The sequence below is a fragment of the Urocitellus parryii genome, chromosome 1 (genome assembly GCF_045843805.1).
Source record: "Urocitellus parryii isolate mUroPar1 chromosome 1, mUroPar1.hap1, whole genome shotgun sequence".
Lineage (NCBI taxonomy): Eukaryota > Metazoa > Chordata > Mammalia > Rodentia > Sciuridae > Urocitellus > Urocitellus parryii.
Window position 1 is genome coordinate 283,322,574 of NC_135531.1, and position 137,311 is coordinate 283,459,884.

The following is a 137,311-nucleotide window of genomic DNA, read 5'->3' on the forward strand; positions in this document are numbered from 1 at the left end:
GCAGCCCCCTGGGGCCGTGTCTGAGGGAAAGGTGAGCCCAGGATTCTCTAGACCTGCAGGAAGGGGACCCTGGGCCCTGATTCAGGGAGTGTCCCCCAGGAGCCAGCACCAGGCTGCACCTGGGGGCCATCCCTGCTGGGCCAGGCTGGCCTTCCAGATAGCCCTCCGAGGGAGGGTCCTGGAGGAGGGACAGTCACAGGGCACAGGCTGCCCCCAGGGCTGGGCACCCAGTCAACACACACACTAGGGTCCAGAGCCTGGAAGCCAGAGGTCAGTGACACCCAGCCCGTCCTGCAGGCCAGCTCAATCAGCTGCCTGGGACCACCCACAGGGGAAGCCCTTGGAGGGCTGCTGCCTGCCTGTGCCACTTGTCCTCATCTGTAGGTGGAGGGGCTGGCCAAGGCCGGGCCCTGGGAACATCAAGACACCGAGAAGCAGCCCTGCTGGGTGGCACCATGTTCTGGTCCCAGTGCCGCAGAGGAGCTCACAGCAGGGACAGCCAGCAGCTAGAGGCTGCCCAGCCATGTGGCAGGGCCCATGGCAGGGCGGTGGGCACCAGCAGCCGGGCAGGCAGCCAGGTACCTGAGAGTGGACCCTGCTGGAAGGCCTCTCCCTGCTCCTGAAGGAGGGTGAGCCCAGGGCACGGGGTCAGGGGCTCTGGGAGCATCGGGCTGGCTGTGGGCAGATGAGGCGGCAAGGCCAGGCCGGGGGGCACCAGGACCTGAAGGCATCTCAGCCCCCAGTAAGCCTGGGTCCCCCAAGTCAACCTGAACTCTGGGTCAGGTGGAAATGCGAGCCCCCGAAAGCACCCTGGAAGCCTGGAGCCCCCTGTCCCCCTGGCTAAGTGCGGACTTCCCCCTCAGGGCCTGGCCTCCTGACGGCACATCCTGCTCTGTGTCCACCGACTCCAGAGGCAGCTTCACCCAGGAGTGACAGCCATATGACCACAGGACCCTCTGGGCCTGGCACCCACCTGTGCTCCTAATGCCTCTCACGTCCTTCTGCCACCAGGCTCAGAATTCCTTGAGCCAGAGGGTCATGTCCAGCTGGTGGCCGGGCAGCACACTCACAGAGGGACTGTAGGGTCTCGCAGGGCACAGCAGGGACAGGGCAGGGGCTGATCTGCCTGGCCCTTTCTGAGGCCCCTCCCCTACCTGACACCCCCACAGCCTTCTTGTGAAGAGCCAGGACACTCTTCTGAAGTGCACAGTGTGGCCACTGGGTGTCGCTATTTCCCTGGGGACTGCCCTCTCCCCTTGCCTCCGCGGCCCTGTCCCCTGGTCCCCAGAGCAGGCTTGCCCCTCCCCTCTGAGCCTCCTGCCCTGCAGGTGCACAGGGAGCCCTGGCCTCCTTGGCCCACTGTCCATGTGAGCCTCAGCCCATGCCTGGTGTGCTGGGGCCATTGTCCTCTGGCCAGAGCATCCTGGTGTCTCTGAGGGACTCAGATGTGAGGCCAATTGTGGCCAGGAATGAACTAAGGAGAGAAAGACAGGGCCAGTGGCCCTGCTGGTCACCATGTGGGCCCCTGATCACAGCCACGCTGCCCCCCAGGCAGGCCGGCCTCTCCAGGAAGCAGCTCCTCATGCTGCCCAGCCCTGCCCACCAGAAGCTCTTGGGTGGGTCAGCTGTGTGCTGTGCTGCCACATGCCCCAGGCAGCGGACACAGGTCACCTGGGTCCATGCCGAGTTAGGGATGGGGGCCAAGTGAGCCAGCAGGGGCTGCCTTTCGACAGGTGTCACCATGTCCTCCTGTGAGAAGCCACCCCTGGGAGATGGGGACAGGCCTTGGGGAGACAAGGACTCAGGATATGAGTGCACCTGGGGCCAGGAAGAGGCCATCACCCAGCAACCAAGGAGCCTGGTGGAAGCTGCCCAGCAACTATCAAGGCCACCCCATGAAACTAATCTGTAGAAGAATCCCAAACATTGTAGCTGACCCCTTGACCCAGAGAGGGCAGGGAGGGGCAGCCTGGGGAAGGCTGAGGCCACAACCACCCAGCAGCCGCCACACCTCCAGGGCCTACTTAGCACAGATGGCCAGTGGCCCTGCTGGTCACCATGTGGGCCCCGACCACATCCTGGGTGTGACCTGCCATGGGCCCCTCACCTGACAGGGCTCTGCAGCTTCTCCTGCCACCTGCTTCTGCCACCTCCCTAGTCCGTGGGCTTCATTATTTGAACTGACCAGACTAGAGACCGGAGAGAAGTCACTGGAGAGAGGCTGGGTCTGCTGCCTGACCAGAGAGCTGGACCCAGAAGTCGGCCAGCACCGGGAGGAGCCCGACTTCACCTCCAAGTCTGGGTCCTGGGTGACGGTGATGTCTAACAGGACATGGTGCTGGTGCTTGGGTGTTCTGGAACCTTCCACACATTCTACATTGCTGGGAGCCGCTGCCTGATCTTCAGCCCAGGTCTGGGGTGTTCAAAGCGAGCAGCGAGCCCCTGGGCAGGATGGCCCAGGGTGCTGCTGTCCCTCCCTGGCCGCTGAACAGAGTGTGGATGGAGGAGCTGTTCAGAGACCAGAGCAGAGCCCGGGGGAGGCGGCAGGCGCACACTCCTGGGCACACGCCTGGCCCCTGACTCTCACAGAGCAGACTGCAGACCCCTCCACAGGCCCTCTGCCCCTGGGGGGCCAGGGCGCCTCTCCTGCCTCTTCACCTCCTGTCCACAGCTCCTGCTGCAGCAACAGACCCCCAGCGTGGGGACTTGCAGACTGGACTTCACGGTTCTGGTGTCCCCAAGTGGGCAGGGCTGGCTCTTTCCAGGCCTCTCCTTGGCCTGTGGATGCCTCCTGGTCTGTCTGTCCTCATGTCCTCTGCACATAGGGACACCCATCCTGTTGTATTCAGGGCACCCTAGTGACCTTGTGTGACCTTAATCACCCTACAGCACCTGTGTGCAGAGTCCCGTTCTGAGGCTCCGAGGCTGGGGCTTCCACTTGTGAATCTCACCTGATGTGACTGGACCACAAGGACACCGAGCTTCAAGGGGTCCCTCCCCTCCTCGCACACAAAGTCCATCCTCCGTGACTCTGTGGGGCTCTTGGCTCCAGGGTCTGACACATGCTGTCACCAGGACCTGCCTGCTCTGGGGCCCCTCCATCCCCCACTGGCCCACGTTGGGTCAGATCTTGGCTCTTCCTGCTGACTGCTCCGTGCCTCGGGTGTGCCCTGAGGCCACAGCTCCATGCCACATGTGTCCCCTCCTGACCCAGCAGGCTGGAGCACCAACCCTGAGCATTTCCTCACCATTCTGTTGATAACCCTTTGCTCTCCTAGGGTGGACACAGGGAAGATGGTCGTCAGTGACAGTGGCAAGACCAAGCCATGGTTGGGGTCTGGAGGCGGCTCCTCCCCAGGAAGGGAGAGAAGCCAGGCGGGGTCACGCGCAGCAGGCAGTGAGGCGGCCTCATCAGCCGGCAGCTGACCAGCCGAGCAGCTGAGCAGTGCTGGGGGCCCATGCACCTTCCTGAGCTGCAGGAAAGCTGGTGTGCACGCTGAGGGGTCCCTGAGACTGAAGCCAGATTTAAAGTTAGGTGGTCAGTGTAGTTAGGTTGTAAGGGTCCGGCGAAGCGTCAGAGTAAGAGACCACAAGAGACTGGCTTCATGCAATAAGCAGGAGGGAGTTTATTGAAGAGGATCCTAATTCAGCGCGCTGAGGCTCAAGGCTCACTCAGGAAGGGAGAGCGGCCCAGAGCCCAGAGCAGAGGTCAAGCAGAGCTTAAGTACACTTTTTGGGGAGGGCGGGGGGCTTTGCATACATCAGAACAAATCATCATGAGGCACAGGAAAATTGAACAACAACTCTGAGACAGGATTAGTACATTCATTGGCGGGAACAGGCTGGGCAGGGGTGATTGGTCACTTCTAAGCGGGGTACACATTCAAACTGATTGGTTTTGGGGCCTGGATGCCTACGTGCCAAACTACACAGAGTCCCAGGTTGTTAGACAACCAGAGAGTCAGTGGGAATATTTACTGGGCAGTTCGGGTATTGTCCTAACAGAGGAATTTAACAATACCTGGTCCTTCACTTTTTAACTCAGGCCCTGCAGCTTGGAAACCTTATAATGCCTGGTCTTTTACACTTTAACTCAGGCTTTGCGGCTTAGAATCAGCTTAGAAATTTTACCTTTACAAGGTAAATCGGCTCTAATATCATATTGAGTGAAGTCTAAAATGGAGGCCATGCTGGGAAATGCAGGACAACTCATGGAATGTTAATGAAGTCCAGGAAAGGTCCTAGGCCAAAGTCCACCCCAAAGAAATGTTAATGGAACCCAGGGAACAGCCCTAGCAGATTTGGAGACAGCCCATCCCAAGAAGTGATAATGAAGTCCTTCCTGCCCAGATCACCCATGTCCCAACCCTTCCCCCTTATTCCATCACCAAAACTATAAAAAGGGGAGACAGCCGCACTTCCACGGATTCCACCTCTTGGGTCCCCTTCTTCCTCCGGGAGAAGACTTTTTGAAAGGGTAAAGTTTCTAAGCTGCAAAGCCTGAGTTAAAATGTAAAGGACTAGGTATTGTAAAGTTTCTGAACTGCACACAGAACCTGAAATTCCTGAGGCAGTTAAGACAACGCCCGGTACTGACCATTTAGTTGTTAAATAACTTGAACCCTGTGCAGTTTGGCACGTAGGCATTCAGGGCCCAAACCAATCAGTTTGAATGTATCCCCCTCCTTAGGAGTGACCTATCACCCCCGCCTGACCTGTTCCCGCCAATGAATGGACTAATCATGTTTGAGAGTTGTTGTTTGATTTTCCCGCGGTATATGATGATTTGTTAAGGGGGACCATGACGTATGTAAAGTTCCTGCCCTCCCTAAAATTGTACTTAAACACTGCTCAACCCCTGCTCAGGGCTCTTGGCCGCTCTCCCTTCTTGAGTGAGCCTGGAGCCCCAGCGCGCTGGATTGGATCCTCAATAAATCCCCTTTTGCTGTTGCATGAGCCGGTCTCTTGGTGGTCTCTTCCTTACATTTTCTGCTGTCCTTTAGTAAACTTCTAATTTCTACTCTGACCTTGCCTCGGCATGCTTTTCTGGTGTTATTCTTCAACATGGGGGAAGCAAGGACTCGTCACTGGCCAACAGCGGTAACAAGACCACCCTAGCTCCCTGGCTTGCTGAGACAGAGCCGGGAGATGGGAGAGGGCACAGGAGGCAGCTCCTCAGGCTGCCCAGTCCTGCCCACCAGAGCAGAGGTGGGAGGTGCCCTCCGTCGAGGGAACCAGCAGGACCTTTCCCAGCATCTCTGACACGGTAGGTCCACGAACCCCCAGCTGCAGGCGACATGGGACAGAACCGGAGCTGGGAGCCCAAGGCGCGGATCTGATTCCCGGGAGCAGACCCCCCTGCAGCACTCCTGTAGCACTCTGGGTAACAGTGGTGGCCCATAAGGTCAGACCGGCCTGGGGGCCTGACGCAGATGGGTAGGAGAGCCTCCAGCTGTGAGGCTCAGCTGTGTCCTTGCCAGAGGGGTGGGCGTGTCCAGGGCGGGCCTCTTCCTCAGCTGTGGCTGGCCACAGGCAGGCCGTGCCCTCCCTGGGTCTGAACCTGGCCCGGCACCCAGGGGTTTGGTCAGCACCTTGGTCCAGCACCCCACTCCCACGCTGCGCTGAGTCAGCACCAGGCCCAGGTCCAGCTGAGGGTACAGGTTGCCGCCCTGGAGCTCCTGGTAGAGCCCGGCTGCTGGTGCTCGACTGGCGGCAACTCACAGCTGCCCAACACCAGGTTCCTTCCTGGGGTTGAAGTAACCAGCAGCCACACACTGGCCACCCAGCCAGACGTCCTCCAGCTCCGGAGGACAGAAGTCCAAGGGCAGGCTCTGGGGCAGCAGTGCCCTCAGACGCTTCGGGGAGCACCCTCCTGCCTCGTCCAGCTCCTGATCTGCCTCGCCGTCTCTGCCTGGTCCTCACCCAGCAGGACCCAGTGTGCCCACTTGTGTGTCCAGATATCTCTTGTCTTATAGGGACACCAGGGTTAGGCCCACTCTGCTCCAGAATGACCGACTTCACCTGCTCACAGCTGCAGAGACCTGAGTGTGGGCCACACAGCACCTGGTCAGCACCGGGATGGGGTGGTGCTGGAACCACGGTGAGCAGCAGCAGATGGTATCAACCCCCCTCTGAGCCTGCCCAGGTGGCCGGAGAGCCCTGGTCTCCAGGGACACAGAGGTCCGACCCCGCCCTGCTGCTGTCCCCAGGACCCAGGCTCCAATCAGCTCGTGGCCTGGGGCAACACCTTCCCCTGGTTGCAACACTGGGCTCCAGCTGTGCCAAGGCAGGGGAAGGTCACCTTGTGCCCTGGCCCTTAGGGCCGGGGCTCCCTTTGCCTCCCACATGCCACGCTGGGCACACAGACGTGCAGAGAGGGCTGTCCTGTGGGGAGGAGGCAGAGGTCAACAGATGTGTGACTCTTGCCCGTGGCCTGAGGGATGTGCCCTTGACAGGAGGGAGGCCATCAAGGACGTGCAAGGGCATCCAGACATGAGGGAGGACTCCTACAGGCCCAGCACCCAGTACAGGGGCCCCGAGGTGAAAGCAGCAGCAGGGGCTGTGCCACAGAGGGGACAGAGCCCAGGAGCTAGGACAGCTCTGGGATGGGCCTTGGGGACAAGGGGGAGCCCCGTGGAGCAGACTGGGGCAGGCCCTGAGCCCTGTGGGGCGTGCTGTCCCTGGGAGCCAAGGCCCTGCTCAGGGCAGGCAGGAGGGTCCCGGGGGGTGTGTCACCCAAGCCAAGGGGCACAGCTTGGAACAGAGGAGTGGGTTGATCGGGGGCTTCAGCTGGTCAGTGCCATGGCTGGACAGGGCCTGGGGCTGGCTGACCATACTATGACCCTGGCTGCCCACAGCCCCCTCTGCCTGGCAAGACGGCCCAGCAATGACAGCTCTGCTCAGCTGGGGAGCCTGTCACCAGGAGGGTCCAGGGAGTGGTCCCAGGTAGAAGCGCTGCCTCCCTGGTCACTAGGAAAGATCAGGTTGGGTTTGGGGTGTGTGCCGCCAGAGTCTCCCCTGGCTACTCAAGCCCAGGATGTCCCCTTCAAAGGGGTTCAGGTCCACCAACAGAGGGCAAAAAGCCTGATCAGGTGGCCATGGGCTCCTGAGCACCTTGAGGAATAGCTGTGCTGCCGGAGGGCACATCTGGGCTTCAGGTCTACACAGCTCACCGTGTGCTGGGGGCAGGGCCGGGGCCTGGCGGACACCCACGGCTTCTGACTTCTCAGGACACCCACGGCTCTTCTGGCCCCGCCACCTCAGCCGGGTCTGGCTCTCCTCTTCTGGGGAGCCTGGCATCGCACCCATTCTGTCCACTTGCTGGCCAGCGAGGAGAGGGTCCTTGGGTGAATCTGTTGTTGGTTATGAGGGTGCGGTCTAGACTTGAGGCCCTCTGGCTCTCACAGGACGCAGGAAACGCTGGTTTGCAGGAGATCAGGGCTGAGTGTGTGAGTGAGGCTCCTTACCCACAGCGGAGGCACGTTGGCTGCCTGTGCCCCGCTGAGCCAGTCAGGAAGCGACAGTCGGTGTGGGCACATCTGCCCTCACAGGGGGGTTCATGAATAAAGTTCATTTTAGTGGGGGTGTCACCAGGGACAGTAAGGCCTAAAGCCTGAAAGGCTTGCTCTCTGACTCCTGGAGGAGGACTTTTCATAACCCTGGAGAAGCAGGTCTGCTGGCTGGTGTCCCTGGGCTGACAGGGAGGGGTCCCTCCACTCTGCTTCCCCTCCCCCCTACGGTTCAACACCCCTGCTGTCCACCCTGACAGCAGGGCAAACATCGATCAGGGTTCAAATGACAATAAAAGGCACAGGGACAACAGGGGTGAGGCCCATCGACCGGCCTCACCTGTGTGTCCAGCGCAGGGAGAGCTGGGAAATGTTCCGAGGGCTGGCCAAGGCCAGAGCGGCCCTGGGGCCCCGACAGGTCGGTCGGGTGCAGACCATGGCCTCCCACCGGCTGCTTGTGCCTCCCCCCGAGGCCCTGCGCAGGCCCCTCTCCATCCCTGACCGGCTCCTGCTGACCCCAGGCCCCTCCAACCTGGCCCCTCGAGTGCTAGAGGCCGGGGGAATGCAGGCGATCGGGCACATGACCAAGGAGATGTACCAGGTGGGCCTCGGTGGGCAGCAGCTGGGCTTGGGTTTACAGGGGTGGTCAATCGGAAGAGGGCCCTGACCAGGTGTCCACTGTCCAGGTCATGGATGAGATCAAGCAGGGCATCCAGTATGTGTTCCAGACCCAGAACCCCGTCACACTGGCTGTCAGCGGCTCGGGAAACTGTGCCCTGGAGGTGGCCCTCTTCAATCTCCTGGAGCCTGGGGACTCCTTCCTGGTGGGCACCAACGGCATATGGGGGCAGCGGGCTCTGGAGATCGGGGAGCGCATCGGTAAGAAGAGGACGGGCAGCTGTGGCCCTCGGGACCCTCCCCAGTGCCTCGGTGGATGAAGCCTGCCAGAACCTCCATCTGCCAGGCTCCTCCTCCACCAACCCACTGTGTCCTCCAGCAGGCCACAGCCCCTGTGGGGCAGCCACAGGGTGACAGTCCCTGTCTCCTGCCGCCCAGATTCCGACCCAGCTGTTTCTGGGACGCGGGGTAGAGGTGCAGGGCAGCCCCTGGGGCCCGGGCATCCCCCGGGGACAGTTCAGGGCTTCAGAGGTGGAGCCCTCCCCCAGGTCTCAGAACAGCCTCCGTCTGGAGCCTGGGCACCCGACTGGGCTCCTTCCCAGGACATAGGACTCAGAGACACGGGCAGGACAGGGCCTGCTTCCTGGCTACCAGCCCCCTCGGGCGAGGCCAGCTGTGGCTCTTCTTCATCCGGCCCTGCGTCCGGCCCTCTGGGCTCTCTGTGGTCCCACCCTGCAGGGCCCACCTGCTCACCCTGTGTGACCAGGCCTGGCTGGGCTCAGGATGGGCCAAGAAGGGAACCCTGAACAGTCTGTCCCCAGAGCCCTGGAGCGCGGGGTGGGGGCTGTGCAGGAAGAGTCCTCCCCGTGAACAGGCCCCACCCGCTCTGAGGGCCAGCCACCCAGGCGCCAGGGTGGATGGGGTCCTGCCCCCTGGGTCCGCCGCTCCGCAGCACTGGCTCCTGCAGTGCTGTGGGGCTGCTCACTGCCCACTCTGCCCCTGGCCAGGAGCCCGTGTGCATCCCATGGTCAAGGAGCCCGGAGGCCACTACACCCTGCAGGAGGTGGAAGAGGTACCAGGTGCCCGGGTCTGGGGTTGGAGGGGGTGGGCCCAGCAGGGCGGGGTCAGCCCTGGGGAGCCAGGGCCTTCCACTGGTCCTCGGCCTTTCTACAGGAGGTCTCCCCCGTGCCTGGCCACAGGGGGACATCTGACTCTGTCTGGCAGGGAAACTGAGTCAGGAGCCTCCTGGGGCAGGGCCTGGGGGGCTGGGGCAGGACGCAGGACCTGTCCCTGATACTCAGGGTGCAGCTGCCCCCCGTCAGGCCAGTCTCAGACTCCCAGGCTCTGGATGCAGCTGACCGTCCCATGGCCCCACAGGAGGCTGGGACACCATTTCTTGTCACAAGTCCTCCTCTTGGAAAAAGTCCCCTCTAGAGCTGAGCTGCCCAGGCTCCCCTCAGCAGCCACTGACCGAGGGTGGAGGCCTGCCCACACCCTGCACCAGACAGGCCTGCCCACGGCGGGAATGGGGTGTGCACTGGTGATCCAGCCCTCCCTCACCAGCAGAAGTGCCTCCCCTCTCGGCTGTGCCCACAGCTGTCCCCCTGTCCCTCAGGGCCTGACCCGGCACAAGCCAGTGCTGCTGTTCCTGACCCACAGTGAGTCGTCCACAGGTGTGATGCAGCCCCTGGACGGCTATGGGCAGCTCTGCCACAGGTGAGCCTCCCTGGTGGCCGAGCCGGGGCACCGCTCGAGCCTGGCTGGAGGCCGAGGGCCTTGGGTGCCATTTCCCTGTCCCCGGCCCCACGTTCCCTGCCTCGTCCACATGGCCTTGTGTACAGGCCCCCTTTCAGGGCCAGGGGCTGACCCCGGGCTGGCGAGTTTCTCAGAGGAGGACCCAGGGCTGGGGGCAGGGTAGGTGCCCCAAGGCTGGTCCCTCCCAGGGCCCTTCGCCCTGCAGGCCTCATGGCTGGACCAGGTCCTGCCCTCATGGTGCCCCGAGATCCCAGTGCCCAAAACTGCCCCTGCCCTCCCCTTTGCCCCCAGGAAACAGGGGCAGAGCCCTCTTGAGCCGGCCATGTGTCTGTCAGTTGACCACAGGGTGGAAGGCCAGAGCTCCCCACGGCCAGGGAGGGCCAGCGGGACCCAGGGACCAGGGCACTATGTGGGCAGGCTCCTGGGGAGACTGGGCCTTGTGCCTCGCGGTCACTGGGCCCTCAGCTGGAGGCTCAGAGCCCAGGCTGCCCAGGCTGAGCCTCACACCTGGACACCCACACAGCCCTGTGCAGCGGGTTCCAAGGACCCCGGTGGGAAAAGGCCTAGGGGAGGCCGTGGCTCCGGGGGCAGACTCCTCCTGTCTCCCTGCTGGCCTTCCAGTGCTTCCCAGGCCCCTCCGGGTGCCCCGGGCAGGCGAGGCCTGAGCACTCCGGCCACTCCTGCTTCACTCTGCTGCCCTCTGCACTTCACCCTCCTCCAGGCACGAGTGCCTGCTCCTGGTGGATTCTGTCGCATCCCTGGGCGGGGTGCCCATCTACATGGACCAGCAAGGTAAGCGTGGGCCCCACAGCTGGTGAGTTCCAATGGTGAAGCCCTGGTGGAAGGTTCTATCTAACAGTGCCTGTGGGCCCACCCTAGTCCACACCTGGGCTCTGGGTCCTGCTTCATAGGCTGGGTCAGCACCAACTCCTCACTGGGTGTGTAAGTTCAGTTTCTGTTACTATAACAAAATACCTGAGGCAGGATAGCCTATGAAGAAAAGAGGTTTGTTTAGCTTATGGTTGGAAGGCAGAAAGTCCAAACAGCATCGCATAGTCTCTAGCACACCCACACCCTGCGTCACCTTAGGCATATGACATCATGACAGAGGGAGAGGTCACATAGCCAGGCAGGAAGCCAGAGATCAGGGAGGAGCCAGACTCATTCCTTTACAGCCACCCTTTTATAACAACCGCAGGGTTGAGTCCTTCTGAGGGCAGCACCCAGTGACCCAGTCACCTCCCCCAGGGCGTCGCCTCCCAACATCACCACATGGTGGACAGGGTGCCCAGCCCACCCCCTGGGACCATCTGCATGCACACCATGGCAGCAGGGGAGCGGGTGGAATGAGCTTTCGGGACCCAGGGCTTCTGCCTGTGGCCAGGAGGGAGGTCTCCCCTGGGGGGGCCCAAGGGGGCCCTGGGAGCTGAGCTGGTGGGAGGAGGGAAGGCCAGGCCTGTCCATCAGGTGCAGGGGCTGGGCTGGGCTGCAGGCCGGTTGGAAGGCTGTCCCTCCGGCCCCCCGCTAGGGGCTGTCCTAGGAGGCCTGGGCCTGAGGTCCTGGCTAGGACACCGCAGCACCAAGGTCTGAACCCATGACCACCCCTCCCCAGCCTCCACACTGAGAGGAGTCAGTCCACCAGCCACAGGATGGGCCTGGGAAGGGCAGGCAGGGCCTCTGGAGTGACCTGCCTGGTGGGCAGGCCTGCCATGAGCTGTGTCCCCAGGCATCGACGTCCTGTATTCGGGTTCCCAGAAGGTCCTGAACTGCCCTCCAGGGACCTCGCTCATCTCCTTCAGCAGCAAGGCCAAGTGAGTGTCCTGCAGACCCCCTCGCATGGGCCCCAGGGCACAGTCCTCCTGTGCAGGACGCAGGGCTGGGTTCTGAGGTTCCCAGGAGCACAGCAGGGAGGGCCCAGAGACCAGCCCCTCCTCCACCCAGCCCGGCCTCCAGGAAGTGACCAGGAAGTGACCGGGACAGGCTCCAGCCACGCCCTTCACCCTGCAGGGTCCAGACCTTTACTCAGGGCCAGGTCAGAGGGCTAGGGTAGGCGGACAGCCCAGCGGGCGGCCACGTCCAGCAGCAGCCCAGCCAGCCCGGCACCACCCAGGGCAGAGACAACCTGGGGCAAGGCCAGGGGTGCGGGGGCCAGGGGAGGAGTCCAGGAGGAGCTGGTCTGAGAGTGGAGCTCAGAGAAAGGCCCCTGCTGGATGGGTCAGTCTGGAAAGCAGATGTGTCCCAGGGCCCCAGAGTCGAGTGGCAGTCCCTGATGGAGCCCCGGCCGGGCAGGGTGCAGGGGCAGAGTGGGGGTTCAGGTGGGAGGGACAGCAGGGGCAGTGAGGGCTGCCAGCCCAGGAAAGGGGTGCTGGGTGCTGGGCCTGGACCACACCCAACCTGGTAGCCCGAGCCCCACGGCAGTGGCAGCCGCCAGAGGGTGGCCTTGGCCGTCCTGCCCTCTGCCATTCAAGTCAGGCTCAGAGCCGGCAAAGCAGCAGACCCCTGTCTCCAAGTTCGGTCACCTCCAGGGACCTGCAGGGTGAGCCAAGATGACCCTGCGGGGAGCAGAGAGGGAGGGACTGAGAGTGGAGGTGTCTGGCCTCAGGTCCCCAGGTGACAGGGTCACGCCCACATGGGCCCAAGGGCCAGCAGGGCTGGGCTGCGTGAGGACCTCCTGACCCCCAGCCCACATGGTCCCCTGGGGTCCTGCTCCCAGCCTATGACACAGGACAGGCCCAAAGAGCCAGGACCACAGCACTCAGACCGCTTCCTCCACAGGCAGAAGATCGACGCTCGGAGGACAAAGCCCTTCTCCGTCCTCATGGACCTCAAGTGTCTGGCCAACTTGTGGGGTTGTGACGACAAGCCCAGGGCGTGAGCAGGGATGGGGACCGGGACGGGGACGGGGACTGGGACATGAGCGGGGATAGAGACCGGAGCCCAGGACCTGAGGACGGAGACAGGGACAGGGACAGGAGCCCAGGACGTGAGCAGGGCAGGGACAGGGACGGGGACAGGGACCGGACCCAGGACATGAGTGGGGATAGAGACCGGAGCCCAGGACGTGAGGACGGGGACAAGGACGGGGACGGGGATGTGAGCAGGGCAGGGACGGGGACGGGAGCCCAGGACGTGAGGATGGAGATGGGGACAGGGATGGGAGCCCAGGACGTGAGGTTGGAGATGGGGACAGGGACGGGAGCAGGGCAGGGACGGGGACGGGAGCCCAGGACGGGAGTAGGGCAGGGACGGGGACGGCTGGCCTGGCCCTCCCTCCACACGGGCCACCGCTCCCTCTTCTCATCAGAACCCCTTGTCTGCGCCCGGGAGAGCCCTGGGACCGCCTGACCAGGTGTCCCTCGCCCTCGCCAGGCCCCTCTCACGCAGCCGGGAGACTCAGGCCCAGCAGAGGCCCCCACACCCTCTCCATGTGCCCTGTCCCCCAGGCTCTCTGGACCTGGCCCAGCGATGGCGTCCCCTCCCCAGGCCCCAGTTCCTCTCCATCAGGAGAGGGGGAGCCAGGGGACAGGTGACCTCAGCCTTAATCCCCAGGCCCCATGTGTCACGTATGGGCCAGGTCCCCACGGTACCGAGTGCAGGGACACAGGGCTGAAGGGATGCAGTGGGACATGGCGGCTCCTTTTCTGCCCACCACTCTGCATGCTGGCCAGGGCCCTCCACGTGGTCTATGATCCTAAAACTGGACAATACCCCTGGCCCGCGGTCAGCCACTGCCCATTCTCTCCCCGTGGGTCACACTGTGCTGTCTTCCAGGTACCATCACACCACGCCGGTCATCGGCTTGTACAGCCTGAGGGAGAGCCTGGCACTCCTCGTGGAGCAGGTGAGTGGCAGGGGCCCAAGATGGGGCCACCAGCTCCCAGGCACCCCACCCTGAGGACAGAGTGCCTCTGGGGGGCCGCACTCCCTCGTCGCCGGGAGCTACTCTGGGGAAACGGGAGGAGAGGGCTCCCGGGAAGCTTTGCTGATGGGCCTGGCCTGCAGAGAAGGAGGTGTCCACAGGGTGGAGGCAGGGTCCTGTGCCAGAGCTGCCAGGCAGGGGAGGCCTGGGCCCAGGCCCTGAGGATGGTGGACCTGGGCAGCTGCCGCAGGCTGCCCGGGCCGGGTCGAGCGAGCTGGCTGAGCCCCGTTCCTGCCGCTCGCCCGATCACTGCCTGCAGCACCCCTGCTGAGCGATCCCCTGCTGAGCTATCAGTGCACGCCGGCTTGCAATCTTACAGCCCGGTTGGGCACAAAAACACAAGCCAGTCAAACTGAGACAAAGTTTTATTTAGAGAGAGGCCATGTGCGTCCCCTAACAAGTGGGTCCACACGTGTGTGTCTACCTGAGCCGGGGGGGTTTCCCCTTCCCCCGGAACACCCTCCTACCATCCTTTTCCAACCAATGGGAACTCTCCCATTACAAGAGTGACATGAGTAACCTGAGTCCTGAAATTGGGCCCAGCTGGACAGCATGAGTCCAATTACCATATGAATGTGAATTGCTGGCTGGCAGTCAATAAAATCCAAAGGTGCCTGTATCAATATTTTTGCTGTGGCTCCTAACAGGCAGCAGGTGCACAGGACAACAGAGCCAGGGACATATAGGGACGTGGGCAGGTGCCACTCTTTCTGCCCTTCTGTTGTGAGTGAGCAGGGTAGTGTCCAGGGAGCAGGGAGCAGAGCCGAGAGAGTCTGAGAGACAGGAGGACAGGGAGCAGGGGCGGTCACAGGGGCCAGGGGCAGTAACTGGTACCAGTGGGCCAGCAGCCATCCTGGTCCATCGTGTTGTCTAACAGAAGACCACAGGCTGAGAGACCACAGCCTCAGAAACCTGTTGGTGGCCGTGGAGGCCAGCAAGTCCAGGCTACAGGTGCATCTGGTGAGGGCTTCGTGCTGCATCAGAGCATGTCTTAGGGACCCAGGTGGACCAAAGGGACAGCAAGGAGGGCCACCTCCTTGAGGGCACACTGGGCCCACCTCCTGAGGGCTCTGACTGCCGTGCTGGGCAGGTCTGCCTGTGAACTGGACCCCAGACCACTGCAGCGCCACGATGTCCAGGGAGAGGCTGCCTTGCCTGTAGACACGCGCAGTGCCCAGAGCTGAGCTGGCCAGGCCAGTTGTCTGTGACCAGCATGTGGATTTGTCTTGGGCCAAGTCCCCCTTGGGGACACTGGATGCCCAGTGCCCACTATCCTCTGAGGCCACTCCCAGCCACCAGCCCAGAGGTCAAGAAGGGCCAGGAAGGGCCCTTGGACTGTGGCCACTTGTTTCCTTTCTGTGTCCACACATAAAGCTGCTGCCTGAGGGCTGGCTTGGTGGCGTGGTGACCCACAGCTGTGTCACCCACTATGTGTGTGCACCCAAGGGGACAGGGCTGAGGTCTGAGCTGGGAGAGAAGAGAGGGCAGCAGGAGAAGGGTCCAGGAACGGGGCAGTCTCAGAGGAGTCCGGTGGACTCAGGCTATGGGCATGGGTGGGCAGGGAGGATGGCGGCCATGGTGGAGGGTGGAGGGTGGAGGGACGAGGTCTGGGGAGAGTCTCACTGGAGGTCTCGGGTCATGGCCCTGGGAGGCCCAGGGTTGGAAAGCTGAGCCCTCACAGGAGGTGAGTCCTGGTTCTGACCCACTCCGTCCTGTGTGGCCAGGAGCCCCTCCCCTGGCTGGGCAGTCCCCTCCTCCCAGGGCCCCAGGCACCCACAGCACCTGGTGCTCACCTCCCTGCCTTCCAGACGCCAGGGCAGGCCCCGCCCGAGTCTGCCAGGGCCCCAAACAGGGCTCCAGTAGCCCCCAAGGTGTGGGTCCCCGAGCTGAAGTCGGCCACACCCAGGCTGTGGTCCCTCGGGGAGCGGCTCCTGCCCAGCTCTGCCGTCAGTGTCCCGCCATCTCCCCCAGGGCCTGGAGAGCAGCTGGCAGCGGCACCGTGAAGCCACCGCCTACCTGCACGGGCGCCTGCAGGAGCTGGGCCTGCAGCTCTTTGTGAGGGACCCGGTGAGGAGGCCCGGGTTGACCTTGGGTGGGGAGGGTCAGCTGAAGAGGCAGACTGCCCGAGCGACCAAGGCGAGACTTCGTGGTGGGAGGACATTCTGCCTTTGAGTGGAAATGGCTGCCCTGTCCTGATGAAGGGGTGTGGGCCCTGGGAGCCTCAGGCTGGGACGAGGCCCAGGGAGCCTCAGGCTGGGACGCTGCCCAGGGAGCCTCAGGCTGGGACGCTGCCCTGGGAGCCTCAGGCTGGGACGCGGCCCTGGGAGCCTCAGGCTGGGACGCGGCCCAGGGAGCCCTTGCTCTCCTGGGCTTCTCTGGGCCCTGAGGCAGGGCAGTCAGGCCAGGGCAGGAGCCCCAGTGGAGCCACTGCGAAGGTCATCTGGCTGCTTGCTGAGCCCAGCACTTCCTGCAGGCCATCCGGCTGCCCACGGTCACTGCTGTGGTGGTGCCCGCTGGCTATGACTGGAGAGACATCGTGAGCTATGTTCAAGACCACTTCAACATTGAGATCTCGGGCGGCCTCGGGCCCTCCATGGGGAAGGTCAGCGGACTCTCTGGGCCAGACCTATTGCTCCAGGGCATTTCCCGCCCACCCCACCCTGGCCAGAGGTCACTGGGCACACCCTTTCCAATTCCTCTCAGAACGTCCTGGTCCTTCCTGCCCTCCATCTGGACCTTGCAGTCCAGCTGGAAATCCAGGCCCAGACCAGCTGCTCTGCAGAGCCAGAATTGCTGAGTGACCTCCACTGAGGGCCACCCTGCACTGGTGCAGAGGGGAGAGGGCTGGCCTTGGCCTGGGTCTTTGGGGTCTTCATCTGTGTCCCTCCTGCCTGCTGGGTGGGTGGTAACCCATGGGGTGAGCCCACCCTGGCTCTGCCCAGGCCTCGTTCAGGTCTGGGGATGCACAGACAGAGGCTGCCACATGCCCTGGCCTGTGCCCACCAGGTGCTGCGGATCGGCCTGCTGGGCTGCAACGCCACCCGGAAGAACGTGGATCTGGTGATCGAGGCCCTCAAGGAGGCTCTTCAGCACTGCCCTCGGAACAAGCTGTGACCCACACCAAGCCCTAGCACCTGGAGGGGCTGGGCTGAGGCAGGAGCCCACGTACCACGCCAGTCACCAGGCCTGGGGACAGGACAGCTGCTGGCCCAGCCAGGCAAACAGTGGCCAGGAACAGGGAGACGGGACTTTCAAAGGAGCCGCCGTCCCCGCAGGCACTGACCTCTGGGAATGATCAATAAAGCACTGGCCAGCCATCGCCTCTGCTGTGTGGGGTGGGCTCTGGGAGAGTCCCGTGGGGGCCCTTCTGCTCCCCACACCACCCAAGTGGGGCCCTTTGAGGGTCACTCCTTGTCCTGGAGCCTGTGGGTAAGATCCTGGGGCTGGGGCGTGTCACCCCACTCTAGCCCCAGACCCCCAAACACGCTCGCCTGCAGCCTCCAGGAGAGCCTCAGGAAGCCCCACCCACAAGGACACCCACGTGCGCACAGTCAGACCCGTGCTCATGGGGATCCAGGCCCTGCAGCCTCGCCACCAGCCCCAGCTGTGCCCGCTGCTCCTCAGCTGGTTGGTCAGGCCTTTGGCCTCCACCCTCACATCGAGGGAATTTCTGACCAGGCCAGCGGCTTGACCCCTCAGATAAGCACAGGACAGCCACAGCCGTACCACGTCCCCACAGTGGCCCACAGCACAGATGCAGCACTGTGGAGAAACGGTGTGATGCTCTGTGCACACAGGAGGCCCTGAGCAGACAGAGCCTGCTGGCCCCAGGGTGCTCACGAAACCTGGAGGACCACACAGACGCCATCACAGCACAGCCATGCCGGGGGTCGGGGGGGGGGGGGAGCCTGGCAGCGCAAAGACGGGGAGGTCTGGGGAGGGGGCTGGAGGGCCCAGGGCTCAGGAGGCGCAGGGCCGTGCGGTGACTGTCAGCCAGACCTGACTCCACATTTTCTGGTGGCTGGTCCATCCAGCATCTTTTTGGGTGCTACTGGCCACTCTGACGCCTTCCTCTGAGAAGTCTCCCATCAGTACCCTTCGTCCGTCACCTGTTGGCTTCTTCTGCTGTTGACCTGTGGTGGCTCTTTGCTGCACTCCAGCTGTCGCCACGGAGCTGCGCCCAGCATCTCCTCTGACCCAGGGCTCACCAACTCGCTTTCCTAACAGCATCTCCAAAACCTGGGGCTTCCATCGTGGGGAGGGGCTTCCATCCCGGGGAGGGGCTTCCATCGTGGGGAAGGGCTTCCATCCCGGGGGAGGGGCTTCCATCGGGGGGGAGGGGCTTCCATCGTGGGGAGGGGCTTCCATCGTGGGGAAGGGCTTCCATCGTGGGGAAGGGCTTCCATCGTGGGGAAGGGCTTCCATCGTGGGGAAGGGCTTCCATCGTGGGGAAGGGCTTCCATCGTGGGGAAGGGCTTCCATCGTGGGGAAGGGCTTCCATCGTGGGGAAGGGCTTCCATCGTGGGGAAGGGCTACTGGTGGCCGTTCCCTCCAGGTGGAGAAGTCTTTCTACGCCAGGTTGTGAAACGCCTCCCTCTCTCCTCCTCGGAAGCGCTCTGGTGCACGTCCAGGTGCAGCTCCGAGCTGCCCGTGTCCTGTGCGGGGTGCGTGGTCACCCAGAGCTCGCCAGTTGTCCTAGCCATGTCTGCTGAACAGACAGACTGCTCTCCCCACGCGACCGAGTGGCCGACTGGATGGAATCCCACTGACCAAGCCGATCGGGGGCGTCTGGCCCTCTGTTCTGTTGGAGGCAGGGTTCTTGTGTCCTCCGTGGTGTGGCCGCGGTAGGGGTCCTGAACCCACGGGCACAGGTTGCAGCGCACGGTGCCTCTGAGAGACTTTCCCATGCTCAGTCCTTCCCCATAGTGTGGAGAACGTGGGGTCATCTTGTCTCTCAGAATAGCTCACTGGTGTTGGACAGGAGCTGCTCCCATCTAGGCACCAGGGTAAAGATGGCAGAAGAGTCACCAGACTGTCACAAGTCTCCGTCCACGAGCCTGAGTCAGGAGGGTCTAAGTCTCTGGCAGTGCTGCCGGCCCTCGCGGCCGAGCCCTTCCCGTGTGTCTCAGGCTCGTCCCCAGGTGTCTGATTTTTTGATGCTGTTTTAAGTGGTGTTTTAAGACTCCACTTAAGTGCAGTGGTCTCTGTGTTGACCTTGTCTTCTGACCTCACTGCGTGCAGCAGGCCTGGTGGTCTGTGTGGGACCCTCTGGGTCTTCTAGGTGTGCAGGAGAGGCGCACAGGCAGGGGAGAGCCATTCCCCGGGCAGTACTCTTGGCCACTCAGGTCTCGGGGCCTGGGGATGGGAAGTCCCTGCTTGCTCGAGTGTCCATCTTGTTGGTCCTTCAAAGCCAGGGTCTCCTCTGTGGTTTTCTGTTGTTCCTTCTCTGTTGATTTCCACTCCGATTCCACCGGGCCCTTGGCTGGACTCGTGTTGGCTGTGTTCTCTCCCTTTCCTTTGTAGGTGTACTCGACTGTTTGAACCGCCGTGTGCTAATGTCCACGCCCTTGGGCTCCTCCTCTTCCCTGGCTTCTCAGGGGAAAGCTTTAGATCATAGACCCGAGACATCTTTTCTGACCTGAGCACCTCACACTAGGAACCCCAGCTCTTCCTTGGCTCTATCTCCCAGAGTTCACACTGTGGCTGCTGTGACCAGTCGAAATGCACCGAGGTGCCCTGGTGACTTCTCCCCAGACGCCCTGTGCTGTGCGCGATACGTGGGGACACTGAACACCTGATGTTCTCACCGTGTCTGGACATCACATTGTGATTGTCCTGTGTCCTGGGACTGTGCTGAGATCCGCGGGGAAGGCCACAGTCGTCCTGTGGTGGTGTCCAAGGGGAGTGCTGTGCCCTTCTGCCCTGCGCTCTGTCCCCGTGGCCCGTCTCGTCACAGGAGAGCCACACCCGGGCACTCATGACAGGGTCACCTGCTCCTCGTGCGCCTGGCCTCGGGCCACTTGCCTCCACTCAGAATGGACAGACCATTTCCACTTCTGGGAGGACGTTACCTCCCCACTGCCCTCTGGGTACACTGAGTTGAGAGGGTCCCCTTTGGGTGGCCCCCGCAGATCGAGCCCCAGGAGCCAGGCTCCAAGTTTCCGTCCCAGGGAAGGCCAGTGTAGCCTGGGTCCTCAGAGGCCATGGCAGGTTGGTCCAGCCCACTGGGCTTGCCCAGAACTGTCCCCACCGCCCTCTTAGCCTGATCCTGGAAGGACCATGACCATTGTCCCATGGATCGCTGCATACACCACGGCCACCCCAAACGCAGGACCCCATGGCATGAGCTCAGACCAGAGGGCTGCTTGGGGCCAGGGTCAGTTCCCTATGAGGCCGACACCTGCTGATGCCCTGGCTCCAGCCTCAGCTCCCACGCTGGGGTTTGCCAGATGCCACCTGGCACCATTCCCGTGGACCCCCTGGGCTCTGGGGTGGGAGGGTGGCATGTTCTGCTCAGAGCCCACTGTGCTCTGGCCCCATGCAGCTGACGCCTCCCCGTCAGCCATGATGTTCCTGAGCAGGCGCCTGCAGCCTCTGCCGTTCCCCGAGGCCCCTGAGCACCGTCTCGCTCCCTGTGGTGTGTGAGCAAGGTCCCAGATGCCCTGTCCTCAGGACACAGGATCCTCCCTGCCCTGCAGCGCTTGAGGCCCTGGCTCTGGCTGCCACCGCGTGGCTACTCCGCTCACCAGGCCTCTGGGCCCGGGAGGAGGCTGTTCCCATCCAGGGTCCTGGGGAGGCTGCAAATGCCACCCAGCAGCTGCAGAGGATGCATGGTAGAAAATGTCCCCTGGGCTGGGGACAGAGAGGCCACGGACTGCAGGCAGGTGGCAGTGGGCTGACAGGGCTGTGGGCTGGGCAGCCAGCAGGGAAAGAGAAATGTGGCAGAGGGGCCTTCCCCAGGGAGGGGCAGGCAGGTGGGGCAGTAGGGGGCAGGTGGACATGCTGCAGCGGGGGTGGGGGCACCGGTGAACTGCAGGAGGGGACCCTGAGGGAAGGCCACGCGCAGAGAACGGAGAGGTCTGAAATCGTCGGCACACAAGCCCCCTCTGCCTCCAGGCCTCTGTATTTCCACTAGAGATACAGGAAGTGGGGCCTCGTGTGCGGGGTGTCCGTGGGAGCGGGCACAGTGCTCACCACCAAGGGCCGCCTGCACTCAGGCACGGAGCAGCCACCACACATCCCCATGCAGACACTGGGTCTTCCTGGTGGTACCACCTGGGGCAGCTCCATCCTAGGCCCCTGGCCTGGGGGACACGGTGCTGCCCGGCACTGACTATCACAGCCACCCCCTGGACAGACTGAGGACTCCCGGGAGCAGAGTCCCTCCACCACCCTCCCCAAGGGGAAGTCCAGCCCGTCCACACGTCCCAGGAGCCTCTGTGGGGTGGCAGAGCCTGGGGCCCAGCTCAGCTCTGCTCAGTGCCCAGGGTCTTGGTCTTCCGGAAGATGCCCTGCATGGCCGAGATGCGGTCCTTATCCTGGATGTTGAAGACCTGGAACTGCAGGTGGGCAGGGAGAGAGGGTCACCGAGAATCTGGGCCTTACCAGCCACAAGGCCTCACGGGGCCCAGAACACAGCTCGCCCTGTCCTGGGCCTCCCTCACCCGTGAGCCAGCCCGCAGCCCTCCTTCCCACACGTCGGCATCCACCACTAGGTGCTGGCTGAAGGCTTCTGGTCACCAACCCACCCCACCTGCCAACCCAGAGGCTGAACTGAGGTCCTCCCCTGGCCAGCAGGAGGTGGGGCCGGGGAGCCAGGAGGCCCACGTGTCCTGGAAGAGGGTGATGTGAAGGGCTGGCCTGTGCAGGGGATGGGACTGGGCTCTGGGGTGGGGGCAGCTGGTGAAGTCCGGCCCTCAGCAGGGAAGGCCACACTCAGAACAGGCAGGGCCTCTGAGCAGTGGCTACCCGCGGGCAATGGGGCAGTCTCAGAAATGCTGCCCTGCTTCTCAGGGAGGGGCCTGGGCTCGGGGGCACTGCTGAGGGGGCGCTCCGTGGACACGGACCCCCAGCACTCACATAGGCCTGACCTCACCCAGTCACCCTTGGCTCCTGACCTGGGGTGTAGCCAGGGTGCTGGACCAGGCTCTGTCCCCACCCTCACGCGACGCTGGGCTGGCTGAGCTCAGCCAGCTGTGCCCACCTTATCCAGCAGGACGTCAAAGTAGGCCGTGGTCCAGTAGGCGGGGTCACTGGCTGGCAGCTGTAGGAGCGCCTTGACCCCGTTGTCGATGCGCGGCGGGGGGATGCGGCCCAGGTGGGTGACGTGGATGCGCAGGGACATCTCTGGCTGGCTGGCGAAGCGCTCCACACGCTGGTAGACGGCGCTGAGGTCCAGGCCGCAGCCACGCAGCAGGTTGTGCCCGGGGCACAGCGGGTGTGGCAGGTTCCTCGTGGCCAGGCAGCAGAGCAGCACCACCAGGACCCGGTACACGGCCCCCTGCAGCTCCGCCCAGTCCTCGGGCCCCGGGAAGAGCGCGGAGGCCCACAGCAGCGCCATCTGTCACACAGCCACCACCTGCTGCTTCGAGGGCTCCTGGGACCCCACCCACTCTCTGCTCCTCCACCCCCTGGGCCCCTCCTGGACTCCTCTTCCCACTGGGATCCCCTAAGGTCCCTCCCCCGAGTCCCCGAGCATGCCCCCCAGCCCAACCCGGAGGGCCCCCCTGGGCAGCATGGAGCAGTGTCCCTCCTGCCTGGGCCCTGCCTGCTGCTCAGCGGAGTTGCTGTGCCCTCAGGCCCCTCTCCTTCCACCAGCCCCATGACCGCTCAGCTCATCTGGGAATCAACAGTCGTTGTCCCCACAACCTTAGGCAGAGGCCTGAGAGGGCAGAGTGGCCTGAGGTCACACGGGAGACCCTCGACAGAGCCATGGTCTGAGGACAGGTCAAGGCCTCTCCCTGAACACCTGAGCCCCTCATCCCTGCAGCACACCCCGGGGGCAGGGCTGCCCTGGCAGAGACCCGAGACCCCACAGCCCAGGAATGGCACAGCTGGCCTCACGGGAGACCAGGCCTCGCCCCCAGAACCGGAGTCCTCCAGACACGGAGCCCACCCCAGGCTGCCCACCAGTGGGAGCTGGCACAAGGGACATACCTGGTGCCCTGCCCCTGCCCCTGGTCAAGACTCGGGCTCGCCTACCTTCAGGTGGTCAAAGGTCAGGCCAGGGCTTTGGCCACCGTCCCTCCAGCTCTCGTGGTTCACCCGGTCCAGGATGCAGAGGCTGTCCAGGCGGTGGCCCTGGAGGGAGCCCAGCCCACTGAGCAGCTGGGTGAGGGGGTAGCCAGTGGAGGCCCTGGAAGCCCAGACCACCCCATCAGGCCGGGGCTGCTCTCGGCTCCAGATTCTCAGTTTATCACCAGAAAGAAGCGGCCCGGCTTCTGTGGCTGCCCACGCTGGAGGCTCCTAAGTCGGCCGGTGGCCAAGCTGGGCTTCAGCCTGTTCTATGGGGACCTAGCTGGCCCCTCATTTTTCTCAGGAACTGACCCAGGGGCCATTTATGGTGGACACCCATCTTCGTGCACTCCCCTGCCAGGGTGAGGAGTGACGTGGGTGTCTGTGGGCCAGCCTCCTGGCCCCTTGAGGGACAGGACAGTGTCTCAGTCCTGCCTAGGTAGGGCAGCAGCTCCTGCTCCCTGGGCAGGGGTGACAGTGGCTCCTGGCCTGGGGGCAGGCCAGCACCCCCGGGGGTCCACTCAGGAAGCCTGAGCCCACCCGCACAGGCAGGCAGCGGACAGCAGTGGGCCAGGACCCCCACCTCAGTGTTCGCGGTACAGGGCATCCTAGCCCAGGGCGCTCACTGTGTGCTCGCTGACCCGACCGAGGGGCCGAACCTCCACTCTGGAGTCTCCATCCTCAGGGGTCCCTGCCGCAGCAGAGGCTCTGGGGACTAGGACCTGGACGGCCTTTCCCCCGTATTCACAGAAGATGACTCTGTTTAGCCCTGGGGCGAGGGGTCACTCAGGAATCCTGCCAGAGCCCTGCACAAGGGGCAGAGGGTGGGGTGCCTACAGGAGCCCTGCCGAACCGCCCAGGAGAGCACAAGCAGTTCTGCAACTGTCACTTGCGATGGCTGTAAGACATGTCCCCTGCGGTCATGTGAGCCGTCACCTTGGCCAAATCACATCTACTGCAGGAGGGGGCCAGTCAGAGGGGATGGAACTTGGTTTCTGGCCCTTTGTGAGGGCCTAGAGGTCTCAGCCTCTGCCCCCTTGCCCTCTCACAGACACGACTCAAAGGCAGGGCCTCACCAGGCTCACAGGCTTCTGGGACAGAGACGGGAGGACCCCAGGAGGGCTGGGGGAGGTTGGGCCCGTGGGGCAGGGGCACCTAGAGCTAAACACCTGGGCGGGAGCCACCTGGAACGCAGCCCAGAGGGAAGGTGCCAGCAAGGCCCACTGCCGGGGTGACAGGACCCTGCTGGCCTGTGACATGGGGACCTGCAGCAGCCGGGATGCTCCCTCTCATGGAGGGCCCATCCCACACAGCCTCCTACACACAGGTCTCTCACCACAGCAGACTCGGCTGGCCACCCCCCACCTGGGAGGGGACACAGCTGCACCTCCTCATGTGGCCATGGGCCTCCTGCTCTGGGAGAGCCCTGCTGGGTCCCGAGTGTCCCCAACGCCCAGGAGCCTCAGTGTGAAGCCGAAAACCCCTGGCAGGGTCACGCAGGGTGAGGCAGGGCCCACAGACGCTCCTGCCCAGGCCAGGGAGGCCCCAGGGTGCAGACCCCTCCTGCCTGCTCTCCAAGACCCAGAGACCCAGCAAGGGCACCTACCTCCAGTGCTGGGGGCTGGCGGGCACCAGGTCCACCCCGTGGCCCAGGATTCTTCTCCAGGTGCCCTCAGGGAATCCGGGCATCAACCGGGCCCTCTCCAGGGTGGGCGCGCCTGGCTTCCTCCTCACCACAGGCACGAGGTTAAAGCGGATCTTCCTCCAGCCGCTGGACACCAGCAGAGACAGGTGCAGCTGCTCCTCACTCAGACTGGCCGCGTTCAGCGAACCTGCAACAACCCGCTGTGGGCCAGCTGCCCTCTCCCGGGCCTGGCCCCGCCTCCAGCTGGGACACTCCACCCTGGACGCCTCTGTCCATGCAGGAACCACGGCCGAGTATGAAGCTAGCCGCACCTGCACCGCGAGACCACAGTGCGGCCACGGCTGGCCTGGTGACTCTCGGGCCGGTGGTGCCGCAGCTCCACTGCAGGCTCTGCCTTGCCGGGCACCTCCCTCAGCTGGTGGCCCAAGCCTGCCGACCACCCTCCCAGACCTGTGGGCTGTGCCCCGGGCCTGTGACCAGGGCCCACCTCAGAGCACACTCAGTCCCAGGAGCAGGGGTGGACCTGGCACGGCCCCCGCCCTGCAGGCTGGAAGCTGGGCTGTGCACTGCAGTGCTGCAGGACCTCCCTTGAGCCCCCTGGCCCTGTGCAGGCCTTGGGCAGCTCAGAGCCCGCAGCCCTTTGCTAGTGGCCATGACACCCCCCTCTGAGGACTTGTCTGTGCTACCAGACAGACCCAGGGCCCCAGCAGTCTTCAGGAAAAGCTGTGGGCACTCTTGGGCCTGCACTCCTCCTAGACTTTGCACCACTCTGAGCCTGAAAATTCTGCAGAGGTCAGCCCCAGCTGCCAGGCTACCAGCAGCGCCTGGGGTCAGTTCGTCCTTCTATGTAGCCTGTGGCCAGGGAGGACAGATGGACATGACAGTCCAGTCCTTTGCTGGAGGTAGTGAGGAAGGGACACCAAGGCCTGGGTTGCTCCTTCTCCCTCCAAAGCAGAGAAAGTGAGGGAGCGTGTCCCAGGGTAAGAGGGCACGGGGACCCCTGGCTCTGACCAACACAGGCCGGGCTGGGCGTCTGCCTTCCCCTCCACAGCACTGTCCAGCAAGAGGGCCTGGGTCAGGGGCCAGGATGACAGACCTGCTGGGAGCCAGGCTAGTGCCACAGGGAATCCCCAGACGAGATCCTTGGAGAAAGGCCTGCGTGAGTGGGCAGCTCCCACCCCACCCTAGGAAGGAGCCTGGCCCCCCGTGGACCCTCAGCACCTCCCTGCACGCTGCCCCTGAGCACTTGCTGGGCCACTCCGTCCCATGCGGGCCACCTCGGGCAGCTCTGCCTTCTTGTCATGCCTTAGTCACACGTTGTGCCTGTGAAACGGCAGCTTGGAGGGCAGCCAGCCACACCTGCACTCCATGGGCCACACAGCCCTGGCTGGTCCCACCGGTTCCAGGGTGGGGGTGGCTGAACTCTGCCACCTGGCCGTGGGCCTTCCTTTTAAGGAAGGTACAGGAAGCAATGCCTGGCTGTCCCCTGCACCCCGCCCAGCCCACCACAGCAGACTCCACAGGGATGGCTGTACTCTCGGCAGGGGTGACCCGCATGTGAGGAGGGGCCCCGAAGCTAGATCACCCTGGTATGGCCCCAGAGCCTCCCGTTCACCCAACAGGGAGCTGTCCCCCAGGGGGCACTGGGCCTGCAGGTGGACCGAAGATGGAAAGAGCCCCACCTACTACTTCTGCCTGTAGTAAGAGAAGGCTCCGGGAGGCAGAGGGGCAGCAGCAGGCCAGACACCTTATCATAGACTCTGGTCACCCCGGAGGTCAGTCCCTTGCCTCGGAACACCCACTGGGCAGTCTGGGGTACAGCTGCCCCTGGAAACTTCCCTCTTGATGCTTGTTGGTCCTGCGGCCCCGCTTGCAGCCTGGCTGTGCTGGACGGCCTCCCGAGGACCCAGATGTGTGGCCAGACCAGGTCTCCACGGGCTGGGCAGCCTGGATGGGCCCTGTGAGGTGGGTTGACCGCCCGACTCACTGACCTCACAGTGTGTGTGAGGACAGAAGACCAGGGAGGTAACTGGACAGCAAATCCATGGGAGGTGGCAACCACTACTGTCCCTCCCCCAAAGCAGGACATTCTGTCTCAGTCCCCAGTGCCCTGCCAGGACAGCCTGATGTCCCTCAGGGGCCACTGTCCTCCCCCCACCCCCGCCTGATGGAAACCCACTGCCCAGGCCTGCGGGAGCCCTGCTCCCCGCCCACAGCAGAGCCCCCAGTGGGGCCTGAGGCCAGGCCACTTGTGCCTTTGAGAGCACCAGCCTCCAGCCTGCTGTGTCCCAAGACATGAGTTAGCCACTCGGCCCTGAGTGGCAACAGACCTAGGCACCTGTGTGCCCATGTGCACCCACATGTTTCACGTGTGCACCAGCACGGACACAGATGTGCATGCACTTTACATCCTGCACACCCACAGCACACACACACAGCCTGTGAGCAGAGGCTGGAGAGCGGACGGTCCTCATCGCCATGGGCTGCAGCCACAGCCCAGAACGCTGGGACCCTGGTGGCACCTGCCGGGCATGAGGTTCCAGGCATTCACAGGCACTGCCACGGAACCCAGGTCCAGACCACTCCAGAGCCGGGTCACGGGGAAGGCAGAGGCTTGTGTAGAGGGGCTCAGGGCCAGAAGGCCACGGAGTGGTGACAATCATGGGGACCACACGTGCATGTGTGTGTGCCTGCGATCCCTGAGGGACGGTGGCCGCCTTGTGCACCTGGACGTGGGACCACACACATGTGCACACACTGTGCACACGGTGGGCAGGCACACCACGTGCACGCGCATGCTCACAACGCTCGGGGGCTGCCGTACCTGGCGGGATGAGGCTGTGGTGCCGGCAGTGCACAATGGCAGCCACCAGCAGGTCCTTGAGGACACGCAGGACCTTGCCAGGCACGATGTGGCCACAGCACTCTGCCTGGCCCTCGTCCTCAGAAGCACTGAAGACGTCCTCCGTCCTCCACTGCGCCAGGCCCACTGCTTCCCTGGGGACGCCCAGGCGGCAGAGGGCAGGGCCGTCCCCCGGCTCCGGGGCCCCCAGCTCCTCAATCAAGAGGGCCTCGGTGTTCACTTGCAGGGGCACCTCCATGTCCAGCGGGTCCTCCGAGGAGCGCAGGGAGAACTGGAAGGCCTGCAGGTCTCGGGAGTAGTCCACCAGGAAGCGGGGGTCCAGGGCATGCACCCGCTCCAGCACCGCGAGCAGCGCGTTCTCCGCACGCTGGTAGTCCTGGGCGCGGGGAGCTTCCCGTGAGCGGATGGCATGCAGGTAGTGGTGCCACAGGGACACCTGCGCGGCCATGGCTGGGGACAGCTGTCTCTGCAGCAGCAGCAGGTGAGGGTGGCCCCGGGGACCTGTCTGCAGGCCGGTGTAGATGGCTGGGAGGAGATAGCCGCTGCCAGTGAGGAGAAGTTCTGCAGGTGGGGCTCAGCTCAGCAGGAGCACGGTGACAGGCAGAGCGGAGGGTGAAATAGCTGAGCAGAAGCCAAGGCTTTGAAGTGAGTCAGTCCCCAGCTCCCAGGAATGTCACCTCCCGCCCAGGGAGGGAGGCTGGGCCTCTCACGACTCTCCTCCCCGCCCCTCCCTCCAGACTAACCCCCAATCTCAGGCCAGAGCAGCCCATCACGTCACGGTCAGGCTGAGTGTCCCCGGGAGGGGGCTGCATGTCCCCGGGAGGGGGCTGCGTTCCTGAGGTCTGTTTCCCCGTCCAGCGCCAGGTGGCCCCGTGCACACATCAGGCCTTCCCTGCCCCGACCTCTCTGCCAGGCTGGAAGGGACACAGGCATCCTCAGGATCCAGATGAACAGGGCCTCAGCCCACCGGGCAGTGTCTCTACACGGCCCCCTAACACCTGTGCCCTGCTCAAACTCAGCCGCCCAGGTGTGACTCTGCGTCCCCCTCTGCCATCGGCCACCAGCTTGGGATCCTGGGGCCCCGAGGCCAGCAGCCCAGCCTTCCTCGGGGGACCAGCACCCACCTGGACTGGGAGCCGAGCTGCCTGGTGCTGGGGGACGCAGCCTGCTCGGAGCCCCGCCTCTGCCTGGAGAGCCTCCCTCCACGCCCACACCTGCCCGGCACCTGCCCGCCTCCTCCCTGCACAGAGCTGGGCGAGTTTGGACCCGCCGGCAGGGCCACCCCCACCACCCTTGGTCCCCTGGCTGTGTGCAAAGGCTGCTCAGCAGCTGGGACATCTGCAACAGTGACATGGAGACAGCCCCACACAAGCCCTCGGGACACCACCCCCGGCAGTGGCCCCAGGTCAGCCCTGAGGACGGCTGGGGGCAGACACAGCCACTCCCTTCCTGGCTGCAGCCCCATGAGCAGGTGCCCGCTTCCACACCTCCATCAGCAAGAAAGGCCCCTCCTGTCCACTGAGCTGCCCAGAGCACATCTACCCCACCCCCAGGTGGCTGCTCAGGCTCTAGGACCCCCAAACACTGCAACTGCTGTGCCCACGGTCCATGATTCCACAGGACTCTGGCCTGGGCCCTCCTGCAGAGCACTGGGGTCCAGCAGGCCTGGGTGACCCTGTCCTGACCCTCAGCCTCGGCTGCAGGCCAGGGCAGCTCATGTCAGATTCTGAACTTACATACACGTCTGGGTTTCACCGACGTCTCCAGCTCTCTAGACCGGCTCAGGGCCGTCTCCCGGCTGCCCCAGTCCATCCAAATCACCCAGGGCTCTGAGACCTATCAAGAGCAGGGCCTAGCTCATCCCCTGCCACGGGTGAGCCGTGGCCATCGGGTACTGCAACCCAGGGAGCTCACACACCAACTCCTCTCCAGTGTCCTGGTGGACTCTGTCCTCCCGAGACCTCAGCTCACATCAGAGCCGTGAGGGCCAGGCCCTCTGACTGGGGCTAGCTGGCCTCCTTGGTGTGTCCTGCAGCTGGGCACTTGCCTGTGCTCAGAGGGCACAACACTGGGAGATGACGGAGAGTGAAGGCCTGGAAAGCTGGACCCGGGCTCTGCATGGCCCTGCAGGGACACACCGGGGCATTGGCAGAGAGAGGAGGACAAGGGCTGGCCAGGGACGCGGCACCTGCCCTCATTGGCCGGGAAGCCTTTGGCCACTAAGGTTCTTCAGAGGCCTGCAGCAGGACCCCAGCCAACTACCTGCAGACCCCAAGGCGGGCAGCGGGGTCAGGGATGGTGAGATGGGGGTCAGCATCGCAGGCGACAGGGTCCTTGAGGGCCCAGGACGCACACGTTGGTGTTGACTCCACCTCAGTGCAGCGCAGGGACAGCAGCGTCCTGTAGCTCAGGAATTTCCAGTGTGCCTGGTGGGAGGGGACACTGCAGCCGAACAGAGTCCACAGAGTGAGCCGGGTGTCAGAGGTGCCGGCCCTGCACCCCCTCACACCCCACCTGCCTGGGGGACCAACCTGGTGGTCTTGGAGCTGGTGTGTGAGCTCTCTGGGCCGCTGCGCCTCTCGCCACAGTGTGGTGGTCTTTATTTCCTGAGTGACTACCGATATCAAGATATTTTCATGGTCCTACTGGCTTTTTGTGCATTTTCTTTGGAGATATGTGTAGCACCGTCTTTGCCCATTTAACTGGGTTGTTTTATTGTTGTTGAGTTGTAGGAATTCTTTATATATTCTGGATCTTAATCCTACCTAGAACAGATAAATTATTTGAAAATATTTTCTCACACAGTGTTCTGTCTTTTCACTTTCTGGATACTGTCCTTGGAGGTATCAAAACTTATAATTTCAATAAAGCTCAATTTATCTATTTTTTCTTCCACTGTCTGCACTTTTAGTATCATATCTAAAACATTGTGGCAAACCCAGGGTGCTGAGACTCTTCCCATCTGTTTTCCTTCAGGAGCTGCATAGCTTTAGCTCTCACATCCAGGTCCTGGGGTAGGGTTTTAATGACTGGTGGCACAACCTTCTGCCCCAGGCAGCCCTCTGCCCCTTTCTTGACCCTGGTCTTCAGTCTGCGCTTCTCCTGAGAACAGATACCGGGCGGGGGGGCAGGCAGGAGCCTGAGCCTTCTCAGAAGTCCTGCCCCAGGACTGTCCCCAGGGCCCACAAGGGCAGCATTTGCCCTTCCGACGGGTCAATGTGGGGTGGGCCTCTCTTCCACCCAGGAGACCTCTCGGGACCTGCGCCAGGCCAGACCCCCAAACACAGCACCCGTGCCCCGCGGGCCTGTCCTCTGCACGTCGTCTGCCGGTTGTGGGGACACCATCATACACCACTCCTGACCCCAAGCCTCTGGAGAGGGAAGTGACCTTGGAAGTCCCGTGAAATGCCCTGTGCTTCTCACGTGGAGGCACGAGCCCCACCCGGGCGCTCCAACGGCCTCTCCTCCTCAGTCAACAGCTGGGAATGAGGCCGGGCCACCCAGCCCGCTGTGTGCAGGGACCAAGAGGATGACGTGTCTTCTGAGCACGGTTCACCTTGGGGGCAACTCTTGGGAAGAGGGAGGAGGCCCGAGGAGGTGCAGCGGCCTCTCTCTCAGCCTCCAGGACTGCCCGTCCAGCCGTCATCACTCTGGAATCTGACTAGCTTCCTGTCGCCGGCTCTGCTGGCCTAGTCACTCTGTGCCCTGGAGAGCGGCCTGGACTTCTGAGCCGCCTGCTCACCGTGGGGCGGCAGCAATTGTTCATGAGGAGTGGCTCCCCAAGGCCGCCAAGCTCAGCTGACCTGGTCATGGCCTCTGAGGGCTCTGTCCAAATGTGTCCCCTGCAGGTGCTGGGCCAGAGCTGGACCACACATAGCCCTGTCCTGGATCCAGGTGTGGGCACCAGCTCAGCACAGCCAGGATGCCACCTGGTGCCAGGGCTGACCTCCCCGGCCATCAGCATGTCTGTGCCAGCCCCAGTCATCTTCACATGCCCAACACAAGCCACTGTGTCCCTGTGTCCCCACAGAGTCCCAGCACTATCAGAACCGTGGGTCCGCCTGTCTGTGGAGGGTCTTTCTCTGAGCAGAGGCCCTCGGGCAGCCTGTGGGTGGTCAGCCGCAGGCAGGAGGGGAGGTCCCGAGCGAGGTGTGCGGTCGGCACACGTGGTGACTTTCCATGCAGCACAGGGACTGAGGACGACAGATTCACAGGCCACTCCACTTTGAGCAGCTGCAGTCCACTGACCACTTGTGGGTCACCCAGTACCACACCGGCAACCAGAGTCCTCTATTCTGCTCCCCACAGAGGCCTGACACCCATGTCCACAGGGCTCCCAGGGAGTGCTAGAGGCACCCCTGGGTGCCAGGGCAAGCTGCCCAGAGAGGTGCCCAGCCTTGTGTGGGTCTGCTAGTGCCTGAACCTGGAGCGCTGCTGGCCAGGACTCCCAGAGACGGTCCCAGGAACCTTGGCCCTGAGGCCTAGTGGTGTATCTGGCCAGAGGCCCACCTGCCCTTCACGGAGCACTGTGGCCTTTCAGGGTGAGGTGGGCAGGAGCCCTGGGGACAGCAGGAGGACCCCAGGCATTCCCTGGGTTCTGCCTAAATTTGGGGTCTAAGGAAGTGGCCTGGCCGTGTCAGACCCTCCTCGGCAGATCCTGACCCACTCAGTGCCAGCCATCCCCACCTGGTCCCGCCTGGCCTGGCCTGCAGGCCCTCTCCCACTCTGATGGGTTGGCTCCAAGAACTCAGGTCTTTAGACAGGGAGGCCCCCACCCAGAGTCCCCGCACAGGCTGGCCGCTCTCTCAAAAGGTATGGCCACTGCTGATGCAGGGCCTGCTTCCAGGGGCTGCCCACTCCCAGGAGGGCTCCTGTCAGCAGCAGCCTGGCTCAGGGAGGCCCCAGCTTGGTGGGATGCCGGCCCCCTGCCCACACGGCCAGGCCCAATCCTGCGGCCCAGGCTGGCGCAAGGGTGGTCTGCAAGGACACCGCCGGGGGCAGCAGGGCCACACCTTCCTCCTGTGCTCCCCCCAGGCGCGGCCCTGCCCTGGCACCAGACGCACCCCCCACAGACCTTGTGCCACTCCCCGGCCGGGGCCCACTCCCTGGCAGCCCCTCACGACGTGGGTGAGCAGAGAGGAGAGCCACCTCCCCCACCAGGGTCAGGTGTTGTGCAGGGGACAGGTCACCCTGGAAGGGCTCAGGGGGTGGGGGGACTCTGCAGGGGCTCGTCCAGGCACAGGGCTGGGAAGACAGGGCCTGCCCTGCTGCGTGGGTGGCTTCCCCCCTCAGGCCTCAGCCCACCACGGAGATGGCCCCGGCACTGCGGGTCAGCGGCCTTCCACACGTCCTCACGGCTGCAGGGTGAGTCTAGATGACGGACGTGCTCTGGGAGCCAGCTGCCCTTGGGAGTGTGGCCTGCACAGCCTCCTCCTGGAGTGACCGGGAGGTCTGGGCAGAGGCCAGCCCTCCTGGTGTGTTGCTTAGGAGGAGAGCTTCACGCCAGGTCTCTAGGAAACACTTCCACCAACAGCTTCCCTGATGCCCACGACAACCACGAGTCGGCTCCTGTTTCCAGGGAAACCCAGCCCTCGGCGTCCTGCTGCCACGGCCACACCCATGGCTTGGTGGGTCTGTGGTCTCACCCAGGCTGGGCAGCGGGCTCTGGGCTCAGAGAGCTCGGCGCTGCGGGGCGCTGCAGGGCTGAGAGCCGGGTGCTGTGAGCCCTGGGAGTCTCACCGGGAGCCGGCCCCCGCCTTTCTCTGAGGTCCTGCACTCTGGATGGCCATGAGTTCTTCCTCCAGCGAGCCTGGCCGTGGGGACCCCGCTGAGCAGTCCCCACTGGGGCTGGACACCGTGATCCAGGTCAGTGAGAGCAGGTCCCACTGGGTGGGACCCTGAACAGACGGGGGCAGCTGTGCCTCCCTGACCCCCAGGGACGCTTTCCACGTGCTCATGGGTTCAGCTGGACGTGAGCACACAGCAGAGGTGCGCAGGGCACGCTCTCTCTCCCTCTCTCTCTCTCTCTCTCTCTCTCACACACACACACACACATACACACACACACACACACACACACACACACACACATGGACCAGGGACCTGCTGGGTACACTCAGAGGAGGAGACGGCCCAGCGGCCAGCCCTCCCTGCTCCTGGCTGCAGGAGCTCGGTCAGCCCCTGAGCCTCGGGCCTGCAGTCTGCACGCTGCAGCGGGAGGACGGAGGCCCTGCTGACCTTCCGGGCAGTCGGCTTCACTGTGGCCAAGGGCAGGGGCCAGGCAGCTGTCCTTGGAGGGTGTTGCCGTCTTTCTCAGGGGTCCCCAATATCTAATCTGCAACCTCCAGGAGCTCTGTTTCTGTTGGTCTTCAAGGCAGGCATCACTCCCCACGTCCCTCTGCCCCCACTCCTGCGTGGAGAGCCACCACTGCCCGCGTCTGCATCCCTCCCCCAGCCTCACACACCCAGCCTCCACGATGCTGCCTCCACCTGGTTCTGGTGACCAAGGCCAGCAGTCCCTTGCCCTTGGGGCTCCAGTGCCCCTGAGATGGACCAGCTGACTCAGAGTCCTCCGACCCTGAGAGCCACCCTGCCGGGGGTGACATGCCCTCAATAAGCAATGTAAGTCCCCTGCAAAGATAATCGCACACAGGTGGTGCCAGGTGGCTAATGACATGGTGGCGTCATGGTGCCCACAAACACTCACACAGAGGAGCCCACACAGGGACAGAACACAGCCCTGCAGAATGTCTGAGTCAGGTGACACAGAGAACTAGAAGAGTGCCCTGGGTGGGACTTGCAACTGCAGGGCACGCTGTCCAGCTCCGTAGGTCCCCGGGGGGCGGGGGGGGGGGAGCCACGCTGTCCATCTCCATGGAGCCTCAGGGTAATGAGGATGAAGACAGGTGGCCAGCCAGGACAGTCCTTCAGCTCCTGTGTGGGCTTCACTGCCCTCTGGGAGCTGGGGAAACTGAGGCTGGAGGCTGGCCACGGCCAACTGGTTTGAGGGAGAGATCCAGGTCGATGCCCGATGACCTGGGTCATAGTCCTTGGCATGGGACAGGGGGTGCTTCTGTCTGCCCACTGTGCCTGGCAGCAGCCATCTGGAGCCAGACAGAGCCTGGTGGCGTCTGCTCTGCCCGCCGCCCCGCCAGCACCTGGCGTTTGCACTCTGGAGATTGAGATCTGGAAGCAATTACCCCAGGTGAGCAGGCAGCAGGTGGGCGCCACCAGATCCCCAGATAGGCCCAGGCAGACGGGTCGGCTGGGCCACAGGCCCTCAGCCCTGCAGCTGCCCGGGGAAGGGCTCCTCCCGGGAAGAAGTGGACTCCTGAGAGGCACCCTTTTCACTCCTGCTCATTCGTTTATTGGTCCCTTTCTACTACTTCTGCCTTCGATTTTATTACGTGTTTATTCTTCCTTTTAATCTCTGTGTTCGGTGCTCACCTAAGTCTCAGGTGTGTGCCTGGCGGTGGGTCTGCGCCTTGCTTTCCTTCTTCACGCTCTTAGTGATGACATTCGCATGGTGTGGAACTTGCCCTTAACCACTGTTCAGGACCCTCATGTGACTAAGTGACCCCCACGACCGGCCCCAGCACTTCCTCTCCCCTCCTGGCCCGTGCCCACCACCCCATCTCCAGGGCTGACTGCTCTTGGCTCTGGTCTCTCTGACTGGCCTGTCCACTGAGCGGTGTCCTGTGCTGCACCCTCAGCCTCGGTCAGAATCTCCTTTTTGAGGTGAACCACACTCCACCAGGTAGGTGGGCCACACTCTGTGCACTGTCCTTCCGTCAGTGGGTCTGGGCTGCACCCGCCTGCCGGTGGCTTGAACAGTGACCCCGTCCACAGGGTGTGCACAGCTATCAGCCTCTGGTTTTGTCTGGGGACTCACACCTGAAGGGACATTGCTGGGTCACATGGTGACTGGGTGCACTGGTGAGGGGCCGCCACTCTGCCTGGTTGCAGCTCCCAGGGTCACCTGCTACCCGTGTGTCCTCTGAGTGAGGCTCCCTGTGGGAACTGGCTCTGCCCACACCACCCCTGACGCCAAAGGTGTGGATTCTGACCTCCAGCTCTGCATGCCCCGGGAGTCCTCCGAGTCAGCTCGTCGCCCTACCCAGTGCTGGCACTGCCCCTCAGGCAAGGACGCAACCCCACACGACTGCCCCTCTCAAAGGCCACTCCCAAGACTAGCTGCCCTCTGACCTCCAGCTGGCCACACTCGGCCCTCAGCCTCGTAGCTCGCCTGCTCAGCTCCCAGAACCCAGGATGCTTCACTCACTCCCTGATGAGTTACTTAAGGGACAGATGCCCAGGGCCAGGTGTCTGGAGGGGAGCCAGCTTGCCCCTAGGGTCACCCTCAGGCCCAGAGGCCCTCCCACCTACTTGCTAGTGTTCTCAGGAGTTCCATGGATTAGCGGACTGGCCCCTGGTGACCGGCTCAGGCGCAGCTCCCGAGGCCTTGGTGCTTGGGCTGAATGCTTCCCACCCTAGTCCTGCCCTGGTCATTCGCCAGCCAGCCCCACTCTGGGGGTCTCTACCGCCCACACACTTATTAGCATACAGGAGACTCTCAGCTCAGGAGACTCCAAGTGTAATTGTCCTGGGGCAGGTGTCCTGGTCCACCAGGATGGGAGCTGTGAATGGTCAAGAGAGGCCCGGCCAGGGGCCAGCCTCCAAGCCCCTGCACTCGCAGTGCCCCAGGGAAGGGCCTGCCGCCCATCTCTAGGTCTCCTGGACACAGTGGTGGTGGGCGACGCAGGTCAGCCACAGCCTTCCCCTGGGGACATGGCCCTGTCCCCCACAGTCCTCCTTCGAAGTGGCTCCAGCTCTCGCCCCTGTCAGGCCACGGCTCTCTCTGCCTCCTCCTCCCCAGGGGTGCCCGGTGCTCTGGCGGTGGGACTCTCACTGACCTGGCCCTCCTGAGCCTGTGTGTCGGTCGGGGCCTGGCCCTCCTGCACATTCCTGGCCGGCACTCATTTTGCAGTTAGTGATTCATACCTCGGTGCCTCCAGCTGGGCTGTCAGCCATTTGGGCCTTGAATGAGTCTGGGCCTGTTGGCATGCCCAGCACTGAGCAGGCCCCTCCACCTGCCACACCTGCTTCAAGCCCAGCCCCCGGCTTCAGGAGGCCCTGGGTTTGCTGCGAGAGGAGGGAGGACACCCACAGGAAGCCGCTCCTGCCTGAGCAGGGTTGGGAGAGCCAGAGCCCAGCCTCACCACACAGGACACCCCTTTTCTAAGAAAGCAGAGTGCCTCCTGCCTGGGCACGCTGCACAGGGCCACACTGGGCAAGGGCAGCAGCAGGCCTCCAGCAGGCCCTGGGTGGGTCAGAGCCACGGTGGCCTCCCCGGGGCCATAGACACAACCGTTGTGCACAGGGCAGGAGAGCAGCAGTCCAGCTGTCTGTCCAGGCACCACCGTGGGCATGTGGGAGCCTAGGAGCGAGTCCCAGCCTTACCAGGCACTTTTGAGCAGGTGACCTCACCTCACTGGCCTCCCTTTCCCCACCCAGGAGGAAGGAGCCTTCGGCTCAGGTCAAGGTCAGGGGTGTGAAAATGTCTGCCGGTGGGGAATATTAAAACCTGGACTCACCTCCCTGCCCCACGCATGGTCACCAGTGTCATGGTCCTCAGGCAGCTGTAGCCCGGAGCCCAGCCTGGACTCCCAGGAGCCCCAGGGGCAGCCTCCTGCAGTGCCCCAAGCAGCCACACAGGGGCGCTGTTGGGGCTTGGTGGCCCAGCAGCAGCTCCACCCCTCCAGGCAGAGGGGCCAGGGACAGCCCCCGGCGCTCCACCCCCGGCTCTGCCATCCCAGTTCTGCTCCTGCAGCTGGAGGGTTGGTGTCCTGGTTGTGTTGGGGCTGCCCACTGGACAGCCCTTTTCCCTCAGTGATCTTTACAGGGTTTGGTGCCTGGCTCGCTGTTGCTGTCTGCCCAGGGGTGTCCACCACCCAGGGGTGTCCCTCCTTCAGAGCCCAGGCAGGGGTTCTAAGCACAAGGCCTCTGCCTGCCCCTGCCCTGAGCAGGCGTGGAGGGCTCACTGTATGCTCGACAGGTTCTGCTGTACAGGGGCCTCTACAGGGCTGCCTCTTCCTCTGTGCCCTGCACCCCTGCCACATGAAGACCCTGTGGGTCCTCAGAGGAGCAGCCCTGTGCTCCTGGGACTGTGACAGCTGCCCAGAGGGGTCGTCCCGTGGGTGGTGGGGCTTCGTGTGCACTGACTTTGCACCGCCCTAGGCTCCACTGGGGAGCAGCGGCCAGCCCAGCTCTCTCTGCCCAAATCACCTGCACCTCCAATCACTGCCCACCACCCCCAGAGTCCAGGTTCTCTCCCCAGCACACCTGGGACGAAAGGTGCTGGGCCCACCTGCAGGACAGCCTGTGCACACCAACCCCGCTGAGCCCCACCCCTGGGGAGCGACTGGGCTCTGCCCCAGTGAGGTGCACTGGGGCTGTGACCCTGGCCCACCCAGACCTGCCTGAGGAGCCCACGCTGCCACTGGGCAGGAGCACACTGGGTTGGCTTCCTCCTGCCCACCCAGCTCTTGACTCAGGCAGCTGCCCAAGCAGGAAGGGACAGGGGTGGCAGGGGTGTTGGCAGCTGTGAGGGGCCAGTGCCCCTAGATCTGGGCTTGTAGGGACCCTGCCCTTTCCCTACCAGTGGATTTTCTGGCTTCGTGTCTGAATTCCCTTCTGGGGCTCTGGCCCCCTCCCCTGACAGTCTGGGAGGACCATCTGGAAGTCAGGCCTGGGGTGCAGGGGTGGGGTGGGGTGGGGGAGCGTGCACCCCCCTGCAGGGGAAGAGCGTCTGCATGGCGAGTCCTTGTGCATGGAACGGGGCCAGCAGGGGGCACAGCCTCCTCCCTTGGCCCCTCTTGGGGGCTCCAGGCCCTTCTGGCCGGTCTCTCCACTGACAGCATGGAGCAGCTCAGGCTCCTCTCACCCCCCTTTCAGGGATCTCCAGCCAAGAGCCAGTACAGGGAGGGGATTGGGGGCAGAGGCCAAGCCCACCCCCAGCCCCCAGGCAGGGGCAGCCGTGCAGAGGGGCCTGGGGCCGCAGGAGGATTGGGGTGGGAACATCTCTTGCTGAGATTGGAGCAGCGCCCCTTCCCCTGGGGTGGGCAGCTCTGCCAGTCTCCTTCCTGCTGGGTTCACTGTCCACAGAGCCGCAGCCCAGGGGCTTTGGGGCCCCAGAGGACCTGGATCCCCCTCCCAAGTTTAACAGCTGGGACATAAGGTTCAGGAGGGTGGGGACACATTGCAAGGCCACAGGGTACACTGTCACCCGATACAGCTCCCTTAGCAGACCTGCAGCCCTGACCCCCGAAGGAGGAGAAGATAAGAGGGTCCCCTCCACAGAGCCTGAGGGAGACGGGAGACAGTCATGGCCTGGGGCTGTCCCCACTGGGTCTCACACAGACCCCTCTGTAGGGCCGTTGGTGGGTCTGTGACCTCTCTGGGGTCTTCAGTGCTGGCTAAGCCCCCGAGGGCGCTAGATGCCAGGTAAACATGACCCGTTCAACTGTGGTCAGGGGTCTTCTGGGAACTGAAGTCCTGTCCTGGAGTCCTCTCTGACTCCAGCCCTCCCTCGGGCCAGGAAGGGCTGGGGGTTGGGGCCGCCATCCACCGGGGGCTGCAGGCCACAGGTGCAGCACAGAGGAGCCTAGGGGTGGGGTGCAGACCGAAGCTGGTGGGCGCAGCCCCGCGACCTGCCAGAGCGCCCACCAGCTTCGGACTGCTGTCCGGGCGCGGGGGGTGGGGCGGGCAGCTGGGGACCCTCAGGGCCTCCCACCCCGTGCCCTCCCGCTATATCTGGGCCGCGGCCTCACAGGCACCCGGCCACAGCTGGAACCCATTACGCCCCCAGCGCCTCCCGGGACGCTCTGCTAATAAGCGACCCTCTGTAAACGCTAGGAATGAGTCAAGTCTGAGCTGTGCTGCGCTTTCCCGTTAGCGGGTGGCGCCGCCAATGCCCGGGGGACCGTAGGGGCGGGCGCACGAGGGAGGTGGAGCCGGCTGGACCATGATCCTGGGTCTGCGGTGCTGTGCGCGGGCCTGTTTCCCCTGCACAGAGTCGGAGGCCAGGGTCCCGTGGCTGAGCCCCATCCACCCCCTTTTCCTCTTAAGAGGACAGAGAGGGCTTGGAGCCAAGACACCTGGGGCCTTGCTGGGCCCAGGAGAGGGGGCAGGCTCCACTGGCCCTGGGCCCATCCTGGAGCCTGGCTGAGCTTCCTCTGTGAGAATGAGCAGGGGCCATGCCCAAGACCTCCCAGGGACTGAGACCCTCACCCCTGGGGAAAAGGAAGTAGGGGTGCAGCTGAAGGGCCAGTCAACCTGACCCTGGGCTCACACCCACTTGGCATTGCCAGGTAACTGCCCTTCACAGGGCTGCTGGGGATCAGGATGGGGCCTCTCCAGGAGCCAGGCAGAGCCTGGGTTTGGGGTGACTGCTAGTGGTCTGTGGTCAGTGCAGGAGAGAGGCGTGTGTTCAGGGGTCCAGAGGGAGGAGGCAGCATCTGAGGGACAAGCATCCCACTCTCCCTTCCAGAGTTGGGCACAGTGGGAGGACCCCTCTGGCCGTGCTGGCCTTCGATCCCCCTCTGTCTGTGAGCCCACCTGACCCAAGAAGCTGGATTTCTCTGCTGTGGCCCAGAAACAAAGGCGCCGGCCGCCCAGCACCCCAGAGAGGACAGCTGTGACCCTCCGGCGGTGTCCGATGAGCTGGCTCAGAGGTGGCACAGGCCTGTGGGCGGTACTGAATCCCTGTCTCCATTCTGTGTTGCAGGTGGTGACTTGGGTGACCTGCTCAGCCTCTCCCACCCTCCCCCGGGCACTTTGACCTCTTGGGTGATGGTGGAGGACTCCCTCCTCTGGCTCCTACGGGTGCCTGGCAGGTGCCCATATTTAGCACCACAGGTGTCTCTGGGTGTCTTTCAGAGGCTGGAGGCCACCATCCTCAGCCCCACGGCCAGCAGGGAAGATCGGGGACTCACTGTGCGAGGGGAGGGCCGGCAGGCCTCGCCCACCCCCCTGCCTGCCCGCATCCGTGAGATCGTGGCCAGCAGCCTGCGTGAGGAGCCACCCCAAGGTGAGGGAAGTGGGGCCTGATCTGGGCTCAGGCCTTCCCCACCCAGAGCTGCCTGCGGCCTGCAGCCCTCCACAGGGGTGCACCACCCGAGGGTGGGGACCACGTAGGTGCTGGTGACACACTTGTGACCATCAGCCTCGAGATGACACCGTCTCCATCTTTCCCTGGCCCCCACCCACCCGGCCCTGAGCCTGGCCCAGCCCCAGCCCCTCCCTGCTGCTTCCTGTCACGCTGCTGCCGAGCATGGCACCTGAGGCTCGGTCCCTGCACAAGGCCACTTGAAACTCCCTCAGGACAGGGGTCCCAGAAGCCCCTTTGAAGGCTGAAGCTCTGCCTGGGTTTCTGGGGGACCCCAGCGCCCACCCTGCAGGCGGTAGGGACAGAGAACACCACTCATGTTTAGAAGAGCAACTTTGTACTCTGGGACGAGGTCCTGCCAGCCTGTGGCAGGCAGCCCGACTCTGGGCGCCCAGCACCGGGGCTGCTCCACACCCCTGCTGGCCTCAGCCTGACCGTGGGTCTGGGTGCACTGAAGATGTGGACCGGAGGCAGGGAGGCGAGGAGGCAGGAAAGGAAGTGGACCGGGACCACCCCCCTCCCAGAAGGCCCAGGCAGGCCCCACAGTGGGAGGTCAGGGAGGGTGCTGGCCTGGCCACCCAGCTGACCAGGTGCTGTGCCCACAGGGGTGCTGGAGCCACCTGCTTCTCTGGTCCACATGCATGAGGAAAGGGAGCTGCTGCAAGAGGAGCTGGCCCGGCTGGAGGACCTGCTGGCCCAGTCAAGCACCGAGCAGGCAGAGCTGGCCGGCAGGTACCAGGCTGTCAGCCACAGGGTGAGTGCCGCTGGTGCCTGGCAGCCTGCCGTGCAGGTGGCGCTGTGGTTTACCTGGCCATCAGTAAGTCTCAGGACCACAGCACATCCAGGCCCCGGGCCGTGGACGGGGACACTGAGGCCAGGAAAGTGAGACAGTGCAGGGCCAGGCCGTGTCTTGCTAGGCAGCACCCACAGCAGCCGCTTCCGAAGCAGAGCTGAGCGTGGGGTGGTGCAGGGCCTTCCTGAGCTCTGTGTGGCAGGACAGAGGGGGTGGCCGCTCACCAGGGCCACGAGGGCCACCTGGAGGACTCCCCAGGGTAGATGGCAGCATCTGTTCCCACGTGGCTCCCACCCTAGGAGCTCCTCAGGGCAGGGTGCCGAGGGCCGTCCTGGTCCTGCCTGGGAGTGCACAAGCCCACCCCGCCTGCCCTTCCCTCCAGCCCCCTGCACCCTTGGCAGGCCTGGGTGGGTGGGGAGGGGAATCTTCTTCCTAGCACTGGGCGGGAGATGTGGGAACAGGCCCAGGGAATTGAAGCCACAGAAGTCCTGCCACAGATTAGCAAACCGTGAGTCAGAGCGCGGAGTGGACTCAGTAGGGCTAGATACCTCCAGGCTGGGCCCCCGGGACCCTGCCTTCCTCCTGCCCTCATCCCAGGCCTTCCCCCAGCCACGGCTGGCTGGGCCCTGGGTTCAGGTCACCAGTAGTGATGGTGTGGCCCTGGGTGTGATTCCTGACAGCCATGGGTGACTGCCTGAATGTCCCTCAGATCACCCACAGTGCTGCTCTGGGTTGGCCGCCTGGGGACCTGGGGCCTGGTCAGGTGTGTGTGTTCCTGCCCTCTCTGGACAGGGCCTGGGGTGGAAGACAGTGCTGGGAGGTGACCTAGGCTGGAGGAGTCCTGGCTTGTGCCCTCTGGGCAGGGGGGCAGGGTTCGTGGCCCAGAGCTGCCCTCAAACCCTCCACTGTGCCCCTGAGCCCCGAGTCCCTGGGTACCCATCTGAAGTGAGCTGGAGGAGGGTTGTCAGGCCCCTCTGGGCCTACCAGGCCAGTGCTATTTCCAGGGAAGTGTGGGGTCAGCTCAGCCAGGGTCTCCTTTCCTCCCTCCTCTGCTGGCCACAGGTGCTGGGCACAGGGTGGGGTGTGGACAGCCTCCATCGGGCCCAGACCCCACCCAAACCCCATCACAGACACCAACTCCTGCCCAGAGTGGGCTTTCCAAGATGCCCTGCCCCTGCCCAGCAGGGTAAGAACCACCGGCCAGGTCTGCCACTCCTGTCCAGATGCAGGCCCGCCTGGAGGCCACCCAGGCTCAGCTGCGGAGGTCAGAGCTGCAGCACAGTGTGGACCTGGAGGAGGCTCTTGGCCGTCTGGAGGCCGCAGAGCAGAGGTGAGACCACAGCAGGCAGCCAGAGCTGGACCCCTGCCCCCAGACAGCGGAGCTGCTTCCCCGTGGCTCCTGCAGACAGCTTTGTGTCAGCCCTGCCTGTGAGAGGTGCTGGAGGCCAGGGCAGGGGGCAGGGCAGGGGCGGGACCGCTCTCCCACATCCTGTGGCCAGGGCCCAGCAGAAAGCAGGCAGGGTCAGCCCCACTCTGCTGTGCACCTTTCAGGGGCTCTGGTGGTGCAGGCCCCCCCTGCCCAGCCTCTGAGGGTGGCCACACATTGGCCCGGCCAACCTGGGACACCCCTCTCTGGCTCTCCCTAGGGTTCAGCCTCAACTCCTGGGAACTTTTGGTTTCAGCCTCTGATCACAGAGCTCTCGCTCAGCTCTTGTTCACCCTAACCCAAACCTGCACCCCAAAGCAAAGGCAGAGCCCCAGCACTATAATCCAGCCCCAGCACTAACCCAGCCCCAGCACTAACCCAGCCCCAGCATTAACCCAGCCCCAGTACTAACCCAGCCCCAGCACTGACCCAGCCCCAGTACTAACCCAGCCCCAGTACTAGCCCAGCCCCAGCACTAACCTAGTCCCAGTACTAGCCCAGCCCCAGCACTAGCCCAGCCCCAGCACTAACCCAGCCCCAGCACTAGCCCAGCCCCAGCACTAACCCAGCCCCAGTACTAACCCAGCCCCAGCACTAACCCAGCCCCAGCACTAACCCAGCCCCAGCACTAACCCCACCCTAATCCAGCCCCAGCACTAACCCAGCCCCAGCACTAGCCCAGCCCCAGCACTAACCCAGCCCCAGCACTAGCCCAGCCCCAGCACTAACCCAGCCCCAGCACTAACCTAGTCCCAGCACTAACCCAGCCCCAGCACTAACCCAGCCCCAGCACTAACCCAGCCCCAGCACTAACCCCACCCTAATCCAGCCCCAGCACTAACCCAGCCCCAGCACTAACCTAGTCCCAGCACTAACCCAGCCCCAGCACTAACCCAGCCCCAGCACTAACCCAGCCCCAGCACTAACCCCACCCTAATCCAGCCCCAGCACTAACCCAGCCCCAGCACTAACCCAGCCCCAGCACTAACCCAGCCCCAGCACTAACCCCACCCTAATCCAGCCCCAGCACTAACCCAGCCCCAGCACTAACCCAGCCCCAGCACTAACCCCACCCTAATCCAGCCCCAGCACTAACCCAGCCCCAGCACTAACCCAGCCCCAGAACTAACCCAGACCCAGCACTAACCCAGCCCCAGTACTAACCCAGCCCCCAGCACTAACCCAGCCCCAGCACTAACCCCACCCTAACCCAGCCCCAGCACTAGCCCAGCCCCAGCACTAACCCAGCCCCAGCACTAACCCAGCCCCAGCACTGACCCAGCCCCAGCACTAACCCAGCCCCCAGCACTAACCCAGCCCCAGCACTAACCCAGCCCCAGCATTGACCCAGCCCCAGCACTAACCCAGCCCCAGTCCTAACCCCACCCTAACCCAGCCCCAGCACTAACCCAGCCCCAGCACTAACCCAGCTCCAGCACTAACCTGGTCCCAGCACTAACCCAGCCCCAGCACTAACCCAGCCCCAGCATTGACCCAGCCCCAGTACTAACCCAGCCCCAGTCCTAACCCCACCCTAACCCAGCCCCAGCACTAACCCAGCTCCAGCACTAACCTAGTCCCAGCACTAACCCAGCCCCAGCACTAACCCAGCCCCAGCACTAGCCCAGCCCCAGCACTAACCCAGCCCCAGCACTAACCCAGCCCCAGCACTGACCCAGCCCCAGTACTAAGCCCACCCTAACCCAGCCCCAGCACTAACCCAGCCCCAGCACTGACCCAGCCCCAGCACTAACCCAGCCCCAGCACTAACCCAGCCCCAGCATTGACCCAGCCCCAGCACTAACCCAGCCCCAGCACTAACCCAGCCCCAGCACTAACCCAGCCCCCAGCACTAACCCAGCCCCAGCACTAACCCAGCCCCAGCACTAACCCAGCCCCCAGCACTAACCCAGCCCCAGCACTAACCCCACCCTAATCCAGCCCCAGCACTAACCCAGCCCCAGCACTAACCCAGCCCCCAGCACTAACCCAGCCCCAGCACTAACCCAGCCCCAGCACTAACCCAGCCCCCAGCACTAACCCAGCCCCAGCACTAACCCAGCCCCAGCACTAACCCAGCCCCAGCATTGACCCAGCCCCAGCACTAACCCAGCCCCAGCATTGACCCAGCCCCAGCACTAACCCAGCCCCAGCACTGACCCAGCCCCAGTACTAACCCAGCCCCAGCACTAACCCAGCCCCAGCACTGACCCAGCCCCAGCACTAACCCAGCCCCAGCACTAACCCAGCCCCAGCATTGACCCAGCCCCAGCACTAACCCAGCCCCAGCACTAACCCAGCCCCAGCACTAACCCAGCCCCAGTACTAAGCCCACCCTAACCCAGCCCCAGCACTAACCCAGCCCCAGCACTAGCCCAGCCCCAGCACTAACCCAGCCCCAGCACTAACCCCACCCTAACCCAGCCCCAGTCCTAACCCCACCCTAACCCAGCCCCAGCACTAACCCCACCCTAACCCAGCCCCAGCACTAACCCCACCCTAACCCAGCCCCAGCACTAACCCAGCCCCAGCACTAACCCAGCCCCAGCACTGACCCAGCCCCAGCACTAACCTAGTCCCAGCACTAACCCAGCCCCCAGCACTAACCCAGCCCCAGCACTAACCCAGCCCCAGCACTAACCCAGGCCCAGTCCTAACCCCACCCTAACCCAGCCCCAGCACTAACCCAGCCCCAGCACTAACCCAGCCCCAGCACTGACCCAGCCCCAGTACTGACCCAGCCCCAGCACTAACCCAGCCCCAGCACTAGCCCAGCCCCAGCACTAACCCAGCCCCAGCACTAACCCAGCCCCAGCACTGACCCAGCCCCAACACTGACCCAGCCCCAGCACTAACCCAGCCCCAGCACTGACCCAGCCCCAGCACTAACCCAGCCCCAGCACTAACCCAGCCCCAGCACTGACCCAGCCCCAGCACTAACCTAGTCCCAGCACTAACCCAGCCCCCAGCACTAACCCAGCCCCAGCACTAACCCAGCCCCAGCACTAACCCAGCACTCACCTAGCACCCCACCAGGAACCTCAGCCCCCCATTCATGGCCCCACCCAGGCTGTCACAGCACTCCAGCTGGAGCTCCAGCACCCCAGGTCCCCAGCCCTATGACAGGGTCTTGGGACAGAGTGGCTCTCAGCAGGGCCCCAGCAGGGCAGACCTGGGAGGCTTAACATTTCAGAATGCTTCCTGAAGCTGTAGGTGGCTCTCCCCCCGGGAATCTGGAAAGTGCTTAGAAGCATTTTGAAAACCAGCCTTGGGGAGGAGGCCAGGGCCGAGGCTCGTGGTCCTGCAGCAGGTCTGGGGGTCTGGCTCTCAGAGGCGCCAGCCTCCCCAGCAGCTGGGGGTCCCTGACTGCTGTGCATGCAGACCTGCTGCAGGACAGGCCCCAGGGCTGTGCCCCCAGGCCCCCTGACTCCCTCTCTGGCTGGCCTGCCCAGGGGCTCCTTCCCCATTCTCCACAGGTGACCCCTGCAGAGCCCAGGGGCCTCCCAGACTGAGAGCCAGAGGCACGGGGCAGAGCTGGGGACAGGGCGAGGCCTGGGCTAGGAGAGCCCCTTCATGCTGGCCTCTGAGAGGGCCATGGCGGGGGTCAGCGTGGCATGAGGTAAAGCCGGGCCCAGGGGCTTGGGGCCCCTGGAGCCTTGGCCTGGGACTGGGGCTGAGCCCTCTCTGAGGAGGCCCGTCTTGCAGGAGCTGCAGCCTTTCCCAGGTGAACGCACTCCTGCGGGCACAGCTGCAGCACATGAAGGAGGCCAACAGCCAGCTGGCCCGGGAGCTGGCCAACACCACCGGCGGCATGTTCCGCCTGCAGCGTGAGCTGGAGCACAGGGAGGTGCGGCTGGGCACCAGAGGGGTCCTACCTGGGTGGACACACCAGAGGGGTCCTACCTGGGTGGACACACCAGAGGGGTCCACCACTGTGCATGCTGCCGGTGGGTGGGTCACGGACCAGGGAGGGTACAGCGACTTCACCAGGTCCCTCCTGGGGCCAGGGCTCATCCTGGGCTGGGTCACAGTGGTCAGTGGAGTGGGGACACCCCAGCCCCTCTCCTTTTGGGGGAAGACCCAGCCCCTGAGGACTGAGGAGCTGTGCAAGTCTGGCTGCAGGGCAGAGCCCTGGAAGGGGCCTGGCTGGGCCCCGCGGCTCCCTGCAACTGCCCGTCCACAGTATTCGCCTGCGGGGATGACCCCTCCCTGGCCTGGACCCAGGTGTGCAGCCTTGGCCAGCGGGCTCTCTGTAGCTGAGAAGGCTCTGAGGGGCTGAAGGTGCCCACGGCCCTCAGCGAGAGGGTCTGATGCAGGCCCATGGCCCTACACACCGTGGGCAAGATCTCTCCGTAACCCACCTGAAGAGATGCTCTCTCCAGGTGGAGACGGAAGCAGGGGGTGGCTGCCCGGGTCTGGGCCTCAGGCAGAAAGACCAGCTGTGGGCGTAAAGCCAGCAGGCAGGGCTGGACTTGGCCATGCAGGCCCCCATAGCTGTTGCTCCTGTCCACAGCAGCCGTGGACCCTCTGCCACCACCCCAGGTGGAAGGAGGGTGCCCTGTCTCGTAGGGTGTCCCCAGGAGCTGCGTCTGCCACCACAGGGATCTCTAATAGCAGGACTGTGACACAGCACTGCTGAGACTGCTCCCCCATCACCAGTCCTGGGGTGCAGCGGGTGGTCCCACGGCACCCACACAGTTTCCTCCTGTGAGCGGGGTGCCTGGGAGGGGCTCCCGAGTTCACTCTGGCCTTTGCTCCTGGGGAGGGGTCTGGGAGGGTCCTCCCTGCCCTGGGAAGGCGCCTCCTCCGCCCCTGCCCTGCCAGAGGGGGTGGACCCTCCCCCTGGAGCTCCAGGGGGCTCGGCCTGGCCTGGCCGTGTGCAGCTGCCCGAGGGTCTCTGTGGACTTGCTCTTGCTCGTCCTGCTCGAGCTCATGGGGCTCCTGGGCCTTCGCTGTGTGGGGAAGGAGTCACCACCAGGCCCAGCCCTCTGCCCCCACCCAGTGGAAGGCCCCCTCCTGGTGGCCAGAACGGCCGGGCGCTCCTGGAGCCTGCACCGTCAGGCTGCTCCTGCTCTGGGCTCTGACTGGGCACATCGCCCGCATGAATCCCAGCCCCGCAGGCTTCTCCTTGACTCCTTCCCACGCATCCCGCTGGCCACGCGTCCACCTCCTGGCTCGTGGGTGCGTGTGAGAAACAGTTATCTTGTGGTCCAGTGTCCACCATTTCCAAGACCTGAGTTGACCGCTTCTCCTGGGTCCACGTCACGGTGCCCCGCCTCCTTCTGTTTGGGGGACCTTTTATCATTTGTAGATATACACACTTAGTTGTAGATGGACCTGACATCTTCATTTATTTATTTTTATGTGGTGCTGAGCATGGAACCCAGTGCCTCATGCATGTGAGGCAAGTGCTCTGCCACTGAGCCACAGCCACAGCCGGTTTTTATTTTTTAACTCATTTTTTAGCTGTTTATTTCCTGTGGAACTTTGTGGAACCTCTTGGGGAGCTGGGGGAAGGCAATATCTTCCAGGAGGAATTCCATCTGCTTCTGATGGTGCTGGGGCCACGCCTGGGAAACGCTCGCTCTGGCCTGCAGGAGCCCAGGGGTGTCGCCTGCACCTCCACAGCGTGTCTTCTTGCCTCCAGATGCTGCACAGCAGCTTCTCCTGTGGGCACACGTGTGTGCACGTGGGCATGGTATGTGAGTGTGTGAGCGTGTGTGTGTGAGGGAGTGCCTGTGAGTGCCTGTGTGCACATAGTGTGTGTGGGTGTGTGTGTGTGTGTGAATGTGTGTGTGTGTGGTGTACGTGGGTGTGTGTGAATGCGTGTGTGGATATGTGTGTGTGTGTGAGTGTGTGTGTGGTGTACGTGGGTGTGTGTGAATGCATGTGTGGGGTGTACGTGGGTGTGTGTGGATGTGTGTGTGGGTGTGTGTGAATGCGTGTGTGGATGTGTGTGTGTGTGAGTGTGTGTGTGTGTGTGGTGTATGTGTGTGTGTGTGAGTGTGTGCGTGGTGTACGTGGGTGTGTGTGGGTGTGCGTGTGGCCTGGGAGTGTGGCGTGCGTGCGTGGCTTGAAGCTGCAGCTCACCCTCTAGCCCACCTGCCCTGCTGCACTGGGGACACTACGCAGGATGTGCCTGGGTTTGGCTCAGCCTCAGGGCCCTTGGGTCAAGGAACAAGTTTCTCTGTTTGGCAAGAAATTGCCTCATTGGCTCCAGACCCCACTAGGTCCGCCTGAGGCTTCACCCTGGTTCTCCAAGAGGTACCACAAAGTTCCACGGGAAAGAAACAGCTAGAAAATGAATTAAAAAATAAAAAATCACCCCAAACAGAAGGAGACAAAGCATCGTGATGTGGACCCAGGAGAAGCTGTCAACTCAGGTCTGCCTGATCGCACGCCTCTGCTGTTCTAGAACCTTCAATAGCTCCCACTGTGGCCGGCCAGCCTGCCCAGGGAGAGGGGCTGGGTCTGCAGACTTGGGCTCCGTGGGGTGGTGCAGAGAAGATGTCTCTTCCCACCCTGGATGGTCACTCCAGAGGTGGGGTGTGCCTGGCCCCAGTGAGCTCCCCGCTGTGGCCCGGCACACTACACTGAGGGTGTGTGAAGGGTCCTGGGCTCGCCAGGGGAGAGGCTCAGATGCGGGGTCCAGCCAGGGGTGGCGTGGCCTCCTGAGAGCTGGCTGAGGAGTGCTGGGTGGGGCCGAACCAGCAGGACAGGCCATGAGACCAGGAAAGCCCTGGGCCTGAGGACCCTGTGGGTTCCAGCGGCCATCTGGCCAGAGGCAGCAGAGTGCAGGATGCAGAGGTGGTGGGACTGCACTCCGCGAGGCTGGACCTCTGGGTGCACACGGCCCTGCAGGGGCCTGCTCCCCACGTCCTCCCTGACTCGTCCTGCCCAGCCCCAGCCCCAGCTGTCCCTGCCGGGGTGCAGCCAGCCCACCCTGTCCCCTGCACTCTGGGGCGCTGGGCCTACCCTGACATCCACAGAGCCCCTCGGGTAGGAGCCGCGACCTGGGATGACAGGGGAGGGGCAGCCCCCCCTCAGGGCTGTGCAGGTCTGAGTGCAGCATGTGGGGCCTGCTCCCCCGCCCCTGGACCCCTCCCTGGGATGCCCTGGGAGGACACGGGCGTCTTCCTCTTCCGTAGGACCTAGCGTTGTCCCCAGGGTGGGTGGGGAGCTCAGAACTTATTTGCCTGTGGGACACGGGGACCTTGGGACCTGGTAGGTGATACAAGTCCCACTTGCAGCCTCCCCAGAGCCAGCTTAGCAGGACCCCTAGAGAGTAGTGAGCAGGGGCCAGTGGCCCCCATCTGCAGTGGACATGGGCCTCTTGCTTGCAGACCCAGCGGATGGGCCCTGGGCAGCCATGGCAGCTCCTCCTCCTGTGGAGACAGGTCTCAGAGCTCAGGGGACACGTGGCCCAGTTGCGGGTGGCCACGGAGAGGTAAGTGCATCTGTGCCCAGGCCACTCCTGAGCAGGGGACAGGGGCACCCTGTCAGGGCCCTGGCTGGACAGGCGGAGGGGGAAGTGGGGGAGGGTGAATAAGGGGGAGGGGGGGAGCAGGTGGCCTGGCTGCAGGAGGACTCCCACTGCAGAGCTTCTGGGTCTGGCCAGTTCTTGCTGGTGCCCCACGAGAGCCTGTCCCAGGCCACCCTGATGGCCCTCGAGGTACTTCTCAGCCCTGCTGGCCCTGCCCTGGCTATGAGCTTGCTGTCCTGCCATTGTGGGGCCCCCCAGGACGGCCAGCGGCCATGTGACCCGGCTGCACACCTCCTGGCCCAGAGCCTGCCCCGGTCCTGAGGCTCCTCGACGGCATGGCCTTTTCTCCAGGGCTCTCGCGGACATGCAGGCCCAGGCTGCCTGGACAGCCCAGCGTCTGCACGCCGCCTGCCACAGCCTCGACTCCCACCTGCGACCGGCCGCCAGCAGCCCGACCAGCGCCCTAGAGCAGCGGCTGCGGGACCAGGTCAGGGAGATGCTGCAGCTGCAGGGCCGCTGGGATGCGGAGAAGGCGGAGCTGCAGGCCAGGTGAGCCAGGAAGGACACCCACATCTCCTCCGCTTGCCAGGGTGTGGCCTTGAAGGCTGGCTCAGGGTCTGTGCTTCACTCCTGAGACCATGGGAGCCATTGAAGGTTCTAGAGCAGGAGAGGCATGAGATCAGCAGAGGTGTGGCCCTGGCACCATAGGGAGGCCCCACTGCAGCAGGAATCTGGACAAAACCAGGCCGTCCCCAGGCCCCTCACTTACCCCCAGCTCCTCCCCAGACTCTCGGAGCAGACACTGCTGGTGGACAAGCTCACACAGCAGAATGGGTCACGGGAAAGGACCGTGGACTCCCGCAGGACCGACGGCCAGAGACCGGTGCGTGGGCTGGAAATGGGAGCTGGGCTGGAGGCCAGCTGTCTGCCTGGCTAAGGGTCTCTCCCTGCAGGAGTCCCAGCGCGACAGGGACGGGGGCCAGCTGGCCCTGGACACCCTGAGGGACGAGGTGGGATCCCTGCAGCGGGTGCTGGCCAGCATCACAGAGGTGCGCCCATCCTGAGCCCTGGTGGTACAGGGACTGCGGGAGGCCCACTTCCTCACAGCCCGCGTCTCCCCGCCCCTTCCCCTCTCACCCTGAAGGTGGCTCTGGGGGACTCCGGGAGCCTGGAGCTGGCAGGGGGCAGCAGCACTGATGGCCAGGAGGCGCGGAGCCAGCTGAGCAGCCGCCCACGGGCCACGTCCCCCCGCCAGGCTGCGTCCTCCCCACGGGCCCACTCCCCTGCCCACCTGGACCCAGCACTGCGGGCCGTGCAGACAGCCCTTGAGAGACGGCGGCATCGGGAGCAGGTGGGTGGCTGTGGTCCCCGGGGCCGTGGAGGCAGAGCTGCGCCGTGTCTCCCTCAGCTTGGGGAGGTCAGCTCAGGCCACCCCTCCACTGCCCTGGTGAGCCCGGGCCCCACAGAGCCAGGGAGGGCTCTGGTTCTAGGTTCCTTCTGGAGCAGTGGGAGCCCGGGGCCTCTCGGCTCACAGGGTGCCTGCCCGGCAGGAGCTGCATCTGCAGCTACAGTCCTCCCAGGAGGCCACGGCCAGACTCCAGGAGCAGCTGTCCACGTGCCAGCAGGAGCTTCGGGCCTCGCAGAGGCTCTTGCAGAGCAGGACTCGGGAACACGAGGCCCTCCTGGGCAAGCTGGAGGCCCAGAGGCGTGAGGCCAGGCACTGCCAGAGGACGGCAGAGCTCTTGGGAAGGTAGCAGGAAGCGGGCATCGCAGGGGCAGCAGGGCTGGCTCTGAGAGCCCACACTGCGTGCAGGAGGCCGAGCCTCCCGACTGAACCTCCAGGTCACCCCTGCCCTGTGTCCCGTCCTACTGTACACAGGGGATCCCGGTGCGGACTGCCCTCTGTCCCCAGGCTGAGCCTCCATGCACCACAGCCCCAGCCCAGCAGGCCCAGTGCGGCTCTGTCTCCCGCCTGCCTGCCTTAGGACTCCCTCTGGGAGGCCCTTCCCTGGCCCCCAGGACCTCAGGCCCTGGGTGGCCATCCACACGCCTCCGCCTGGGCTGTGGCAGTGAGGGCCTGGGGTGAGCCGGCTGAGGCCAGGAAGGCTTCCTGCAGGAGGAGGCCACCCCAGGAGCAGACAGATGCAGCCCATGCCCTCTTGTCCCTGCGCAGGGGCTGGACCTGCACCCTTCACAGCAGCTCCGCTGGGTGGCCTGAGGGAGGGCTGGACACTGCAGCAGTGCCAGTGCCACCTTGCAAGGCACAGGGGGAGGTGACAGAGGGCAGGCAGAGGCACAGCCCCACCAGGGTGTGGGGATCCAGGTGAAGCAGGGCATGAGGCCGGCGCAGAGGGTCCTTCCCAGCAGGGAGCTGGGCGGGGTGCAGGGTGAGAGCTGTGGCTCAGGAGAGCGAGCCGGGCAGCGGGGCCTGGCCCAGAGGAAGGGTTGCCCACAGTGCTCAGGAACAGAGGGCGGGGACATCTGCTAGGGTCAGGTGGACAGGCCTGACTGCCCCTTGGCAGGGAGGAGGGCTCGGTTCCAAGGGTCATTTGAGGATGCTGAGGGCCAGAGTGGAGGAGGAGCAGCCGATGGGGAGGACAGGGCAGACGGACTGGAGCTGGGTGCAGCAGGGCACAGGGGTGAGACCTTGGTCCTGGGGTGTGCTAGCCAGGGAGGTGTCCAGCAGGGGACTCAGCATGTGCACCACACAGACTCAGGCCCCTCGTGCCCTGGGCTCCTTCCTGCCCTCAGCCTGACCCTGCCCCTGACCCTAGCCCTGACCCTGCCTGTGCCTCCCGGAGCCCTTTCCACCTGCTGCGACCTCCAGGGACCCGTGTCCACCATGTCCCGCTGACCACCCTCCTGGGCACACACTGAATGTGTCCAGTGAGGTCCTAGGGCCACCCTGACCTCTCCCGTGCACCCAGGGACAAGGTGGCCTTGGAGACGCTGGTGGAGGAGCTGAGGGCCAGGGCGGATCTGGGAGAGGCAGAGCTGCAGGGGAGCCTCCTACGGAGGGCGGAGCAGGACAGGCAGAGCCAGCGGGAGCTGGAGGCCAGGTGGGCGGAGAGGACCGGCTCTGTGCCCAGCTGTGTGGCCTGGGGCCATCTCGTCCCTCTCTGGCCTCAGAGTCCATCCGCTGGGGGCCTGTTGCCTTACTTGTTGCACCGCAGGGAAGTGAGGGGCAGGGGGCTCTTCCCCGCCCGGCCCAGCCCAGACCCCTGCCTCAGCCCAGAGTCTGCCCCTGGGGATATCCCCCTGTGGGCTAGCAGACATGGTCCTCCCCGTGAGTGCCCACCCCCCCCAGGCATGTGCCTGGGGCCACCCTGGGGAGACCCCAAAACCCCATGCTTCTCACAGGACTCTGTGCTTGGAGGGGCTGCTGGCGGTAGCCCTGCCTGTGGTCTCCTGGGCGTCCCCACTCACCCTGGGGCCACCTCACGCCTGGCCTGTTGTCCCTGACCTCAGACAGAGGCGCCTGCAGCAGCTGGAGGAGAAGGTCTCTGGGCTCAGGAAGGAGCTGGCCGTGGCCCGGGAGGCTCTGAGTGCCGCGCAGCTGCAGCGGGACCTAGTGGAGAGCGAGAGGGAGGGCCTGCGTGGCGCCCTGGCCCGGGTACGGGCCATGCCCCTCAGTGCCAGGTTCTCCCAGGCCTCACCCCCACCCTCTGCGTGCCCACCTGGGTCCCCGGCCGCCCCCCCACCAGGGATGCCTGCTTCCCAGGCTTCTCCCTGAGCCTGGTCTCCCCTCCGGCTGGAGCCTGGGTCGGGGCCACTCTCTGCCAGAGACCCCCACAAGGGGACTCCTCCACGTCCCGCCCAGGCCCAGCCCCCACAGCTGTGCAGGTGGGGCTCATTCTCTCCCAGCACCAGGGTTCTGCCGGGGATCTTCCAGTTCCTCCCTGAAATCCCTCTGGATGGCCACTGCCCGCAGGCTGAGTCCAGCCACGCTGACCTGGAACTGCTCGTGACACGGCTGAAGTCGGAGGGGGTGGAGCAGCGGGACTCCCTGGCCGCCATGGCGGCCCTGATGGAGGGGCTGGCCCGGGACAAGGGCTCCCTGAGCCACGTGGTACTCCAGGTGAGCGAGGGCCCAGCTCCAGGGCCTCCGCTCATTCACCCCCAGATCCTCTTCCTTCCCGACCGAGGCCCCTTCCTGAGAGCAGATGACGGGATGGACAGGGGCCTGAGCGAGGAAGGGCAGTGCCCCGGGCAGCCTGGGCAGAGTCCCTGCCTCGTGGGGCCAGGGTGTGTGGTGTGGGGCTGGTGCAGACGACTCCTTCTTCCCTCAGCTGGAGCAGGAGCGGGTCCAGCTGCGGGAGCAGCACAAGGCCCTGGAGCAGCAGCAGGGGGCTGCCCAGGAGCAGCTGGGGCAGCTGGGGCAGCAGCTGGCCTGTGCACGGGCAGAGCGGAGGGGCCTGCAGGAGGCCTGCGGGCGCCTGGAGCAGCGGCAGGAGCAGCTGGAGGGGCAGGTGACCCAGCTCAGGTGTGAGAAGGCCCAGCTCCAGGAGCAGGTGGACCAGGTGAGGCCGGGCTGTGGACAGGTGGCGGGGCCTGGTGGAGCCCGTGGCGCCAGGGAGTCAGCACCAGACTTTCCTCTTTCCTTCTTGGTACCGAGTTTGAACCCAGGTGCCTGGCCCCTGAGCCACATCCCAGCCCTTTTATTCTTTATTTTACAACAAGTCTCACTGATTTGCTGAGGCTGACTTTGAACTAGGAGTCCCCTGCCTGGTCCTCAGGTGTCACAGGTGTGCACTAGTGTACCTGGTCCCTGACATTTTGGTGTCATTCCCCCAGCTCCAGGTCCACTGTGACAGAGACCTGTGACACTTGTCTTTCTGAGTCTGGCTTCTTTCATTCAAACTGTCTCTTCAAGCCCCAGCATTTCTTCTGCTGGATCTAGTCTGTGGTGGGGCTTTTAACTGAATTCTCATTTGACTTATTGAGCTTCTCATTTCCAATATTTCTGTTTTGTTCTTTTTCAGAATCTCTACTTTTTATTAAGTTGGTTTTTATGTCCTGAATTGCCTTCCTGAATTCACTCAGTTGTTTATTTGCGTTCCCTTTAAACTCATCAGTCATTTTTTAAATTAGCCTTTTGAACCCTTTATCTTCGTGTATCTTTGGAGTCAGCCGTGGATCTTCTAGAGCCGTTAGCTTCTCAAGAAGCCGTGTTGTCTGGGTTTTCAGAGTCTTTGTGTCTCCGTGTTGAGATTCGTGCATCTGCTTGGGTGGAACCTCCTTCCGTTTCTGTGTGAGGGCTTCCTAATGAGCATGCGTCCAGGAGAGCCAGGCTGGGCACAGTGCTGAGCTCAATTCCAAATGGAGACCAGTGCGTTTCCCCGTGGTTGGGGGATGTCATCAGTGAGTTTTGACACACACATGCTGCGTTGGAACCTAAGTGACCCTGTGTGTCTCACAAGGTGGGAACCCTGTGGAAGTTCAGGCAGGTGTAGGCAGACAGTTGTGTGTATCAGGTCACTCTCTGGTCACTCCTCCAGACTCGAGCCGTCGGAAAGGGTGTGGGAGCCACCTCTGCTCCGGTCCCTCACGGTGTGGTGCCTCTTTGCTGTAGCTATGGGGTGAATGGCCAAGATGAGGACTTGGGGCTTCCCCAGCCCTGCTTACCTGGGGCAGAGACTTATCTCGCCTTCTGTTTAAGACAAATCATTCGCTCAGGTTTGAGCGGGGCTGAGTCATGGCTGGATTGAGACGGTTTCTTACAACTGGGCTGGGGGTGGAGGTCAGCACCAAATGCCTGCCACATGCTGGAGGCACTGGGCTCAATCTGCAGCCTGCTGAGAAAGAAGAACATGAATGAGAGGAACAACTGCTGGATCCAAACAAGCCAGGTATGGCAATGTCGTCGTAACAAAAACAGCCACCACTGCAGCGTCAGTGACAATAGAAAGGAGCAAAATAATACAGAATGAGCTGAAAAGTCGCTGATTAATAAAGAAAAAAAATTTAAGTAGCCTGGGCGCAGGGGTGGCACACACCTGTGACCACAGTGACTTGGGAGGCTGAGGCAGGAGGATCACAAGTTCAAGGCCAGCCTGGACAACATGGTGAGACCCTGCCTCAAAATATAAGTAAAATGAGTTGGAAAAGTAACTCAGTAGAATACTTGCCCAGCATCCACGAAGCCTTGATTCAATCCCCAGTAACACAGATCTCTCACACACACAATTTTTTAAAAAAGAAGAAAATAATACAAAAAAAAAAAAGGAAAAATTAAAAAGTGGGAAACAAGAAAGTGGAAGAAAAAAGAGAAAGAAAAGATGAACTTAAAGATTTTTTAATTGGGCTGGGGCTGTGCTCCGTGGTAGAGCGCTTGCCTAGCACATGTGAGGCCCTGGGTTCGATTCTCAGCACCACATGAAAATAAAGATATTGGGTCCACTTACACCTAAAAAAATAAATATCAAAAAAAAAGATTTTTTTAATTGTAGAGGAAAGAAAGAGATGGAAGAAGAAAATGAAATTAAATGTTCAATGTTACAAGGAGAAGAAAATAAATAAAGGAGAAGGGCAGAAGAAGAGAGAGGAGGTGCACTGGAGCCCGCTCGGCCCTCGGGCGGGGTGGGGCGGCGCGGTGGCCGACCCACGACACACCACCCCTTGGCCCGAATGTGGCCCACCCAGGCCCTCTCCCTCCCCTGGCTGAGTTCCGGGTGGACAGTCCTGATTTGTCATGGTGTCCCCCAAAGCTCGTGTGGGAGACCGGCAGGGAGGAATCAGCCACCTGAGGGTCACTGCGTGGTGACTGAGGGCAGCTGGGGTGTGGCTGGAGGAGGTGGGCATGGGGCGTGGCTGTGGGGTGTAGATTTGTCTCTGGCCAGTGGAGTCTCTCTCTGCTTCCTGAGCACCATGATGTGAGCCGCCTCCTTCTGCCACACATTCACGCTGAGGTTCAGCCTCGTCTCCAGCCCTGAGGAATGGAGCCGGCCTCTGAAACCGTGAGCCCTCCATAAACCTTTCTTCTCGACAGTTGTCCTGGCCCCGTCCGTCCGTCCGTCAAGCAGTGAAAAAGCTGACTCGACATATTGCAGAGCAACTTTTGTTGGTAGCTTGGCTCCCCGCCCGGAGCTCTGAGCAGCTGTGTCTCAGATTTCTCCCATAGCCAGGCCGTCCTCAAGGCCAGTCCCTGCTGGGTCCCAGACACAGGAAAGTGTAGGCTCCTGTTCTGAGTTAGATAAAGGGTGTCCCCAAAGCTCATGTGTGAGGTGATACAAGAACACTCGGAAGTGACTCGAGAAGGAGAGTGGTGACCTAATCAGGGGATTGATCCACTCGTGGGACTAACTGGGTGGTGACCAGAAGCAGGTGGGGTGTGGCTGGACGAGGTGGGTCCCAGGACTGTGGCTTTGGGTTTGTGTGTTGTTCCTGGTGAGTGCAGCGCTCTCCCTGCTTCCTGACAGCCAGTCCCCAGCTGCCTTCCGCCTCCACTCCCTTCCGCCATGATGCGCTGCGTCTCCCTGGGCACAGAGCCAACAAGTTGCCATCTACGGACAGAGACCTCTGAAACCAGGCACCAAAATCAACTTCTCCTCTTCTAGAATCGTTCTTGTTGGTTCTTCTGGTCACAGCAGCCAAAAGCTGACTAAAACCACTCCCGGGGCAGCTTCGGGGACCACAGAGGTACGGATGCACTCAGGCATGGTGCTGAGGCCTTTCCTGGTTGGGTCTGGGGTGTCTTCACCTTATCCTGGTCCTCTGAGTGCCACCAGAGTGCCACCACGGCGCTCAGCATTGAGGCCTCCCTTCCTGTTCCAAAGTCCGGTTTTCAAGTCCCTGTTCACAACTGAAATCCAGCACCTGCCACAGTCACCACGCGGAAGAGGAGCCGCTCTCCAGCCTTGAGGTCCCGTCCCCCAAGACTCTGCTGTAACTGGGTGTTTCCAAATCTGCATCTTAGAATCTATCAAAGATCTTTTCATCTTCTTGGTCTGTCAACATCTGATGTTGTGTTTTTTAGCAATTCTGTTGTGAAGTCACACGTGACCAAGCTTTCAATTCACACTGGCCCATGAGTTACTGGTGTTTCACGAGCTTATTCAATATTCATGTCTGCTCAGGTCTTCTGCCCATTTTTAAGATTGTGTTCTCATATTTTGGTTGTGGATGTATCTAGAAATTCTTCTTATCTCGCAGACACGAGTACTTCATCAGAGAGACAGATGCACTGCCAATTCTTCCCCAAGTTGGTGCCTTACTTTGATGTCTTCTTTTTTTTCTAATTTTTTTTGTAGTTGTGGACAGACAGAATGCCTTTATTTTATTTGTTAATTTTTATGTGGTGCTGAGGATCGAACCCAGTGCCTCACACATGCTAGGCAAGCACTTTGCCACTGAGCCCCAGCCCCAGCCCATGTTTTCTTAATAATAGTTTTGATGGACATAAAATTTTAACTTTAGCAAATTTTTAATTTTAAGTTTTTTGTGTGTGTGTCTTTTTTTTTTTTTTTTTTTTTTTGCAGTGCTGGGAATTGAACTCAGGGCCCCGTGCACACTAGGCAAGCACTCAACCACTGAACAAATCCCCAGTTCACAAGTCAGTATTTTCTGAAGAGATTTTTGCCTAAGGACAAAAAGACAGCCTCCTAGGCTTTATCTGACTTTCAGTTGAGGTCTTTGCTTCATTTCCAGTTATTTGTGTGGTTTCCCAAGTGAGTTGAAGCAGTATAAGCACCATCTGGGGACTTTTGAAATGCAAATTCTCATGCCCCACCCAAGACCCACTGACTCAGAAGCTCCACGAAGAGGATCCAGAAATCTGAAATTTGATTAGCCCCCCTCCCGGGTGATTCACTTAGGTTCAAGAACCACTGTACTAAGGCCCCTTATTTTTCATACTAATATCCAGCTGTTCCACCACCATTTTTTAAAGAAACTCTCCTTCATCCTTGAATTATCTTGGCAACTTGTTGAAAATAAATTGTACATGTGGGACTTGGCACATAAATCTATCTCCTCATTCTTTCACCAAAACTCCTGTCTGGTCATAGAAACTCTTAACATTATGTAGTATGTATATTCCTGACTTGCTTTCCTTTTTCAATCTGCTTCTGAATTCTTTGCACAGTCATCTATATTTTAGAATCCTCTTGGCAATTCATACCCACCCCTATAAAAAACCTGTTAGGACTTTGAATAGGATTTGGTTGAGTTTATAGGTCAATTTGAGGAGACGACAAATCTTAACTACAATGAGTCTTTTATCCGTGAATATAGTATACCCATGAACAAGGAGAATCATGTCTACATTTTATTTATTGCAGCCATGTTTTATAGTTTTCAGCATAGAGGCCTTTTTATTAGATTAACTTCAAGATTTGACATTGTAAATTGCATTGCTGGTCAATTGCATTTTCCTATTGTTCACTACTAATATATAGGAATATAATGTCACGTATTGACTTTAAACATGTGACCGTGGCAAATTCATTTATCTACTATCATTTTATAAGTACAGATTTTTGCATTTATGCTCATGAGTACTTTATTTTCTTGTCATGTCTTTGCCAGAATTGGAATCTGACAAATTACTCATGTGGTGGACCTCTGAGTAACAACTGTACTTCCTTCTTCAATATCTTCTCTTTTTTCTTCTCTTACACAATATGACCTGCAGAACAAAGTTGAATAGGAGTGGGGAGGGATCATCCTTCCACTAAACTCAGCCATGAAGGAATGATACAATGTTTAATATCAGCTATGATGCTATTTATATGCCTTTTATAGATACCTTTTATCAGATTGGGAATATCCCTTTCATTCCTGTAGGCTGAGAGTTTTAAAAATCAATAGGAGTTCTAAATTCTGCTCAATGCTTTCTCTGAGTCTGTTGAGATGACATCATGGTTGCCCTTATTTTGTTAATTGGATAAATTATATTCATTACTATTTTGAATTCTAAACCTACATTGCATATGTGAGATAATGCTAATGGGTCATGAGTTAATATTCATTTTATATATTTTTAGATTCAATTTATGTTTTGCTAAGAATTTTTGCTTGTACATTCATGGAGAATATTAGTCTGTATTTTCTTTTCTTGTAATGTCTTTGTCAGAACTGGTATCTGGGGAAAAAAAAGGAATTGGAATCTGACCAATTACACACATGGTGGGCCTTTCTCCTGGTCTTCTATCATAGTGTTTTCTATCCTTTTTCTCTTCATGGTTCACTCAGAGTATTCTTTGGCCTATCTTCCTGATGATTCATTGTTTCTCCTACCTTGACTAATCTGCCATTGAACTCACCTATTATTTATTAATATTAGCTATTGTATTTTAAAATCATTCCTTTCATACTTAGTATCCAGTTCTACATCCTACAATCTGGTTTCTGAACATGCTAGTCAGCTATTTTAAATTCTATGTTTGACAACCCTAATATCTGGAGAGCTGGTGGGGGTGAGGGAGTGTCTAGTCTATTTTCTGTTTTTATGTGTGTTGTTGTATTTGTCATGTGGTCCTGTCTCCTAGTATGCCTGGTCATGTTGATTAAATGCCAGATATCATAAATACAAAGTTTTATAAACAATTTGACGTTCTTGACAATGCCATTCTTTGAGGGCTTTATCTTTGGTTCTGAGAGGCAATGAAAGGAGGAAATGAACACTATCATCCAATCAGTGACGGAGGCACACAGGTGTGTTTGAAGGGTAGTCCAGTTCTGACTCACCACTACTCCTGGAGTCAGGTCTTCTGTGAATAAAACTTGAAACCTGGCATGTGCTTGATGGGAATATCCCTTTCATTCCTGTAGGCTGAGGTTTTTAAAAATCAATAGGAGCTCTAAATTCTGCTCAATGCTTTCTTTGAGTCTGTTGAGATGACGTGAGGCTAGTCCCCTGGCCTATCAGTTTCTCAGCCTGGACTTTAAATCAGCAAATGGTTTGAACAGAGAAGAGATGGCACATGGTGGGCCCATTCCTGCTTCCCTTCTCCTCAGGATCTTGGCTCCTTTGAACCCTGCTCTCTCCCGGGACACACGTTGTCTTAACCTCTTGATTCCCTTGTGGAACCGCTGGCCGGCACCACTCTTCCTCTGTTACTGCTACTGACACGTCCAGACACGTGTCCTGCCCCTAGAAACTCGTGGCCCAATGGAGTGTGGCGGCTGGGTCCTCACTGGAAGAGCCCAGCTTAACAGCATCTCTGTTGTGGTTCGGGGAGTTGAGCTGCCCTCTGTTCTAAAAGGTGCGTGTGCATCCTGAGGTTCAGCACGTCCACGTCTACCCACGACCTCCAAGTTCACCTCTGGGCCAGTCTGAAGAAGGTCTCTTCCTCCAACGCCCTTCATTTCCCTCAGCAGCCCCCCACCTACCCACTTACTCTCTTTCTCTGCTACACTGTCCCCCTCCCCCAGGTCACATGCAGAAAACAGGCCCTGGAGAAGCAGCTGGCACAGTGCCTGCAGGACCAGGACACCCAGATGGACACTCTGCAGCAAGCCCTGAAGGCCAAGGCTGCTCTGACTGAGGAGCGAGTCCAGCTGCTGGCCCAGCAGGAGGCCCTGGAGAGGCAGGGGCAGCTCTCAGCTGAGGAAGCATCTGACCTCAGGTGCCCGTGAGCCTGCCAGTCAGAGCGTGTCTCCATGGCCCTGACCTTGGAGACCTGCAGGGTGGTGGGCAGTGGTGGGAGGCCCAGGGAGGTCTGCTGAGTGTGTGGAGGGTGGGCTTTGAGGGAGGGAAAGAGTGCCTTGGGGTGACACACAGCGTCTCTGTACAAGGCACACCCAGGAACAGTCCTGGGGTCACCTTCCTGAAGACAGGTGGCAAGTAGCAGAGAGCTGGCTCAGACCAGTGGCAGGAAGATGTGGAAGGTCTTGCTCACAGGTCTGAGAAGTTCCGAGGGAACCTGGCTTCAGACAAGGCTGCTCCAGGCATGCCCACAGTCCCCAGGACCCTGCTCCTTCCTCCCTCAGTGCTAGGTGGGCTCACCTGGAGAGGGAAAAAGAAGGTCAGCCATCACCAGGGCCTTCCTGAGCAGACAAAAACCTTTCTCCCCAAGTCCCTGAGGAGCTGCCGCCAGCCGTCTTGAACCTCTGGGCAGCCCTGCGGCGGCCTGGGAGCTAGAGCCACAGGCTCAGAGTGCAGGGTTGGGTGTAAAGCACATCCTGCACCCCAGGAGGCACAAGGCTAAGAGTCGGGGGGAGCCCAAAGACCAAAGTCAAGAGAAATGTCCAGAAGTTGAAATGGGCACTTGTGGGCAGGATCGGTGGTGCCATAGATTGTTGCCCATGGCCTGACTGGTTCCAAGGCCTATGCCTTGTCATGTGGTCCTGTCTCCTAGTAAGCCTGGTCATGTTGATTAAACGACCCAGGGCCGGCTGGGCTTTCCCCACCACTGAGCTCTTCTTGGGGACACCTAAGTGTCTAGAAGATTTCCTCCTGGGGTCCAGAATCTGGGAGGTGTGAGAAACCTTAGTCTCAGGTCCTCAAACCTCTTTATGGAAGCACCTCTCCTGCAAATGCAGGAGCAGACACCTGGGAAGGCCGCCCAGAGTCGGCGGGAGCACAGGCCCTAGGCCTGGCCTCGCGGGCTCCTTGGCCCTGGGAATGTGTGTTCCCCAAACACAACCCTGGTTAGAGCCCTCCGTGGCCAGGATCTTGTCCCATGGCCCCTGCTCTCAGCCCTGACCACTGAACCCAGGGCCACTACACACAGCAGCCCCTCAACCCAGAGCACATCTGTCCCCCTCCCTCCGCTTCTCTGCTGGCTCTGGGCTGCCGCGCTGGTGAGCTTCAGATCATCCTGATGGCCTGCGGCAGCCCCTGGCTCTGAGGACCCCACAGACACACAGGTCTGCTGTACCAAGGGGAATGGACAGATTCCCACCTGCTCCCCAGGCCGCTGGCCCTGGCCAGTCCACCCTGCGGCATGTGGGGCCTCTGCTCCTGGGGCAGACTCGCAGGCGGCAGACACCCAGGCCACACTCCTGGTAGAAGCCAGGTGTAAGTCACGGAGGAGGCAGGTTGAGGCAGACGGGAAGAGCTTTGCCTGTGTGCACCAGCTGTGGGGTCTGGGCACTTTGGGATTGTGTGCTTTGAGCGTTTGTGTTTGTGTGTGTTGTTTGGTTGTGTTTTCACCATAAATGCACACGGCATGTCGGGGGGCGTGTTGGTACTGATGAAATGCCCGTAACTCAGGCTTTCTCGTGTTCTGAGCATGTGCACCCGTGCAATCTGTGTGCATAGGCCGAGCACACGCCATCACACTGCGTGTGAAGTTCCAGTGTGGCGGGTGGCTGGGGGTGACTCTTTGCCAGGAGAGAACAGAAGCTTGTCTTCTTGCCCTTGTTGACAGCTGCACCGTGGGCCAGAGTCAGGACATGTGACTTCTCAGACTCTCCCATTTCCCCAGTGAGGACCCTGGGGCAGCCCCAGTGAGCATGGTCATGTGTGTGGTCAGTACCTCTGTATTTCTGGAAAACGGGCACTGTGAGAGGAACTGCAGCCCACGTTACGCGCGTTAGAGTCCCCTGGCCTTGCCAACACACAGTGTTGTCACTGTTAAGCTTTTGCTAATCGGATAAGTGATCAATAACACTGACTGTGGTTTAAATTCCCTGGCATTTATGAGGTCTACAAGTTTCCTGTTTTTAGCCATTTTCATTTTCTTTGTGTTTAACAGTCATTTTTTTCTCATTTTTTAAATAGGACTAGCAGATTTTCGTTGATTGGTAGGAGTTCTTTGCATGTGATGGATGCTAATCCTTTATACCTTTAGTGCAGATTTTCTTCCAATCTGTTCCTCGTCTTTTAAGTTGATTTATGAACTCTTTTCTGCAGGAATACTCCCCGTCCCTCTCTTCAGATCTGCTGGACTTTCTTTCCCTTCTGGTTTTCAGGTCTTGCTTAAGAAGAATACAAAGTACCCTTTAGGTTTTTTCCTACCATTTTTTTTTTGGTTCTGAGTTGTTTTGCTGTAACTTAGTAAATGTTCTTTGTTTCTGCATTTGACTTTTTATTCCACCTGAAACAGTTTTGTTAGGGTCCAATTCATTCTTAGAAATTTGGAATGAAGGAGCCCTGTTCTGCTGATCTGCTGGCCTGGCCTCGGCTCAGGGCCACTCCTCATTGGCAGGAGCTCCTGGGTGATGCACCTGATGCTTCTCTGCAGGCTGGAGAGAGACTCTCTGGAGAGCAGCCTCTTTGAAGCCCAGCAACGGGCCAAGCAGCTGCAGGTCCAGCAGGAACAGCTGGAGGGAGAGGCCCAGAGTGCCCGGCTGGAGCAGCAGGCCTTACAAGGTGCTCCAGGGTGCTCCCCTCGCCCTCCCCAGGGAGCACACACCCATCCCCAGGTGTTCTACCCACACACCCCGGGCCAGGGGGCACAAATGGGGCCTGGAGCTCTTGTAACTTAGGAGGCCACCAGCCTGTCTGGCCTGCACTGGAGTAGCCTGAGGCTCAGAACTGGGTGTAGCCTCCTGCCTACTCCCTGTGACCAAGCCTCTGCTTGGCCACCCGGCCATGTGCTGGCCACAGGTGGAGCAGGGGCTTCTTCATGGGCTCTGCACCAGGTGGGCCTGACACACCTGTGGCTTTGCAGTGGAAATGGACAGACTGAACAGGGACTGGACGGTCCAGGAGGCGAAGCTGCAATGGGAGGTAGGGCGGCTGCTGTGGCGGGTGACGCAGCAGGAGCAGGACCTGCAGCTGGCCCTGGAGAGCCAGGCGCTGGCCCACCAAGAGGACCTGGCACGGCTCCAGAGGGAGAAGGTCTGCCTCCCAGGGACCTTGGGACTGTCCACATCCTAGGTGTCTGTCACATGCTCCCTGGGGTGGAACCCGGGTGGCTCACCATCACGTTCAAGCAGTGGCACCAGCCCGCCCAGTGAGCTCCTGGGCTGGAGCAGGTGGGTGTGCAGAGCCGGCTCCCTCTGCAGAAGGGGCTGGGCCCACCGGTCAGCTGGAGGAAACCTTGTTCCACCTGAGCCGTCCATGGGCTCCAGAGGCTGGGTTTGACAGGACTTTATGCCTGTGTCCATCAGTGGCACCGGGTAGGGGTTCAGGTGAGGCGCAGGAACTGTTGGAAGAATGTGTGACAGTGGCGCCCAGACCTGAAGAGTCTTCCCTGCTCATGTGGGGTCTTGGAGACAAGGGAAGGGCAGCTGGCCAGGTTGTCCAGCCCTGGTCTGCAGGGCCTTGGGCCTCACACAGGACCACAGTGCCTGCTGGTCTCCTGGCCTGACCTGGCCACCTGTCCTTTGTCTCCATAGGAGGCCCTCATTCTCTCCCTGGCAGAGGAGAAGAAGTTGGCTGTTCACAGGCTGCAGCAGGAAAGGGAGCTACTGGCTACAAGTGCGGCCACCAGGGAGACCCTGGAGCAGGAAGTGCAGACCCTGGAGCAGGAAGTACAGACCCTGGAGCAGGAGCAGCAGGAGAGCCTCCGCCAGATGCAGAAGGTAATGGGGGCACAGGAGGCAAGGGCCCACCGCCCCATATTCTCCTCTCCAGCCCAGCACAAGGCTGTATTGGGGCCACCGCCACCAGGCATGTGCCGCGTTTCCAGGTTACCCCTGGAGCAGCTTCAGTACTCCACAGCACCCTCCTACCCAGCCATCCATCATCCGCCCATCCACCTATCCACCCACCTACCCATCAACACATCCATCCACCCATCCACCCACCCACCCATCAACACATCCATCCACCCATCCACCCACCCACCTATCCATCAACACATCCATCCATCCACCCATCTACCCACCTACCCATCAACACATCCATCCATCCACCCAACTACCCACCTACCCATCAACACATCCATCCACCCATCCACCCACCCACCCATCAACACATCCATCCACCCATCCACCCACCCACCTACCCATCAACACATCCATCCATCCACCCATCTACCCACCTACCCATCAACACATCCATCCATCCACCCAACTACCCACCTACCCATCAACACATCCATCCACCCATCCACCCACCCACCCATCAACACATCCATCCACCCATCCACCCACCCACCTACCCATCAACACATCCATCCATCCAGCCAGCCATCTACCCATCAACACATCCATCCACCCATCCACCCACCCACCTACCCATCAACACATCCATCCACCCATCCACCCACCCACCTACCCATCAACACATCCATCCACCCATCCACCCACCCATCCACCTACCCATCAACACATCCATCCAGCCACCCACCTACCCACCTACCCATCAACACATCCAGCCAGCCAGCCAGCCATCTACCCATCAACACATCCATCCACCCATCCCCCCACCCACCTACCCATCAACACATCCATCCACCCATCCACCCACCCACCTACCCATCAACACATCCATCCACCCATCCACCCACCCACCTACCCATCAACACATCCATCCATCCAGCCAGCCATCTACCCATCAACACATCCATCCATCCAGCCAGCCATCTACCCATCAACACATCCATCCACCCATCCACCCACCCACCTACCCATCAACACATCCATCCACCCATCCACCCACCCACCTACCCATCAACACATCCATCCACCCATCCACCCACCCATCCACCTACCCATCAACACATCCATCCAGCCACCCACCTACCCACCTACCCATCAACACATCCAGCCAGCCAGCCAGCCATCTACCCATCAACACATCCATCCACCCATCCCCCCACCCACCTACCCATCAACACATCCATCCACCCATCCACCCACCCACCTACCCATCAACACATCCATCCACCCATCCACCCACCCACCTACCCATCAACACATCCATCCAGCCAGCCAGCCATCTACCCATCAACACATCCATCCACCCATCCCCCCACCCACCTACCCATCAACACATCCATCCACCCATCCACCCACCCACCTACCCATCAACACATCCATCCACCCATCCACCCACCCACCTATCCATCAACACATCCATCCACCCATCCACCTACCCATCAACACAACCATCCAGCCACCCACCTACCCACCTACCCATCAACACATCCATCCACCCATCCCCCCACCCACCTACCCATCAACACATCCATCCACCCATCCACCCACCCACCTACCCATCAACACATCCATCCACCCATCCACCCACCCACCTACCCATCAACACATCCATCCACCCATCCACCCACCCACCTACCCATCAACACATCCATCCACCCATCCACCTACCCATCAACACATCCATCCAGCCACCCACCTACCCATCAACACATCCATCCACCCATCCACCCACCCACCTACCCATCAACACATCCATCCACCCATCCACCTACCCATCAACACATCCATCCAGCCACCCACCTACCCACCTACCCATCAACACATCCAGCCAGCCAGCCAGCCACCTACCTACCCATCAACACATCCATCCACCTATCCACCCACCCACCTACCCATCAACACATCCAGCCACACATCCACCCATCCACCCACCTACCCATCAAATATCCACTCAACCACCCATCCACTCATCCACCCACCCATCCACCCACCCACCTACCCATCAACATGTCCATCCATCCATCCAGCCATCTACCCACCTACCCATCAACACATCCATCCACACATCTTCCCATCAAATATCCACTCAACCACCCATCCACACATCCACCCACCTACCCTACCCACATCCACCCATATATCTGCATGTCACCTGCCTCCCCATCAACACACACAGACGTGCACCCACTATATCTATCCATACAACCATGCACACACATCCACCCAGCCACCCACCTGCCCGTCCACTCGCCCACCTATCCGTCCATCTGCTCAGCCAGTCGTCCAGTTGTGCATCAGGGTATTCAGTCTGACCCCAGTGCAGGTAGACAACCGTCACCACTCACTGGCCATCCATTGGGTCTGGGGGGTGAGTGCAGGCTTCTCCAGGGCACAGGCCCCCTGAAGGGCTCACTGTGGAGAGAATGGGAAGACAGGTAGACAACCCCGTGGGCTGCCACCGCGCGACGAGGACCAGCTGCTGGCACACAGTACAGCTGTGGGGTTGGTGACTAAAGCAGCCAGTCTTACTGTCCCACTGCCTTCCTAGTCTACGCTCCATGCTGGGGGACGCACTCTTTTGAGCCCACTTTACTGGAATCCCTTGGCCAGGGCTGGCAGCTCGCCTGGTGGGTGCGGCCGTCCCTGCTCCTGGCAGCCACCACCCTGCCTCCTGCGGTGGCCTAGGAGGAGGAACGGGAGCCTGGGAGGTCAAGGAGGGTGGCAGCCACCAGGCTGTGGCAGGCCAGGAAGCCGTGGGAATACAGGGTGTCACCCAGGGTGTCTCCCAGCAGGTGTGGGTGATGGGGAGCAGCGGCCGTTCTGCGTAGGGGTGGCGTGACAGGGTGGGGAAGAGAGACAGACCAGGGAAGATGGGAGAGGCCAGGGCTGGGCAGGGCTAGCCAAAGAAGGGCAGGTCCAGGGCCCTGGGGATGCAGTGGTGTCACCTGTGCCACGGGAGGAAAGAGACCCAGAGAGGCCAAGTGACAAGGCCCTGTGTGGCCCCACTCCTCCGACACCACCCACCAGGCAGCACGGCCCAATCACACGCACCTGGGAGCTGCCCGACACATGCGGCCACCCATACAGAGCCAGCTGAGCAGGGGGAGCAGGAGGGGGCAGGTCAGCAGCCCCTGAGGGGGCTCCAGGTGGACTAGAGTCAGAGACGCGTGCAGCGGGCAGCAGCACAGGGACGCTTCCCCTCCGTTCCCCACGCTCCTGGCTGCGTGGACTGAGCGGGGCTGGCTCCGTTCTGTTTGCCCCCGTAAACAGATCCTTTTAAGACTTTCACCGGGCATCTTCTTACTGTGTCCACTAATGAGGGTCTCAAAAGGGACAGATGGGCCCTGGCCCTGACTGGAATAAACGAGGGCTCCAGGGAGGGAGAGGGCCCAGCAGGGTGCACTCATTTCCAAAATCACCCCAGATACGAGGCCGTCCCTGCCACACTGCCAGCTCCTCGGGACATGTTTCCTGGTGTCCCCTGCAGTGCTAGGCCAGCTCAGACCCACCACTTAGGGGCCCAGTCCCCATGCAACTACCTCATCTCAGATGTCGCCATCTCAAGGCCACCTGGACCTGTGCCAGCGACTGCCATGTGGGGTCCCACAGCCCCTCGAGCCAGGACCCAGAGACCATCTCCTGGGACCCCAGAGAGTATCGAGAAGGCTGCACGGGGAGAGAAGAGACGTGGGGCTGGGGTCCTGGAGTCTCTGTGTTCACCATCCCGGAGGCCGCTGAGCGTCGGTCCAGGGTTTCACCATCAAGAGAATGATGGTCCACAGGTTAAAGTTGGTGTCCCGTCCTCCTCCTGGAGACCAGGAGCTGACACCAGGGCTCAAGTCTCCCTCTAACCACCTGAAACTGGGCAGAAGGCCACCACGTGGCAGCTCGTTGGCACAGTCTCAGATGTGCTCCCCGGGCCAGCGTCAGTGACAGTGACCACGTGGCCATTTCCCCAAGGAAGAGGCTGCTGCCGGGGACTCGGGGGGAGACCAGGAGAGGTTTAGGAAGCACCCCCTCCCTGAGGCTGCTCACACAACCCGCGGGCATCCTGCCAAACCCACCCTCACCTAACAGGGGGCTTTCCTCCTGCCTCTGCCCGGCTCAAGTCCGAGGACTGGGCCACACAGCACTGGCCTGGGGAGAGACCCCAGGCCGACTCTACGGATGGTTTCTTGGACGGTTTCTACTGGACGGGGGCTCAGCCCCATGTTCCCTCCGGCACCTCTACTGCGGAGGCGTGGAGCCCACCTGCTCTCCGGGGCCTCCGGATCCCATGTCCCGGGCCCCCAGCACTGCAATCTGGGCTTTGTGAGGCTTCTCCACTGCTGTGATGTTCTCTTGGGCGCGAGGCCACCAGGCACGGGCCTCTTGTGGCTCACACCAAGGTTACCTCCTGCTCGTGGCTTTCAGTGTCATAAACAGTGACAGAGGAGAGCTGAGCTGGATGTCCTGCACATGGACAGCGTCTCTAGGCTTTCCTTCCCCGGTGGGCTTGGGCAGGGAGGGAATAAGTGCTTGTGGTGTTGACGGCATTGCCGATCCCTTCCACTGTCCACGGGTTGCTGGAGGAGCAGCCCGTCCCCCTGGGCCTGGGGACCAACTTGGCCTCTCTGGGTCCAGCCGCCTACCCTCCTCTCACCGTTAGTGAGATGGGTATCTGGGGTGCTCCAGGGGCCACTGGAGGCTCCTTTGTGTGCACTTGGGACCACAGTCTGCAGGGATTCGGGGTCATGAGGTTCTGGTCTGCACTGGGAGAGAGCAGGACTTAGGCAGATCCGGGACAGGGGCACCCCAACAGGACTGTCTGAGGGCAGTGCCAGGTAGGAGGTCCTGGGGCAGAGGAAAAGCTCTGGCGAAGGGCCCAGGCCCCAGGGCCGCCCTCCTGGGCAGCAGGGGTGGAGGCAGGGCTCTGGTACTCGCCGCTCTGCTGGCCTGTCCTGTGAGGAGGCCCAGCCCCAGCTCTCCAGCCCTCTCACGAGCAACCCTGTGTCTAGGCCCTGTCTCTAAAGGAAGCAGAGAGGAGCCTGCTGAGAGAGCAGCTGTCCAGGGCCACGCAGGACCTGGATCACATGCAGCAGGAGGCCCGGGGCCAGCAGGCACGAGCCGAGGTGAGCCCACCACCCTGAGCCAGCAACCAGCCCCTGGCCTGGCCGTGCACGGCCCAACCTGCGGCAGACACCAGCTCACCTTTCCTCCTGTCCCAGGAGCATGGCCGCTGCCCAGGGCTTCTTGGGCCAGGGAGGAGAGAGTCTGGTGGCAGGAAGCCAAGGCTGTGCTCTAGTCCCTGCCTGGGCAGGTCTGGGTGCTCCCAGCCCTCAGAACCAGCGGGGGCCCAGAGGGGAGGCCTGGCCAGGGAGGAGGGGGAGGGCTGCCCCAGGCCTGTGCCCGTCTGCAGCCACACCAACCAGCCTCACCTTGCTGTGCGGTGGGAAGCGCAGCTGGGACCCAGGGCTGCAGAGGCTCACCCACTGGGGTCCCTGCCACCACACTGCCCCGAGGCCACCCACCTGTGCTGCCTGCCTGGGAGGTGTGAGGTGGGGTGGGAGCAGGTGTGATGGGTGGCGGCCTGGGGGAGGGCGCTTGCGGGTTCTGATGTGGGGACTCCTGGCTGACCACGGGATGCTGTGCCGCAGGAATTGTGTTCCAGGTAGGAGGTGGCCCCAGGGGCTGCCTGGCCCGCCCCTGACACCAAGACCAGACCCCATGTCACTCTGGGCAGGGCAGTCCAAGGCAGCCTGGACCCAGGAAAGCCTGGCCCCAGACTTCTGGCTCCCAGCCACCACCTCGGCCGTGTCCCTTTCCTGAGGCGGCTGAGAGGGTCCCCGGGCTGGAGGATGGGGCTGTGCCCTTCCCAGCTGCTCTCTTAGCCCCCCCTCTGGGCAGGGACCAAGAAAGCACTGAGATGGGGAGCGCCCAACGCTCTCAGGGGAGCCTCCGGGAGCTGGCTCCTGGAGCATCCGTGTGTCTGGGTCTCCCCTGGACCCAGGATGGACCTGCCGGCCAGTGAGCTCCTCGGGGCGCTCCTTAGGGACTCTTTTACCACCTCAGCTCCAAAAATAGGAATCAAAACCCTCTGAGAGGAGGGGAGTGGAAACGCAGCCCAGGAACAGCTGGGGTGACGTGGTCAAGAGCCACCCAGGGCACAGCGGCCTGCGGGCTGTCAGGCTACCTCAGGGCTCTCAGCAGAACCTGTCCCCAAGGTCCCAAGGTGTCCTCCAGCCTCACTGAATAAGCAGTTCTGGGGCCGTGCCAGGGCACGAAGCCCATGTCCAGCTGTCCAAGGCGACGTGTCCGTCCAGGAGGCAGTGGGTAGAAGAGCCTGTGCCCTGGCCCTGACTGGAATAAAGGAGGCTCCTGCTGTGCTGCTGCCAGAGCCTGGGGAAGCCCACGGCAGTGCCCCAGGCAGCGGCCTGCAGGATGGGGGGCGCCCACGTGGCACCTGTGCCTCCCTGGAACCCCGGTCCCCTCAGCTGCCCTCCTCTGCCCAGCTGCTGCTAGTAGGCCACAGAGACTGTAGCCTGGGGAAGAACCCCCTGTGAGGACCCTGTGGCCCAGGGTGGGTGGGGAGAGTCCTCACTGGACAGGAGAGCAGGTGTGGGACAGGAGGACAGTTTGGGCTAGGCTGGGTCCCAAGTGGTGCCACAGCTGCCCAGGCAGGGTGGCATCCAAGGGCAGGCAAGACTGAGTGCTTCACACTGGCAGCTGGCAGAGACAGTGGGTGTCCCCCTCCACCTGCCATTGGACAGTCCAGGAAGGAGGAGCAGCAGAGTGGCACCCGATTCCCAGGAGGAGCATCTCTAACGATGCTCTGGCCTCCTCGGCCCAGGCTGATGGGCCTGGGTCCCCCGGGAGGGGAATGGGCACTGCCTCAGAGGGTGAGCCCTCCTCTCCTGGGCAGCCTCAGTGAAGGCTGCAGGCCTCAGGCCCCGGGGGCTCCTCTGCATCCTGGGCCTGAGTGGCCAGCAGGCCCTGCCAGGGCAGAGGTGACCCCAGCTCACTGCCCAGCATCACTGAGGGTAGGGCCTGCCTGTCCACAGGCCAGATGACCCTTCCCGATCCTCCCCCTGAGCCAAGGAGCCCAGCAGGGATACCGTAGGCAGGCCAGCAGTCGGCTCTGGGGTCCTGGGCCCAGCGTCCCCTGCCATGGTCTGGTGGCTCGGGAGCCCCAGAGGGGAAACAGAGGTGGGAGACGGGCTGGAGCTTCAGCCCCCCTCCCGGAGCCCCCCTCTGGGCCAGCACCTCTGCCCTTCACCAACATGCTGGGCAGTCAGCAGGCGATGCCTGCCTGGCACCCCCAGCTGCCCCCCATGGACGCCTACCTCAGGCTGGCCTCCCTGATGGGTGGTGTGTCCCTGCTTCCCCAGGCCACCCTCAGCACCAGGACAGAGGAGCTACGGGCCCTTCAGGCCCAGTTTGAGGAGGCCATCTCCTCCCACCAGACACAGGCCGCAGCTCTGAGCCAAAGTCTCCGGGAGGTGGCAGCCGGGAGGAGCAGTGCCCAGAGAGAGGTGAGGGCAGCAGGAGCCGAGTGGGCGGGGCTGCGCTCACGCTCAGAGCTGCCCTGGGGGAGGGGAAACCGGCCAAGATTCCAAACCTACAAGAATGGGGGCGGGGGTGGACCGTCCGAGTCCTGGCCACAGGAGAGGGCGTGCCCCAGGCTGGGCCCCAGGAGGATAGCCAGGGAGGGCCGACTCGTGGGAGGCTGGCCAGGACACAGGGTCCAGGTGTGGCGCCACACCCGGCCCAGCACTCTTATTCCACACAGCTCACACCCGGAGTCCAGGGGCACCTCCCTGTGCAGGTCTGTGGTCTCTCTTGGGAGGCAGCCGCGACTGGGGGTGGACACGGGGAGGCTGGACTCAGCCTCTGGGCTGTGGGAAGGCCCAGGCAGGGCAGCCCTGGGCTGGCATGGGGTGGGATGAGGCTGGTCTGGAGAAGCCTGCAGTCGAGGGGCAGGAAGAGACAAGGGGCCCAGGACCCACGTGATCATGATGGGGTGGGGACAGGCAGGGGCAGAAGGAGCACGGAGAGGCCAACTGGGCCCAGCAGGCCAGCAGATGGAGACATGTCTCTGAGGAGATTGGGCAGGACTTGGGGGTGCCTGCAAGAGGCAGGGCAGGGGACATGTGGCTGAGGGCTGGACGAGGGGCCAGCAAAGCCCAGAGGGACCTGCGGGGGCAGGTGGCCTCATGGCTCCCTGGGCTGTGGGCCCAGCAGGGGGAGGGTCTCAGCCCCCCCAGGCACGCCCCGCGTGAGCCCCCGAGAGGAGGACAGCATGATTTACCACGACGGGCTATTTACACTGGCCCCAAAGAGAAGGGGCTCCTTCCAGCGGTTTCTAAGTCAGGCCTGGTCAGTGAGCACGGGAAGGAGGGTGAGCTTTCCAAGCTGGGGCAGTGTGGGGAGGCCGGGGTCACATTTGTTCTGGTGGATCCAGGTGGACAAAAGGAGTAGGGACCTCACAAGGGGAAGGGGACCCCCACGAGGGAAGTGATGGCCCCAGAAACAGAGTGGGGACCCCAGAAGGGGTGTAGGAGTGACAGGGACTGAGGGGGTGCTCAGAGGAACAATCACAGAGAAGCAGGCGCCAGGTGAGCCCAGGGTTGCCATGGAAACCACAGCCTGGAGGCTGGAGGACCTTCCGGGCCCTGCCGAGGTTCACCCCACACACAGATGGTGCCAGCACCATCCACCCGTTGTGTGTACATATCCCACGCTGCTTAAGAGCACGCACACCAAGTGAGAAGTGCACACTGAACATGTGCACATGCACACCCAGGCTCTCACATGCATTCACACACTCACACATGCAAACACACTCCAGCACCACCCAACACACATGCATGCATCAAGATGAATGGCAAGCACACACGTGTGCACATGCCAGCACCTCCATCATGCCTGTGGACGGTGCATGCACACTCTCACTCGGCCACACGTTTGCACACCAGAGCACACGTGTGCACACTCACTTGTGCATGCACACTGCACACTTGCCCCCAGGCCAGCCCCCAGCTGCCCCTCCCCTGCTCTCCCTCCCTGCCTCCTCTGCAGCTGCCCTCCTGCAGAGGTTTCAGAAGAGGCTGTTTATACAATTTCTAGTGAAGAAATAATTATTATAATTACATTAAGCGATTTGGCTGTAAAGTTCCCGTAAAAGGGCGGCTGCTCTTATGAGGCGGGTGGGCAGACACAGGGGGTAGAGGTGGGGGTGGCCAGGGTGGGGGTGGGGGTTTGTTTTGCTTGTTTTCATCCCCTCCGCCCTGGGAAACGAAAACAGCTTCTTTATGATGGATGGGCCCTTTTCCTGGTCCTTGACCTCCTGGGCGGATTTCTGCTGAGCTCAGCGGAAAATGCTCGGCACAGTTGCTGCTCCCACATGTGGGGGTAGGAGGGGAGCTGAGGGGAGGCCCAGGCCCTTCCCCAAAACAGAACAACAAGAACAGCAGGCAGACTCCAGGCCAGGCGGCCAGAGGCCTGGACAATGTCCTGTGAAAACAGCCAGAAAAGAGGGGTTTGCTTTGGGCACAGCAGCAACTCGCCGAGTGTTTGTGGCTTCCCTCTCGGCTTGCCCCTGCTCACTTCCTCCACCGCCTCCTCCCCAGGGGCCCGCGAGAGCCAGGATGGAGCCTTCCCAGAGGCAGCTGGTCAGGACCATAGCTCAGGCCTGGGAGGCAGGAGGCCAGGGGTCCAGGCTGGGCCCCAGCAAGCTCCCAGCCCCAGAGCCTGAGTGTTGCAGGTGGGCCGCTCTTGCCCACTCTGAGCCTGCCCAGTTGGCCTCCCCTAGACCCTTCCATCCTGGGGGCCCAGGACCTGGAGAAACCTGTGTCTTCCAGGCTGCTGACCCTCCCTCTCCCATGCTGCAGCCTGGGGCCAACTCGGGTTAGGTAACTACCCCATCCAGGCCTACCTGGAGGACCCTGTGGGTGAGGAGGCCACTGGTGCAGGGGGGACGTGTCCTGGTTCCAGGGTGATGGGGTCATACTCTGGGCCCTGGACAACCCTGGCAGGGAACGAGGACTCACACCACCATGGGGCAGCTCAGGTGTGCAGGACGACACTAGGCCAGGAGTGGGGTGGGGGCCGCGGCTCCCGCTGGCCCCAGAGCCCACCCACAGTGGCCTTCTTTCTGTGCCCCCTGCTCCCAGGCCTGAGACCCTGCTCCTGTGGGCTGAGCTTTGTGCAGGGCTCCTATAATGAGGACAGCTTCCAGTCCCAGCAGCTGGGCAGCCCAGCACCAGTGGCTTCCCAACTGCCAGAAAATGCTGAGGGCCCAGGCGCCCTCCTCCCTCCCCACTGCCTCCTGGAGGAGGCAGAGCCAGGAGGCCGGGGTCAGTAGGCATGCCCATAACTATGCAGTGGCCAGTGCTGAGCCACTGGGTTGCTGACCCAGCTGCCCACTGCAGGGCAGGAGTGGCCCTCGCTGACACTCATTGCAGGGGAGGAGTGGGTGCAGGGGCAGCAAGTAGGAAGGGCACCGGGCAGCAGCAGCTGAATATTGGTGAGGACAGTGCAGATATGTGAGCAGACGACGTCCAGGCAGGCCCTGCCCAGCAGTGGTCAGTGTCCTGGAGTCCAGGACAGGGACAGGCCAAGATGGGTACTGGGCTTAGGGACTGGCCCTCCTCAGCTGCCCCTGGCCTCAGCCCTGGTAGACAGGTCCTGCCCCGTGGAGGGCGGGGCTGGTGTCTAGGCTCCCGGGCTGCGCAGACACCAGCACCTGCCAGACCAGTTTCACTGTGTGGCCCACGGCTGTCCTGGACCACGGCCCTCGGCCAGCCACCAGAGCCACATGCTTCCGTCAGGCTGAGAGGCTGCGGGCACAGCTGAAGGTGGCCCAGGAGGAGCTGGCCAGCCTGCGCCAGGAGCGACGGGGCTGGGAGGAGAGCCGAGAGGGTCTGCACAGGGAGGTCCTGGAGGCCCGCCAGGCGCTGTGTGACGAGGCCCTTGAGAAGAGTGTGCTGCAGGGCTCCAACGCCGAGCTGCGGGCCGCTGTCCGCAGGGCCGCGCAGGAGGCGGCCAGGTGAGGGGTCTGGGCCAGACAGACAGTGGGGAGAGGCGCCAACCCCTACCCCGTCTGAGAGGCCTGCCGGGGCCAGCCCAAGCAGCAGGGAAGGGGGGTGGACATGGTCCCTGCCTTCGAGGAGTTGCCTCGCAGCCCCTGAGACAGGCCAGCCTGGCCCGTGGGAGACTGGGGCCTGGCCGGGCTGCAGGAAGGCCCCTGAGGCGCAGCAGGTTGGCCCCAGACATGAGGTCTCTAGTGGTGTGGTGAGGGCCAGAGAGGTGAGGGGCAGGCTACAGAGAGGCTGAAGAGGTGGACAGTGGACACTGGACCAGGCCCATGCTAGCAGGTGCTTGGATCTGGATGAGGCTGGGTCTTGGAACAGGGCCTAGGGTCTGCACCAGGGACCGTGTCTTACTTGGGGAGGCAGCCAGGCAGCCACAGGGCCCCCCTGAGGAGGTCAGGCCTGGGGTGTCCAGCCAGCCTCTGGCGCTTGCTCAGTTTTAAGCGGTCCAAGGAGGAGCAGGAGCAGAAGCTGCTGGGGCTGGAGGAGGCCTGGGCAGCTGCTCATCAGGAGGCCGGGGTGCTGCGGGCCAGGCTGCAGGAGCTGGAGCAGGCCTGGGGGGACACCCGCCGGGAGCTGCAGGAGAGCCGCAGACAGGTAGGGGCCCCACACTCCCCCAGGCTGCTCCCTCAGCCATCCTGGGAGGAGCTTCTTCCAGGGGCCACGCTGACCAGAGCCACCTCCTAGTGACGCCCGCCCAGCTCAGACCCCTCCGTGCCGCTGCGCTCTCCGGTCAGCGCCCCCCCAGCCCTCCTCGCCCAGCTCCACGGGTGGCTCTGCACCCAGAGAGGACTACCAGGTGTGTGTCTGCGGAGTGGCTGAGCGTGGTTCCCAGCACCTGGTCACGTGGGGCACCAAGGCCCCGCCCAGAGCTGGACTTAGGCTGAGGCTCCCAGAATATGGTCAGCTGCCATGAGGGAGGACACATGAGCAGAGGTAGGGAGGGGAGGCTGTGGGGCTCCTGCCTCGCCCCAGCGCTGCCACCCTCCCAGGTAAGAATGCTGGAAGGTGAGAATCGGAGGAAGAGCCAAGAGGTGAGTGAGCTGCAGGCCCGGGGTGCACAGGACGCCCAGCGTCAGCAGCAGAGCCGGCAGGAGGCACAGGGGCTACAGAGGCAGGCGACAGAGGCCGAGGCCACCCTCCAGCAGACCCGGAAGGAGGTAGGACCTGTGCTTTTCTTGGATAGGTCTGAGGAGAGGCCAGGAAGGAGCCCGAGCAGAAAGGCAGGAGGCCCCAGATGGGGGCGGGAAGGAGGCCAGAGGCCCCACTTCTAGGCCCACTCCCACCTGCACCTGTGGGAGTCCACAGCCCACATGCTAGGTGACTGCGCAGCCAGGGGCGGAGGAGACGGATCTGAGGAAGGGCCCACTACACACGCCTCCCTGGACTTCCCCAGGAGCTGTGTTCTAGAAAAGGCTGTGTTTGGCCCAGATGAAGGACAGAGTTCTGTGCAGGAGGAGGCAGGGGGGCTTGAAATAGGGATGCCAGGAGCCGGAGGTGCTGAGCTCACGCTGTGCCCATGCACACACCCCCCCGACCCCACACCTGCACACAGACCCTGCCCCAGGCCCACCTGCCAGCTCTGTGTGCTGAACCAGGGGCTGCACACAGCCAGGGCTCTGCACCCTCCCAGAGCCGGGAGAGCTCCCGGGCCCCAGGGTCACTGACTACACAGGGCCCCTGGTTCAGAAAGCTGTGCCTGCCACCCACAGTCGCCTCGAGCCTGGGCCCCAAGAACCCGGGGCTGACCTTCCACAGCCCACGTGACCCACCAGGTGACCTCAGTCCATCTGTGAGTCATTGTGTCCCCCCAGGAAGCAGGATGAGACCAGGCCTGCTTGCCACCCTGCACCTCGGACCCAGAGGCCTGTCTGTGTCCTCCCCACCCCGCAGCCTGCACACTCCTCACTCACACACCCTGTGCAGAGGGCACCTGTGTGTGCAGTTGCTGGCCCAGGGCTGTGCCCCGACCAGCATGGTGGGTCTAAAGGGGTCTGGGGCAGGGTCTCCCAGGGGCAGATGGGCCTGGGTCTCCTGGCTGGTCCCCCCACATCCCTCCTGCAGGTGCTGGGCCTGCAGCGGCAGCTGGCGGAGGCCCAGGCCTCAGGGAAGGCCCGGGCACAGCAGCTGGAAGGACACCTGCGGGCGAGCCAGGAGACTGAGCAGGCCCTGCGGGCCGAGGTGCACAGCATCACCAGGAGGCTGCGGCAGGCCAGCTCCCTGGCTGAGAGTCTTCAGGCTCGCCTGGACAGTGCCCATGGCCGGGTCCATGACCTAGAGCAGGAGCTTGCCCAAGCCAAGGGTGCCAGGCGGGACGCAGAGGCCCAGCTGGACAGGCTGTGCTCCACACTCCGCCGTGGCCTGGGGCTCCGGGGTCGGAGCCCCTCCACCTCCCCAGAACGACCTGGTTCTCCCATGAAAGGTCGGTCTGTGTGTAACCTGGGCACCCCGCCCCTTCCCAGGCCTCACACAACCCTCACATGAGGGGGCTGGACCCGTCCCAGCAATTAGGAGCCTGTGCCCACATCGGCCCCACCCCAGCGCCCAGCAGAGCTTCAGGGGAAGGGGAGTGCCCACGTCTCTGTCACCAACCCTCCCCACATCCTTCCACTGTCACCAACGCAGGTTCCAACAGCTCCCAGGCTCCACCTGAGTGGCACAGAGCCAGCTCCCCCACCAGGGCCCATTCACCACCCCGGCGGCACCCACCTGCCCCTGGAGACTGCGACTCCGAGGTCATTGATGTGGCCTCTGTGCAGGACGCCCTGGGGGACCTTCTGCAGAAACTTCAAGATGCCCAGCGGGAGCGGGTGAGGGGCAACTGGGGTCCTCCCCACCCACAGGGGCACACCCCCTGGGGCCCTGGGACCAGGGAACCCAGCAACTCACCCAGGTGCTCTCCGTCTGTGTGTCTGTCCTCAGACCCACTGAGACCCTGGCAGGGCAGCTCCAGAGGAAGGTGACCGCTGCCCACTGCTCCCTCCCCTGCCCCCTGGGAGTGGTCTGAGTGTCTAGACTGTCCTCTGTGACCCCACTGCCCTCCAGGCCTGACCCTCACATGGCCTAGGGCCACACTGTCCCTCAGGGTGGGCCACAAAGCCCCTGGAGTTGGCCCACTGTGATGTCCCCTGGGGACAGGCATTCGCCATCCCATGCCATCCCTGAAGAACTGTCCCCGAGGCGGGGACAGGCCCGGCAGGACCCCTCCCCTGAGGACACCTATGCAGTGGATGTCCAGTTGTGCCCCTGGCCCCGGGACTCCAGGGTGGCTCGGGACCCTGGTGGCTGACAAGTGGGAGAGACCGACGACGGTCCCAGGGCTGCCGGGCCCCAGCAGTCCTTCAGGACCACTGCCCACTGACACCAGACCAGGGCCAGGTCCCATTCCTCAGCCCTGGCTCCCTTCACACTGGCCCACAGGCTGTGTCCAGCCCCTGCCAGCTCCTACTCTGCCCAGCCGTCCCTCTGGCCACTCGGGGCCCTCCCAGGCCAGCAGGGCAGCTCATCCCACCACCAGGCCTGACCTTCCCTGCAGCCCACAGCCCACACTGTCCACTGCCCTGCCCGACTACAGCTGCCCACCTGACACCCCAGCCTGCTAGTGGACACCTCTGCCCTCCACTTGCCCTCCAGGCTGTCCTGCTGACCTTAGTTCCTCTGCCCAGGATGAGGCCCATGTCCAGGTGCAGAGCATGAGCAGCCGGCTGCACAGGGTGGAGAGCGAACTTGCCCAAGCCCAGAGCCACCTGGGGCAGCTGCAGAGGGCCCTGGCAGAGGCGGAGGAAGGTGACTGCTGCCCACTACTCCCTCCCCTGCCCCCTGGGAGCGGTCTGAGAGCAGCTCCAGGGGGGGCGGGTGGCCCCCGAGCCAGCCCTGGGCCTGGCCAGCGCCCGCTCCCTCACAGAGGCCACCCCAGCACGGGGGCAGTCCCAGGCCTAGCCCCTCTCCTGTGACTCCCACCCCAGGGTCTGGGCCCTGGCTGTCCCCACTCCCTGGCCCTCTTCCCAGATAACCACACATGGGTCCCCCCTTGGACTCTGCCTCCTCTGGCCTCCTCAGAAGGGCTCCCACCCAGCCCTTACAAGCATTACACTTACTGCCCCCCTGAAGTGTCGGCCAGGAGGGCAGCCTGGGCTCCGGGAGAGTCAGCCACAGGAATGTTGGTGGGGGCAGGGCGGGGCCATGGCGGTGGGAGGACTCTGGAGCCTGAAGGAGAGAAAATGAGGGCCATCGCCAGGACCCTGTTCTCCATGGAGGAGCCAGTCACAGGTCCACCGAGCTTCGTCTGTAGCCTGAGAACTGGGGGGACAGTCCTGGGAGTGGTGATCCCCTGGCAGCCTGAAGGCCTTGGGAGTCCCCTGCCATCTGGCTTCCCCAGGTCGGCACCGGGCAGAAGGTGCTCTGAGCAGCACCCGGGCAGCACAGGCCCTGCAGAAGGAGGCGCTCCAGAGGCTGGAGACCGAGCACCTGTCCAGCTTGCGGGCGGCCAGCCAGGAGAGGCGGCGGCTACAGGTAGGGCAGGCAGCGGGACAGGGAGGGAGGTGGGGGCTATAGGAGCTGAGAGGGTCAGGCCAGAGGTCAGTGGCTGGACCAGAGTCCCTGTGGGAATGGGGCACAGGCACACTAGAGTCACTGGCCCTCAGACCCCAGGTTGGAGCTACCCCTGGAAGAGCTGTGGGAGCTGTCCCAGCCCCTGCTCTACAGAGGGGACACAGCGGTCAGGGGCCCCCTTCCCTCTGGCCACACTGGCAGGCCTGGGGAACCTGGCCAGCCACGGGGCTCCTCGCGTGTTCCGGCTGCTGCAGGACAGCCTTGACGTGCTGCTCAGACACAGAGGGGTTGCAGGATTCAGGTCCACGTCCCACCACGCCAGGCCACATGCTGTGGTTGGGTCCAAGGGTCCAGGATGGTAGGTGGCAGCAGTGGGAGGTGCCTGGGAGCCGGGATCTGAGAAGTGGGGCTGAGTCCGTCTTACATGGATGGTGTTCATCTGGGTGCGCTCCAGGCGCAGCGGATGCGAGGCTTCTTTTGGAAATGCACCTTCCGAACCATCTTCACACGATTGAAATACTGCAAACTCGCCCTGTTCCGGAATGTGCCGAAGCTAGGAGGGCTGTGCTGGATTTTCCTGCTGATTCTTCCCCAGCATCTCCTTCTATTTCTAAGGGACTCTAGCGGTGCATTCTGTGACATGCTGCTCAGAGCGTAGCTTCCCCTTACTGTCCTCCTGCAGGCAATGGCTGTGTCCGGCTTTCTTGTGCCCATGGCAGCCTTGGCCTCTCCCCACCTTGGTCTCTGCACTCCCATGGACTCATGGTCTGGCTCTGCGCGCTTAATCCGCTGTGGAGTCCCTCCCTCCTGTGGGAATGGGGCACAGGGCGTTTCCTCACCCAGGCTTCTGTGGTATGACAGGTCCCCTGTGCTGGCTGGCTGCTCCTGTCCCTCCTCCTCCCTCCTCCCTCCCCCTCCTCCCTCCTCCCCCTCCCCCTCCTCCCTCTCCTCTCCTCTCTCCTCCCTCCTCCCTCCCCCTCCTCCCTCTCCCCCTCCTCCCTCTCCCCCTCCTCCCTCCTCTCTCTCCTCCCTCCTCCCTCTCCCTCCTCCCTCTCCCTCCTCCCCCCTCCTCCCTCTCCCCCTCCTCCCTCCTCTCTCTCCTCCTCCCCCTCCCTCCTCCTCCCTCTCCCTCCTCCTCCCTCTCCTTCCTCCTCCCTCCTCCCTCTCCCTCTCCTCCCTCCTCCCTCTCCCTCTCCTCCCTCCTCCCTCTCCCTCTCCCTCCAGCGATGACCCACAGGCCTCCTTCTCTCTGTCTTGGTCACCTCTGGGGTCCAGGTGTCTGACAGGCTGAGAGCATTGTCCTTCAGTGTTAGTGTGACCTTCTGTGCTGCTATGCTCAGGGGTCCTGGCTGGGCCAGGGACACTTCCCACGCCCCTCTCTGGCTGTGTCCTGGGGGCGGAAGGCTGTTGTTCCTAGAAGAACTTCCTCCAGACCATCCCTCGGGAGGCCCTGTGCCCCCTGCCCGCCCCCCTCTGAGTGCAGAGTTCTGAACCCCACCCCCAGGGCTCTCTGCCCACTGCAGCCCACACTCCGTGGAGTCACTCCCAACCGCTGAGCAGCTGCTCTCCCTGGGTCCACCATCAGGAGCTGGCCTGGCCCAGGGGCCCTCAGCAGGGCGTCCTGCAAGCTGAGGGGCTGAGTCTTGGGCTCACTGACCTCTGGGCAGGGTCCCTAAACCCATCCGCGTGTTGGCAAAGTCTGGTTCCTTGAGGTTCTGGGACTCAGCTCCTGGGTGAGGGCTTCTGGGCCTCTCGTAGCCTGTCACCAGCTGGTCCCCAGGTTGAGTCCGGGCACACCCGACACCCACTGTCCCTGTCCCTCATAAGCCCAGAGGCAGGTGTGAGAAGAGGCTCACACTCTCTCCCTGGCTAATTTGGCAGCAGACGGCAGCCTTACCTGCCCCAGGAGTCTGTGTCCAGGGACCTAATGTGACCTCAGCATCACACCAGGGCTCACGCCCTGGCTCCAGCTCAGCCCGGCAGCTGGGCTTCAGGCCTGGGGACACAGGTGGGCAGAGCTGCCCCCAGGACCAGGCTCAGGACTTGCCTTCTGCCTCCCACTGAGTGGGCCCAGGGGACGTGGCCTGTGGTTCTGGACCTCCCTCTCCCGGGCCCTTTTCAGAGTGGGATCCAGAGGCCCATTTTTCTTTGAAACTTAAAAATGTCACCAACTGTTGGTTTCTTCTTTTCTTCCTGTGACTTCTGCTGTCTGTGGTGAGTCTGTTTCCAGTGCCTCCACTTCACAAGCCTCTCCTCCTCCGGGCTTCCTGCTGGGACTCTCAGCCTCAGAGACCAGAGGCTCGCCGGTCCTCCCGGCTGGTCTGATTGCTGATCTCTAAGTGGCTGCCCAGTGTTCCCCTCAGGGGTTTCCCGCAGGCCCCCTGAGAACCCCGGAGCCGGTTCTGACAAGGACTCTCCCTCTTGGGTGCTCCTTGTCCCTGGGGTGTCCTTAAGAAGGATCTGCTGAGTGCCAGATGAACTGGGGACGGACCTGCAGGGACTAGAATTGCCCCTGTCCTGACGTCGGCCCAGAGGAAAGGCAAAGAGGGGTTCTAAGATCCGAGGGTGGGGAGCAGTGCGGCCCACATGGAACACCCCACCCCAGCCAGAGTGAGGGGGCTCAGCTGTGGAGCACCTCCCTCTCCCATGCTCCTGGCCCCTCACCTGCTGCCCCCAGCCTCACCCTCCTGAGCCAGGCTCCAGGGTCCTGGGGCTGCCCTTGGGGTCTCCTCAGCTGGGACAGAACCTGCTCTGGGCACTTGCTCTCTGCTCCACGTGGAATTCACTCATTTTTCATGACGTACGCCAACCACATTTGTAGATGGCACTTTCATGATTCTGGCAAGTAGCATGTTCCCTTCTTGGGGACAGTTAGTCCCAGTGCCCCCAGGACCCCCTGAAGCCCTGGTCTGCAGCTGGAAGGGGGTTTCCCAGTGGTTGTGACCTGCTGAGCATTGTGGTGGGCCTCAGAGAGGGAGCTCAGACCCATCGACGAGTCACCTGGGACCCCATGGTTTGACCGAGGCCCAGGCAGAGGGCCCGAGGGCTGTACTCCCTGCCCAGCACCCCCTGAGGCCGCGTGGTTACTGCACTCTCACTCTGGCAGAGCAGGCCTGGTGCCCTCCTGGCTCGGCCACACCCTGGGCAACCGACCTCTGGAGCAAGCCCTGCATTGACACAGCTTCTTTCACTTTCACCAGCCCCCACCCCCTTTCACATGAACCCCTGTGTTTGTCAAGAGAAAGTTAATTAAAAACATATTTTTCTAATTAAATGGCAGGCTGTGCTGTGCACACAGTACAGCTCTTGTTGGAGAGAGACCTTCCCTGTTCCCAGGGCTACCCTGGGAACCCAGCAGAACAACAGCACACAGCCAAGCCCACAGCGTGGGGACATGCCGGGCGCAGCACCCGGCTGCCCACAGCTGGCTGGGCCTCTGATCAGGGGCAGGCCTGGAACCTGCCCAGCACTGCCCCCACACACCCTGCTTATGGCCCCGGGGAGAGGCCACACCACTACCTGCAGGCTGGAGCCAGATACAGCCCCATGACTCCAAGGCTCACAGCTCCTTGACTCCTGCCCAGCTCTCCTCCCTCCCTGGGCCCGAGCCCGCCACATCCAGGCCCAGCAGCCCTTCACGTCCCCTAGAGCCAGCCCTGCTCCCTGCCCTGCTGCGGCCTGACTGAGCCTCAGCCCTGCCTTCCAGGCCCTGGCTGTGGACACTGGCCCACAGGTGGAGTCCATCACTGCCTGCCTGAGTCCACGTCCACCGATATCTCTGTGCCAAGGCCACGTCTGCCTTTGTAGTCCCCTGGACAGTCCCCGGGAGAGGAACTGAGTCCCTCAGGGCTGGACTGCACGCGGCCTGCTCCTGAGGGACCTTGGCTCCCTGCCAGCCCTGCCCGCACTGGTCCACCTGATCTCCTGTGGGGACGAGTGCTCAGGCATGCCTGCGTCACCTGGCACCTCGTGTGGGTCCCACCAGCTCCTCCTGCCCAGGTTGGGTGGTCCCTCTTCCTCTGACCCCCCACAGGGCACCTGCTTCCTTGGCCTTTGCAGAGCCGCTCTGCCCCCTCCCCTCCGGCTCTGCCTCCACCCAGCACTTCCGGCTGCACGCCCTCTTTCCTGGGTCCTCCTGACTCCTCTGTGGGAGGACTGTGGCTGGTGTGTGACCGTAGGTTTTTTAATACGAATTCTTTCCCCTTTTGCCACTTTTCCAGGATTTTTGCTTTTCCTTCTGCCTTAACTCAGGGTTACTGAAAGGGACACGGTGGAAGCCTGGCTGGGTGGCTTCCCGCCCTCAGCGGTATGGTCTCCTCTCCTGTCCCGGCCTGCCCTTGTCCGTAGGCTGGCTGCTGGTCTGCCTTGGTCTGGGCTTTTTGCTGTGGTTTATTTAGAGGGAACGGGGCCCACTGATTGCAGTCTATAGGGAAGAATAGATGTTGGAGATCTTCCAAGAAAGTTTTCAGGCAGAATCTCAGGGCTGGCCACAGCGAGTCCAGAGGGCGGCTGCTGCAGAGCGGGCAAAGATGCAAGCAGACAGGCAGAGGCCAGGGGTGACCAGGACTCCCTGGACCCCCCAGGCCACAGCATGCCACCGTGCCAGGTGAGGACTCCCCGGAGCAGCCCTGTTCTGTAGCTGGGCTGAGGGCAAAGCCAGGTGCTCACCCATGGTGGGAGCCTGGGGACACTTGCCTGGGCCACTGACAAGACCCTAGGACAGGTCTGGGTGTTGGTGGCCTCGCTTCCTCATGTTGGTAAAGCACCTTCAAGGAGACCCCTGTCTCCTCTGCTGGCATTGAGACTGTCTCTAGCTTCATGAGCAAGGCCCTCTTAACAGCCTGTCGGGGCATCTCCAGAGACCCCGCCTCCCCTGTGCTCCTCCCATCTTTCTTGGTCCCTAGAAGAACCCTGGGAGGTGGATCATGCCATGGAAGATTGGGGAGCAGCCTGTGCCCTGGACGGCTCTTCCCTGCCAGGATCCCTGGGTGGGAGTAATAGAGCCCCGGGTCCTGGCACTTGGCTCTGGGGAGGAGCAGGTGTCATGGCCATGCACATGGGCCACCGTGGAAGGTGGGCTTGGATGCAGTGGACACAGAGGCCATCACGGGTGTCACATGAATGGTGAGGGTTTGGGCAGGTGGAAGGCAGAGGGGCTGGGAATGGAGCCTGGGGTTGGGAGTGAGTGCAGGGGAAGCAGGAAGGAGTCATGGGCCATCCTGGTTCCTCAGCTGCCTGGGGCCGGCTGTGTCCCTGCTGCCTGGGGGGTAGAGAGGGATGGGGGCTGCAGGTGGGCTTGGCAGGGCAAGAGCTGAGGCAGGAGAACACTCCTCAGGGTAGGAAGGCAGAGCCAGGGGTGGGGTGGGGGCAGAGGCTCAGCCAGACAAGCTCCATCAGGCTCAGGAGCACTGCTGCTGTCCTCCAAGGTCAGGGACACTTGAACCAGGGAGAGATACTGCAGATGAGTCTTCTGAGACCACGCGGAGCCCAGATTCCGGCCCAGGCAGAGCCAACAGGGCCAGCTGGCCAGGCTTCCTCCAGGTTCCCTGGCCACACCAACCACCTACTCAGCAGGTGCCATTGTCCTTGACCCTGCTCCTGCTGTTGACGTTCCAGCCTTCAGACCTGCAGGGGCACAGGGCAGATGCACTGGCACCCATTCCCTGGGGTGTCCCACCCCATGTTTCCAGGTGGGCCCTGTGTCTCCCTCCCTCCAGGAGCAAGTGGCCACACTGCAGCAGGCCTTGGGGGGAAGCAGGAAGGGCCTGGAAGAGAAGGGGAAGCTGCTGGAGGCGCAGCTGGCTGGTCTGCGGAGCAGGTGCCAGGAGGGATCCCTGGAGCCGCTGCGACAGGTGAGGCCCAGCAGGGAGAGTAGGCCCTCACCTGGAGGCAGCAAACCCTCACCAGACTGCAGGCCGTACCTCCTCGGTCCTTCGCAGAAGGGAGGAGCCTGGGCTGGTGACCCGGATGGCATCTGATGCCCAGGTGACAGGTGGAGGGAGTTGGAGGGCTGCTTCTCTTGCTCCACAGTAAGCAAGCACCCTCCGACAAAGGGGTCAGCGATGGGCGCACAGTTTGCGGGGAGGGGGTTGGGTATAAACTGAGGCCAAGCCCAGGGCCAGCGTCAAACAGAATGCCCACCTCTTAGAAGCCTGGGAGTCCCGGTTCCCCGGCCCTGGTGTCAGTAGCCTCTTCCCCCAGGTGCTCCGGAGGCGGCAGCGCGGGGAGCAGGCGGCACAGCGCGGAGAGCGGCGCGCCCGGCGGGAGCCGACCACAGCGCTGCGCACCGAGCGGGCCCGCCTGCAGGGGGAGCTCGCGGCGCTGCGCGCGCGCCGGGCGCAGGTACCTAGTGCCCACGTGGTGAGGGTGGCGAGGTGCGGGGAGCCGCCAGCACTGGGAGGTCCGCGGAGACCGGGGCCGCCGTGAAGGGTGTGGGTCCCGCCGGCTTCTGTGTCTCATCTGCCGATGGGGACGGCACCAACTCAGGGAGTGGCCCCTCTGGGGGTGTCGCCCTGGCCCTGCCTTGGCTCTCTGGGGAGACACCAGGGTCATGGCAGTTCCCCTAGGCTTGTGCCTCAGCTCTGCCCAAACCCGAGACCAGCACACCACCCCCTCGGCTGTTGCCGCAGGGGCCACAGGGACCAGGCAGAACCAGCCCAGGTGGGCTTCATAAGAGAGGGGACCACTGCCCTCCTCTGGGTCCCATCAGACAGGCCAGCCTGCACCACAAGACCAGGAGAGCTCAGGCGGACCAGGGGTGTGGCTGGTCACCACCCAGCTGACCTCCATCACACAGGCCTGATTAGACCGTCCTTGTCCCCACCATTTGTGCTGCTGAGGCACTGCAGAAGCAAGAGGGTCATGCCATCCACCAGGCTGACCTGGCCAACGCACTGGGCCAGGGTGTAGGCCCGCGTGGGATGGACAGGGCCTGAAGAACAGGGAGTCCAGAGCAGGCTGCTAGCGGGGAGGCAGTGCAGGGGACGGAGGGGGGGAGCACTTGTGGGACAGGAGCCCAGACCCCTGTCAAGGTGAGGAAGCCAGGGCAGCCCTTCTCCACACAGCCCGCCCAGGGGCAGAGGCCAGTGGCCAGGACAGTCGGGGTAGCCCACACAGAGGACCACCTGCCCTTCCATGAAGGAGGCACAGCAGCGAGGCCCAGTCGGGATCCTGCTGCTCTCACGATGGCAGGGCACAGCCCAGGCTGTGGATCTGGGGAGTCTCCTCGGGTGCCGCGGGGTCAGGGTGGAGCTACGTCCAGCCAGGCTACGGCGGTGCCTGGGGGCAGCAAAGCCAGCTGTGGGCATTGAGCCGGCTCCGGGTCCCTAGGGCTGAGGTGGGGGAGGAAAGGAACAGCTAATGAGTTCCAGGAGGTCAGCTGAGAGGGGCCCACAAACCCATAAAACCTTGACTGGCGTCTCAGGAGGGGAAACCCGGATGTGGCCATGTGTTTGTGTTGGACTTCACTTTTCTCCTCTCTTTACAACATGCACTTCCAGGGCTGTTACTAGATTTTTAAAGAAACAGCTTTCTTTTTCCATCAGGGAGGACTGTTTTCCTGAGTCCTGAGGAAAAGGAGGGCTGTTTGTACAGAGCTTTAGCTACTGCCCTCTGGCAGACCACCCCCCATCCCAGGGTCCTTGAGAGACCCCCAGCTCCACCCCCAACTCTGCCCCACACTGAAGGGAGGGCCTGGGACCCCTGCCAGGGCTGGGTGGGCCCTCCATGCTGCTGGCCCCTGCCAGGCATGTGGGCCAGCAGGCAGTCCTGCAGGAGCAGTGGACCTGTCCCCTCCACTCCTGCCCTGTCCTGGCCCAGCAAGCGTTTGAGGTCAGGGCTTTGGGGAGCAACATCACGGGATCCCTTCCTTCAGAGCAGTACCAGGAGGGTGTCCAGGGCCCTCTGCTGCTGCCCTCCCACCCAGTGAGAGAATTCCTAGACTCCACGGGGCAGAGTGGCCCACCCACCTTCATATGGAAAATGACTCCTGACCCCCAACCTGCAGGAGTGCCTCCTGCCCACTCCCACGTGGGTGGCCAAGAGGCCTCTGCTGGGGCAGCTGCAGCCCAAGAGACGGCAGCCTGGGATGGGGGTGCTGAGGTTTGTGCCCCAGGTCCAGGGGGTACCTGAGTGGCCCTCTGGGTCAAGTGCCTACAGAGGCCATGGGTATGTGAGGACCCCAGCCCAGGAGGCCTGGGTGAAGGAACCGGGACAGAGGTCCGAGGATGCCACCTTAGCAGAGGTTTCAACAGGGACTCAGCAGCAGGGGGACTGGGCCCTGTTCTCAGCTACTCTGGCTACAGATGTCAGTGGTGACAGAGGTGGGGAACAGTGCCCTGGCCAGAGGTGTCCTCCTGCTCCCCCAAGGGAAAGTGGCCTGACCTCACATCCCCACCAGGAGGCCACTACACCCTACCACCAGCTCTGCACCCTCCCCCTGCAGACAGTGTGGGAGACACTGAGGAGGGAGAGGGACGTGGCAAGGCTGGGGGCCGAGAAGCAGAAGCTGCAGCAGTCCCTGCTCAGCCTGCACCGGGAGCTAGACTGGACCCTAAGGCAGAACCAGCAGCAGCAGGTGAGCTGCATCATTGGGGTCCTGTGCACTGCAGCCTTGGGGTGAACCTGGGCTGGGCTCCGTGCCCGTCTCTTGCCTGGAGGCACTGGATGCGCCCGTGCGGGAAAGCTGCACATGACAGAGGCAGAGTCGAAACCCAGACCACAGTGGGGCCACCTGGATCATACCGAGGTCCCAGACAGAGCTGGAGCCAGAACCCAAGGCTCCAGGGGCCCCGCCAGTGTCCTTTCTAGGTCCCCTGCTCTCCTGAGGTATCAAAAGTCCCCTTGGGAAGGCTGCGACCAGTGTGGGCTCCTGTGAGCCAAGCCTGGCATTACCGAGCGGGCAGGGCCCAGGCCCAGGACCTGACACCCATGTGGACCCTGGGGCCTTGAGCCTCCCCTCCCACCTCCCCATCCCTCAACCTTGGATGCCCTTAGGACCTGCCACCTGGCCAAGAGGAGACTGGGCTGCCCTGAGGCCGAGCCAGTGGTCAGGACCCCAGACTCGTGGGCTGAATGTGTGCTACACCAAGTCTGCTGGGGTCCTGGGCCAGGGCCAGCACCCTGCGCAGGACAGAGAGGCCCACCAAGGCCCTGAAGGAAGGGTGGGACCCCCATCAGGCCTTGTCTCTGGATTCGGGCAGCCCTCCAGCAGGCAGACGCAGCACCCATGTCCTCCCTGCAGGCCCAGGTGGCTGAACTGCAGCTGCAGGAGCCAGCTATGGAGGCAGAGAGGCTGCCTGGGGCCCAGCTCCCGGCCACAGAGGCCCTGGAATCCCCCGAAGAGACCCACCAACAACAGGTGAAGCTGCTGGCTGAGCAGGTGGGGCATGGCCCAGCCTCCTGGAGCGTGGAAGGATGGGAGGAGAGGATCTGGTAGCAGCACCCCGCAGGGGTGACCACATGGCCTCCACGTGAAGCCTCCACTCCACAGCTCTGTCCTTCCACCTTCTCAAGAGGCCGAGCTGTGGTTGACCCCACCCATCCCTGAGAGGGGGACTGTGGATTCCAGGGAAGGTCACTACCCTCTCTGGGCCGCTGTCATCCTGTCTACAAAGTGGGGTCGAGGATGGTTTCTGTCGGAGGTGACCCCAGACTGGCTGGTCCTGTGTTCAGGGCCAGGACTGGGCCTGCCATGCAGGTTGGGCAGAGGCAGCCCTGCACTGACCTCCAGGGTCAGCAGGAAGAACAGCAGAGCACCCATACTCGGTGGATGGGAGTGTGGCAGGTTCTCGTACACACACCTGCATGGCACACCACACCCTCCTGTGCCTGTGCAGCACGCCTGTGGGCCAAACTGCCTGCTGCAGAGCCCAGAGCTGCCAGGAGCCGAGGGCCATGTGGTCCACCTCTCACTTTCCACAAGGACACTGAGAACCAGAGAGCAAATGACTGCCCAGGGTCATCCCCAAGTGAAGGGGGCTGACCAGCCATATTTGCTCACTTTATAGGAAAGCCCCTGCCCTATCATTCCCAGCATTGTCAAGGCCTGAGCAGAAGGGGGTCCATCACTGGAGTGGGTGTCCTTAGGGGGACCCTGGCACCCTCTGCCATTTGAGAGTGCCCTTGTTCCCTGGTGTTTCTCTCCCACACACACCTCCTCTCCTTGGGAGCCATGGACCGTGGCCTCCCAGCCCAGCCTGGCTGCACAGAATTCTCTGTGCCCTGCACCTGGGGCCCCTACCTGACTGAGTCCCTGCCTGTCTGCAGGTGGCCACCCTGAGGGAGCAGCTGGACCAGGAAGTACAGCGACCACAACACACCCACCTCAGCCAGGCCTGGCTGGTCAGGCAGTGAGCCCTGCCGCAGACCCTGGGTGGCTGGGCCCTGCAGCCCTGACGGACCCAGAGGAGGCTCCAAGCAGAGATGCTGAGGGCCCAGGCTGCTGAGGGCCACGGCTGGGAGGCCGATGCCTGTGTGCCCCATGAGAGGGTGGCACAGTGCAGACAGAGGCTCAGACAGCCACAGAGCTCTCCTCGTGTCGGGGGGCCTATGGCCGCAAGCACTTCTAGTCCTGCAGACTGCGGAAGTTCTCCTGCCTCTGGGACCTAGGCCTCCGCCTCAGCTGGACACCCCTTCCCACAGTGCACCCTTCCCACTTCAGGCTACTGCTCTGGCCAGACCCCTGTGGCCAGGCCCTCATCGCTCAGCCACAGGCTGGGTCCCACCCTCTGCTCTGTAAACACGGGGAAGCGCGTGCAAAGCATTTCCACCACCAGGGCCCAGAGCCCGCAGTCCTGCCAGGCCAGCACCACACCCTGTCCAGAGGCCACAGAACCTCCGCGTCCAGGAACTGCAGGCCCGTCCCCATGGCAGGTGGCTGGAAGTGACTCAGATTCCAGTCCCCATGACTCACTGGCCACGAGGGGCATTGCAGTGTGAAATTGGAAGCTGTTCTGAAGCTGCCTGCTTTCCCAGCCTGTGACTGCAAGGGACAGTCCCATGGGACTCTGCTGTGAAGGCCGAGGCTGCTGGGCTAGGCCTGCCACTCAGCTCGCTGTTGGATCTTTCACTAGCTTCCCATTAGCACTGGTCAGTGTGACTTGTCCTCTGCCAATGGCTCCTCTCATGCTGTAAGCTGTACATTTCCAGTATCTCTGGGGCACAAACCGGTCCAGTGATTCCCACATGCAGCACAAGGACCAGGCTGCCTGCCCGGGGCTGCTCCCGTCTTGGGCCCCTGGAATGCCCTCAAGGACTCTGGCGCCAGGCAGGGAGAACCCAAAGCTGACAGAGCCGCCCTGTCCCATGGTGGCAGCCCTGGCCCAGGTGGGTGGCAGGCCCTGTCTGTCCACTGCAAGATCATACGGCACTTAAATCAGCCAGGAGTCAGCGAGTGTCGTGAGTCACACAGACCGACAGCTAGAGTGAGGAGGGAGGGAGCCTCATTCTGCCCCTCTACTCTGCCTGGCTGTCAGAGGCTGTTAAGAAGTTTGCCCAGGCCCTGAGGGGAAGCCCCCAGAGACCCTCAGCAGGCTCCTCTGGGCAGAGAGTAGTGCTGTGTCATGCCGGCCCAGGACTCTTCTGCGAGCTGTGGCTGGGTGCAGGCAGCAGTGAACTCCGTGGAGGCCAGCAGGTGTGCCTCTCGGCTGCTGGGCGGCGTCCACGCCACACCCCCACAGAGGACCTGAGAGGTGATGGGGCAGGAGGCCGGGCAGCCCCAGCCCTGCTCAGGGAGCCTTGTGTGCCCAGCCGGCAGCCTGGCTCTCCTGTCCCGTGGTGCTGCTCCTGGCAGAAGCTCCCAACGGAGTCGGAACTTGGAAATGGGCACAGAGGGACCTGCTTCAGCTGTGGGGGCTCCAGGTCCCTTCTCAGCATCAAAAAGAAAGCCACGTGTCATTCGACCAGTCTGCTCCCTGGCAGCTTCCGGGGGATATTCAAAGTGCCTGTGAATCTGAGATCTTTGTAGTTTAAGAAATATTTAAATCAGCAGAGGAGACACTGTTTTTACTTACTCCACACAAAGGTAGATATTCAGGAAAAGAGGGTTTTCCACGTGGAAACACTCTGGTGGGTGCCTGAGCACTGGTGGTGTGTCAGACCTCAGTGTGTCAGAGTGAGCCATTCCTGTGGCAGCCCTTCAGGCACCTGGCTTGGGGGTAGGGAGCTCTACTTCTAGATCAAGGCCACATGACCATTGGCTGGACGTGGGTCAGGCCGGAACTCCCCAGCACCTGCTGCAGCTCCCCGCTTCTGCTCAGCAGGGAGGACACAGAGGTGCCCCCTGGAGAGGAAGCCAAGGGAGGAGGGGCTGAGATGTGCAGGCAGTGGGCAGGGGAGAAGGCAGCCCTCCACCTTTCCCAGAACACTGGGTGGGGCACGCCCACTTCCCCCGCTTCGCCCAACGTGGGGCCTCTGACCCTGACCAGCCCCCAAAGAGCTCAGCAGTGGCTTGAGAGATGTCAGCTTCAAGTTCAAGACCAGCTCTGCCCCGAGCTGTGCTTCTGCCCAGACAGGCTCCTGGTGTCTGTGGGAACCTGGAGGCGGCTCTCGGGCCTGGACCCTCGGGCACTCATCTCTGGACACCCCGGGCAGTGGCCCAGAGGCAGGCAGATACCCAGCTCCTGTCTTAGAACACAAAACCCCAGGCTCAGGCCACTTGCTGCCTCGGCCGAGGGATCTGGGACTGGGGAGGATCCCATCGGCCTCTGACTGGGCAACTCGGAGCAGACCCGCCCGCAGGTGCCCAGGCCTGGGGGCTCCCACCTCCCGGGCACCTCAAGATGGTGCCACAGACTACAGAGGGGAGAGGGCCCCGCCTAGGACCTCAGCTCCACCCAAGACAGGCCAGCACGCGGGCTGAGGCAGGGCAGAGCTCCCCCGCGACGTGACTGGGGCAGAAAGCAGGCAGCTGGAAACCGCCTGGGGCTTTCTTGAGCTCCTAGCACACGGTGGTTTTCCAGTAGACCATGGTGGCTTAACTCGGACGTGTGCTGAGAAGTGGGTCAGCAAGAGTCCTGCCACATCGCCACAGGCGTTCACCTGCCCCCAGACAGTGTCGGTGACCCAGGTGACACAGCCTGCTGGGATCCCCTCCCACATGAGGTCCCTGCTTGACGGAATCGTCCTGCAACCCCAGTCCCACAGGGGCCCTGAGGTGAGGCCTGGGCAGGGCACACTGGTCCAGGAGGTCATCTCCATGTGACCGCCACTGGGGTCTTTCATGTCTCTAAAGATGCCTCAGAAGCAGGGCTACAGGCTTCGGAGCCTTCAGAATGGAGCGGGCCCTGGGTTCCCCACCTGCCCGTCCTCTCTGGGCTGCCCTGGACATCAGGAAGCAGAGACTGGCCCTGTCCCTGCGGGGACAGACTCCAAGGCACCCCGTGGAGCCTGGAGGGGCACATGTCACATCAGGCCCATCCTGGGCCCCCAGGCGTGACCCCGTAGGCCAACCCCCTGCCGTGGACAGAGGGGACAACCTGGGCACTCGGGAAGACAGACGAGGCCGCCTGCAGGAGCGCAGCCTCAGCAAGGCCAAGGCCCCGGGCCTGAACCCGCCGCTGGGCCTCTTCAGCTCCTCTTTTCTCTAAATCAAGCCTCAGTGACCACTTCAGGAAGCCTATGCCAAGCGCTTTCTGATCATTTCCCCCAGATCAACAGCAAGGTCCCGTCATGGGAGCTGGGGTGTGAGGTTCCCTGCGCATGGGGTGGGGGTCTGGGTGGGCTGTGCTGTCCCTCCCTTCTCTGCCTCAGTGGCCAGCCCCATAGGGCAGTGGCCAAGTGGATGGCCCGGGTGTGACTCCTCAGGAGCTGGGCCCACCTGACATCCCTTCGACCTCCCTAGCCTCCCCTCCTGGTAGAGGTGGAGGCTGACTGGGAGTTGGGGCTTTGGGTCATGCCCACATGACAGGACCCACTGCTCTGGCACCAGCCACCTCTGGGAGGGGAGCAGAGTCGGGGGTGGACTGCAACCCAGACCCTGCCCTGTAGGACCGCTGTCCAAGCCCAGTCTGACCCTCCCCCAGCCCCCAGAGGTGGGTGGGTGGACCCTGCATTCTGGGGCATCCTGAGGGTGGACTCCAGGTCTCCCCACCTAAAGTGCACACAGACTCCGGCCTGAAATTAAAGTGTCACAGGCCTGTGGGGTAGGCTCAGGTTTCCCGCCACAGAACATGAGCCTGCTTGATAGAATGATCCTGGCCTTGATAAATGTGGACTTTCTGTGGTAGACAAAGGCGTCCTTGAGACCAGAGGGAGGCCTAAAACAGCACGTTGCTGAAAAGTATTTCCTGATAATATTTTTAGCACCTGAAACTTTTTTTCTTTTCTGCCTGTGGAGTTGTGTGCCTTTTTCTTTTAATGACCCTGTGTTAACCCCCACTCTCCCAGACCCAACTAAAAATCTGCAGAGGGCTGAGGCTGGGGAGAGTCAGCCAAGCTGGGGCATCAGTGGTCACAGCCACCTGGGGTCAGAGGTTGGAGGGCGTGGCCTGCTGCTGGCCTGGCTCACAGACTCAACTCTGGGCACATCCAGAGCTATTCAGGGGATTCCTCCAGGTGGTGGGCCAGGACCCCTGGTCCAGGCCCACCCCTCCCCTGCACCTCAGGAACAGTCTTAGACTCAGAGCACTTACTCATACCCTGCTCTTGGCCAGTGCTGGCCCGCAGGCCAACCTAGTCCAGGGATCCCCAGGTAGGCCCAAACCCTGACTAGAAATGGGCCTTTACCAGCGTCCTGTGCTCAGAAGGGGGCTGCCAGCCAGGGCAGCCTGTGCAGCCTGCTCTAAGGAGCAGGCCCTGGGCTGGGCTGGAGGGCAGAGGAGGAGGGTGCTGTAGGAAGGAGGACTCAGGGAGCAGGTGTATGCTCCTCGGGCTCCAGGGGTCTCGCATCAGGTTGGAGCTGGCCTTCTACCTGGGAAAACAGAAACTAAGAAAACCAGGACTTCCCAGAGGTCCCAAGCCTATCTGGGGGCAGGGGGACAGAGACTGCCAGGCTTTCATAGAACAGAGACAGTCTGAACAGTCTGTCCTCTTGACTTGGTCTCCTGGCGGCTCTGCCCTTGAGGCCAGTCCATAGGGACTGCACCCTGGACCCCCTGGCCTTCACAGGGAGATATGGAGAAGCACAACATGGTGGTGTGCTGTCCTGGGGGTTCTCAAGGCCAGGAGCCCAGCGCCAGGGCCAACCCTCCCACTGCTAATTGAGGGCACAGCCTCAATTCGCCCCTCACCAAGCAGGGGATGAACACCGCAAGCCAGGCCCAGGTGCAGGTGCAGGAGCGCTCTGTGGGACTGGGCCCCACAGGGCCAGCCTGACATGGATAGCCACCAAGCCAGGACCTCAGAGAACCCCTCAGGACACATCACCCAGCACAGAGAGGACAGTGGAGACTGGGCCCCCGGAGTCCAGTCTCTGCATGGGGCTTAGGTACGCTGAGGTGGACGAGACTGGGCCCTGAGGGAATGACAGGGCCAGCACTACCTGAGGTGAGTGGCCCCAGAGGCAGACAGAAGGGTGGGAACAGTCACAGGCACGGGACACCGACTCCATATGGAGGCTGCTGCCCTTCCTGCCCCCAAGTCCTGAGTAACTGGTCCCCAGGGAGGAGGCTCTGCCTAGGGACTGCCTTGGCATCTTGTCAAAAGCAGGACGACGGCGGCTGGGGCTGCGGCTGCTGTCGGTGCCCTTCTGGTTCTTTGGCGCCGAGCACTCCAGACTCTACGTGAGTAACTCATCTTCTGGTGAGTACCTGGACCCAGAAATCTCCCCTGATGTGGTTATGCGTTTCAGAAACTGTTTTGTGCCTTGGCGACTCCCAGGGCCAGGGTTTGTCCTGGCATGGAGCGAGAGCCGGAGTACTCTCTGGGAGGAGCTTGCCGGGTGCTGAGGAGAGGCCGCACAGCTTCCCCCAGGGGGCTCCGGAGCCAGCGTCCAGGACTGAAGCTCCATCAGGGCCAGGACCGCGTCACCTGGACAAAATCCCTGGAGGGCACCCGGAGTTCTGCCCCTCCGGCCCAACATCTGGGGCAGCCCTTCGGAAACAGGTGTGCCTCCGAATTGCTCTGCCGACTCAGACACATCCTTCGCGCCCAGGATGGAGCGAGCCTGGGAACCACAGAAGAGGACACCCCGCCCCAGGACGCGCGCCTGCCAAGTTCTCGCCTCGCCAGTGCACAGGCCGGGGGAGATCCAGGGGTGCGAGGGCCCCCATTAGGCCTCCGGATCCAGTCCTACCCAGCGCTGGCACCAGCGACCACTGGCAGGGACCCCTGCGCGCCCCTCCTTCGCGCGGAGCCTGGCGCTTTAAGAGCCACAAATTTGCATGGCCCCGCCCGGCCCCGCCCCGCCGAGCAGCGCCGCGCCGGCTATTTAAAGCGCGCCCCCGGGGGCGGAGGGCCAATAGCGGTCCCGCCCTGTGCCTTCTCCGCGGAGCGGGCGCGGGCTGCGGAGCCCACCGACAGCGCGGCTGGCCAGTCCCTGCGCGGCCACCTGCCCGAGGACCGCGCGTCCCGCTCGCAGACCTGGCGATGCGGAGCGGCGCCGCCTGGGCGCTGCTGCTGGCTGCGGCGCTGGGGCTCTGGACGCACGGGGTGCGCGGCGCCGTGGCCCTCGCCGACTTCTACCCGTTCGGCGCCGAGCGCGGCGACGCCGTCACCCCAAAGCAGGACGACGGCGGCTCGGGGCTGCGGCCGCTGTCGGTGCCCTTCCCGTTCTTCGGCGCCGAGCACTCCGGCCTCTACGTGAGTAACCCCAAGCTCGCGGCTGCGCCAGGGAGGGCGCTGTGCCCCGGCCGCTGCCCGCCGGCCCGGACTCACGCTGCCGCCGCCAGCTACTTGGCACCACGGCGGCCAGAGGTGGAATGAGGACAGCGCTTCCTCCCTTCCGCGGCCAGGGCCGGACAGCGGCCGGCGGGAGAGGCGCGGGCAGGGCGGGGCGAGAAGCAGCCAGGCCACCTTGGCCTCAGCGCGCAGAGCGGTGCATCCCTGCCGCTGGCGGTGCCCGCAGCCTGCACCCTGAGATGGGTCCGGAGCGCCCCGCGTTGTTTCCTTTTCTGACAGCCATGTGGCTGCAAGGAACACGGCCTTGAGCCTGGATTTCCAGAGTGGGGCACTTGGCCGGTGATCCCTTCCCCTCCCAGGCCACTTCGACCCCGCCCCCAGTTGATTCAGGAGGCCCAGTGCCAGCAGACTGACCCTCCCCACTCCTCAGGGCTTCTTAGCAAATCCGCCTGGCCAGGGCTGGAAGCCAGCTGCAGTGTAGGGGGGCTCTGGCTGGAGTCAGTGAGCTGTTTCTTCTCTTGACCCTTCTGAGTCCCAGGGAGTCCAACAGGACCCCCAGAGGGAACTGCTGGAGCCCGGAGGTGCAGGAAAAGGCCTGAGTGACAGTTCTGTCTCCATGTACCCAGGGTGTGACTGCTGGGCCAGTCACTTGAGGGCCACCCAGGGGATGAAGCATGGTGAGGTGGCCTCTGTGCCTAGTTCCCCAGTGGTCCCCTGAGCCACCACATGCTAGGACAGGCTGGTATACAGTCATCCCAACACCATTGCCCCCACCAAACCCGGGTCACATCTACCACCATCACTCTTCTCATTAGCACTGCCACCTGTGTCCTCGCTAGAACCACCAACACTGCCGTCAGCAGTACCACCTACTGTCACCCCTTCCACCATAAGCATCACCACCACGTGGTCCCTAACATCTCCAACACCACTCCCCTCACCAGACACTCTCTGCACTGCCCTCATGTCTTCCCCATCCCATCCAGAAGCAGCACAACCTCCAATATCCCTGTACCTGACAGCCACCCCAGGGACCACTCTGCAGCCTGGCATCCCCCACGCCCACCCAGGGAGCATCTGGGGCTGGGGCTGGGGGCATCCTTTCTCTATAGATGCCACCTGAAGGTCCCTCTGTGCCAGGAATTGACAGAGGAGCAGAGTGTACTCCTAGACATGGAAAGTGGTCTAGAGCTAAGTTCAGGTCAGAGGAGAACAGTCCATCTCAGGAATGGGAAAGCCCCGTGTCAGCACTGTCCTGGCAGAACTCTGTCCAAGTGTTCCTTAAGCATCTGGGCCAGTATCATCTTCCCACTCAAAGTCACAGTGAAAATACTGCCCACATCGTTGACCCTCTAAACGACCTCACCGAAAACAGCTATTCTTGCCAAAACAATGGGAGACATGGTTCTGAAGTGGAAAGTTTGGCTAAAAAAACAAAGGCGTCATCAGAAATGAGTCTTCCAACTGTTCTTTCCTGAAACACAGGTTCACCTAGAACACCCTTGCTGTGTGGATGGACTGTGTGCAGTGCCATTCACCTTTCCCTTTTTCAGTGGGCAGGGGACAGAGTTCTTCAGGGAGCCGTGTCCAGGACACCTGGCCTGAAATACCTGAGCGGGCTCTGTGTTCAGGGAGGGAAGCAGATGCAGGGTGTGGAGACAGATTCGGTCCAAGCCAGACACAGAGAACGGAGGCATTTACTGCAGGGCCTTTCTGGGTGTCCATGCGCCCACCCTGGCAGACAGGACTCTGCCCTGGATGTCCCTTTCTGGCGCCTGTGTGGGCCGAACAAGGACCTTCTATGTGGCCTCTGCTCCCTCTGCCTTCAACCTGTGGCTTGGCCAAGAGCAGGCTGATGGCATGAACGAGTGAATAAAAGCTCTGTCCCTCTGTACTGGCCTGGGTCATGTGGGGAAGGCAGCCGTGCCTATGTGGGGCGAGTGCTTCTTCAGTCTGTGTTAGAAACAGCTGGCCGATGTGGCCCCAGCAAGACAGGGCCACCTCAGCTGGGCGGCCCCTGCCTGGAAGGGCCCCACTGTTCTGCTTCTTTCTCGTGTGACAGCTGTTGCATCTGGCTAGTTGTGAGGCTCTGGGACGGCTGAGGGCCACACCGACAGGACTGCCACCAGCCCGCTGCAGGCTCTGGGTAGTGATGGGAGTGGGCCGTGGCCTGTGGAACCAGTGGGGCTGTGGAAGAGGAGTGGTCTGCTCAGGCAGATGTGGACCGTGAGAGGGAATGCCTGTTGCCCCCAGGTGCAGCCCCACCCAGGGGAGCATCCGAGGGCCACACAGAGAATCTGGGTGTGTTGAGCACAGGCAGCCTGAACGGTGGCCTTGGGTAGCACACCACTTCAGCCTCTGTCCCTTCTTTGCCAGTGGAAGGGAGTGCCTGGGGAGCCATTTCTGTTAAGGTGTCGAGCCCTGGTGGGCCAGGAGTCTCTTAGGGTGTGCCGTGGATGGGGCATGAGGCATCTCTCCAACCTGAGCTGCTGGGGCGTGGACAGAGTCCTGTGTCCCAAGAGAGCACCTTCACCAGCCCCTGGAGGCTTCCCCAGGGGTCCGCCATGTGCTGTGCCCTCATATACTGTGACCATCCCTTATCACTGCACCTCTGTGTCTTTTGAAAACTTTGGAACCATTCCAAGAAACGTAGAACCCTGAGTGGGAGGGACCAGGAGTGGGCAGTGTCCCTGCAGAGCCCTTGGTCAAGAAGGACTGTTGATATACAGAATGCTCTTGAACTCTTGCTAGCCATCTCAGCTCTCGTGCCCTGGGAGGCCAGGCTTGGGTCCACACCCATCTGCCCAGCCTTGGATGGCCTTCCCACCCAGAGAGCATGGTCCCAGCACTCCCCTCCCCAGTATGGGGTGAAGCAGGTGCTATGGTGTCTGTAGGCAGGTTGTGGACTTTGCCTGGTCATTTCCTCCACCAACCTCAGTTTGCCTAACCATGGAGAGTGGCTTCTCCCACCATGTCTGTTGGCCTCTACCTGGGGCAGGGGGAGCAGGAGAAACAGCCTCCCAGCTACCAGGAAGGCCGTGGAGAGAGGGGATGTGCAGAGGCTGAGTAACACTCAGACCACTGCAGCCTGGGCAGGGCAGACACTGACTTCTTGTTCCTGGCTGATTGTGGCCTCGACTCTTTTAGTAAGTGCATGAAAGTATAGCATTTGATCTTTTTAAAATCCGTCTGGCAACCCCTTATTTTTAATGGAGTATTGAGTTCATTAACATTTAGTGTGATTTATAGTATGGTTGGGTTTGATGTATCCTCTGATTTTTTACATCTGTTCTTTGGGGTTTTTGAAATGGTTTCATGTCATCTCTATTATAGGCTTATTAGTAATATATCTCTTTTAAAAAACTTTTTAATGATTGTTATAGTTTCAAATACATTTTAACTTTATATGGTACATCTTCAAACAATATTATACTCTTCAAATACAATGTAAGAACCTTATAATAGCATAATCTATTGTTGCCATAAATGTTGATGTACACATATTATAAACCTGGCAATATACTGTTAATATTTTGCTATGAATAACTAGTCATCATTTAAAGGGATTTAAAGGTTATAAAGTCTTTGATATTTACTCACCTATTTACCATTTCCAGTCTTCATTTCTTGTGTAGATCCAGATTTCCATTTCCATATTATTTTTCTTCTGCTTGAAGGACTTCCTATAATGTTTCTGGTATGGGCCTGCTGGGCGTAAATCACCTTTTCTGATAATTTTTTTACTTAGCTCCATTTTTAAAGATATTTCTGATGAATGGTGTAGAATTCTAGGTTGACTGTGTGATCTGGGGATGGGGCTTTTTGTTTGTTTCCAGTGTGGAACAGATGCTGTTCCATTGTCTATCAATCTGCATAGTTCCTAATGGGAAGTCTGCTGCCTTCTCATCTTTGTTCCTCTGGGTATAATGTCTTTTTTCTCTGACTGTTTTCAAGATTTTGTTTTTATCACTGCTTTTCAGCAATTTGATTTTTAGGTGCATTGTTATGATGTTTTTTATATTTCTTCTGCTTGTATTCATGATTTTGGATATATAGTTTTCATGAAGTTTTCAAAAAATTCTCAGCCATCTTCATTTTTTTTTCTCCTGTTCTTTGACCTTCTCATTTGAAGACTCAAGTGTATGTACATCAAACTGCATGTAATTGTTCCATTGCTCATTGAAACTTTGTTCACTTTTTGTTCTGTCCTTTTTCTCTATGTCCTTAATTTTGGATATTTCTATTTTTATGTCTTCAAGTTCACCACTCTTCTGCAGTGTTTAACCCATTAATCCCATTCAGTGTGTTCTTGTTTCAGCTATTTTATTTTTCACTGATAGAAGTTCTATTTGGATTTTTCTGCATCTTTCATTTATTTCCTCCTCATCCTGATGTTTTCTTTTACATTCTGAGCATAATTTTAATATTTATAATAGTTGCTTTAATATAATTATCTTCTAATTTTTAGCAAGTAACTTTAATATGATACTTCATACACCTGCAAAGTAAAATTAAAAGAATGGTATCCAAATATCAAACTGTAATTTTGGCCTATTTTTTCACAGTGGTATGGTTAGTGATTCTGAACCTGTAGAGTGAAGGAGTGAACATATTGAGGATTATGTGTGCTTCACTCTCAAAGATGGGAGTTACAGATGTGGAAAGGAGGAAGCACAAACAAAGCCAGGGGTTTTTATGTTGGATAGGAATTGGTATTTATAAATTGAGTTTATATCAATATAAACTCACATTATCCTGTGCAGATGGATGTGTATTGTGGTAGATGGATTCAGACATACCCATGTATGTACAGACCCACATTTGGTCATGTCTCGCATGACCACAAATACAATAATGGTCCCATAAGACTAACTAAGGTGGAGATGGAAACTTCCATAAAGCCATGCCATCAAAGCTGCCTAACCTCATGGATAATGCTCTGCTCACGTGCTGGTGTTAACGCTGGTGGGGAACAACCTTCTGTGCCACCAGACATGGACATACAACACACACAGTTATGAAGAGTACGTGATGCTGGCAGCAATAGTGGCCCACTGTGCTATGCTGGGCTGTATAGACTATTGTTATTTTAGGTGTATTCTGTCTACTTAAAACCAAGTTACCATTAAACATTATGCCCTGCTATGCATCTGGTATTTATCACGTTTCCTGCTGGTATCAAGAGGCCTTGTGGGGTGACTGGCCTGGGCCATGCAAAGTTGTGTAAGTGCTCTCTAGGTAAAAGCCTAATGACATATTTCTCAGAATGTGTCCCCGTCACTAAGGATTTCCTTGCTCTGTCCAATAGCATCCCCCAAAGCCATGAGCACTTCCGGTGCCCAGATACTGGTTGCTGCATACCAGTCTCTACTGAACAGAACCAGGCTTTCTTGAAATTCTAGCTGGTGGCAAGAAAAGTGAACCTTGTACCACAGAGTGAGGAAGAGCTCAAGGAAGGATGGAGAGGCAGCAGGACACAGAGGCCACCGGAGGGGCTCCCACTGGCCGTGTCTGGACAGTTTGAATATAAAAATAAATAATGATAGTCACGGCTTGTGGGGCATTAAATAAAGAAGGCGTCTGTGTGTTCACACTGACACAAGTAAATGAATGATGAAGCGTAGATGGGGACAGAACCGTCACTAGCATTGCACCTAACCATCGGGGTTAGGCCCTCTGGTTCAGGGATCTGCATGTGCTCATATGAGAGAAGGTGCTTATTCCTGGGAAATAATAAAATACTTAGGAGTGCAGGTCATCATATCTGTAGCTTATTCTCCAGTGGCTCAGGACTGAGGGGAGAAGAGGGATAAGGCACATGGGGCAGCCGGCTGGCGTTGGTGACCATGGGGAGTCTGAGGCCACGATGCACTGCACATTTGACATGGCACTGGGTGACATGTGGCAGGGGCCTAATGCCTCTTGATGGGACCTGCTGATTCTGCACTGCCTGGCAGCCTGGCCACTTGCCTGGCCATCCGGGATCAGCTCCTCTGACCCACTGCAGGTGACAGTGTGGGATGACAGACTGGCCACCATGCGTCCTCGTGGCCCAGCCGAAGCCCTGCTCGCACTGCTGCTGGCTGGGCCTCTCTCCTTCACTTCTGATGTGCCCTTGCTCTGAGAAGTGGCAGCACATCTTATCTGTGGTGTTCACATCATTTTTGTCTTTCCTGTCCACTGTGCTTCCAAGCTTCCAGAAGAGCGCCCAGTGCCAGGAGCTGCTCAGTAAAGATCAGTCGTTCCTCTTCTGATCAATGGGAAGCACCCATAATGCTGCCACCCAGAAACACAGGTCTCCAGGGTTCCGGTGGATTTCTTCCTGGACAGCTCTCTTTATAAACAGCTTGTTTCCAACCTGTTTGGACTTTCACAGAACTCACTTGGGGCTCCCCTCACAAGGATGTCTTGCAGTGTGGCCGGAGCCCTGAACGGTGGGAGCCACAAGTGCCGCCCCAGGGCTGACTGCACTCAGCTTGGCTGACCACTGCTGGGGCATGTGGTGGTGCCAGGGGCCCCCAGTGCAGGGCTCCCTGCTGAAGAGGGACGCCTCCGGGAGGCAGGGGCTTTGCAGGGGTCCTGCACCACCCAGAAGTGTGTTCCCATCCGCACCCTCTTCTGGGCGAAGGTGCCCAGGGGTGGCTGCCCCCTGGGCCAGCTTCAGGAATGGTTTCTTCCAGAGCAGGTTTCCATGGGGGGAGCATCCAGGATCTCCTGGGGCACAGCAGAAGGGTCAGGCAGAGGTCTGAGGATGGCTGCAGCTCTGAGATGCCTGCTCTCCTGCTCACCTGTCCCTGGGAGACCCCAGCCCTCCTGACCTGACCTGCAGGCTGAGCCTTCTCCTGACTCCTACTTAGGGTGACACAGTGGCCAGACAGGTTGCCCCCAGGCCCAGCCACAGCCGTCCCTCTGCAGCTCTGGTCTCTAGCCAGACTGGGACTCTTGAGGGTCCTCCTGGTGATGGACGTGGGCAGACCCAAGGACAGAGGAGACTGGTCCTGTGGAGGCTGCTCCTGCGCCTCTGTGCCAGAAAGGGGGTGGCCCCACCAGGCCTGCCCCCCAGGCCAGGCTCACAGCCTCACATCACAGACTGGATCTTCACAAAGCAGGACAAGTTATTCTTTCAGCCAGCCAGGTCTTGCATATTAAACACCTACTGAATACAGCCACTGCCCTGTTCCCTGGTGCATGGGACCCAGCACATGCCCAGATATCCTCAGGATGCTGCCGTCTCGACCTGGGTACCAGGCATGGAATGGGAATGGGTTGGCACAGGCCCTTGACCCTCCAGGGTGCCCACACTGGAGGCAGCTCTATCCCTCATGTCCTCTGAGCTTGTCTGGGTGCTTTCTGAGGGCCAGATGCAGCCCTCTAAGCCTCTGAACCTGACCTTCATCAAACACTTCCTGGCCCCTGCTCTGGAGCACCCATGGAGATGGGGAATGGGTCAGGCCTGGCAGCCCTGGAGGCCCCCTGGGGCTGTACCTGGTGTGGGGTCCCAGAGAGTGGCCACTGTTCCCAGCGGACAAGACAAGGGTCCAGGTATGTGTGGGGAGCCAGGACAAGCCGTAGCCTGGGGATTCTACCTCTGACCACTGCAAATTGTCAGTGACCCAGTGGTAGCTTCAGACATTTCAGGTGGTCTTCAGGAGGCCCCTCTCTCTGAGCTGGACCAGGTAGAGCCTACCCAGCAGCCCAAGCCACTGATGGACCAAGGGAGGTGTGAATTCCTAGGAAGATATGGCTGCTGCCCATGGGCTAGTGTGAGGAGCTGGCACCTGGCCAGGTGTGCACCTGCACAGGGCACTGAGGACAGCTGAAGGGCAGGAGAGGAAGGGAGGACCACAGCAGTTACCTGGACTCCCCTGGGGGGTAGCTCCTATAAGAGGAGGGCTACCAAAACCACCTCCAGCCAGTCCTGCACTCAGGGCCAGAGGTGAGAGTTGGGGCAGGAGACCAGAGGATGGCCAGAAGGAGGCCCTGAATGGTGGACTTAGGAGAGGGCCAACTGGAAGACAGGGAGGCTGTCCTCCAACACCCAGTCCTTTCCCTGCCTCCTCCACTGCTCCCATCTGGGGCATCCAGAAGGTGGCCCAGGTTGTCCCTGGTGGTCACTCTTGCAGGGACATGGGCTTGTGAGGCTTCCTGAGGTGCAGCACCAGGGTGCTCTGCCCAGCCAGACGGTCCTTCCAGGTCTGGGCGTGAAGCTGGCTCAGCCTGCAGATCTGCCCACTGCTGCCCGGATGCCAGCCCCGCTGCACTGTGGGAGGAATCCCACCACCCGGAAAGTGGCCAGGAAAGGAGAGACAGGCCTGCGTGCTTCAGAACCAGCTCACAGAGTGCCTGGGGGCAGAGAAGTTAGAGCGGGGAGGAACAGAGGCGCCACCCTCTCTGATCTGATTTGCGGTGCTGGGCGGGGCTTCGCCAGCCACCCGGGCACTCCTGGCTGACAGGGACCCTGCTGCCCCAGGCCCACCGCCTCCCAGGGAGGCCCTCAGCCCAGGTGCCTTCACAGCTCACGTCCTGTCTTCATCCCAGCAGGAAATCCACCAGCATCACCCCGTGCTTCCTCTGAGCCAGCTGGGGGTGCGCATCCGGCAGGACAGCCGCCGGCGCCTGGCAGCCCTGCCCCAGCACAGCTGCCTCCTCCTCCTTCCTGCAGCCCGGGCACTCCCCAGTTCCTGTTGTTCCTTCTGGCCTCAGGGCCTCCCAAGAGCCAGGCAGCTGACCAGAGTCCCCCTGAGAATCTCAGCCTGCTCAGAGGGGAGAGGAGCAGGCCCTGGTGAGGCCGCCCACCCTGAGTGCAACCCGAAAGGGGAGGGCCGGCCTGGGAATCGGGACTCCTCACTGGGCTCTCTTCACCCCAGGCCTGGCCAGGCAGCAGGCAGGGGAGGCTCTCCTGGGAGCACGACACCCCTCCACACTGTGACACCTGGATGGCAGCCCTGGGGTGCCATGCCCTGGCTGGGGGTCCACCTGCTGTCACTGAGTTGCCAACAAGATGAGGGAGTCTTCCCCTTGAGAAGTGACAGTCGGGTCCTTTTCTTCTTCTCTGCGGTTTCCCCTTCTGTGTAAAACCAGGTTGTAAGCGTCTCAAAAGCCTCTTCCCTCTCTGGGCCCTTGGACTCTCTGCAGTGGTGTCTGAGCAGAAGCCCTGACCTTCACTATCCAGGCTGAGTGTCCCCATCTGCAGCAGACTGCAGTCCACGCTTCTGAGCACCCACACGAGGCCCCAGGTGGAAGAGTCCACCCCAGCCTCCGGGGCGGCTGCCCTCAGGACAAGCTCAGCACACACTCCACGGGGGAGATGCTTAAATGCAGTCATTGTTTTTTATTTATCTTGATATTCAGAAATAAATAACAAAAACGTGGTTCCGTGTACTAAACTTTCTTATAGGCACAAAATCCGTGAAGGTGATGTGTCAACTTAGCTGTGGGCGGCACATTTAAGGCGCCAGGAAACAGTGTGAGTTCTGTGCTGGGTCCCAGCCCCTGATATCTCCTGTGTGTCCAAGTCTTTCAAAGTCTGAAAAAACGAAGAAAATCCGATCGTGGGAACCTTTGGGGTGGCAAGCTTTAAGACAGGGCCTCGGGCTGCACCGGGCCGAGTGTGCTCGCATCAAGATCGGGATGTTTCTGTGCTGCTTCATGCTTCACTGAAGCCACGGGGTCTCTGCACGTCCCTTCCCCAGCAGCTGCAAGGCTGTCCCTCGTCCTTCACATTAGGGACTGGTGCAACTGAAGCAGGTCTCTGCGCAGGGCACAAGGTCAGGGTCCTGGGGCCGCTCTCATTTGAAGACCAGCAGAGCCCCCAGCATATGGGGAAGGCCACCTGCAGTGCCTGGAAGTGCCACTACTGGGCACCCAGTGTCCATGCTCCCTGGGAGCTCCTGTCCCTGAGCCAGTGCTTCCTAAGAACTCCTGGTGTCTGCTGGACCCCATCCTGCCACCTCCTTTTCTCCAGATGGCCTTGGCTGGTGTTTGCGGGTGCCTCTGTTTGACATCAGAATTGGCTTGTCAAGACGCACACCTGTGGGCTTGTTACTGTGCCCTGCACTGGTCACTCCACCAGAGGCCAGGAAGCTGCTGGCTTTGAGCTCCCAGTCACCCTGCCCAGGGACACGGTGTGTCCTGCTCCTTTGGGTCGCCTTGGCACCTGCTGTGAGGGGCAGCTCTGACCGTGCAGAACTCTGTGGGCCTCCGCTAGGCTTGCTCTGGGCGCCAGTGGCCTGCATGGCTGTGATGGCGTCTCTCCCTGACTTCCCTTCTGTCCACTGTGAGACTCTTTGCATCCCCCGATTTGTCTGGAGCCGACTGGTTCTCCCAGGGGTTTGCTCAGTCGTCTGTCTGCAGCTTCTGGTTTTCCACCCACTTCCACCTCATGGGCACCTGTGACCACCATGTCCCTTTCTCTCCATCACTTTATGTTGGGCTCTTTTTCCTGCCAGGCTGAGAATTCATCACCATCCCACAGAAGTGGGCCAGTAGAACCCTGACCCAAAGTGTCCTGTGCTTCGGCACAACCACAGCCCCTCACCTGGTGGCTTCGAGGACACGCTTCACCTTGCAGATGGGCACCGGCTTTGGTCAGATGCCTTTGCTACTCCTAGTAAGATGCTTCCAGTCCTCTCCTTCAGTCTCTAAGCACATAAGTGAACTTCATAAAATCCATGTAATAATGAGTAAGATTCATTGTTTTTTAATGTAAAACATACCCTGTATTCCTAATAAAACCTCAACTCGGTGATGAGGATGGTGGATCCCATTTATAGATGGCTGGATTCGGTTGGATGACCACTGGCTGGAGGTTCTAGCAGCTTCCCCTTAGTGAGACAGCTCACCAGTGGCCATTCAAGTGTGTCCCTGTGAGAGGTCACCTTCAGGGAGGCGCAGCGCTCACCTGGGAGCACTCATGGATCTCTGGGGTCTTTCTCAAGCATCGGGAAGAATGCCCTGATACTGTCCTGTGATGCAGAGCTTTCTTGGCAGGAAAAATCTAGTATACTCATTCCGTTTCCTTAGTGATTATAGAAAAACTTTGGTTCTGTATTTCTGATTAAATCTGGTAAATTTCATTTTTCTAGAAAAGTTTTTCTTTCACATAAAGTTGTCAGGATCATTCCAACATCATACTCTCCTTGCAGACTGATAAGTCACCCTGTTGTTGTTTCACGGATGCCATCAGAAGACAAGAGTGCCCACATCAAAGACAAAGGATGCCCTCATCCCAGCCCAGGAAGGAGGGGCCAGGCTGTCTGGGCTCCCTGGGTTCTCAAGCCCCTGGGGAGGACAGGCCAGGAAGATGCCGCACACAGTGGTTTGCACACCAAACTTGGGAATGCAGCTCTTTTAAAGCAAGCTCTCATGGTCCCCCAAAGACCAAGAGACGACAGGACACTTCATCCCTCAAGGTTGATCTATGTGAACATGACCCTGTAAAATGACTTGGGGCCCACAGTAGACAGGGCTCTGAATTCTTAAAAAGTGCTCATGTGCTCAGGGCCACAGCGATGGCCTCTCCCACCAGCTGCCTGAGCCCCCCGGCAGTCTTGGCCACACACATTACCAGGAAGGGACTCATGCGGGATCATGGCTGGCTGCTTCCTTGGGTGGACTCTTTTGTCTGTGAAGGCCCTGCTGGGGACTGGTGGTCACGCTGGCCCCGAGAAGGACACTCTGGCCTCCAGCAGTCCACGTTGCTGCGTGGTCTGCAGCTTCCCTGTGGCGAGCATTTAGACAGCCTGTCTTCACACGGAGCAGCGTTCCTCCCTCTCCGTTGGATGCAGGCCTGGGGGACGGGTTTCCGTGCTCCGTCTTCCTGGGCGACTGGCCCCTGCGTTACATTTCCTTCTCTTCTCTTGCTGGCTTGGAGCTCTGCCGCCCCGTCCTGGCAGGAGTCTGCACAGGGCTCTGCCCCAGTGCTGCACACTGCACGCCTGGTGTCCTTGCCACTAGTTCTGCAAACCCTCTCACCACCCATGGCCCCTGTGGGTTCCCTACATGGCCACTGCCCACTGGGTCAGTCTGACTCCCTCTACATCTCTCCCCTGACCCCTGTGGTTGAAGGTCGACCCCACCCCCTCCCCAGTGGGGTCCGTTCTTCTCTCTTTCCTCCTGTGCCGCTTGCTGGTCGGCCGTGAGGGCTGTCTCTGGACGGCAGGCCTTGTTTTCTTCCCCTCTTGGGCCCTCGGCTGCGGGAGTCGGCCGCCTGCTCCCGGACCACCTTCCATGGTTTCTGCAGCTTCTCCTTCTCAGGTCACGTCCGTGTCCCTGGCTGCCTGAGTTCCCAGCACTTGCTTGCGTGCTGCGGCTTTGTTCTTATTTTTCTAGAGCGAGTCCTGGGATTGAACAGATGGACTGACACACAGTCAGTTCTGGGAGCGCCTCGGCCGTGCCCTCTGACCCTCTGGACTGACACACAGTCAGTTCTGGGAGCGCCTCGGCCGTGCCCTCTGACCCTCTGGACTGACACACAGTCAGTTCTGGGAGTGCCTCGGCCGTGCCCTCTGACCCTCTCTTCCTCCTGGGGCTCCAGGGGGGGCCCTGGTCTGGCCCTGGAGCTGACGCCTGTGCTGCCTCCGCTCCTCGGAATCCTCACCTTCTTGTCTCTGTTCTCGTTTCTGGGTGGTTTCTTCCAAACCATCCTCCACTCCAGGTCACTGGTTTTTCTAACACTGCATCAAATCTGCTTTCAAGTCTGTCCCTTGAGTTCTAATTTCTATGATTTTGTTTCCTTTTATTATATTCATTTGATTCTTTAAACTATCTTCTTTGATCATGAACTATTCTGATAGCTGGTTTTCCTCCCTGCTCTCCCCCAGTGTTTCCTTGGGTGAAATGCACATGGCATAACCATGCTGCTGGTGCAGATGCGAGTCCTGCGATCAGAGCTGCAGGTGAGCACCTGCACAGCTGCTCACAGAGGGCGCCTCTTGCTCCACTGAACTCCACACTGGCTGCACAAGGACTCCAGGAAGCCATGGGCAGGATGACCTGGGGTGCGTGTGGACCTGGCCCTGTGGTCAGGGCCCTGGGGACTGGCTGACTGCACTGACCGCATCTCCAGGGCTCACCACCCTGCTACACCTGGGACTCTCTTTCTTCTTAAGGCTGAATAACATCCCATTCTTTCTCTGTCCGTCCTTTTACCAGTGGACGCTGGGGTGGCCTCCAGCTTCTTGCTGTTGTGAATAATGACACTAGGCACCTGGGCACACAATGCACATCCTCAAGACCTGGCCTTTGACCTGGCTTTATAGGCAGGAGCGAAATGGCCGGGTCCTTCTGTGGTCACCATTACTCATTCTATTCCCCTTTCCATTTCACCATTACATCTCCACCAGCCAGGCCTGAGAGCTCCAGTGCTCACAGCCGCTCGCGCTCTGTGCCTCCCACCTCCCAGGTGGTCAGATAGGGCGGTCGGCCATTCACAGGTTTCTTGCAGAGAGGACCTCTCACAGCAGGCCAAGGCCATCAGGGCCAGGGACAGGCTTTCAGCAGATGGTGCTTGGGAAGCTGAGTGGCCACACAGGAAAGGATGCCGTCAGATGCCCCTGGCACTGCAACCAACACAGAGTCAAAGTGGATCAAAGGCTAACATGGAACTCGGGGGAAAGCCAGGGGCAGCCACTGGGCAGCCATTTCCTGGGTGTGAAACCAGAGTCATTGGCAATAAAAGAAAACAGGCATAGAGGACTTCCTGGACCTTTGGGACATCAAAGAGACAGTCAACAGTGTCACAGACCCCTGGTCTGGAGGTGACATCTGCCAGCCAGGTCCTGATAAGGGGCTGGTGTCCAGAATACAGAAAGAGCTCTCAAATGCAACAAGTAAACACAAACAACCGGATTCAAAAGTGGGCAAAGGACATTTGTGCAGTGACAGAGATTGAGCCCAGGGACACCACCTCTGAACTGCATCCCCAGCCCTCCCCCACCTCTTTCTCACTCAGTCACCCAAGCGGCCTGGAACCTGGGACCCGCCACCTGGGCCAGCAGGACCTCGTGTGCCACCACACCTGGCTTGACTGTTGTCTTGATGGAATCTCAAGATTGGCATTTTGTTTCTTTGAGCCTTGTTATTGGTCAGTAGGAGCCTGACGGCGCCACACCTGGTGTCCCTCTGCTGAGGCCTTCCTATGTGCTCAATCATCTTTATGTCCTTGGTTTACAAGTCACTTGTAGGAATAATTTGAGGCCAAGATGACACCATCTCCCTCCAGAGCATATTTTCGTTTTTTCTGCCTGGAAGATGCCACCCGACCCACACCCCAGGACCCACATGCCTGGAGCCAGGGCCCAGCGCCCCTGCAGGCTGGTCAGGGACCTGGCTGTAGCTAGCCCTGAGCTCTCACATTGCCCTCTCTCCTCCCTGAGCTACTCAGGTTGCAGCTGGGCTCTGGAAAGGCAGTGAGGACAGGGGCCAGCCCCCATGCCTCTCCTGGCGCTGGCTTGGACCCTGGTGCTCTGGGGGACAGAGTGTACCCATCCACCGTTTTGTTGATCTGAACACACACATGCCCTCACTGGAGGGAGTCCCAGCAGCCTTTTCTAAAGGCCCAGTTCTGCTCACATTCTTCCCAGCAGCAAAGAGTGACAATATGGGGCCAGCACTGTGACCATCAACTCGTCTGCCTTTGCCCAGCTCCCTGTGAGGTCAGAGCTGGTGTCTTAAACTACTATAATAAAGTGCCTGAGACTGGGAAGCTGATAAACCACAGGAGCATTCTTCTCACAGCCCTGGTTCTTTCAGAGTTGATGCCAGAGAGGCCTGCTTCCTGGGGTCTTCCAACTGTGTCCTCACGTGGCAGGCCACCCTGTGGCCTTGATAAGGTCACTGATCCCCTTCCTCAGAGCTCCCCCTCATGATCTCCTCCCTCCAGAAGGCCCCACCCCTCACACATCGTCTTGGGGGTGAGGATGGGTGTGGGGACTGAGCCGGTGTGAGCGCAGTCTCAGAGGTAAGAAGACCAGAGCCAGGGGGCAGTGACCTGTCTCAGGGACACAGAGTCAGGCCTGAATTCTGCCTGTCGGAATGCAGAGCCTCTGCTCAGCCTCTGCTGCTCCGAAGCCGCCTGGGCTCCCCACTTCCGTCCTGCGCCGGCTCTGCTGGCCCTGGCCCGGACCCCGCCCTTCCCGATGGCCCAAGAAGCCCTTGAAGCCGCAGGGGCTGCTGGGCAGGCCCAGAGCGGCAGGCCCTGCGGGAGGGATTCCACAGCAGGGCCTCAGGCACTCGGCTCGGGTCAGAACCTGGCCCTGAGCACCTGGCTGCCTGGGGCCCCATCTCAGGGTCCTCTGGGGAGGCTGCTGAGGCTGGGTCGCCCTCCCAAGATGCCGGGTCAGGAGGGAGGAGGCCCCGTGCCCAGCTCCCGCCTTCTCTCTCCAGGTGAACAACAACGGCATCATCTCCTTCCTCAAGGAGGTCTCCCAGTTCACCCCCGTGGCCTTCCCGATCGCCAAGGACCGCTGCGTGGTGGCCGCCTTCTGGGCAGATGTGGACAACAGGCGTGCAGGTGACGTCTACTACCGGGAGGCCACGGACCCAGCCACGCTGCACAGAGCCACGGAGGACATCAGGCGCTACTTCCCCGAGCTCCCGGACTTCTCTGCCACCTGGGTCTTTGTCGCCACATGGTACCGAGTGACCTTCTTTGGAGGCAGCTCTTCTTCTCCTGTGAGTCCGGGCCTTGGTCCTGAGAAGGGAGGGTATCTAGCTAGGACCCTCCCCCAGGCAGGCCAGGTGCAGTCCCTCATCCACACCCAAGAGGAGCATGGGGCTCAGGAATCCAAGTCCCCGCAGCAAAGAGTCTGTCCACTTCCTGGGCCGCGGTCAAGGACCCGTGGAGGGGGGTGGAGCCTCTCTCCCAGACCTCCTGGAAGCTGCACACTGGCAGCAGATGTGCTAGTGACTCTGTCAGGAGAGCAGGAGTCAGGAGGACTTCCATTTGGAGTGCCCAGCACGCAGGGACTCTGCAGGAGCCGTTCCGTTTCTGTTTGTTCCCCGCCCTTGGCAATGCCAGCCAGCCAGTGTGCTAACAGGAATTCCTGGGCACTCTGCCCAGCCTGGTGAGAAGAGGTGGGTGGACGCTCCCTTAGGAGGACAGTGTTTATTAAGCACCTACGATGTCAAGGCCTGTGTTGGATATTGGGCCACAACTGCCCAGATAGATGCTAATTCCCCAGAAAGAGGTACTGAGGGGCACACGTCCTGAGCTCTCTGTTCACCACTCGATAAACACTTTTTAGGGCACCTGCTAAGCAGCAGGCAGTGTCTTGGGCACGGGGGACACAGCCCTGGACAAAGCAGACAGGAATAGTGCAGCCCATCAGCATGCTCCAGTGGAGGTGACAGGAACAGCATGTCCTGGGCACCAGGCACCAGACGTGCTCGGAGGCACAGGTGGCACTTGGCAGCACTTCCCGCGCTGCCAGGAGCAGGCTCATCGACACAAAGTGGACGTCACGGTTCTTGCATCTCCTCGTAGCTTGTGGAAACACTGAGGTTGGCCAGCTCCCACAGGCCCGCTCCCACACCCTGATGGTGGCTGTCACATCTCGGTTAGGTTCACTTTCCCAAAGCACAGTGCCCATTCCCCTGTTTGCTCACACTACAGCCCGCCTCGGCTCCCATGGTCTCCATGGCTGCCAGCCAGCCCGGGGCCCTGCTGTACCTCAACTTGTCTCACCTGGACTTGGACAAAATCCATGTGCTACAAGGCTGTGGGGTGGCACCACGTGGCCCCAAGTGGCCCCTGGCATGGTGGTGTCCTGGAGACCCCTGGCCTGCAGACCTGCAGCATCCTCCTCGCGGTGCCAGTGCCTGACCCCAGCCGCGGGCTATGTCATTGTCCCTCCTTGGCAACCAAGCAGGCCACAGAAGGTGCTTCTGAGGGACGTGGGTGTCTTTGCTCTCGGGGGCGGTCGGGTCTGGCCAGCGGCTGCTGCTGGTGTCCTCCGCTGTGGAGGAATGTTCTGGGGCTTTCCCTGTGATCCGGACGCTGCCCTGCAGTGAAGGATATCCATGTCCACCTACCACGGGTCACAAGGGCTTCTTCACTCTGCTATTTGACACTCAGTTTGACCTTACAACACTTTTTTCTAATAAGAAGTATTTTTCCCCAATACATAGTCTCCCTGTTGGTCCCTGCTGTTAACAAACGTCATACTCAAAGGTCCTTTTCCTCACGAGGTGTGGACACATGGCCTCTTTCCTTCCTGGATTTCCATGGCTGTGTTTTAAAGCCACACTTGGTTGGGACTAATCGGGCACTGTGTAAAAGCAGGCTCGGAGTCTCTTCTCTCTCAGGAAGCTTCCCCGTTCCCAGGTCATTTCTTGAACTGTCCCAATTCCTCACCCTGAAGTAAGATGACATGTCTTACATGGACACTGCCCACCCTGGAACACAGATCATAAACCTTGAGGATGCGGAACGGCTCTTCTCTGGTTCCCCTGTATCATCCCCCTTTTTTCTTTTTACATTTTTATTCATTTCACACAAGAAATTTCATGGACTTGGCCAAGTGAGCACTGAGCCACTGCAGAGCCGCGTCCTCGGGGGTGGGCCCAGTCTGCTTCGTGTCCCAGGCGGCCTCCACCCGGTGCACGTCACTCACGGCCCATGCAGCAAGGCGGGGTGCTGTGCCCTGGGCCCTCGCACTCCTGCCTGGCTGACTGTCCCCCTGTGGGGCGGACACTGAGTAGGCCCAGAGCAGGGCCTCACTGCAGCCCCTGCCCAGCCCTCTCTCCTACACAGGTCAATACATTCCAGACGGTGCTGGTCACCAACGGCAAGTCCTCCTTCACCATCTTCAACTACGAGTCCATCTCATGGACCACAGGCACTCATGCCAGCAGTGGGGGCAACTCTGCTGGCCTGGGGGGCATCGCAGCCCAGGTAGGTCACGGTGGGGCTGGTACTTGGTATCCAGGGGCCCCTATTCCTCCTGCTGGGACTGTCATAACCTGAAGGAGCGAGGCTGGGGTCACTGTAGGCAGATCTGCCCCACCACCCTGCAGAAGCCAGAGTGAGGAGATCACAGTGACAAGGCACAACCAGGTGTCCTCAAGGCGGCCCCTCACTGCCCAGAACTGCAGAAATCCTCAGGCTCAAAGGCACCATGGTCCCCTGATCCTCCTTACAGTGGCTCTTGATTGACAGATACAAAAGTGACTGGAAGCCCCTCCCCTCAGTGTGCCTCCACTCATCTTCTGGACCCTCTCCGGCCCCAAGGCCTTCCGGGAGGCCCAGGAGCCCAGGGGTGAGGCTGGAGGCAGGGGTCAGGGAACAGGGCCAGTGCTCCTGTTGGCTGAGGCAAGGTTAGTTGACCTCAGGGCCTGGCTAGGACTTGACATATGCAGAGTCCCAGGTACCAGGCCATCTGCCCCACCCTCTTTGACCTTGGCCACCCAGGGAAGGGTCGAGGAAATGTAAGGAGACCTGTCTCCCTCCTGCCCCCACCCCAGGCAGGCTTCAATGCGGGCGATGGGCGGCGCTACTTCAACATCCCTGGCTCGCGCACCGCAGACATGGCAGAGGTGGAGACCACCACCAACGTGGGTGTGCCCGGGCGCTGGGCGTTCAGAATCGATGATGCCCAGGTGCGCGTGGGGGGCTGCGGCCATACAAGTAAGAGGCTCAGGGCGGGGAGGGCTGAGGAATGGGGGCCTACAGGAGGGGCTGGGGGGGTGCTGACCCAGGGCAGGGGGACCACGTAAGGACGAAGCACAGGAACTGGGCAGGTCCTGGGGCTCCTCCCTGAGCCAGTTTCCCCGGGGGCTCATGGGCTCCTGATGTAGGCTGGGACCACAGGCGTGGGCCACACTTAGGGGTCGGTGTTGTGACCAGCCTGTGCCCGGTACAGACTGGGTGGTCCCAGGTCCCTCCATCTGACCGTGCAGGCTGATGGGGCTTGTCCCTCCTGCACGAGCAGACGGCCCTGGGACAGCGTGGACCCTGGGACCCCCAGTGCTGCTGCGTGCAGCCTCGGGAGACAAGACGTCAGGTGACTGCCCAAGGGTGTCAGGTGACTGCCCAGTCATGTGGGGGAGCTGCTCCTCACAAGCCCAGCCAGTGCCACAGAGAGGCCTCTACTGGGGCCTCCTCTCCCACCTCTGGGCCTGAGGCCACCCCGAGCTGCCTCCCCTCCCTCCACTGGGCCCGAGCCTACCCCAAGCTGGGTGCTTCTCCCCAGCGCCATTCCAGAGAGCCAGTACAATGCTGGGGACCCGCCAGACCAGCTGCAGGTGCAGGCACACACACAATGACCAAGAGGGAGGAGCACCAGGCATCTACTGGCCGGGGAGACACTCCTGAGTGCCCACCTCTGGGGAGAGGCCTGCGAGCCACAGGCTGCCCACAAAGCAGACTACGGGTAGGCCCCAGTGTGAGTCTGAGCTTAGGGAGTAGGCCCTCTGTGGGCCTGGTGTCCAGGAGCCACACCCCCACCCCCAAGCTGGGGAGCCTCAGGCTAGGTGTCTCAGATCAGAGCCTTTCTAGGCTCCACCATGGATCTGGCACGGGCAGCTGAGGGTGCACATAGGTGCAGACACCCACTCCCAACCACTGCTTTGGGTGGGCCAGTGAAGTCGGGTGGCCTGCCATGGGCCAAGGTCTGGGGTTGGGTGGAGGAGAAGGTGCAGGTGGGGTCCTGTGGGCAGGCCATGCCTGGAGCTGTGAACTACGAGCCTGGGGAAAGGGGCCCTCAGAAGAGGGTCCTGCCAGTCCTGGGGGCCCTCCTGCCCACTGTCCAAGATCTCTGGATGAACAGTTAGAGGGGCCTCCAGGTCCCCGATACCCCTGCGGGCGGGGACACTGCAGTCCTCCAAGCCAGCCTCGCAGCAGCCTGCATACTGTCCAGCTGCAGGGTCAGCTCTGAGGACTCCACCAACGTGGCTCACAGCAGGGGGTCAGTGTGTGCTGAGAGGCAGTGCGTCCACATCTGGAAGTCGGATTCTGAGAAAGCAGGGCCCACAGGCAGCACCATTCAGCAGGTGGCCAAGCATAGGGAGGCTGGGCGGGCAGCACGGGTCCTTCCAGGAGACTCCCTGGGACCCTCTTAGCAACAGGAATCCAAGTCCTCGGGATGCTGTTGTCACCTGCTGATTTGTGCTTTTCAGCCTCAGGTTCCACAGCTGCGCTCTCCTGGCTGTCTGCTGCGGCAGGTCAGGGTGTGGAGGTCGGGGGCCCCTTCCTGGTGGCAGCCGTGCTGGGAGAAACAGGGCTCTGATGGCTGACTGCCAGGAGACCCAGAGGGCGCCTGGGCCTCAGAATTGCCCATGGCAGAGCCGGGGAGACTCGGGGGACAAGCAGGGGCTGTGGGCGTGATTCTGGGGGTGTGCCTTCCAAGGCAAGGTCAAAGCGGAGGCACTAACTGCCAGCCGGAGCTCCGGCAGGCAGCACCCTCCATCACACAGGGCTCCCTGCAGACCAGGCCCTGGGCAGTGAAAGCCTGGGTGTGCTGCTGCCCATGGTCACCAGGTGACCTTGGGGACCAAGGGAGGGAAGGAGGACATAGTGTATATGAGCGGCTCTCTGGCCCAAGTCCTAGGGGCTGACCTGAGACTCGGGCTCCTACCTGTGCCCACAGCCTCTGTGTGCCTGGCCCTGCGCCCGTGCCTCAACGGCGGCAAGTGCATCGATGACTGTGTCACCGGCAACCCCTCGTACACGTGCTCCTGCCTCGCAGGCTTCACAGGGCGGAGGTGCCACCTGGGTGAGTCATGGCCCGGGGGAACAGGGTGTTCACTGAGGGGACCGGCCCCCTGGCTGCACTGGGCTCAGGAGTGCTGCTGCTGCAGGCGGTGACCCTGAAGGCCTGAGTCAGGGTTTCTGTCCCTCTGTGGTGGGGATGGCTGAGGGGCAGATGCTGTGGCTCTGTGGCAGTGAAGACGGTCGGCGGGTACTGCTGCTGTCCCTGGAGGCCTTCTCTGAGTCAAGCTCAGTTTGGCCATTTGTCCCCCACCCCACCCAGCCCTATGTCCTCCACTGAAGCCCAGCCTGCCCGTTTCAGATGTGAACGAGTGTGCTTCACACCCGTGTCAGAATGGCGGGACCTGCACCAATGGTGTCAACAGCTTCAGTTGTGAATGCCCAGCTGGCTTCAGGGGACCCACCTGTGAGTCGGGTAAGAAGAACCTGCCAGCAGGCCCCCTGACCCTGCTGCTGCAAGAGAGCTGGACCCGGGGTTAGAGAGACTGAGGTCTAGGCCCTGGAGGGGCTCAGCCTCAGTTGTCAGGCACCCAGAGAGGCTGTCGGTGGTGGGGGAGGTACTAGGCAAAAGTCCTGCCCGTGGGTGAACCAGAGGAGTGACCCCCAGAGACACGGCTTCCAGGCCCTGATGCTGGAGTAGGAGTGAAGCCCTGATCTCGGCTGGTGTCTGGGTCAGTGCCCAGGCCCTCGTCAAGGCCAGACCATCAGCAGAGCCTAGATGAGGCCCACCCAGAGAGCTCGATGGGAAGACAGGGACTCCGGGGCTCCTGGGCCAGCTCTGGGGTGAGCAGGGCCCAGCGGTGTGCTCAGGGAGCAAGACCCCCCAGCCCGCCCTCCACCTGCCCATGCCTCCTGAGCCAGCAGGTCCAAGGACACCCCTTGGTCTCAGGGCCCAGGCAGGGGCTGGCCCTTCTCCTCTCCACTCCTGCCTCCAGACCACTGGGGGCTGGCCCTCTCCTCAGAGCCTGGCTCTTTGAAGCTGTCCTGGACGATTCAGCCTCATATCATTGTACTTTGACCAGCACCTTCGTTGGGGCCCCTGGGGTTCCCCTCGCCCTTGACCTCCTGACAAAGAAAGACGGGTCCCCCTCCTGGCCCGAGCCTCACTGTGGGGTGGTGCTGGGAGAGCTACACAAGCTTGGTGACCACCTGCCCTCGGGCTCAGCCTGCTGCACTGACACAATGTGAGAGTCCTTCACCGAACACACGGTGGTCAGCCCAGTGTCCGGGTCGCAGCCACCTCAGCACCGCAGGTCACAGAAACCATCTCTGCCGGGGTAGCAAGTTCAGGGAGGGGCTCAGCAGGGGTCCTGGGTCTTTGCCGATCAGTAGCACAGCCCGGCACCCAACCTGCCGTCCTCTCCTCCTTCATGCAGCCCTATCCCCATGTGACAGCACAGAGTGTCAAAATGGCGGCCAGTGCCAGGCGGAGAGTGGTTCTGCCGTGTGTGTGTGCCAGGCCGGGTACACGGGGGCCACCTGCGAGACGGGTGAGCAGTGACTCTCTGGGCGAAGGGCCGGGGAAGTGGGGGGTGCTGGGAGAGGTTCCCCTCCCAGCCAGATGCTGGGCCCGGGGTGTCCCACCTGGGCTCAGCCAACCTGCCACCTCTGCTGCCCCCAGATGTGGACGAGTGTGGCTCAGACCCCTGCCTAAACGGAGGGTCGTGTGTCGACCTGGTGGGGAACTACACCTGCGTGTGTGTGGAGCCCTTCGAGGGACCTCGCTGCGAGACAGGTAGCTGGCCACATGCCCGTGTCCCGCCTCCCTGTCCAGCTCAACCCCACATCTGCCTCTGGCTTGGGGAGGTCCCTGCCCTCTCCCCACTTCCCATCCCCTCCTGAGCCGGAGCCAGCAGAGCAGGGAGCAAGCTGTGAGGCTGGGTGAGGGTCTTCTCCTGCTCAGGGAAAGGTCTGGCCCTTGATTTCCTCTGCAAAATGCAAGAACAGACCTCCTCTTCCAGCTTAGTGTCACGGCCTTTTAACATCTTCCTGACCCAGAACCCTCCGGGGAGCTAGAAAGGGGGCCGGCCTTCAGTGCCTGCAGGGGACCTTCTGCCATTTCCTGTTGTTTTAAATGTGGGTGGTGACAGTAGACCCAGGAAGAGGCCAACTAGAGGTTTTGAAGCACCAAACCCTTCAGTGTGAGCACGGCTCTGACCCCAGGCCCACCCATGGGGCAGACTCCTGGAGGTGCAGGGGCTGCTGTGCCTGGGTGCTGAGAGACTCTGCAAATTCATTTTTGGCTTTAAAAAATAAGAAGGAAGTTAATTTAACCATGAGAAAGACACAGATGGCCACTGCCTTCCATCCTTCTCCATGTCCATGGCCACCCAGGCAGAGCGTCCCCAGGGGGCAGGCTGGAGTGCAGAGGGCAGAGGGCGGGGGCACCTGGCCTGCTGGCTGCCTTCACACCGGGTTGCAGTTCACTCCTCAGGTGGTTCACAAAACTCGTGTCAAAAAGCAGGTAAGTGGTTTCCAAAGATTTTTACAAATAAATCATGTTTGACACAGCATAATAATGCAAATGGAAGTGAATAATAAAAACGGCAGAACAGGCAGAGTGTCTGGTGTCCGCCTAGAGCCCCAGCTGCTTGGAGGCTAAGGTGGGAGGATCGCATGAGCCCAGTAGTTTGAGGCCAGGGCAACAAAGGAGACTCCATCGCCAAACATACATAAGCCACAGAACTGAGCCTTGGACCACTGGTGTAAGTTCGCTAGCTACGTACAAAGTGCCAGCCCTGACAGTCTAACCAGAGTTCACGGGAACTGACCGATGAACTTGAGACTACAGAGTGGCTGCTCTCATGCTGACTGCTCTAGAAATCCCCCTCTCACTGTCGACAATCAGAAAGCCAAGCCAAGCCTGCCAGTGCCCTGACGTCAGCCCCTGGACCACACAGCCGAGGGCAGTGGAGAGGAGAGGAGAGGAGAGCCCTGCAATCTCGGCAGACGCTGTCGGAGCACCCAGGCTGCCCTGCAGGGAGGGGTCCAGGGTCAGGAGTCCTGAGTCGAGGAGCAAGATTCAGGTTTGAAGGCTCAAACAGAGGTTGGGGGCTCAGACCAGAAGAGATGGAGCTAGGGGTGGGGGGATGGGACGGGAGATCGGGAAGGGCCTGGAGTCTTGGCTCCAGTGTGATCTGGGTGGGGGGAATCCGCCAAGCTAGAACAGAACACCAGAAAGCGACTCCCATCTCCACCAGGGCTCGGAAAGTCACCCACACCTGCCAGAGCGGGGAGCACTCTCCACACCAGGGCCAGGGTGGAAAGAGCCGCAGGAGGAGCCTTCAGCTAGGGAGAAAGCTGGGCTGAGGTGAGGACTGAGCCGACTGCCCCACGGCCTCAGAAGGAAGTCCCAAAGAATCCAGCGGATCCAGGTCTTGACCACACGCAGGAACATCCTACACTCCCCCAACAGCACAACAGGCCTGCGCAGGGCCCGGAACCCAAGCTGCCCAGTCAAAGATGTCAGGCCACAGAGAAGTCAGACGTGACCTCTATCCAGGAGAAAGACAGATCAGCAGAAACAGAGACCACAGAGACAAAAGCATCATTATACCTATTTAGACACTCGTAGGAGAATGCTGCATATTCTCAAGACTCTTGAGGGAGGAAAAGGGAATAATGAGAAGTACAAAATATTTTTAAAAGAAACCGTAGTGATGAAAGCTATGTCTGAATATTTAGAGTGCACTGGATTGTGACAGCAGGTTAGATGCTGCAGAGGGAGGTCCAACGAACGAGAAGGAGGGAGAGGAATAGAAACAACTCAGAAAGTGTCCAGAGAGCAGGACTGGAAGCACAGGTGATCAGTGGCCCACAGGACCACCCCAAGAGGCCTGGATCTGTGAACCTGGAGTCCGCGGGAGAGGAAGAGGCGGGAAGAGGGAGTCCCATAAACAGTACAGAAGAAATGACAGCCAAGTACCTTCCAAAGTGGATGAAAACTGAGCCCAAGTGCTCAAGAAGAACATGAGGAAAACCACACACAGATACCCCGTGAGCACCGCTAGGCCCAGCACAAGCCACGTGTCTCAGCAGCAGCAAAGGGACACGTCGGCACGTCCAGAGAACCTGAGTGACAGCAGGCTCGCCAGGAGCTGCACTCACCAGCACACACAAGTGACACCATTTCAGTGCTGGAAGAAAGGACTATCGGCAGAGCAGAGCCATCTTTCAGAAATCAAGGAGAAATGAAGATTTTTTTACATGAACAGACGCCAAGAGCATTCATCGGCCTATCTGTGTTGTAAAAACGTCAAATGTTTCAGATGAAAGGAAAACGATCCTTTGTGTAAACTATGGGTTTACACAAAGTACAGAATGTTAGGAACTACCAATCTGTAGGTAAAAGACTTTCTTACTTCAAAAGCTCCTTAAAGACAATTTAAAAATCAGCAATTTTTATTCTAAAGGTGAGGTAGTATCCTGATGTGGTGTTGCATGCCTATAATCCCAGTGACTACAGAGGCTAAGGCAGGAGGGTTGCAAGTTCAAGGCTAGCCTGAGTGACATAGCAAGACCCTGTCTCAAAATAAAAATAAAAATGGGTGGGATGTAACTAGTGGTGAAGCACTCCAGGGTTGAATACCCAGTACAAAAAGAAAGTTTGAAAAATGAAGTAGTGATATATTATGGTGTTTATAGTATAGGTAGGAATAAACTATCACACAAGGCAGTGCAGACTTTGTGTAAGGACCAGATAAATACTTTTGGCCTTGAAAACAGCTACCCAGCTCTGCCATTGGGATAGGAAGTCAGCCATAGATAAGACACAAATGTATGGCATAGATGGGTGCCAAAAAAAATCTTTAATATTTAAAATGAGTGGCAGGCGAGATTTGGTCTGTGGACCATAGTTTATCAACCTGGCATAAAAGACAGGAAGAAATGGAAGTATAATATTATAAAAGCCTCATGTTATATAAAGTGGCATAATATTACTTAAAGGTAAAGGCAAAAGATAAGTTTTAAGTAAAAGATAAACATTGTAATCTCTAGAGCAACAAGTAAAAAAACAAGAAAAACTAAAACCAGTTGTGGGGGTAGAATGGTAGATGCTTAATCAATCCAGAGGTAGGAAAAAAGTAACAAAGGAGCATCAGGACACACAGATTCATACAAGACGACAGGTTCAATCTAGTCACATCTGTAGTTCAGTAACATGTAAACCAAAGGCACCAGTTAGAGACGAGGCTGTCAGTGAATCAAAAACCAAAACCCATCAAGACACCGTTTAAAGAAACCCAAACCAAGCGTGGCAGTGCAGATCATTGCAGAGTGCCGGACGGGTTTCTAGTCCTGAGTGCGATAGAGTAAGCCCACTCTGTCCTGTCTCTCCCACTGAATGCAGCCGTAAACCCTGGACAGAATGCGTGGAGTAGCTATCTGAGGACTCGGGGAAGTAAGTAGTAGCAGGTGGCCTGGGGAAGGAGACCAAGCCAAGAAGTGCCACCGAGCCAGTGGTGAGTTTACTTTTCTTTCCCCTCTCTGGTATCCCCTCAGTTTGGACTCAAAGTCACTCTGAAACCAAAAGTGAGCAACATGTCCACAACATGGACCAAGGAGAGCCCAGTAATCCCTGTGGCCGGGCTCCAGAAGCAGGGCCCATGGAGGCCCACTGTGGGGACCTCACAGTGTGAGCAGGGAACCTTCCTCACCAACTGGAGGTGCTACAGTTGCAAAGGGTATAGCCAACCCCTGTTATTGTCCTTCTCTGCCCCCCACCACAAGTCCTGTCACAGGAGCAGATGGTAGGGAGGGCCATTGAAAGCTCAGCTTTCTAGCCACAGGACCAAGAAGAGTAACCCAGAGAGCTCATGGAGACTGAGCAGGGGTTGCACCTGGGTTCAGCAACTTTAGGAAGCTATTTATGAACTCTTGGGCTCCCCCAGGTTAGGCATGTGTGATCTGATCCAAAGTTTAAAGACCATACCTTTTATAATAGTTCCCCTAAAGATAAAAATTTAGATGTAAATCTTACAAAATGCACATAATTTGTATGATTAAGCCTATGAAATAATGATGAAAGAAGCCAAAGGAAGTCTAAGTGAATGGTTGGACACCCCATGTTCATGGATGAGAAGAGTCAACATGGTAAAGTAAAGATGTCAGTTTTCCCCACATTGATTAATTAATAGGATTCCAACCAAAATCTCAGCAGGATTTTTTTGTAGATATAGACAAGATTGTTCTAAAATTTATATGGGAATTTATATGAATAGCCAAAACAATTTTGAAAAAGAAGAATAAATATTGAGGATTTGCACTACCAGGTGTTAAGACTAACTATAAACCTACACTGAAGACAACCACGTGTTACTGGCAAATGGGTCAATGGGACAGAAGAGAGAATTCAAAATCAGATTCACACAAATATGGTCCATTAACTTTTGAAAATATATAAAAGCAATTAAGTGGATAAAGGATGATCCTTCCAACAAATGGGATTGAAATTTTACTTATGCAAAAAAAAAAACCCCAAACCTCACACCTTATACAAATATTAACTCGAAATGGAGCATAAACCTAAATGGAAAATGTAGAACTATAACATTTTTAAAAGAAAATGTGAAAAAAAATATTGGTAACCTGGCCTCAGCAAAAGCATTATCTATATCAGAAAAAAAAATAGATAAATTAGACTTCTTTGCCCAAATTAAAAGCTTTTGCACTGTGAAAGACATAGTTAAAAGAATGAAAAGAAAAAAATACAGACGGGGAGAAAATATTTGGAAAACTCTCCTCTGATAAAGGACTTGATGTGGGAAAGCAACCAACGGTGGGAAAAGAACTCAATCATAAAACGGACGAGAGACTTAAGGCGCACAACCACAGGAGCACACAGGTGGAGGGCAGGTGGAGGTGTTCTTGTCATTGTCAGTAGCCATGAGGGAGATGCTAGCCCCAGGGTACAGTGAGACACCCCCCCACACTGACTGCAGTGTCCAGAAGATGTGATGACGATCTGGTGTGGACACAGAGCAGTGGACTCGCCCATATTGGGGGTGACTACAAAATGGTTCTGCCACTCTAAAAACAACGTGGCAGTTTTCATATGTTCAACATACACCTGTAATGTGGCCCAGCCTCCTATTCCTAGGTATTCACCCTACAGAAATGAGAACTGCAAAACTCTACACAGTGTTTTAATCATGTCTATTTATGTTCACCAGAAATCTAACACTCAAGTCTCCTACATCGGGTGAGTGGACAGATAAACTGTGGTGACAACGGAAAACACCACTCAGTCTCAAAGGGAGCTCATCCTTACACACTCACTGAGATGACTCAGCAGCACTCTAGGGAAAGAAGCCATCACAAGAGATTCCTGCATGTGTGTGACTCAGCCTTTGTCATGTGACAGACCCTGAGAGAGACCACCTAAAGGAGGCCATGTTTGAAGGGTCCATTGTTTCAGAGGGCACCGTCTGTACCTTTGGGCCTCGGTGAGGCAGGACTTCATGGCGGAAGCACATGGTGGAGGAGGCTGCTCACCTAAGGGCAGCCAGGAAGTACGGAGAAGGACGAGATAGACCAGGGCCCCAGGATCCCCTTCAAGGACACACCCTAATGACATCCCCAAAGTTCCTACTGCTTCCCAGGAGTGCCGTCAGCTGGGGACCAGGCCTCCCACACACGAGCTGGCAGGGCCACGTGAGGGCCCTGCCACATTCCATTCACCTGGCATTCTCCAAGACGTAACACTGCGGTGATGGGCAGCTGTGGTGGCCAGGAGCTCAGAGGATCAGGGGTCCAAACCTCTGAAGAAACAGAACTCGAAGTCTCTGGAATGATGGGATGTTCTGTATCCTGGTTGTGGTGGGTTCCACAAATCTATACAGTGTTAAAATTCATAGCAGTTACACCAAAAATGCCAATTTTACTGTATATAAATTTATAAAGATGAATTTTAAATGTACCTGAAAAATTGATCAAATGCTAATCAAGAGGAGGTTGCAGTAGCTATATTAATATCAGATAGCTTGAATTTTAGTTACAGGAGTAAAAAGAGGGAACCTTTTATAATGGTAAAGGGATCAGTTCATCAAGACAACCTAAGTATACTTGCACCTGTTGGCCCTACTAATGTGTATCAAAATACATGACACAAAACCTGAGAAACTGCAAGAAGAAGCAGATCCATGATTACAGATGATTCCAGTAATTCACAGAACACATGAAAAATCAACATGGCTACGGAAGACTTGGACTTGGCCTAACAGGTGTTCCAAGAGTACACACATTCTTTGCAAGAATTCATGGAGCATCCCCATGACAGGCCACTGCTGGCCATAACATGAGGCTCAGTAAAAAAAATATTATATTTTCTGGCCAGAACAAAGCTAAACTAAGAATCAACAGAAAGACACCTGGAAAATCCCAATAATCTTACCAAGGGGAATGTTTGACCAGGAGTGCCTAGGGGCCCTGGCTTTGGACTGGCTTCCCAGAGCTGCGGGTACAGGTATTAAAATTTATAGCAGGAAATGCACTTCCAGGAAACCAGGAAGGAGCCGGCAGGCGCTGAGCTACAGGGGGCAGAGCAGCTATAAATCATTTTCCAGAAAATCAGCCTCTGGCTTAAAGTCCCACCTGACACCGAGAACAGAGGTGCAAACCCAGCCAGAACATGGCTCTTCTCCTCCTGGGGGGGCCTGCATTCTCCCCACTCCTAAGTGGCCAGTTGTGACCACCGCCTTTCTTGCAGGAAGCCACTCAGTGCCTGATGCCTGCCTCTCTGCCCCCTGCCAGAACGGGGGCACCTGTGTGGATGCGGACCAGGGCTACGTGTGCGAGTGCCCGGAAGGCTTCATGGGCCTGGACTGCACGGAGAGTGCGTTGGATTATACCCCAGGGCTGGGGCAGGAGGACCCAGCTCTGCCCGTGGGTAGCAAAAGCAGGGAGGGTCCTTCCATAGGGTGTGCATGCAGGAAGCTCCCGAGAGAAAGTGTGTGAGGACGTGTGTGTACACACAGTGGTTGTGGGAGGGTGGCCAGGCAGGGCAGGTGGGAGAGCCCATCTTCTGTGCCCCTACAGTAAGACCCTCTCCCTCCCTGTGGCAGGAATCCCCAGTGACTGTGAGTGCCGCAACGGAGGCAGGTGCCTGGGTACCAACACGACCTTCTGCCAGTGCCCCCCAGGGTTCTTTGGACTCCTGTGTGAATTTGGTAGGTGTCGTGCCGGAGGAGGGGGCAGTCATCCTGCTCTGTCGAGCATCCCTATCAGCAGGGTCCCTTAACCCTCACTGCCACCCTGTGCGGGAGAGGCGAGTGGCTGCAGAAGTGCTCCACCCTGGTCTCCCTAGCAGGGTCACTGGTCTTGGGCAGCCCCACCCTTGTTGAGGACCTGAGGTCCCCAGGAATACAGGCCCACATGGGAGCATCCTCTTCCTCTCTGCAGAAGTCACAGCCACACCCTGCAACATGAACACCCAGTGCCCAGACGGAGGCTACTGCATGGAGTACGGTGGGAGCTACCTGTGTGTCTGCCACACGGGCCACAATGTCACCCACGGTGAGTGGCTCCAGAAGGGCCTGCGGGGGTCCTGGCCAAAGAGGAGGGGCGGGGTGTCCTGCAGGAGAAGGCAGCACCACGCGGGTAGGGCCAGTGCTGCTGTCTGTCCAGCAGCCCTGCAGGTGGAGGGGCCTCTGGCAACAGCTTTTCCTGCAGTGTGGGCGGCGAGCTCCTGGGCGCGGAGGGAGAAAGACTTTGACCCGGACACAGGCAACACGTGTGGATTCCCTAGCCCCCCCCCCTGCAAATCTGTTGAAACGCTTAGTGCATACATAATTAGGGTATTTGCACTTACTACTATTTATTTGCTAGTGTAAAGATGCTTAACCTCGTGACATAATTCTGCACATATCGAGTTTGCCAGCAGTGATGATTCATGTGTCACAGCTCAGTGCTGCCCCATGAAGAGCGAGGGTGAATTATGCTAAAACCAAGAATGAGAAATTCCAGGGAGGAGCCTTTGAGTCCACAGAATATTTTAAGTGGCCTTGGCTCCAGTCAGGATTCCTAGGCGACCCTGGCAGCACATGCTCTAGGACCGGCCTCTGCGTGCCCTCCCCCCACAGCCCTGCCATCGCCCTGCGACTCAGACCCTTGCTTCAATGGAGGTTCCTGTGACTCCCACGACGACTCCTACACGTGCGAGTGCCCGCGCGGATTCCACGGCCGGCACTGCGAGAAAGGTGCCCCGGGAGGGCGGGGCCTGCGGGGACGCTGGCGGGGGCGGGGCCTGCGGGGACGCTGCGGGGTCAGCACCCTGGAGAGCGCCTGTGCGCAGGCCAGCGGTTCTATTTCCGAGCATCTTCGGGTTTTTCCTGGGATCACTCTGGGACCTCCCTTGCGATGCTGCTCTGTCGTACTTATCCGGAACAGTGCCTCATTGTTTTGACTGTCTTTTTGTCATTTGTTCTGATCTGCATCCCTCAGAACGGGCTTTATTTCCTTTCTGCTCAGCATTTTTCCAAATAGATCTTAGAATCATTGTATTGAGTTTTTTAAAAAAGCATTTCATTAGAAGTTAATCCTTATTAAATGTGGAGAATGTAGACATTTTACAGCCTTCATCTCCCAGCATCTCAGGCATCCCTTGGCCAGAGTCCAGTGTGGTCAGGCCTTTTATCCCAGCTCAGGCCTGGGCGTCTCTGGAGAGCCAATACCCTATCTGATCCACCTAGGAGCTTCCCAGACACCTCTGCTGCTCTTCACCTGTCCCTGACAGTGGCCCCTGAGACCCCTCTGGCCTCTCCCACTCCTGCAGCAAGAAAGGGGGTTCACAAGAGCAGGGCCCCTGCTCAGTTCTTTGCCAGACCTGCTGAGCTTTCCTCCTCCATAGGCTCCTGGAACCACGGCCCCCGTCCCGGGCCCTGCCCAGAACTCATCTGCACTCTCCTCCAGCAGCCTACCTCCCGTAAGGGTTGGAGGCCACAGCTCCCAGAGCACGTCCCACCCCTCTCTAGGCCCGGTTCCCAGTACCCAGTATCCCTGCACCATTGTCCCTGTACCCACCTGAGGAACTGCGTAGGCTCCCTTCAGGGGCCCCACTCCTGAGAGCAGAGGAAGCCACAGGTGTGGACAGCCCCCAGGGGGACCCAGGGAGGATTCAGGAGTCTGCTTTCAGAGGTGGGACAGGTAGCTGTGAGGCCTCCCAGGGTAGAGTGGGGGAGAGGAGGGGTGGACTCTGAGGGGTAGGAAGGCCCCCTCTGGCTGTGCCTTCCTGGCAGGATGGCAAGAAATCCAAGGACTCAACTCACTAGGCCCTGTCAAGCTGTGGTGGTCAAGATGGGAGGACAGACAGACAGGTCTGATTGGCAACTGCCATTCAAATCACACCTTTAAAGCACAGGCCTCACAACCTATACTTCAGGAGCCAAGAAAGCACTGGAATCAGAACCCACTGCTGTGGGTGGTGATGTCACATCAATCACAACTCAGCCCCCCGCCCCCCGCTTCAGATGCCAAACAGGAAGGAGGGAGCATCATGTGCTGTGGTGTGGGGCCTGCTCTCCACCAAAGAGCCCACCTGAGGCTCAGCAGGGTCTGCAGACTGCAAGCCCTGCCCCCGTGTATGTCCTGGCTAACTTGGCCTCAGCCGAGAAGCAGGCCTGGCCGGCCAGGGGCAGAAAGCACCAGCAGTGGGCTGCCCTGTGCTCACCATCGTCTCTGTCCTTCCACACAGCCCGGCCACACCTGTGCAGCTCAGGGCCCTGTCGGAATGGGGGCACGTGCAAGGAGTCAGGTGGCGAATACCACTGCAGCTGCCCCTACCGCTTCACCGGGAGGCACTGTGAGATCGGTGCGGCCCCAGCATGGAGTAGGGTGGCTGGCAAGCCCTGAACTGGGCCCCATCAGTTGGAATCAGCATGGGAAGAGTGGGAGGGAACCCAACTTCCACCTGAGACCCCAGCCCCCATCCCAGCCACCTGAGTGTGTCTCTCAGGAAAACCATCACGCAGGCTCCCGGTCCTAGGCTGCTAGGGAATTGGGTGGGGGTGAAGGGAAGCATCTAGCCATGACACCTGACCCTGCTGGGTGACTTCTGCTTTCAGGGAAACCCGACTCCTGCGCCTCTGGCCCCTGTCACAACGGTGGTACCTGCTTCCACTACATTGGCAAATACAAGTGTGACTGTCCCCCAGGCTTCTCTGGGCGGCACTGTGAGATAGGTAGGGCTGGGAACAGCAGGGAACTCTCCTATGCATATAGGCCCAGTGGGCAGGGCTGGCCTGGGTCCTACAGGAATAGGAGGTGGATCTGGGCTCAGGAGGTAGGACACCCCCATGCATCTGAGAGCCCTTCGGGAGACTTGGTGATGGGAACCCTCCTCCTCTCTTTCAGCCCCCTCCCCCTGCTTCCGGAGCCCATGTCTAAATGGGGGCACCTGTGAGGATCTAGGCACGGATTTCTTCTGTCGCTGCCAAGCAGGGTACACAGGACACCGGTGCCAGGCAGGTGAGCCATCCAGGGGACTGGGCTAGGGGTCATGCCAAGGGTGGGACCGGGCAGAGACGGGAAGGAAAAAAGGAAGGAAACCTCAGAAACTGCCAGTGCCCAAAGTCCAGCACCTTGCTGCAGAAGGGTGCGAGTGGGCCTTCTCAGACCCTGGCCCAGCAGAGGAAGGCAGCTCTGGACAGGCTGCTGTGCTCTTGTTCCTGCAGAGGTGGACTGTGGCCGCCCAGAAGAGGTGAAGCATGCCACCATGCGCTTCAATGGGACTCGCCCGGGCTCGGTGGCTTTGTACACATGCGACCATGGCTACAGCCTGAGTGCCCCCGGCCACACCAGCATCTGCTTGCCACAAGGTGTCTGGAGTCAGCTCCCCCAGTGCTTAGGTGATTTTGTGGGCCCTCAGGGGAGGGTGGATGGGACACACCTCCCACCAGCCAGCTTCCTCCTGTGGAGGGACACAGATCCTTGGCCCAGCCCCACCCAGCTTCCCTGTCTCCTCTCTGTGCATTGAGGATGTGGATCCTGTCAACTTTACCTGGGAACATCCTCACTAAGGGCTTCCCTAGCCTCAGAGTAGCTCAGAACAGAGGGTCAACCACCTATAGGCCCACTCTGCAGGCCCACTCTGCAGATGAAGCCGCCAAGGCCGAGGCGTGGCCAAGTGCAGGGTCCTCAGGAGCAGACCCAGGCTAGGACCTGCCTCATACTCCCACCCACCCAGACCTGTGGTGTCAGAATATGTGTCAGCACAACATCCCCCACCCCCACCCCACCCCCCACAACACGCAGGGCACGGCAGAGGGCTGCCCCAGAGAGCACTGCCTCTGAGTCCTGCCTGTGTCTGCTCCGGAGCTTAGGGTGCACACCTGGAGGCGGCCTCAAGACGCAGGGGCTCTGACACCATGGCAGGAGTGTTGCACCAAGCCAAGGCATCCAGGCTCTTCCTCCGAAAAGCTGTGTGATGTTTACATGATTTTCATAAAACAAGGATTTCTAAGCCACAAGCTTCGGGCTGGTGGTGACATCATCCAGACAGGAATGGGGCACATAAGCCCATTAATATCTCCCAAATGTCCCCAAAGCCCAACCCACCCTGAGCAGCCCTACCCAGGTGAAGAGCTCTGTGGACTGCCTGGTTCACAACCATCTGTCCTCTACTCCTGACCTCCCAAGGCTCATGCCTGACTGTCAAGAGACCTTTCCAGTGCTGCTTATCCCCAGCTTGTTGCCAAATGAGAGGCCAGTGTCCTCAAGAGAACAGGAGCTCACCAGAAAGACCCTGAGGCCCCCAAGAAGCACAGCCACTCCAGACAGCATGCCCCGGGGGTGGAGGGCACAGAGAGTAGACTAACAGCACAAAATAGCAAGTACACTCTAGATCATGCCTGCTTCATATGGTACAGTACAAACACAGGATCCAAGTCCCACTGTAGAGAGAGAGGCCTCAGTGCTTACTGCCACTGCACTATAAATAGTACAGAGTGACGCACAAGCTCAACTTGGCGTTGCCCATACAAAACAGGATCAATAGTTTTTAAGGAGAAAGTATAAATAAAAGAATTTAAGACTACAATAGTTGAAATAAACATAATTTAGTAGTGGAAATAGATGAAGAATAAGTTGAAGACAGTTGGAAGAAGAGGGAAAGACTGTGCATCAAAAGGAGGGTGAAGCCCAGTGCCCACCCTGGATAAAGGGACCCAAAAAGAAGAGAGCTGTAATGTGTAGAGAAATATAGACATACAGAGAAGATGAATACAAGAGAGAAAACTCCTAGCAGCTGTGAGTTAAATTCCCAGGATTACAGAAGAAGGATGAGTTGGAAGGACTCATGGCGCATCCCGCAGGAGGAAAGGGAGCCCAGCCACATCACAGGGAAATGCCAAGGTGCCGTGGGATGATGAGAACATCTGCCCATCTGGAGAGAAGAGCAGGTTACAGAGGAAAAAGAACCAACAGCAGCATCAGAAGTAAGGCCACAGGAGGTGGTTTAAACCCCAAGGGGACACATGGATCATATGGACACTGGCATTCTGGTGTGACTTCTAGGATCATGTCTGCTGACCTGTCCAAGATCTGGGGTGCAAGCCCTTCCAGGTGAGAAAGACTGCAGGTGTGTCTCTCCCCACCATGGGCAGGTGCCTTGGGGAGCAGAGCAGTCCAACCAGCACTCGATACTGTGGGCAAGCACGGTGGAGCTGAGCACAGGCACAGGGATTCAGGCCCCACTGGCTCTCCCCACATGACCTTCTCAGGTGCACAGCCAGGATCCAAGTCCAGCTCTAGAGAGAGAGGCCTGAGTGTTTGCAGCCACTGCACTGAAGCCACTTGAACGGGTGCTGCAGCCCAAGCCAGCTCTGCTCCTGGGAGCATCAAGGAGAGTGAGAAGCTGCTCAGCCCACCTGCCTCACCCAGGACAGGGCTCGTGCCAGGGAGGAGTGGTCACCCGAGTCTCCACTGGCTTTGTGTGCTGCAGGGCTGAGAAGGAACTCAGGCCCTCACTGTGCTGTGAGCCCCACTCCCAGGCCCTGCTGTTTCTGTCCAAACTGTGTCTGAGAAGCAAGGAATTATGATGGTCATCTAGAAGGAAATAGTCAATCGAAATAGGCCTACATGCGCCCCAGATGTTGGAATTCACAGACAAGGAATTTAAAACGCCACTGTAGCCCAGAAAACAGAGGGGAAAAGAGGTGAAATGAATGAAACAATAGAGAACCCAACCAGGGAAAAGAAAGATTTAAAATGTAACAATATAGAAATTCTAGGACTGAAAGTGCAATCTGAAAGGAAGACTCAGCTGGACTCAAAGCCAGGACCACAAAGCTTCTTCACCTGTGCACCAGAGGGGAGATGACCGAAAGCAAATAATGGAAAGATGAATGCTGAACATCAGGCAGAGATCAGATGTCTGTGGGACAATCGCAAACAAGTCCATAACTGGGCCCCGGTAACAGATGACACAGTAGATAAAAGAAATATTCAGAGAGAGAATGATTTTTTTTCTAAAAAATGAAGAAATATGTCAACACAGAGATCCAAGCAGCTCAGCAAATCCCCAAAAGGATAAATATTAAAATAAACTTAAAATCTAAAAATGTGTACCCAATTGGTTGGTTGCAGGCTAAGGAGACAAACAGCAGAGAGGTACAAGATTTGAACTGTTATGCAGGTGAACACCCAAGATAATGCATTCTCTGAACAAGCAAAAAAACTTAGTAGTAACAAGGTATATTTTAAAATCTCCATGCAGATTTGAGCTATGTATTCTATTCTTTGGTACCAGGGATTAAACCCAGGGGTGTTTTACCACTGAGCCACATCCCCAGCTCCCCCTGCCTGGCCCTTTAATCACTGTTAAGTGACTTATTTTTTAATTTGTTCTTTTCTGTATACACGAAAGCAGAGTACATCTTAACATACACATAGGTGGAGTACAACTTCCCGTTCTTCTGGTTATAAATGATGTGGAGTTACACTGGTCTTGTATCCATACATGGACATAGGAAAGTTATGTCCAATTCATTCCACTATCTTTCTTATTCTCATTTCCCCTCCCTTCCTTTCATTCCCCTTTGTCTAAACCAAAGTACTCTAGTCTTCCCTACCCACCCCCTATTGTGTGTTATCATCCACATATCAGAGAGAACATCTGGACTTTGGTTTCTTGTTTGGGGTTGGCTTATTTCACTTAGCATGATAGTCTCCAATTCCATCCATTTACTACTGGCAAATGCCATGATTTCATTTCTCTTTATGGCTGAGTAATATTCCATTGTGTATACATCCACATTTTCTTTATCCATTTATCTGTTGAAGGGTACCTAGGTTGGTTCCATAACTTAACTATTATGAATTGAGCTGCTGTAAACATTGATGTGGCTGTGTGACTGTAATATGCTAATTTTAAGTCCTTTGGGTATAAACTCAGGAGTGGGATACCTGGGTCAAATGGTGGTTCCATTCCAAATTTTCTGAGGAATCTCCATACTGCTCTCCAGAGTTGTTGCACCAATTTGCAGTCCCAATGTATACGTGAACAATGTATAAGTGAACCTCTTTCCTCACATCCTTACTAACATTTATAGTTATTCTTGATAAATTGCTACTCTGACTGGAGTGAGATGGAATCTCAGTGATAGTTTTAACCTGCATTTCTCCAATTGCTAGAGATGTTGAACATTTTTTCATATATTTGTTGACCAATCATATTTCTTCTTCTGTAGTGCCTGTTCAGTTCCTTTGTGCATTTACTGATTGGGTTATTTGGGGGTTGGGGGGTGTTTTTGAGTTCTTTATATATCCTGGAGATTAGTGCTCTATCTCCCTAGCCCTTTTGTAAAGTTTATTTTGAGACAGGGTCTCACTGATTTGCTTAGGGCCTCCCTAAATTGCTGAGGCTGGCTTTGAACTCGTGATCCTCCTGCCCCAGGCTCCCAAGTTGCTGAGATTACAGGTGTGAGCCACCATCCCCATATTTTAAATGATGTTTTGAAATAGCTCATGAGCTGGTACCAAAACGAAAACAAAATCTGTATAATTGTGTGGGTAAAATATAGGTAAATATCTTTTTTACTTTTGGGTAAGGAAAGCCACAAAATGCACTATAAAAGAAATGAATGGACTAACTTGTTAATGCAAGAACTAGGAACTTAAGTGAGAAGTGAAATGTCAGCTGGAACCTCAAGAGGGTACAGAGGCACATGCCAGTACACATGCGCACTGATGAGGGGCTGTTTCAAGATGGTGTGAAAAATGCCAATGTGTCCATAGGAGAGAACAATCAACCAGTATGGAAACAGGCAAGACACACAAACAGGCCTATGGTGGAAGAAGAGACACGTAGACAACGAACATAGAAAGTCGACTTCATTAGTAATTAGGAAAATGCAAATCAGAAGTACAACGAGACATTCTGTTGGCAAAATTCTGAAGTCTAAGAAGCCCGTCTTGGTGAGAATGTGGGCCAGCAGTGTTTTGCAGATGGCTGGCGGGATGAGAGGAAGTCAGTATGAGCACTTGGATGTGGTGACTGGCCTGTTGAGCTGACCTCAGCGACCCCACTTGGGGGAAATCTGGAGACACTTGCACATCTACACTGGGGGCAGGTGGGGTACTTGCTGCAGCATCTGCTGTAATTGCCAGAGTCTGGAAACAACACGAGTGTCCACCAGACAAGGAGGGATGAGTCTGAGGTGGTCACACACCACAGAGACCACTGTCAAAATGCTGGGTGGGAAAGAACACACACTGTGACATTCTGCTAGTACAGGTCACAGGCAAAAGCAGAACTGCCCATTGTCTAGCCATTCACAGGGTTTTTAAAAGGCAAAGAAATCATACTTGCAAGCCAGTTCCATGAGGAGGGAGGAAGCCCAAGTGCGAGAGCACAGCGCGCCCAGCTCCCAGGCGGGTGCTGGCTCCGGCCCCCCAGGCCGTTCCTGCTCACTTGCTTTGTAGGTGTTGACATTAGACTTTCCTCAGATGGAACATCTGAACTCAGGAGCACAACTCCCAGTTTCACCATACAGATTCACCACACAGAACCAGATTGGCCTCCAAATACACTGGTTTCACAAACAGGACTGTGGTATACTGAAATGGCAAAATTTGACACGGAACATTTTCTGCCAAACCTCGTGTGTTTTGGACCTATCCAAAATTGGAATTAAGTCCGCAGTGTCTTCCGTGAGCCCTTAAGATGACCACGATCATCCCCATAATTTCATAGCCATGGCCAGGCTCTGAGTCCTGGGGCTTCAACCTGCCCCTCCCTCCAAGGGGCTTGGCCCCTGGTGTGGGCCTTTCCAGGAGCTGCAGGGTGTCCTGGACCCTGAACCCTCGCACT

The 137,311-nt window shown here is 60.1% G+C and overlaps 4 protein-coding genes across 12 annotated transcripts in view; 3 read left to right on the forward strand and 1 right to left on the reverse strand.

Annotated features, from left to right (window-relative positions):
- Nucleotides 1-7,844: 7,844 nt before the first annotated feature.
- On the forward strand, nt 7,845-17,106 carry Agxt (alanine--glyoxylate aminotransferase). Of its 2 annotated transcripts, XM_026414772.2 has the most exons (11): nt 7,845-8,109; nt 8,195-8,387; nt 9,134-9,198; nt 9,742-9,842; nt 10,603-10,673; nt 11,608-11,692; nt 12,657-12,752; nt 13,653-13,722; nt 15,772-15,867; nt 16,274-16,402; nt 16,807-17,106. In XM_026414772.2, the coding sequence occupies exons 1-11, from the start codon at nt 7,879-7,881 to the stop codon at nt 16,912-16,914; spliced, it is 1,245 nt and encodes a 414-aa protein (XP_026270557.2). In that variant the 5' UTR covers nt 7,845-7,878; the 3' UTR covers nt 16,915-17,106. The 2 variants fall into 2 exon arrangements, with proteins under 2 accessions (XP_026270557.2, XP_026270560.2); XM_026414775.2 differs by lacking the exon at nt 12,657-12,752.
- A 3,907-nt stretch (nt 17,107-21,013) lies between these two features.
- On the reverse strand, nt 21,014-27,990 carry Mab21l4 (mab-21 like 4). The gene is made up of 5 exons (XM_026414751.2): nt 27,504-27,990; nt 24,641-24,866; nt 23,002-23,155; nt 22,004-22,360; nt 21,014-21,359 (listed from the first exon to the last, which is right to left on the reverse strand). Exons 1-5 carry the CDS (start codon nt 27,988-27,990, stop codon nt 21,267-21,269), a joined length of 1,317 nt encoding a protein of 438 aa, XP_026270536.2. The 3' UTR covers nt 21,014-21,266.
- A 5,339-nt stretch (nt 27,991-33,329) lies between these two features.
- Nucleotides 33,330-95,110, forward strand: Crocc2 (ciliary rootlet coiled-coil, rootletin family member 2). Its single transcript, XM_077795296.1, has 33 exons — nt 33,330-33,407; nt 40,479-40,629; nt 41,313-41,461; nt 42,724-42,830; nt 46,632-46,773; nt 50,270-50,373; nt 50,761-50,958; nt 51,196-51,292; nt 51,363-51,458; nt 51,554-51,760; nt 51,960-52,159; nt 53,337-53,468; nt 53,878-54,022; nt 54,341-54,487; nt 54,699-54,929; nt 61,783-61,976; nt 64,539-64,666; nt 64,968-65,137; nt 65,638-65,823; nt 70,902-71,015; nt 73,272-73,415; nt 76,713-76,930; nt 77,411-77,570; nt 77,966-78,133; nt 79,038-79,399; nt 79,609-79,783; nt 80,639-80,759; nt 81,352-81,485; nt 87,242-87,376; nt 87,726-87,866; nt 89,968-90,099; nt 91,791-91,873; nt 94,954-95,110. The coding sequence occupies exons 1-33, from the start codon at nt 33,330-33,332 to the stop codon at nt 95,108-95,110; spliced, it is 5,106 nt and encodes a 1,701-aa protein (XP_077651422.1).
- Nucleotides 95,111-97,941: 2,831 nt separating this feature from the next.
- The window catches only part of Sned1 (sushi, nidogen and EGF like domains 1), a 64,571-nt gene continuing 25,201 nt past the window's right edge, over nt 97,942-137,311 (forward strand). For 7 of the 8 annotated variants that reach the window (XM_026414779.2, XM_026414780.2, XM_077791329.1 and 4 more), the window contains exons 1-16: nt 97,942-98,261; nt 113,685-113,972; nt 116,053-116,193; nt 116,763-116,925; nt 118,886-119,011; nt 119,309-119,422; nt 120,384-120,497; nt 120,629-120,742; nt 127,715-127,840; nt 128,070-128,174; nt 128,407-128,520; nt 129,087-129,203; nt 130,697-130,813; nt 131,067-131,183; nt 131,356-131,469; nt 131,676-131,849. In XM_026414779.2, coding sequence (XP_026270564.2) covers nt 98,049-98,261; nt 113,685-113,972; nt 116,053-116,193; nt 116,763-116,925; nt 118,886-119,011; nt 119,309-119,422; nt 120,384-120,497; nt 120,629-120,742; nt 127,715-127,840; nt 128,070-128,174; nt 128,407-128,520; nt 129,087-129,203; nt 130,697-130,813; nt 131,067-131,183; nt 131,356-131,469; nt 131,676-131,849 — 2,257 coding nt within the window. In that variant the 5' untranslated portion in view covers nt 97,942-98,048. Of the gene's footprint in view, nt 98,262-113,684; nt 113,973-116,052; nt 116,194-116,762; nt 116,926-118,885; nt 119,012-119,308; nt 119,423-120,383; nt 120,498-120,628; nt 120,743-127,714; nt 127,841-128,069; nt 128,175-128,406; nt 128,521-129,086; nt 129,204-130,696; nt 130,814-131,066; nt 131,184-131,355; nt 131,470-131,675; nt 131,850-137,311 lie in introns of those variants that run through there. The other variant, XM_026414784.2, reaches the window with a different exon arrangement.

Excerpts from the sequence above, each read along its gene's own strand:
- Agxt (XM_026414772.2), top strand. The coding sequence starts at position 7,879 with ATGTTCCGAGGGCTGGCCAAGGCCAGAGCGGCCCTGGGGCCCCGACAG. Across the intron at positions 9,843-10,602 it reads TATGGGCAGCTCTGCCACAG|GCACGAGTGCCTGCTCCTGG; the intron begins GTGAGCCTCCCT and ends ACCCTCCTCCAG. Across the intron at positions 10,674-11,607 it reads CATCTACATGGACCAGCAAG|GCATCGACGTCCTGTATTCG; the intron begins GTAAGCGTGGGC and ends CTGTGTCCCCAG.
- Mab21l4 (XM_026414751.2), bottom strand. The coding sequence starts at position 27,990 with ATGGCCGCGCAGGTGTCCCTGTGGCACCACTACCTGCATGCCATCCGC. Across the intron at positions 23,156-24,640 it reads GCCAGCCCCCAGCACTGGAG|GGCCTCCACTGGCTACCCCC; the intron begins GTAGGTGCCCTT and ends CTGGGCTTCCAG. Across the intron at positions 21,360-22,003 it reads TTGACGTCCTGCTGGATAAG|TTCCAGGTCTTCAACATCCA; the intron begins GTGGGCACAGCT and ends GCCCACCTGCAG.
- Crocc2 (XM_077795296.1), top strand. The coding sequence starts at position 33,330 with ATGAGTTCTTCCTCCAGCGAGCCTGGCCGTGGGGACCCCGCTGAGCAG. Across the intron at positions 54,930-61,782 it reads TCCAGGAGCAGGTGGACCAG|GTCACATGCAGAAAACAGGC; the intron begins GTGAGGCCGGGC and ends CCCCTCCCCCAG. Across the intron at positions 65,138-65,637 it reads CACGGCTCCAGAGGGAGAAG|GAGGCCCTCATTCTCTCCCT; the intron begins GTCTGCCTCCCA and ends TTGTCTCCATAG.